Here is a 141,646-nt window from a genome sequence, read left to right as displayed (position 1 = left end):
GGATATTAGCCCAAAAGCTCAGAATCCCCACAATAAAACTTACAGACCATATGGAGCTTAAGAAGAAGGAAGAACAAAGTGTGGATGCTTCAGTCCTACTTAGAAGGGGGAAAAATAATAATGGGAGATAGAGGGAGGAAAGGACTTGGGTGGAAGAGAGGAACGGGAAAAAGGGGGGTCAGAATAAGGTATGAGAAGAAACAGGAAAGAAGTCCAGAGGGTCATGAAATAGAATAGAAATATGTAGCAGTGAAGGGTGGGGAACTGGGGGTAGCCATTAGAAAACCCCAGATGCCAGGGAAACAAGAGGTTCCCAGGACCCAATGGGGATGACATTAGCCAAAATATCCAACAAAGGGGAGAGAGAACCTGTAGAGACCACCTCCAGTAGATAGGGGTGACCCCCAGTGGAGGAATGGGGCCACCCACCCATCTCAAAAATTGTAACCCAGAATTGTTCCTATCCAAAGAAAATGCAGAGACCAGTAAATGAAACAGATTGAAGGAAAGGCCACCCACATACTGCCCCACCTAGGGATCCATCCCACTTGCAAACACCAAACCCTGACACTATTGCTGAAGCCAAGAAGTGATTGCTGACAGAAGCCTAGGATAGCCGTGCCCTGAGAGGCTCTGCCAGCACCTGACTAATACAGATGCAGATATTCATAGCCAGCTATCAGACTAAGCCCAGGGACCCCAATGAAAGAGGTAAAGGAAAAACTGAAGAAGCTGAAGAGGATTGAAAACCCATAAAAAGAACAATAACAACTAACTGGACCACCCAAAGCTCTCAGGGACTAAAGCACCAATCAAAGAGCACACATATGTAACAGAGTATTGCCGTATCTGGCATCAATGAGAGACCCTCGGTCCTGTGGAGGCTTGATACCCCAGTGTAAGGGGATGCTAGAGCTGTGAGGTGGGAATGGGTGGCTAGGTAGGGAAGGACCCTCATAGAGGCAAAAGGGAGGAGGGATGGGATGGAGGTTTGCAGAGGGGAAACCAGGAAGGAGGACATTTGAAATGTAAATGAATAACATAACCAATCAAACAATAATAATAAAGATAGTACTTGATGAAAAGATATAATCCTGACCATAATAACAAAAATTAAGAACTCTCCCTAAAATGTGGATTGGTAAGACTCTTAGCCAACTGCCTAAAATAGAAAAGGTTTCCCTCAAGAGGCTCTCACTTCGAAAGACCTTGGTTGCTCACCAGTGGATGAACTAAGGAATTGCTCCACTTACACTCCCCTTTCTGTGCTTCATTCATCAGCTCCATCTCGTGGTGAAAAGTGCTAAGTATTACATAACTCCTTGAAGGTGCCAGATTTGCATTAACAAGGTCACTTAAGACGTCTGAGTCTGCAGAAAACAACGACATGAAGATCTATAGGTGATGTAGGAAAATTCAAACTAGCTACCTGGAAAATAACCACTTCAGCCTACCAAAGTCTGTACAGATGTGTATATACAATGACAACCATAATTTCAGTACTTACAGAAAGCTAAAAGTAAGAATATATTATTTTTAACATTTCTCTCACAGTTAATTACCTTTTGTTTTGGAATCTGATTTTTTTTTTAATTTCCACTGGTGCCAAAACTATGTTAAATGTGTCACATTGCAAGATAAACACAGAATTCAGTCTTGGTTACAAACTATTCACCAAGGCCAATATCTAGGTCTTGGTAGTTTAACAATGAAAAAAAAAAACTATTCACAAAGCTAATTATTGAGCTTTAATTTAAAGCATAAATTTAGAGATGCTACCTGGCCTCGCTCCTAGTTCAGGAGTTGTTAACAAATGATGGCTTCTGGGTGGGGGCATTACTTTTGCTTTTAGATAACGGCCATTGATTATTGTCCATGCTCCAGTGGCCGCCCCCACACCTGTGCACGTATTGTCAGCACTAACCAGACTCAAAGGAAAATAAAGGAACAAACCTGAAATTGGAAAGAAAAAGTGCTAGTTGGGCCTAAAGGAGTTGGAGAATACGAATTATATACAACCAAGATAGGCTGTACGTAAACATGTATGAAAGTTTCAAATGCATAATTTAAAACATATTTAAAAAGAAACATTTCTCCATTAATTAATTTATTTTAATTAATTTTTACATCCCGATCACAGCACCCCAGCTCCTCCCAGTATCCCTTCACATGACCCCTCCACCCTCCCTCCCTCCATCTCTGAGAAGGGGGAGGTACCAACCCACTATGACACATCAAGTCACCGTAGGACTAGGCACATCCTCTCTCCACTGTGAAAAACTACCTGAGAAGACCAAATTTATAAAGGTAAACTTTATTTTAGCCTTAATATGAGGGAAATACAGTCCATGAAAGCAAGAAAGGAAAGGCAGTAGGGACACAGGGAGGCTGGTCACAATGGGCACACAGTCAAACGTAGACAGAGCAAATGCTGGTACTCATCTGTCTTTCTCTTCTTTGTTCATTCTAGAGCCTCCACGCAGGGAATAGAGCTTCCTGCAGTTAATGTGGGTCTTCCTTCCCACCTCAATTAATCCAATCTAGAAACTCCCTTACAAACATGCCTAGAGGTCTGCTTTCAAAAAATTCTAGATCTTGACAATTGGACGATCAGCGTTAGCCACCACAACTTTCCAGAGTGAATCTTTTCATCATCTATCACACCAGGGATCAGCCTTCACTGTACAGGTATAACTTGGCTTGCTGGACCACGGGAGAGCGTCTCCACAAATCTGAACTCAATAAGCCTTTTGGAGAAGTTATTTTCAGAACATCACAGGTTTCATCGTGCCCTCAATAACATTCCTAAGAACTCACACACAGAGAAGGACTAAGAAACGAAATGCCAGATGCATCTCCACATAGCATCTTATAACCACTGTGGTTGACTTTCAGGGAAACATTCATGGGGTTTGCCCTCTCAAAAAACCAATTGTATGATAAAAATCTTTACTGCTAAGCATAAACACATTTTCCCCCTCAGATGATGTAAGGTCACTTCTTTCAGCCAACAATACTCCCTTTGTTCTGCTGTGACAGAGCCTCCTGCCTAATGTGAACTGACTGGACCATGTACTATGTATCTGACTGCCAACTCTCTGTGTCTTCAGCTTGGACAGGAGACCGTGGTGAGCAATGTCTGTGGCATCTTCCATTTTTAACTTGTAGCAAAAAAGCAATGCCTGCTGAATAATGCAAATGAGCGTATGCAAAGCCTGTGTCCTTACATAACTTGCCACGTAAAACTCGAGCTTCTTCGCAAGTCCAGTATTAACTCCATACAGCCCAGAAATGGGATCATAAAAGGCACATGAATTTATATTCAACGGTTCAAAAGTTTCCATGTTTCACAAAAGCTAATGTCTGAAGTCCTTCCCAATGTCACGTCTGTCATGAGCACACTATCCAAAATATCTCTAGTTATAAAAATTTGCAACCCATGGGGAAGAAATAAAGCTGGTTTATTATATTAACATATTTTAAATATGCTTGTGAATAATATGATAAAGCAAACTTTTTACATGATTTATTTTTCAATTTCTTAGCCATATTTAAATACTGACTTCGGCAATGTCATTCAGCATGTTAACAACAGTGGTTTTGATCACTTTATAAAACACACAATTTCGGGGTTGGGGATTTAGCTCAGTGGTAGAGCGCTTGCCTAGGAAGCGCAAGGCCCTGGGTTCGGTCCCCAGCTCCGAAAAAAAAAAAAAGAACCAAAAAACAAAAAAAACAAAAACAAAAACACACAATTTCCACTGCATTCACCAGACATTTCTACGACTTGCTAGCTTGGTAAATTTCATGCTCCAGGGAGATATTTCACTTAGATATATAAGTGCTTAGTTATTAACAACAAAGATAAAATCTGTCCACATTTCAGTTGTCTTATTCCCTCACTAGATTTGGATTGAACTGGGTTTTTTTTGTTTGTTTGTTTTGTTTTTTTTATGTCTTTTGTCTTTGTTTCTGTGGTAGCTTGTTTCAAAATGGCTTCCAGACTATTTTCTTTTATTACACTCCTTACCAAATATGCACATAAAAATACGCATTAATGGGGGGCTGAGAGATGGCTCAGTGGTTAAGAGCACTGGACTGCTCTTCCAGAGGTCCTGAGTTCAATTCCCAGCAACCACATGGTGGCTCACAACCATCTGTAAAGAGATCCGATGCCTCTTCTGGTGTGTCTGAAGACAGCTACAGTGTACTTATATATAATAAATAAATAAATCTTTAAAAAAAAAATACGCATTAATGGACAAAGTGGAACATATGTCCCTCTAGGATCCACTTTTCTTTCTCTATTTTTTATAGCAATATATGTCTAAGAATTATGCTTCTTTCTAACACTGCATTATGAATGTGACTCCACAAACCAAAAACTTTACTTTGTAACATACTTATAATTATGTCCTGTATTTTAGCCACTCGATTGTATTTCCTTATACCTGATAGAAGAATACGTCTTTCTTAGCCTTCTCCAAAAATTCACTGAGTTCTTGTTACAAAGTGTACTGAGTGCCATTCTTTCTGTTATCTCAAAATTGACCTTACAGCCGTATGATAAAATAAAGAGTAGATCCCCTTAATGGATGAGTCCTAACATATCTCCATCATCCCCAGTTTCCTACGAAAATAAAAATAGGGATACTTAAAAGACCAGTGTTCAATTATTCTCCATAATAAATATTCAGAATCCAGTAAGATAGGATGGTGACATAGGATGTTTTTCATGAGTCCTTTGGGAAGTTCAGGCAATTACAATACATAGAAAGACTGAGGAAGCTAGGTCAACAGAAAGCAGCCTATGTCTAAAGCTACATGCCAGTTAAGGTAAATTTACTTACATAAAAAATTTCATTTATAGTCAGCAGACCAAGGTCTGCTCCAAAAATACCGGAAGAACTCAAAAACAAGCTATCACATGACAGTCAACACATGGCCTGATATTTAGAAGGGTTAGATGGCCAGATGGTGATGGCCAAGAAAGCAACAATCCCAGTAAAGCTAGAGGATAAGAGCAGCCAATGAAATAAAAAGACACCGTCTCCTGTCTCCCATACCAGCTGGGACTTGAAGAGGAAAAGATGGATGTCTCAGAGCCCACCGAATGCCTGGCCAATCCAGCCAGCCCGGGTCTTAGCTACCACTAGGTAATAGAGAGGTGGAAGATAAAATTTAGACAAATATGAAAGTAAATGGAACCGTTAATATTTTAATTATAAAGTATGAAAACTGATCAATATATCACTGTGGATATATTGGATGACAAAGGGAATATTCAGCACCATTCGGCTTACCTCCTGTCAGATTAATTCCCCTTATGTGAGTTGACATGACCCCATAAGGAAATATATTTTAATGTTTGTTTGGTTGTACAATCTCTCTTGTGCAAGTCCTCACTGAATTTCCTCAAGATTTATCCTTCACATTCTCTCTAAAATGAAATCTACGCTCCTCAGGTATTACACCCACACGGCCTGGTAGAGAGGATTGAAGTCTAACCCATGGCTTTACATTGACACTAACTGAATGGTTGACCCTTTATCAGTACTATTTATTAAATCTCCCAGATATAACCACTTGCTCTCTTTGAGACCCACCAATTTCGTCATTGGATTTCCAATTCTTTCTGTGAATGTTATGAGGGCTTAGCAGCCTTCCTAAGGGGTGGACTCAAATGCTGTTTTGCACCTCTGGCTGCCTTTGATGCTCCCATGAAACCTTAAGGAGAGGACCAGGACACAAGTCTCTATGATAGAGCTCCTCCCTCCTTTTTCTCCTCCTTTTGTTCTTTCCTCTCCAACTTGAAGAGACATTTTCTATCTCTATGTGTTGGTGAAGAGAAAAATATGTCCCCTAACTAAATATTTCCAACCTGACAAAATTTCTCAACTAATGGCCATGGTTCTCTGTAGGATCTTCTCTGAAGTACAGATTCTCCCACCTTAGTCTATTGTGTGCTATCATAATAGAATGCCACAAATAGGGCAATTTAATAAAATTAAAATTTTATTTCTTAAAGTTCTGGAATCTGGGAATTATAAGGCCAGGTATTTTTCATCTGGCAAAAACCACCTTGCTGCATTCTTCCATGGAAGAAAGTGGAAAAAAAACAGTGAGCAAGAAATGGCTGAGCTCACTTCTAAGAAAAACACACTGGTGAGGTAATGTTAATGTACTCATGAAGGCAGAACTCCTATGACATAATCACTTCTTAAAGGACCCTGTCATATGTTCAGCCTTACATGAGGTGACTGTAACACACAGGCTCAGGAATCATCTTGGAAGATGGACTAGAAAGATTGTAAGAGTCAGCAGCTGGAGAGGCATGTTGGGAAACAGTGTCTTCTAGTCAAGCTAGCACCATGATGCTTAGATTGTCACAGCAGCTGTGGTATGTACCAAAGACCAGAACACTCAAAATTCCAGCATCTATGTATGAGAGGGGAACTCACAATGCCTCACCCCCATCTGATGAAACATTGATGGAAGATAGCTGCAGGGGAGTGGAATGTCCATCTTCTTTGGTTGTGTGCCCCCTGATAGGTTGTCCCCATTCCATAAGATGACCCTACAGCCATGAATGTAATTTTACAGAGCACTAGTTGAACTCTGTGAATCATTATAGAAGGACATAAAGTTGGGTCAGAAATCTGTTGGAGGCATCTAGGAGGAGTTGGAGAGAACGGCATGATCAAACACATTGTATACATTTATGACATTGTCTAAGAACAAATTTTCAAATCCCATATGGTAGTTTGATTATATTTGGCCCATAGGGAGTGGTCCTGTTAGGAGGTGTTACCTTGTTGGAGGAAGTGTGGGGGTTGACTTTGAAACTCCACTGAGTTCAGAGGAGTCAGTTTTTCCTGGCTACAGTCAGATCAAGATGTAGAACTCTCAGGTCCTCCAGGGTCATGTCTGCCTGGACACTGACATGCTTCCTGACATGTTAATAATGGACTGCACCACTGAACTTGTAAGCCAGCCCCAATTAAGTTTTATAAGAGTTGCCTTAGTCGTGGTGTCTTTTCACAGCAATGGAAACCCTAAGACACCCCACCTCTCAACACTGTTGCATTTGGGGAACAAATTTGTAACACATGAAATTTAGAGGTCACATTGAAGTCATTCTACCTCCATTCTAGCTCTCCTTATTAAAAATAAACAAATGAGATGAGTTGAAAACACTACAATTATAAAATTATGACCAGCTTGTATTTGGCAATCTTAGACTTGCAGCCTGAGCACCCATGTCCAGACCATGACTGCTGCCCTCTCTTGCCCCTGTTCAAGTCTTTGTGGTTGCATGTCTTTCTGCTCTTGGGTGAAGAAAAGCATGAACGAAATCCAACAGAAATGGAACCAAAAATTAAAATCAATAACTACGTGTATGAAATGTGTACATATTTATTGTTAACATATATAAACTGAAACAAAATAAGCCCAAAAAAGGGAAGGTTGGTACTCTATAATATGTAGAGTTACTCCTAGTCACTATGCTTCTCTCCTGGGAGAAGTTACTGAAGTCAGTGAGCTTCTTACATGAAATCTCAGACTGGTCAATAAATACTATTTCCTGTTCCTGCCTGTGATGACTGAAGAAGCTATGAGTTGCCTTGTGTAAGTCTTTATGTTGCCAGTAGGGTTTCTTTTTCTCAGTAGAATGACTTTAGTCATTTTATAATATTCATCTTTGTCTAATATTTTTATACAAACATGATCACATAACACATTATAATTTGACTGTGCTTAATTTTCATTTTGATTGTTTGACACACAGTCTTGCTATATGGAACTTGAAAAATTCTCAAGCTTTCTGTCCTCTTGCCTCAGCATCTTCAGGGCTGAAATAATAGGCAAATTCCACTGTGCCCAGGTATACAACTAAGCCATATCATAATCAATTTATAACATCTTTATTTTAGATCAAATTAATTTGTGGTTGTGAAAATTCATGATTTATCATCCTTTTCATCTAATAGGACAAGCTCATAAGCAAATTTTAGCTGGTATCAAATCTGAGTGTCAAAAGATATTGCATACTAGGATATATACTGTTCAATTGAAAAGTATATTCCCTGTTTAAAACAAGCAACCTGTCTTAGTTAGGGTCACCATTGCTATGTTGAAACACCATGACCAAAGCCACTTGGGGAGAAAAGGGTTTATTTTACTCTCAGTTCCACATAACTATTCATCTTCAAAAGCAGTAAAACAGGAACTCGAGCAGGACAGGAACCTGGGGGCAGAAGTTGATGTAGAGGCCAAGGAACAGTGCTTCTGATTGTTTCACTCCTTGTGTCTTGCTTGGCCTGCTTTCTTATAGAATCCAGGTCTAGCAGCCCCGGGATGGCACCACCCACAATAAGCCATGCCCTTTCCTATCAATTGCTTATTAAGGCTTACCTACAACCCAATCTAACAGAGGCATCTTCTCAGTTAAGGTTCTCGCCTCTTGATGATTCTAGCTTGTTACAAGTTACAAGTTAACATGAAATTAGGCAGCTCAAAACCATTGACTAGATTCAGCCAAGTTACCATGCAATCTCAAAAACAAAACAAAACAAAACACATCTCTGGCAGCATGGGAGGTGTTGGTGCTACTAGGAGGACCAGGAATCCAGGTACATGAACCCTTATCATGAAGCCTGCTGGTCCACAGAACATACTGGCTCATCCACGCTCTTTAATCTGCACAATGCTTAGAGGAAGAAAAGGCCACCCTCTCAGAGAAGAACTGTGTCATCATTTGTGCAAGTTTTAGCCCTTTCCAGAAGTAACTTTGTTATAAGTGAAAGATGTTCACATCTGAGCTACAATGAATTATTTTAGCTTACATGGTAACTATAAAATTAAATCTTACAAAATAAAGGCAGTAAGAAAGAAGACTGAGAACAATGGTGTATGCCTATAATCCCTGCTATTTAGCTAACAGTGGCAAGAAAATGATAGGCTAACCTAGGCAAAATAGAAAGGAAACATGAGATGGCAGTATGTTTTTATAAATAATAGTAAGTAGCACCATCTTGTGAGGTACATTTAAAAAACCAATCATGGGACACTGAGAGTCCTAACTTGGGATTCTTCTCATATGGACTAAAATAATGAGATGCAAAGATACTGTGCTGGACATTCTTGAAAATTCTGTCCAATACATTTCTGAAGGCTCCCAAACAAATGGGTGTTTATGAAAAATGGAGTCAGAGCCAATAACCAAATCCTTTCATAATTTGCATTTCAAGCCTCTTACTCGTAGTCATGTGGCAAACCAATAAAGAAAGATAGGAAATAACTCTCAACCAGGAAAGGAAGTGTTGCAGTAACGCTGACTGTGGGAGTATTCCAGGGCAGACACCACTTCTCAGTGAGGAACCTAAGTCAGAGACAGACAGCATGGCAGTAATAACCACAGATTCCGACTACTATACTCACAGGTATGAAGTCATAATCCCTTTCGTGGTCTCGACCATAGATTGTATCGTCGGCATCATTGGCAATGGCTTCATCACAGTCATATATGGGACTGAGTTGGTCAGGAGCAAAAGACTCCCCACTGGTGAGCACCTTATGTTGATGTTGAGTTTCTCCAGGCTCTTGCTACAGATCTGGATAATGGTAGAGATTACCTATCAACTGTTTTTCCCCATGATTTATAACCATAATACCATGTATAAACTATTCAAATCCATCTCTGTGTTTCTGAACTACTGTAACCTCTGGTTTGCCGCCTGGCTCAATGTCTTCTACTGTCTTAAAATTGTGAACTTTGCTCACCCTCTGTTTCTTATGATGAAGCAGAAAATCGTAGTGTTGATGCCTCGGCTCATGAGTCTGTCAGTGTTGCTTTCCATCAGCTTAAGCTCCTTCTTCTCTAAAGACATCTTCAATGTGTATATGAATACTTCGGTTCCCATCCCTTTCTCCAACTCCACAACGATGAAGTACTTCTTTAAGACCAATGTACTCAACCTGGCTTTCTTATATTATATGGGGATCTTCATTCCTTTGTTCATGTTCATCATGGCAGCCATTCTGCTCATCACCTCCCTCAAGAGGCACACCCTGAACATGGAAAGCAGCACCACAGGCTCTAGGGACTCCAGCATGGAGGCTCACTTGGGAGCCATCAAATCGACCAGCTACTCTCTCATTCTCTACATTGTCAATGCCCTGGCTCTATTTATTTCCATGTCAAATATCTTTGGTGCCTATGGTACCTGGAATAGTGTGTGCAGCTTTATCCTGACCGCCTATCCAGCTGGACAGTCAGTGCATCTGATCTTGAGAAACCCAGGGCTGAGAAGAGCCTGGAGGCGGTTTCAGCACCACGTTCGACTTTACCTTAAAAGATAGAACTAGTGACTGGAACCTGGAAGTATTATAAGACCTAGCCCAACCAGTTTTGCCTTTTCCTCACCGAGCTCTTCACTCACTTTTCCCACACACAAAACCTGCTCTAACATCCTCCCATAACTGGATTCTTACATGAATGGGAAGTTGAATTAATTTGAAAATCTAAGCAGAAGTAAGAAAGGAATTTGAAGATCGACTCAAAAAAAAAGTCCCTTTACACAGATTTTTTTTTATATCTGGCCCCATCCTTTTCTCTTCTCTCCATGACCCGCTGAGGCTTAGGGGAAGATCTCAGCTAAGCTAGGAGAAGTTCCAAGTGACAATGTTATTTGCTGAACACCCTTTAGTTCTTGAAGATACCTTGGACAAGAGAGAAAGTCATCTGATCTACTTTTTGACATTCTGATATCCTCAAAGAGTGCAAAGAGGACAGCTATCAGGCACAGCATTCACAGTGAAACCAGAATTCCTACAGAGAAAGGGATTTAGGAAACAAAGAGCTAGCTACAGTTGTTAGGACATAAGATATTAGGACTTCCTTTAAAAGTAAAACATGAAGAAAGAGGCTTTGGAGTTAAGTGATTGGAGGCCATGTTTCCTGCTAAAGAAGTGACAGAGTAGCATCCAGCTCCCAGAAGTCTCCGGAGAGGAAGAAGAGAAGATGAGATAGCATGTAAAGAGAGTCTGTAAAGACTAGTAACACAAGGAGTTTCTCTGGATGAAATGTTGAAATAGAAGATGGAAACATATAGTTAATTGTATTAGTTATTTTTCCAAACAGGAGGGGATAAGGAAGAAAAAGATAAAAGAAAAGTGGAGTAGAAAAGTGTCAAGTAAACAGATAGCTCAAATCAAATATTAATTTTTCTTATTAGCAATGTATAGGCACCTGCTGGCTTTACCAGTTAAAGGATACATTGAAGAAACTAACGGGGCTTGGGTTACATGGGAGAGAATGTAGAGAAGGAAACCACTCCTTGTCATTGTCACCTCTCAGAACACCTTGGAGGCATTATTTCAAAGGGTTGTGTACAAAATGGGAACTTTAATGTATCTTCTATTGTGTACCTTGCAAATTAAAATTACTGAAGAAATTAGAAAGAACGCTTCTGCTCATAGGAAACTTAGGGATCTCCCAAATAATATGCAAGGTTGACAGGAAAGACAGACTGATTATGATGTGCCCTCTTTGCCTGTCAGATTCATGTTGTAGAGCCTGTTACACCTAAAAACCACAAATGAAAAGAAAATAGCTCTCTCTCTCTCTCTCTCTCTCTCTCTCTCTCTCTCTCTCTCTCTCTCTCTCTCTCTGTCTCTCTCTCTCTCACACACACACACACACACACATGCATACATACACTCTAATGTGTTATATTGTAACTGTGAATATGTATTCTTTTGATTTAAATGATACCTTATTTATTTTATTTGACTGACTATTACCTTTTTATAGTTGTTATAGTAAAGATAAATTAGATTGTGGGTTTCATTCCGATGACTATAGAATGGAGAAAATTTTTTTCTAAGTAACAGATGTTGATAAAGTACTTCCATATCCACTGTATATATGATGATACATCACAAAAGAAACAGGAAGTTGATATCACATTAACAGGAATCCTGAGAAGATGCCAAAATGGGTAATCTCCCTCTGGGCTTGTTCTGAAGAAATGGAATATCCCTGTTTGCAGGCACCCAAGGCAGCAGGCAGGAAACTGAGTAGCCCATTGATGCTGTGTGTTGTCCTGCCTTCAACTTCATGAGACTCAGTCACAATCACCTTCTTCCTTTATGAAGACCTGAACTACACATCCAGAAAGTTTAGTCTTCAAGTAGATTTGTTTTAGACAGAAATCAGAAGTCCTAAATAAGGACAAAACTGGACTACAGATGAACTGAAGAAGAGAACTAACTTCTCGAACCATGGCTTCCTGTTGTCCTGGCATCCTTGCTGGAAGTTCTCAGAAACTCTGTCTGTCCCATCCCCTTTCATCACCCCTAGGAACATCCAGGATTCTTTTTTTGCTTTGGATTTTTATAAACCATATGGGAAAGGTAATGGGCTTTTGGTGACTGAAAGACTATGGTATGGAGGGCTCATTACCAAGATAGAGGGTCCAGGATCTTAGAGCTGGCTGAGTTCCCACAAATGAAGGGTTTATTGCAGCCCAGGTGAACATAAAATCTGTGCCTTGAGTACTAAGCTACCCACAACCCAACACAGGACGAGGCTATCCCACAGCCCAACACCATCATTCCTGCTCATCTCTCTGGGTGTCTGCAAACTCCACTGTGGTTTCCGTGTGCTTTGAGTTTGTAAGTAACTTGGGTTTTTTTTTTCCCTCCTGTGTCCTTCGGTTTGGGCTACTGAACAAAAGGGTCTCTGTCTCCTCTTCTAAATAGGCCAGAAGCTGCCTGCTGCAGGAGAGGCAATGAATTCAGGGAAATGCTCATCTTGTGTGCTCTCTGGGAAGAGGTAACAGAAGATTCTATTGATAAATAGAAGATGGAAATATTCAGGGGCCTGTGGCTGAGAGTGGACAGATCTGGGCAGGAATGATGTAAGAAGAGGAGTTGGGGAAGGAAAAAACTGTGAAAGGGAAGGTAAGAGGTACTAAGAGCTGACGTTGGTCTTGGCCAGCCTCAGTTTGGGAGTAGTTTTCTTCCCAGAACTCTGGCTCAGTACTTCACACCCAGTAAAATAAAGGGTATCCCATGAGTATTCAGAAGCAGTGTTTCTGAGTAGGATGCTTCCTGGTTAACGGTGGGTAGAGCACAGGTGCTCTTTGTAGGTAAATTCATCTACCAACAGCCTTTAATGAGAAAATACAATGTTCTGGTTCATCTTTCATATACAAATATGACACGTGTGTGTGTGTGTGTGTGTGTGTGTGTGTGTGTGTGTGTGTGTGTGTTTATATGGTGTATGTGTTAGGGTACAAGGATTTGAGAAGTAACCCACTATGAAAACCAACTTCAAGCCAGCAAAAGTATCTTTATTCGGGAACTGATATATCAGAGAAATGACTGGGATTGAGATCCAAGCCTTGTTAGCCAGGGGCAAGATAGAGCAACCTTTTATGCAAAAGACCACAAACTAGGAGGGGGTGCGGCCAAGGGTAGGCCAATCAATCGGGGACATTCATGCTGTATGTTTCCAACAATTTTTCATACCTGACATCTTAAGTGAGTTACTGCTTATCAAATACCATTATCCCTGATAACCTGGTCTAGAACAAGGCCAGTCAGTCAGAGCAGCCATGGAGATTCTTCCTAACTGGGCACAAACCAAGAAGACCTGGGGTGGGCCGTTATGGTCTAAGTTCACACAGGCACCTGGGGCCAGAAGCCGCTTCCGGGAATTCAGTAGCTTCTTAGAATTTAGCTTAGTACAAACTTGGAACTACATATAAGATAGAGTCCCTATATCTAAGGAGACCCTCAACATATGTAATACACACACACACACACACACACACACACACATTATATGAATTTTCATTATTTTTCAAATCATATAATGAAAAATGGGTTTTTAGCATGATATACAAAAGGGCTTGAGAGAGGCAGTTCAGCAGTTAAGAACATTTGAGGTTCTTGCAGAGGATCCAAGTTCAGTTCTCAGAACCACATGGTGGCTTACAACCCTCTGTAACTATAATCCCAGGGGATCTGAAAACTCTCCTGGCCTCTGAAGATCAGGCTTACACGTGATACACATACATTCATATAACCAAACATTAAAACAAAAAAACAATTTTTTTAACAGTGCAAAGAGAAAGACTCTGTTTCCCTGGGCTTTGCTATGACTCGGCCACAAGCCAAGACACAGAGACGAAGCACAAATTGGGGAGTTAATAGGAAAGCCTCCTTGATCTCTTGGACAATGGTAACTCCACCCCATGAACTTTGTATAGGAAGGAGTCCTGGATTTGCTCTTTACTGGTCTGAGACATTGGGCTGTAACTGAATCTCCTCTGCTTCTGTATCTGTAAATCATAACATCCACCTCTAGACTCAAAATTGCCCAGAGCCCACTCAGACCCAGCTGGATGCACAGAGCACGGGGCCTTTCCAGTTCCTAGGCTTGGGGGTAGAGTGTGACCACAGGTCAGTGGTAGTTTGTTCTACTTGAATGGAAGGTGGAAGATGGAAGGCAGATGCCCTGAAATCTTCAGCCCCTCCTTCTTCACTGGGCAAGAAGAGAAGTGGTTGCCAGGCAGCAAGCATTCCAGTTTTTTAACTGCCTGGGAACTGTTTCAGTGTTGATTTGAACAAAAATAGGGCACTAGGTCAGGGGTCAGCAAGTTTTTTTTTTTTTTTTTTTTTTTTTTTTTTTTTTTTTGCCAAAGGCCAGAGAGTAGATGCCTTAGGTTTTGCCAGGCACAAAAGTCTCTGTTACAAGGACTCGCCTCCTGAGTAGCAGCACAGAACTGTCAGAGATGTTTAAAGAAATAGACATGGCTATGGCACAGAACAATTTTATTTATGGACACTAAAAATTTGAATTTCATATTATTTTCAAATGTCATGAAGTATTATTCTGCTCTTAATGCCAGGTGTGATAGCACATGTCTTTAAACACAGCACTGGGAAGGCAAAGATGAGCTAATCTCTGAGTTTGAAGGAGGCTGATCTGCTCCAGGACACCCGGGGCTACACACTGAAACACTATCTCAAAAAAGAGAAAGAAAAGAAAGAGAGAGAGAGAGAGAGAGAGAGAGAGAGAGAGAGAGAGGAGGAGGGAGGGAGGAGGGAGGAGGGAGGAGGAGGGAGGGAAGAGTGTAAAAGTATTCTTAGTAAAAGATGAAAGATTTATACAATCTACAGAGAAACCAGAGTATGGCTTTCCAGTAGAAAGACAGGATATCAAGTGGAGGGATAGGGTTACCATTCCACAGTCAAAAACTGACCCAGAATTGTTCCTGTCTAAAGGAACTTCAGGAAAGGAAGTCCGGTGACCAGCCCAACTTAGAATCCATCTCAAGGGGAGGCTCCAAGGCCTGGCACTATTACTGATGCTATGGTGTACTTACAGACAGGAGCAGAGCATGGCCGTCCCACAGGAGACCCAACAAGCAGCTGACTGAGACAGAGGCAGATATTTATACTCAACCAGTGGACTGAAGTTGGAGACAACTGTGATTGAATTAGGGAAAGGCTGGAAGAAGCTAAGGAGGAACCCACAGGAAGATGAGCAGTCTCAACTAACCTGGACCCTGAGATCTCTCAGACACTGAGCCACCAAACAGACAGCATACAATAATTGGTCTGAGGCCCCCAGCACATATACAGCAAAGGACTGCCTGATCTGTCCTCAGTGAGAGAAGCCTCACCTAACCCTCAAGAGACTAGAGGCCCCCGGGAGTGGGAAGGCCTGGTGGATGGAAGAGAGAGGGAACACCCTCTTGGAGATAGGGGGAGGAGGAATGGGATGAGGAACCGTGGGAGGGCAGACCAGGAGGTGGGGTAATAACTGGACTATAAAAAAAGTAAAGAAATAAAAATAGTGAAAAGATAAAAATAAAAGAAAGTGAGACATTTAAAATGTATATACAAAAAAGAGGAGCTGGGGCGAAAGGGGTTTAAATTTTCCTCAAGGCACAGTTGTAGACACTGTGTGGCAGTTAGGTTTCACTGTAGATCATCCATGCACAAAGTAGGAACTTTTGTCATTCAGCGTTTCCAACACTTTATCACTTTGTTGTGGTAAACTCCAACCCCAGTAAGCCCGTGCAAGGAAATCACAATTTAATTAATATGAACATAAGCTGAGCGCCTAGATTGGGCAGGTAATAATCACTTGTTATTTCTTCAGTCTTTTCTACCCCTTTTCAAACCTTACAAACACAACAGAAAGCCAACTCCCACGAACTCTCCTTTGACCTCCACACATTCCCTGTGGCATTCTTACGTTTGAGAGCATGCCAACATATGCACGTATGCGTGCGAGCACACTCGCTCACGCAATTACTAATTAATTGGGAAAGCAAAATTAGGGCTGAGAAGTTGGTTCATCAGGTAGAGAATGACCTAAATTCATTCCTGGGACCCACTTGGTTAAAGAAGAGAACCTCCCCGAGCAAGTCATCCCTGGCCCTCTAGCATTCACAAACCGGGCAATGTCTCCCATGCCTGTCAGTCCAGCATGTGAAAAGGTCAGGCTGGAGGATCAGAAGTTCAGGGTCATCCTCAGCTACATAGCACGTAAGAAGCCTAACACAAATACGTAAGGCTGTCTTTAAAAAACATAACACTTCCATTCTTCATAAAAAATAAAACATCTAGGTCCATAGTTTCCCCTGTGAAGGACCTTGAGAGAGGACACAGGGTTTAGGCCTTTGAAAGATGCTCTGAAGCCACTCATTCAATAAGTAAAGAGATGCACAGATTCGGCCTCTTTGGGAATATTTGAAGGCATTATCTGCAGCTTTCAAATAGTCACATCCCTGTCAACCATCTCTGCTAGGCTGAACCTCATGCCAAACCATTTGGCTTCCTGTATCAGACCCTACACAGTAAAGCTTTTGTTTTGTGTCCTTTTCATGAATAAGTAACAGGCTGGCTTATTACATATGTGTATGTCCATAGTTCTTGTAGTCTATGAGAAAAACACTCTTTGGTACCAAAACTCTTGGTGATTATGGGTACCCTTCTGAGCCTGTCTCCCTATGTGAAAAACATAATAACCACTTCTAAGATTGCTGTGAGGCTCGAAGGTAATGATACATGTGTAATATACTAGAAGTCACTGTGTGAAGATTAATGCATATATTCATTTAAATACATATATATTTTACAATTCAAAGAAAGATTAAGCTAACACACAATTTTCTCCCTATAAGAGTGAATTGTCTGAGTTGGAAAGACTAACTAAATTATATTTGACTAAAAACTCTATGAAGGGTGGGGGAGTCTGTGTGCTGTACGTGGGTCGGGGATGTAAATTAAGCCCCAAATGGTCACACTTAAAACTTCTATTCAACAAAATATAAAGTTTTCTAAATCCTGGCCTTCCTTTCTTTTGCTCTTTTGCCAGAGAAAGGGGAGACCTCAGAGAAAATCTCTTGGTTACATTAAATCAGTTAGAAGAGATCAAGATAGAGAGAAATGGGAATTTTCCACTGAGCATCTCCAGAGATACACATCAGACCAGGCTGGAACTCAGAAAAGGGGTCCGATTACACCACACCCTCCCTAGGGAAAGTTACTGTTTGCATCTCCTGTGGAGAGTCCAAAGGCAGCAAATGAATCTTTGGTTTATTCAAACCATTTAGTGGATGATACATTCAGGTCCCTATTGCAACTGGGATATGAGTGACAGAAATGTTTATCAGCGAAGAAGCAGCAAAAGGCCTCGTAGGAAAGACGATGAGCCACACAAGCCCCTACCTTTCTCACCATGCTCAATAGTGGAATAGCACCACACACACCATGCTCATACATGCAGTGGAAAAAACTGGATTTGTCTTTGCATACAGAGGCCCAGGAAAAGACTTTGGAAATCAACAAGTAATAGACAGAATAGGCATAGACTATATAAAGTGTTTGGGTCCAAAAAAACACAAGTCAGATGACTTTTCAGGTCTCTGGAGTGTCTGTAAGAAAATAGGGCAACCCTCTAGAGTCTGGAGTCTAGACAATCAGTCCCCACATCTCAAAAAACCAAGCTCCAAAGTCTGAGATGAAAACACTGGATATTATATGTCTAGAACTGCTCTCTGTGCCACCTCGTGCAGCCTCTGACCATAAGGGAATCATTTATTTGCCCCCTGGAAGACTAACTCGTATTTTATTCACCCAGCCTTAATTCAGGACCTCACTCGATTCAGTGCAACGACATCAAGAATTCATGAGCAAACCCTTCTTTTCTAGGAGAACCAAGAGAGCTGGTCACGCAGCTAGCACCACCCAAAACACTGAAGTACAGCTTTTAATAACAACCTTTGCTATGTTGCTCATTCTAATGCCATTTCTCTATGATCAGGAAACATGCACACTCACATGCGCTCGAACTGCATATGCACTTTCACACACACAACTTATACGCACTCATACCACCAACTGAAAATCCTCCAGAGGCTTTTGATTGCCCTAGATGGTCCAGTGGCATGAGAGAAAAAAAAGCCCTCTGCCACATCTCAGGTCAAACTTTCTTGACCACTCAATGTTTTTTTTTCTTTATACACCCTAGCAAGCATAATCTCTTAAAGAGCTTGATGGATTGGCTCCTGCATAATTTTGACTTTGGAAATGTTCAATCGTGTGGAAAAGAAGAGATACTGCACTCATCCCTATGTATCTTCTATTCAACCTTAATTAGTGCTGTTCGGGATCTGACATGTCCCCCAAAGACTTGGGTGTTAACTGCTTTAATCCTGGATAGTGCCAAAATTGATGGATTGTTGTATTACGGGGATTTGATTAATGGATGAATACACAGCTTAGTTCATAGCTGAACAAACCGGAAGGGTCCTGCTTGGCAGAGGTTCATCCCTAAGTGAGAGGAGTTGTGTCTTTGAAGAGCATTTGGGACCCTGTTTTTTCCCCCACACTCTGTTCCACCTTTCTAACTCGGCCTCCTTCTAACCACAATGAAATGAGTTCTTCTCCGTGAGCCTCTCCTGGCCATGACACTCTGCCATAGGCCCACAGTGATGGGATTGAGTGACCTTTGAGGGAAGCTTCTGAAACTGTACACCAGAATAATTCTCTGCTCCCTTAAATCATTAATTAGTCTTGAGCATTTGGTACTGCTGCCATTAACATTTTGCCAAAACTGATCGGCTTCTGCGGGAGATTACAAATACATTTACAAAACATTTCTTTTGAGGGAGATTACTATACTTGAAATACTTCAGTATTTCTTGTATCTCTGGAGCTGAAGATTGTTATGAGTTCTTTGACTTCACATAAATCTCTACGTCCTATAAAAATGAACTGGGTCCCAAAATCGGTCTTTGAAGTATAGACTGAAATGCACCAAAGCACTCCTCTGAAACATTCTCTCTAATACAACCTTGATTATTCCTTGGGGTGGGGGCACGGGGTGTGGCAAGACTACGTCTCACTACGTAGCCTCGGCTGGACTAGATCTCGCTATGAGACCAGGTTGGCCATGGCTCGCAGGGATCCTCCGGACTCTGTGTTCTGAGTGCTGGGATTGAAGTGTGTGCCGTCGTGCCCTGTCCTGGGACGCCACTGCAGGATGATGACTACGCTCCATACAAACTAAACTATAGTGGATTCTCGTTCTTCCCTACCACCTCCCTCATGTCTTCTCCAAGCCTCTTTCCACAAACTCTCCTGATAAACAACCCTTTCTCCATTTCTGTGCACATCTCCTCTGGACTCCTCTCCTCACACCACATTCCGCAGTGAAATGATACCCATTAGTATAGTATTCTCATTAGTACCCATTAGTATAGATCAAACTTTGACTTTAGAGATTGGCCGCTGTGTGGTTTGGTGATTTCGTCGCGAAAATATTCTCACCGCAGGATGTGTTCGGAGGGTTTTGGAGACGAGCAGGCTTCCTTCCAAACAGCAACAAAAGGCATCTCCGGAGATACGCTCTTCTTCAGTCCAGCATTATACTTGTGGTGTTAGCAAGATGTTCAGTTCCTCCAAGACTTCCTCATCTTTACATAGGGTTTATTGATCGTTTGCATACTCGTTCATTGATTGTTGAACGTTTTCTTACAGTACCTAACATAGTGGCGATTGGATGTCGGGCCACTAGATGGCGACCGAGTCATTTCTTTAGCATAAACCTTTTCTGTAACTTTCCTATTCAACGTTAAGCAAACGACAAATCAAATATATGAATTAAACTGGTGGAGTTTATTTTCCTCTCTGTAAACTTTTTTATTATAGAAGTTTTCGTGTCTTTCTTTTAAATTCTCCCTGGAGACTCCAGATTCCGGCCACCTCTCAAAGCCCGGTATAGAAGCTGGTCTCGGGAATGGCTAGTCCCCAGTGAGTTGTGGAAAGAGATATAACCAAAGTCACACCTCTCCCTCAGGGATCTACTTCGTGGCCTTTGCTGTCCTTCTCCCTTGAAAGAAGACAAGACGGCTTCAATTCTGACCTCCATTGTCACATTTCCCACCTAATCAGTGAAAGACAATCATAAATCAATTCGAATCATTTAATGGATACGGTTCGGGAAATGGTGTGAACCAGATACGGTATCAGACACAGGCCAGGCATCCCACAGACAGAAAAGGCAAGAGCAGTGTCACAGAGAAATAAGAAATTCACATTAACAAATCCTCCCTAGGTGCTTAGAGGGTAAACAGACGTGAGCTCCCACTCATAACCAAGAGGTTATCTCCAATGACAACCACTTACAAAGGAAAAGTTAGTTTTTTCAATGGAGTCTCACTGGGTTTACAAATCACACTTAAAGACAGGCCTCACGCTCATCAATAAATGGCCATGACAAAATAAACTCAATGTTTTTGTAGATGTTGTTGTTGTTGTTGTTCTCATATGTTTTTGTTTAGACTGTTTTTTGTTTTGTTTTGGGTTTTGGTGGTGGTGGTGGTGGGTTGGTTTTGATTTTTGTTTAGGGGGGGGTTTTGTTTGTTTGTTTGTTATCTTTCTTACTGGCCTTTGCTTGTATATTATCGTCTCTGATTCTGTGTTCTTATGGGTTATTTCTTCCTGTGTGTGTGCGTGGAACCGTGCATGTTTGTGTACATGTGTGTTGTTTTATTTTTCTTTGGTTTTCTTTTTGTAGTTACGGCCTGTTAGTTTTATTTGCTTTCAAAACAGTGGAGTTGGGCGAGGGGGAGAAGGGGAGGATCTAGGAGGAGTCAGGGGAGTGGAAATGATCAAAACATAGGATATGAAAATGTGTTTCAATTTTTTTAAAAAATGAAGTAAAGGAGGAAGGGAAGGAATACCTATATCAGACACTGAAGCAAGCTGAGTTACAAAATAAGCATAAGAAACTATGGGGAAGGCAGATTTATTTACTCATGGAAATCTATGACAAGTGTGAATGGTGAGGGGAAGGGGTTGTTGAAGGGACGGAGCATGAGAGTCACAGCTTGCAAAGGCAGAGGTGGGTCCCGGGTTCTTCTTTAATTCAAACACAAATTCACATGGATAGAAAAACATAAAGAAAGCGTTTAAACCTATAAAACAAAACTGAGGATCTAACTCCATTGGTAGAGGCTTGCCTAGCATGAATAAGGTCCTGGAGTTAGTCCCAAGCACTGCTTAAACCCAGATAAGGAGATGCACACCTGTAAGCCCAGTATTTGTGAAGTGGAAGTGGGAAGATATCTTCAGCTGTACAGCAAGTTTAATGTCAGCCAGATTATAGGAAACTCTGCCTCAAAAGTAAAAAACAATAATAAACTTATAAAACAAATAGATAATAACGGTAACTCATGGCCAAAGAGTTGGACGTGACCTCCTGAAGAATATTCCAAAAGCTCTAATCATGAGGCAAAGACTGATTGGACTACAATTTAATATGGCATGAGCGACAGCAAGAGTCACTGGCTATATCTTTAAAAACAAGAGACAACTAACTAGACTCTACAAGGGAATGTACATGTCCATGTGTGCATTCACACACACACACACACACACACACAGAGTATCCACAGGCAGTGGTAATCCTGTGGGTGGGTCAGGAGGCCATGCTCACTAAAAACCAGAAATATGAATATTGAAATAGCAGTAAGACTTAGCTTCCTTTATGAATCTACAGCTTGTTTCTTCTGCTTCAGTTACCCAGACACCAGAAGATAGGCAAATGGTATATCATAAGATTTTTGAAAGAGATACCACATTCACATAACTTTTATTTTATCATTAATAGTTGTTTAACCTCTTCAATGCCACATTTACAAACTAAACTTTTTACAGTAGAAGAAAAACATAGTATGTATGAAGTTTAGTGCCATGTTTTTTGTTGCAACAATCACTGGGGGTCTTGGAGATAAGGAGACCATCACAATACTCACCACGTCTCAACACAATCAACAATTAGCAAACTGATGACAATGTCAAAGGAGAGGATTCTGAAGTGCCAGACTGCACCGTCATTCTCAATGTACACACCTGGTGAAATAAAGCACTCACATGCCCTTTGACTCAGAGATCCACCCCTGGGAAGGGTTCCAAGACAAGTTCTGGCACCAGTTCATAGAGATAAGGTCTCCTCGTGTCATTGACGTAATGAGTCCAAATCTCCCCAGTGGAGAGAATGGGTCAGTGAGGTGTGGTAGATAACCAGGGTAAAGCATGTAGCCGGCAGAAACAATTAACTCGGTGTGTTGATAGCAATGTAGACCGTGTCGGGTAAAAGACATAAGCGGAAAAGCAAGATCTGTAGTACAGTCCATTTATGGTTATGAAAAGCCCATCACATGCAAGATGACGCCACATATTGAAGAAGGTAATACTTAGACCCAAGGTTAACATTCACCAACAACAGCATGTGAATCTAGGAGACAGGCACACCAGCACCCAGGACAGAACTTAAAGGCATGGCTTCTAGAGCAAGGGAACATTTGAGTTCAAGTCCTGACTCTTCCACCAACTTGCTCTGTCACCTTGGGGGTGGGAGGGGTCTCTTTAACATTTTAAAGTGAGAGCTTATCATTGTAACTCTCTTATGGAACTGTTGTTAAGGACCAGTTGGGTTACTATAAATTAATATGTACCCCTAGAGTCCTGACAGCACTTCTCCTTCCTGCTCAGCTTAGAATGTGGAGAAGAGACTCCCCCAAGCTCTTTTCTGGTCCTCAGGAAAGAGAAAATGCAAGGCAGGGTGGTCACACCATGTCGTGAAAGCAGATGAGGATGGCAACCTTTAAAATCAGAAGAAAGCAATTAGCAGCCAGAGGCAAATGGTCCTTATGGTCCTTCGAGCAATTGGTTCCTGAGCTCCTTGGCGGCCCACCCACCACGGTTGGCACGTGTGCGACAGGCTACCAGCTGCTGTGTTCGAAAGAAATCCAGCAGGCACATAGACTAAAGCAGTAGCCAGGATGTTATTTCATCCTAAGAAAATGGATCTTAGTCCAAGAACGGGATTTGTTCACCAGAGAGCTTACAAATCCCAGCTGAAAACACGCCCAAGGCCTCTTCACATTCTCCTGAAAGCACAAAAACGAAAATGCTTCAGCATCTTGAAATTTACTTTTGGATTTGCCCTACAATCAAGGACAAAAAAAAATATCACAGGGATTCTGTCCATTCTCTATGGACAGAACTGCACGGCACGTTCTCTAACTCAGTTCAAGCAGGAGGGATAGGCAAAGTTTAATCTTAAAAACTGCGAACAGTGTCTGAGGCAATCATTACGGTGTTCTGCATGGAATCCACAGAGGCAGCCTCAAATGGCAAAGCTTCCATTGCCATATCCAACATATAGGATATATGATCATGTACATGCTTTTTTTTTCCTATTGCTGTGCTAAAACATCACGACCAAAACAACCAATAGAAGGAAAGGCTGATTTGGACCTTACGATTCCAGAGGGAGGCCATCCTCGTAGGAGCATGGTAGTAGGCAGGCAGGTAGGAAGCAGATCCTGTAGCAGCAGCTGGGAGCTCACACCTTGAACCACAACCAGGAAGCAGAGAGGGGGGGGAGAGAGAGAGAGAGAGAGAGAGAGAGAGAGAGAGAGAGAGAGAGAGAGAGAGAGAGAGAGAGAGAACAATGAGGACAGTGGGAGGCTTTTGAAGGTCCATTGACTCATCTCCTTCAATAAGTCACATTTAATCCTTCTCAGACACTTCCAGCCACAGGAGCCACATGAGCTCCTGGGGACCATTCTCATTCAAACGGCTACACCTACTGCTCATCTGCTTTAGAAGTCTGCTGGTTTCGTAAAAAGTCAATAACTCCAGCACAGTGCATTCTACCAGGGTGACCTTAACACTGCCCAGAGATATTAGACAACTCCATCACCCAAAGGTTGTCCTTGTGTCAATTTTCAGCCAGTCCCTCTCACTGTCATGTCTCCTATGAGAGTCATCCCATATTTTCTCTTTTCTATGGCATTACTGACTTATTGGGAGAGGGAGTGGCATATACATCTGCACACATGTATGTCAGAGGTCAATTTGCACGGGTTGGTTCTCTCCTTTCGCCCTTTCATTTGCAAGTATGAAACTTGGGGGTTTCAAGTTCAATACTGAGTATCTTTAGCCGCTGAGCCCTCTTGGTGGCCCTGTGCTTCGTGTTTTTCTCAAAATTTCTTGTAAAAGACAGAATATGTAGTCTGCTATCATTTATACTAACATTTGATTAATGTGAATGGGATTCAGAGAGTTGCTAGATCCATTTCAATGAGCACAGACCAGACAGGCCACAAAAATGTCCTGCAACAAAAGCATTAGCCTCCTACAAAGAAGAATTATCTCATCCTATGTGTCTAATGTGGAGGCAGAGAAAGTTGGCACTAGAGGGATGAATGAAGGTATTTATTACCGATGAATCTTTCAAACTTTAATTCACAGATTATTCTTAATGTCCTCTCAAAGTTCTTAAAAGGTCTCTAAAACATTTCCATCTATCATCTCATATTTATTAATCAGATTTGTATTATCTCAACAAAGAAGCTGGGGCAACCAAATCCTAATGAGAAAAAAAAAACTATTAATTTAGGTTATGATCCTGGAGACCTAAGTTCCAAACTGGATAGCTGTACTTTGCTTCTCTAGTATTAAATGCAAAGAACTCATTAGGACAGTAAAAATAGGATTAGTAAATGAGGAACATTGACAGATTTTGTACATGTTCCCTCCAAACATAAGCCAGAGCCAGCAGCATGCTGCCAGCTCTTAGCTTTCAATCTTCAGCTAAAGAACTGCCTCAAACAATGTCATGTCTCCTCTACCAGTCAGCTGGTACTGTGAGATGGATTCACCAAGGGCTGTGAAAGCTCAGCCAATACATCCTGAAGGGAGAAGCCAGAGGGCCAGTCATCCCAGGTTCACTGAAGGCTTAGCTGGGGCCTTTGATAAGACATCACACAACACTTGGGGTGTAGATCAGTGTAGAACACTAGCCTAGAATACAAAGGCCCCAGGTTCACTCTCAAGCTCTACTCAGATTCCTACCCTATCTTCCTTTCTCTCTTCTTCCCCTCCCCTTCCTTCTCTCACTCCAGATTCCCCTGCCCCTCCTTTCCCTTCCCATCATACCCTTTCTTTTCTAGAGACCATGAACCTGAGATCAATCCCTACTTCAACCTCCAAGACTCAACTGCTTGTTGGCTGTGAGTGTGAAACAATGACTCTGACTTCTAAAAGTTATTTTGGAACGTGGAGACTTTTAATACATTTTTTTAAAAAGGCTCTGCAGAGTAATCTACCATAAACAAAAACAGACAGGTATGAGGAAGGAAGGCAGGAAGGGGTGGGGACATGGTTGTAAAGGATCATCAGAGAACTTTGGGGGAGAGTGCAAGTGTTCACTGACACGGTGGCGATGAGTTTCATGGATGTACACCCATGCTGGAACTTAGAAGGTCCATTCTTTATATGTGTGTAGCTTAGGATGTGTGGGCTACAATGTAATGAAGCTGTTTAACAGAAGAGAAAGGGAGAGGAAGAGAAAGGAAAGAAAACAGAAAGGAAGGGATTACACAGGCCTTATTTAAAAAAAAAAGCCTAAGAAATTAGGAAAATTACACATGATCCCTAATTCATGTGAATACATGTTTTACAAAGGCATTGCCACCATACACTTGCTATTCTCAGCTTCCGTGTTACAACACTGGTTTGTCCTAATAAACTCTGAGATGGGAGGCATGGCATTCATAACATACATCGTACCCTCCACTGACAGAGCTCTGTCTTTGAATGCAGAGAGTGATATGTACCAGGGTAGAGCTGTAACAACATCAGCTCTCTGTCTCACATTCTGGTGTGACTGCGTAGTGAGAAAGCCAGCACATGGGACACTGTGGCACCCTCGCTGAGTCCCTGGGAAAATGTCAGGCTTCAGGAACTTGCGATGTAAATACTCGGTTAAATCTTGGCAAACATTACATCTTGATGCTGTTTCACACATGTTGCTGTATAGCTTCCCTAAGTGGAATTTTCCTTAAAGTAAAATATGCAAGCTGTGCTATGTCGCATAAATGATATCTGCCTTCTAGCTCTCTGTGCTGTAAGTTCCTGAGGACGAGCCTCCTTTATTCATTTTTCTCTCTTCCTCCCTACTTCAGTCTTTTTTTTTCTTTGCTAAAGCACCACTCCTCTGTGCTTCCTTCCTTCACATTTCCTTTCTGAGTGTATTACCTGCCCACATTTTTTTCAGAGTACACAGCACAGCAAAGGTTCTCTCCTACCCTGCCAGATAGCACAGCTCCTAAAAATAAAACAAATGATCTTCTAGTTTTCTGTCTTCTCTCGGCAGCGTAAAGAAGCAAAGCATTGCAGTGATGACTTATGAACCTGCCAGTCCCTGAGTGTAGCGACTGATGATCAGGATTGCTGAGCAATACCTGGAAGTCCAGTGCTTGAGAGATCGAAGCAGAGGGATCATGAGTTCAAGGCACACGTGAGCTATGCAGCCAGTTTGAGGTTATAGAAGCACTTCTGTATATGTGTCCATTCACACAGAGTATGCCAATACCTAAAAATGGTAAAATATAGTATTTGATATGTTGATGCTTTCACAGATTAATTTATCAGATTTGTCTGTGGGATTTAATCTAAAATCTATATTTAAAAGAGCTTTCTGGAGGTGTAGAGAGAGTCTAGTGGTTAAGAGCATTTGCTGCTCTTGAAGGGAACCTGGATTCAGTTCTCAGAATCCACATGGCAACTCATAGCCATTCATAACTCCACGTTCAGGACATCCCAATGCCCTCTTCTGATAAGATGCATGTACATATATGCCAGTCAACATTCATACACACAAACTATGGTCTTTAAAAACCTGTAACAAGAGCTTCTAAATTATTTCCAAATTTCCAAAATATTTTAGGTATTAATCATTAAATTGAAACTATGGTAGTGAGCATTTTCAAAGTATGCTCATTTCAAAGTATATGCTGCTATCACGAAAAGGGCTACAATAAATAACCTCATAGGAAAGAAAAGTTCATGTTCCCTATGTGTCTTTAGGCCGTGCTCCATACATCCCTATTATACAAGAACTGACCGTGTCCAGCTCTAGAGTCTAACCTGAGGTCTTCCCCAAGTTGGACAGAGGGAAAAACCACAGCTATAATGTCTATAGAGCATCATCTTTGATCTGGCCAATTACAAGTGGCCAAAAAGCAATCTAACAAGCATCACTCAGTCTTAGGACCCCAGCCAAGAGCTTCGGACTACATACATCGCATAGATTCTGAGTAGCAACTCCAGCCACTTAGGAAATACAGTTTACATCCCTGATCTTTCAAAAGCAATGTACTCAGCAGCCCCACCTAACCTCAAAATATAGTCAGTGGTCTTGACAGATAGAAATGCATAATTAACATACGCCTGAACAGCACTGGTCAACATCTTCCAAGATAACAACTGTGTATAGCTTAAGAATAGAAAGAATAGACGACACAATGGAGGCCAAACATTTTAAAACTCATGGATGACATCATACTAAAGGGTGAAATGCTGACAACTCTTCCTCTAAAATCATGTACGAGGATGACCACATTTATTTTCAGCATAGGATTAGAAATTTTAGTCAGAGAGTTAACCAAGAGAAATAAACAGATATCAAAAACAGAAATGAAAAAACTGAGGGGGATGGAGCTTAAAAGACGGCTCAGCAGTTAAGAACACTGGCTGCTCTTCCATAAGCCAAGAGTTCAATTTCCAGCACCCACATGGTGGCTCACGACTGTCTAGAACTATAAGGGATCTAATTCCCTCTTCTGATGTGCAGCTATACCTGCTAACAAAACGCCTATGTACGTAAAATAAGTAAATATTTTTTAAAAGGAGAAAAGAAAAAAGAAATGGAATTATTTCTATTTGCTAACAACATATTCTTGTAAAAAAAAAGGGGGGGAGACTATATTTGCATCATACCTCATAAATATATAGAATTATGATCTTTTCGTCAGTTAAAAATGCAGACCAGAGGGCTGGAGAGATGGCTCAGTGGTTAAGAACACTGACTGTTCTCCCAGAGGTCCTGAGTTCGAAACCCAGCAACCACATGGTGGCTCACAACCATCTGTAATGAGATCTGATGCCCTCTTCTGGTGTGTCTGAAGACAGCTACAGTGTAGTTACATATAATAAAAATAAATAAATCTTTAAAAATGCAGACCAGAGAGGTAGCTCAGTAGTTACGAGCACTTACTGCTCTTCTCGAGGACCCAGGCTGTTTCCAGCATCCACGTCAAGCAGCTCACAAACACCTATAACTCGTGTATGTGCCGTCTGGCCTTGAAGGGCACAGATTCCAGTGGTATACACAGATATTAAAAGAAAAAGAATCTTTTTGTTTTGTTTTTAGAAGCGGAGCTTCTCTGTGGAGCCCTGGATGTCTTGGAACTCGCTCAGTAGAACAGGCTGGACTTGAACTCAAGAGTTCTACCTGCCTCTGCCTCCCCAGTGTGGGGACTAAAGTCATGCACACATAAATAACCTTATGTCACATTATACTTCATGTACAGGGTCATTTTTTCATAAATTCTCAAAACTATTGAAATCAAATGGTTTGTGCTTTTGTAAATCAGAGAAATGGTGCTACACAGCCCTTGACAAAACCTTACCAAACTGTACTCCCTGTTTTTGCACCAGAAAATGGCTTTTCACGAATTCCTTCCAACTGTGAGTCATCAAACATCTTGGTCTTTGCCAGCTACGTAAGTAAAAGACACTGCAGTACAGCTTTAACTGGGAATGTTTGTAAGTATGTAGACACAGGTTTATAATGTATATTTGAGAGCCAGCTAATGCCCATTTCTATGAATATTTTTATTCTTTTTACTTGTACATTTTTCCACTAAAGTCCCTTTACTTTGTATGTTGAATTTCAGTTCTTTTCACACTAGGATAGCTGCTGGGATCCAGTCCTGACAGGGTCACATTCTGAGGCGGGACATAGCCTCAGACAAGGCCAAAGGCTCATGGTCTCTGGTCTTTAACTCTCTCTCTCTGTGTTCTGAGGGCCAGCAGCTGATAGCCTCTAGCAATTTAATTCTTTCTTGCTATTCTCGGACCAAAAGCTGATGATTTAACTCTTACTGTTCTGGGGCCGGAAGCTGATTGGCTGTTGGCAATTAACTGTATTTGTTCTCCTAAGGCCAAAAGCTGATGGTTTCTGGCAATAAACTCCTACTGATAGCAACAGGGGATTAAGAAAAGAAACTTTTGGGCTCTACACTCTTTAGCTTAACTCTTAATGAGACAGAGAAGAAGAAAAGGATAAAGAGGAAGGGTGTGTGCACACACACATAACACATATACACACACACACATACACACACACATACACATACACACACATACACACACACATACACACACACACACACACACACACACACACACACACACACACACACATACACATACACACACACACACACACATACACACACACACACACACTCAGCAGCTGGGCCCAACCACCTATTTCATCAATTTCACAAGTGCACATTCATACTTATATATATACATATATATCTATATACATATGCATGTACATACATGTAGACAACAGACTTATATACATATTGTGCATATGTACATATTTTATATACATATATACACACATGCTGACAGACAGACACATTTGATGGATGGAACAGAGCCCCAACAGCCATAAGTTATTTTTTTCCTTAGTCTTTTCATACCTTCTTAGACAAAAGTTCTTTATAAGATTACCTCATAGATAAAATGTTACACAAAAGGGGAATTACAGAAGGATGTCAGTAGTAAGTTGAAAGCAATATTTCATTCCATAGGTTCATTATAAATTCAAAACACTTTCACATGGTCTGCTTCATTACGGTGGACACCTGTGGTTTTATCCTTGGACCTGGCCTAGAATGAATGTTTTCCTTGATCACAAATCTGTCCCAAGCCTACTTCTCTTTTTAGTGCAATTTATGAAAACTGATTGTATTCCTTATGATGCAGCTTTTACTTACTATTCTATGAGGAGGGAGGACATTCTATTCTTGATTTTAACTTTATTGCATCTTTCTGGCAAAATAACTAAAACAATCTCCTTAAACTTTCTTCCTAAAATTATGATGAATCAAATCAGGAGTTCTATAAAGTCATGAATACATCTAAACAGCACTATTATATGAAAGTACATCTTCATATTGATCTGCTGGAAAATTGCCCAACAGGGTGGGCTGATGCTCAGGAACCATTAGCTTATGTTAATAGTGGTAGGAAAGGCACATCAGCAGCCAAGAACCGATCCTGGGACTAAGTCTCCGTGGCCACACCTCTCCAAAGTGTACCCATCCTAGCCATGCAGAATGGTAGTCTGTCTCCAGAAAACTCACTTGCTTGCCGTAGCCTTTCCTGAAGGCTTCTTTCAGATTGCTAAAATCAACTTGTGAATATGAAATCAACACTGATTACATTTACTTATTTTTCCTACCCACTAGATTTTGCCAGACATATTACAATTATCCATGCTGCCCATCATACCAGATGTTTATCAAGTGTTTATCTGTAACTGTCTCAGCTACTTCACCCATTTGTCTTAAACAATTGAGTATTTGATGCTCCCAGTTTAACTGTGGTATATGTACCCAATTATATTTTACTAAAACCTCTCATGCTAATCCATTGATTGAATAATGAACCTTTTGCTAAATTGAAAGGGCACTTTATTTAAAGCTTTTCTGAGAATAATTTATGGCTCTGTTTATTGAGGTTTCAAATATAAGCATTGTCTCTTAGTTACATAAGAAGATGAAAATTTCATTTATAAACACCAACCTTTCCCTATATCCTCCAGTGTCTAGTAATTATTATTATGTTTAGTCCTTCTGTGGGTCCTTTGACTACCTTATATAATTTTAATACTCTGTTTTAGCAGCTCTCAGCAGTGTCTAAGGGTCAACTGAATAAGCACATAGCCAGTGTCTCCAGCAGTAACTGAAGGTTATCTCTGTACCTCAAGTTTCTATTAAAAGAACTGCAGTGTAATTTATTGAAGAAATTAAGTGAGACAATTTAGGAGTTTCCCAACAAGTAGCTGGGTTTCAACCAATTTTAAGCAACTAAGTTTAATGAAGCACAGGTAGTCAACCATCAGATGATCATGTCCTAGTACAGCCAACTCTTCATCATGACCAGCTATTTCTGAACCTTAATCAACCTTTCTGTCTGTCTGTAAATATTGACCGCCCACCGTGCAGAGTGGCACTTTCTAAACCCCTCCTGATGCTGAGGACTGTCTGAAGCGTTCTTTGCCCAAAAGTACTCTAAGTTGTCTAAAGTTTTCTTTTAACACTAGGTATGACTCTAAGCCATAGAGCGATGTGAGAAAATCAAAGTAAATATATTTTTAATCAGTGAGTATGTGGTAAGTATGTTTGTTTGAGTATGAGAATGTGGGCACCCCACATGAGGAGGTCTATCCTTGTCTTCCACCTTGTTTAAACAAGATTCTGTGGTATAAAGCAGTATATATGCCAAGGTAGGTGGCCAGGGAGCTTTCAAGACTCTCCTAACTCACAGTAGGGATTACAGATGACTGCTACTAAACACAGCATCATGTGTACTCTGCAGATCAAAATTAAGGTCAACACAGTTACACAGTTGACCCACTAAACCACCTCCACAGACAAAAAAGGGATATATTTTTGTTGTTTCCCCCCCCATATCATCTATAATGCCCAAACTTTTAATAATAGCTAATAACAATAGTATATGATTCCAGGATAGACAAGGCTACAAATCTAGACCCCATCTCAAAATAAATAAATAAATAATAGTAGTAGCAGATGAAGCCCCGTGCCTTCCCTCTTAGGATGCAAGTTATCCTTTTGTTCAATGTGACCACATTGTATACACTACCCACCTCCCTTTCTGCGACCACTCCGTTATCAGATCAAGTGCTGTAGTGATGAAATACCTATGTTCAAGTAACACTTTTATTATAATAAAGCACAAATTTTTAGTATGATATGTCATGGTTCTTCTAGCATTCATTCCTAATGTGCCTAATTTGTATCTATGTATAGAAAAAAATCATAGTATGTGGATATTGTGTCATCTACAATTTCAGGCATCCCATAAGTGTGCTGTAATGTTTAGGATGAAGATAAGAAAAGACCACTATGTCGACTGTCAAATTCATTCCAAACATTGTTCTAATCTCTGAAAAAGTAATACGACAAAAACAAAAAAAAATGTAATTCGGAATATCCACACTGCTGGTCTTTAAACCTCATGCAAATGCAAATTTGGAATCTTGTGCATTGCCATCTTGCTTGAGAGATTAAAGTTCCAGAGCAATCAAGAGACTCTGCTCTCCTTATTGCACTTTGCCTTTTTCATTCACCGTGCTACACCCCTAGGCCCGCCCCGTGGGGCGGGGTCCCTCCCGGAGGCTGCGCACTAGGGCCCCTAGCGGACCCGCCTGCAATTAGCAGACTGCGATTGGCTGCTTGCTCCTGACCCTATAGCGCTTCAGCAGACCGCGGCTTCACGTTCGCTTCTCTCTCCACTACAGTATGGGGCCGGCGCCGCGCGTCCTGGAACTGTTCTACGATGTGCTGTCCCCCTACTCCTGGCTGGGCTTTGAGGTGACGCGGGGGAGAGGGGGTTTGGCTGTGGCCTGCGAGGCGAGTGCACAGTGAGGCACTGGTCACCAGGCTACAGAAATTCCTGGAAATGTCCTCAGAGTTAGAACAGGGTTCAGACCGTACCCGGGTGGAGGTTCACTTTGTGCTTTTAAACGGACCGTGACTCCTCCAAGTAAGGTCCTGATCCTAAAGTCTAATATTCTCTTTCCACAGACCCTAGAAAGAGCAGGGGCGACGCCAGTGAAGCTAGGTCAAGTTCGGGGAGAGGATCAGGGGTGCTAGGGTGTTCTACAGGATGAAAACCATACACTGGAGTAAGCATTCTGGTATCTATTTCAAAGACCTGAGAGTTTTGTCCTTTTAAATCAAGCACTCCAGTGTGCAGTAGCCGTCCCTGCGCTGCACTTAGAGCCAGGAGACAGCCCTGTAAGCCACTTAAGCCATTTGTCCTCTCCAAATGCCACACAGGCTCCCTTTATCTCTGCACCTGTAGGTCCTATGCAGATACCAACACCTCTGGAATATCAAGCTGAAGTTGCGGCCGGCTTTACTCGCTGGGATCATGAAAGATAGTGGTAAGCATGGAGAAGTCGCCTTCACTGGGCAAGGAGGGTTGCTTTCTGTGGCCTGAGGGGCGTGTCCTTCACTGAGCATGCAGACCTCAGACTAAGCTTTTGCCTTCTATGGGAGGGGTTCCCCAAGCCTGAGACACTCATGTTCTCTCTCACCAGTTGTCTTAACTCTCCTCTGCCAGGAAACCAACCACCAGCTATGGTTCCCCACAAAGGCCAGTACATACTCAAAGAGATTCCTCTCCTGAAGCAGCTCTTCCAGATTCCCATGAGCGTCCCCAAGAATTTCTTTGGTGAACATGTTAAGAAAGGTGAGGAGGAGGCTGGAGAGATGGCTCAGCAGTTAAGAGCACTGGCTGCTCTTCCAGAGGACCTGATTTGTTTCCCAGGACCTACATGGTGGGTCACAACTGTCTATAACTCTAGTTTCAGAGGAAATAAAAATAAATAAATAAATAAATTAATTAATTAATTAATAAATTAATAAGGTCAGAAACATTGGGGGAATCTAGTGGAGAACAGACCAGCCAGGGCTTTCTTAGGAGAGCTTTGTGGGGAACCCAGCGTCAGCTAGCCAAAAGTGAGGGATGGGCAGAAACAATGACTGAGAAAATCCATTATGAGGAACTGGGATTGGATACAGACTGCAGGTGACTGAGCTTGGGGACATGTATGAAGTAAGGATGAGCTGGTCCTCCATGAGGAATAAGAATCTTTGCTCTACGTGCCTCTGCCCCACAGGAACTGTAAATGCCATGCGCTTCCTCACCGCGGTGAGCATGGAGCAACCAGAGATGCTGGAGAAGGTGTCCAGAGAGCTGTGGATGCGCATTTGGTCTCGAGTAAGGGCTGGCCTCTGAATCCTGCAGGGAAGGGACAGGAGCTAGACATTCTGACCTTGCCCAGGGCAATTTCCAGAAAGAGGATCCTGCTGTCATACCTGTCCCTTTGATATTTCCTTCTGGCTAAATGCTCTCTTCTTCTTAGGATGAAGATATCACGGAGTCCCAGAGCATTTTGTCTGTGAGTGTCTGGACTGGACCACCCTGCTACTGTCACAGGGAATCTGAGAACAAAAAAAGGTTCTTAACTATTCAGGAAGGAAGTCTGTGTCTGAGGGGACAGATTACTGTAAAGTTAGAATACAGAGGACGTTCTGTGGGCTAGGGTTGTAGCTCAGTTGTCAAGTAAAGCACAGTGCATGCTTAATCTGTTTGAGTCCCCGAGTTCAATCCCCAGCCACAACCACAAAAATGTCTACTGTGGATGACATATGAATAAAAACGGGTTTGGTGACGTGAGTCAGCGTGAGAAGGGGAAGACCAAGTGGGACCCTTAGATGGGGAAGGATGGAGCCTTCTGTTCTCAATCCTCCAGGGATTCCCAACACAAGCTCCACTACTGTACGCCTGTTACAAAGCAGGAGACTTCACACAGACAAAAAGATAACTGACAAGTGAGAATTAAACAGACGCTCAGTGAGAAATAAATGAAAAGTGCTCAAAAACACAGAGTGCATGCCAGACAGGGATGGGGCTTGAAAAGTTTGATGTTCTTTGGAATTAAGTCAAGAAGCTGAAAATGATCTTTTTTTTCCTGTATACAAATGATACTTGACACATATTGTCTTAATACATGAGACATCAAATCACTCCTAAGCTAGATATGCAATGAATGGCTAGACTTTCCTCTAGTGTCTATACCTGGTTTCTAAAGGCATATACTTACGTGTGTGTGTGTGTGTGTGTGTGTGTGTGTGTGTGTGTGTGTGTGTGTTTAGTCTGTGTTTACGTAGTATTTACTAGATATTTTTAACAAGCCACTTCTTTCAGTGGCTTATCCATTTCCCTGTTGCTCAACTACTCTCTCATTTAACTATTAGAAACAGTGGCTCATAGGAAGTCAAGTTGCAGCTTCTCAACCTAGGCTGTACACCGGCATAGTCATGAGTGCCGGTTGTCATCCTCAAGAAAGACTGATGTCATCAATTAGGGAATGACCTTCACACTGAGACTCTGACTAGGTCCTCTGGGTTGAAATGCCACTAATTCTAAACTTGAATGTGCATTCTAATCAGAAGCCTTCTCCTTGTCTGGAAGCCAAGCAGATAGCTGTAGCCATGACTCTATTCCAAAAATCTTCAGGAAATTCTGAAGGACTCAGAACCTATCCTGAGACTGGTAGCAATTCTGAGGCACAGGGGGGAAAACACTCTGGGCTTGGATTTTAGGGATATGGCGTTTAATGTGGCTGTTGACAAACTCCGTGCCTCTAAGCAAGTAGTAGATGGCTGTTGGGTGCTGTGTCCTAATTGTGAAATGGAAAATGAGGCTAGGTGGTCTCTGGTGCAGTTTCTGTGGCTGTGATCTCTTTTTGCCTTCTGCTTTTTCCACTTTTCTAAAGACTGGGAAAGTAGACAATTTGTCTTGACTAGGTTAGATAACAAGTTACTTGTAACTAGTCAAAGATCTTTCCAGGAAACCTTTAGAAGAAAGAAGGAAAAGAATAGTGTTTTCTTCCACCCCCATAGTGCAGTCTCTGCTGCATGCACTTCCCTTGTCTCCCCAGGCAGCAGAGAAGGCCGGAATGTCCACAGCGCAAGCCCAACACCTTCTGAAGAAGATCTCCACTGAACTGGTGAAGAACAAGCTCAGGGAGACCACTGGGGCAGCCTGCAAATATGGGGTAAGCAGCTACATGTGTATTCCCAGTCCCTGTTTAAAGATAGAGAAGTCATGTTGCCGTAGCTGCTCACGCTCCTGTGAGCTGCCTTCTCCCCATCCTAAGTCCTCCTGAGCTTTCCTAAACACCTCATCCACTCCCTTCCTCCCTAAGCCTAGCCAAGGAAGGAAAGGATGGTGGTTTTTAAAAATAAGAATCTATGTGCCACATAGGCAGAGACGAGAATACCTGAGGCCAACGAGTCTCTTAGCAGACATTTTATTTGCTTTGTCTTGTGTACCTCAGTCTTATAAGCACCTGCTCTGTCACCTTCCCTCCTATTCACTGTTTTCTCCAGGCCTTTGGGCTGCCCACCACTGTTGCCCATGTGGATGGTAAAACCTACATGCTATTTGGGTCTGACCGCATGGAGTTGCTAGCTTACCTGCTAGGTAAGTTCAGGTTTTCATTCCCTTTACCATTTGACCCCAGCCCAACACCCATTGTATCACATGCCCTTAACAGCTACAATAAAAGGTTCTGGTATTTCTAACAGGGAAGCCTTACATTTAGTTGGTGCAGATCAAGGTCAAATGGAAGGGGAGAAGGAAGCCTTCTAGACCTTGAAGCCAAGCAGGTCCTAGAAGGTCCCGAGGCTTCCAGAACCATCTCCCACTGCCACCCTGTCTTATAACCATGTATAAACATCTGTGATTTTTCTCTATCTAGGAGAGAAGTGGATGGGCCCTGTGCCTCCAACCCTGAATGCCAGACTTTAAGATTGCCTTAGAACATAAACTTTGACATCTCCATCTGATGAAGCTGTCTTCTGTGACCCTGGGGGTTGAAACAAGAGTCCACCTTTAGCTGTGGCTGCCTTTACGTCTGTGCCTCCCAAGTGCCTCTTGAAAAACCTTAAGCTCTGCATTCCCGTAAATAAACCCGATGCCACTAGACAACAATTCTGGGTCTGTGTCTGCCTAGCTGGTGTTGGGGTACCATGATCCTGTGATCACATGTTGCCCATTCCAGAGATTGGGCAAAAAGAGCTCTTTCTGGATTCACAGCCTTCCTTGCTCCCCAGAGCAAACTGGGGCAACAGTGGGGTAGGTGCAGGAAACAGTCTCCCTTTCCTCTTGTTTATCAAAGACAGGAAACTAAACTCAGTAGACTTGGCAGCAACAAATCAGCTTGGCATTTACTGTCTCTGACCAGCCAGGGGAACAAGGAGAGAAGAAGGGCTGGGATCCTAAAACTGAATAGTGGAGGCAACCAGGAAAACATTCAGCCGTGCTCAGATCTGAGTTCAGAACCAGAGCAAGGTAGTCTCTGGTCTTGTGACCTTCAGATGTTGTTTAATCTTTCATCATTCCAAGATCATGAGAATACAGTGAGCCTCTGTGCACTCTGCTGTAATGCCTGTTCCCACCTACATCTCTTCAGCTCTTCCACACCCCTCTCCACCATTTATTTGCCTAAATCCCCACTTCTGTGTATTCCGTACTCTTCAGTAATCAGAAATGTCTGCATTTTGATATCATACTAACTATGTGAGAAGACTGTTCTGAGGCCGAACCCACACTTGGACACCTGATTGGAACCGGGGTCACAGCTTTCAATCAGGCTAGGCCTTTTTGCCAGCCTCCCTTTGCTCGTTCCCTCTGGCTTTCTCATTTTTTTTTTCTCATTTGCCCCTGTCACTTCCTGTCATTTTCCCTTCCCTTCTCTTCTTGTCTTGGCTCTATGCGTCTTCTGGAAGCTAAAATCATCTTTACCCAGGTTCATTGTTGTGTAACACCTGAAGTACATCTTAGATGGACTATTTCCTTCTACAAAGGAGTCTTTAGTATGTATAGTTCACATAAAATAAAAACTATGAAGATCTCCAATGTTTACAACACAAGGTCAAGGCAAAAACAATGAGAAGCTTTGTATGCATCAGAGATGCCCAGGCGATAGGGACTGTAGAATTTTAGGAATAACTTTGGCCCAGTGGGTAAAAGTACTAAGTGCCAAGTCTGATGACCTGAGCGCAATACCTAGAACCTTCATAGTGAAAAAAGAAAACATCCTGTCTTCTGAAACACTCCAGTCCACAGACACAACATGCACTGTGGCACGCACAGGCCCTCACACAAACGTAAAATTGCATAGCAGTAGTTTACATATTAAATATGACAACAGAATAATTTAATATGATCTTAAACAGATAAAAAAAATGAAGAAATGTCAGTTTATAAGATCCCTCACTGTAAGTGCCTATGCTTACTTACTGGGCCAAGGTTACCTGATATAACCTGTGAGAAATTAAACCGTACTCGGTCTATCGGGATCACAGCAAGACCTAGGCAATCAGATTTTATGCCCTTATCAGGAATAAAATATAGTGGCAAATATCAAGATCACTATAGTTGTATTTGCCAGGATGCAGTGACATCTGCAAGCTATGCAGGGTACACAATAGTAATGTCTAAGACCAACTTTCTTATCAACCTTCCATGCTTTCTTGACTTCTTAGGGAGCATGCATAAAAACTCAAGGTGGTCTGAACATTCCACTGCCTAAGGGAGTGCCTTGGTTTCTCAGGAACTATAAGGCACATAGTGGCCCAGGAGCAGTAGACCCTAAATAAATAAATAAATAAATAAATAAATAAATAAACAAATAAAGTTAAAATTAATTTTTTAAAAAATTGTTGCAGTGATAAAATATCCTGAATAAAAGCAACTTAAGAAAGGAAGGGTTTATTTGAGGTTCAGTCCAGTATGATAAAGAAGTCAGGGTAGTTGAAGCCTAAAACAGCTCGTTACTTTTTGCCCATATTCAGAAAGAAAAGAGAAATGAATGCTCATGTTCAGCTCACTTTTTCCCTTTGATTCAATCCAGGAACCCAGCTTAGGGAATTGTGCCAACCACGTGGGCAAATCTTCCCATCTCAACCTAACCAAAATAATTTCACAGACATGCTCAGAGGCCAGTCTCTCCAAGTTATTCTAGATATCATCAAGTTGACCATTGGAATTAACTAGCATAACTCCTGACAATAATGTGTACACATCTGCTCAATAGAGAAGTGAACAGGCCCTGTACAAACAAATTTTAAGATTTTCATGAATACTGCTGAGATAAACAACAGGCCATCTACTTAAAACCTTCTTCCCCTTAAGAGACTGGAGCTTGGATTTTTCTATCTGGTCTGTCTCTTTTCCCACCCTTCCCCTAGGTTTGCCAGAAAGAGTAGCCACCATTAGTACAGTCATTTGAAAAAAGTTAAATGACTGTTTCTCACACAAACTTAAAAGTAGTGCTACCATGTAGTCTAGCAGTAGCACTCTTAGATACATGTACAAAAGTACTGAAATCAGTGTGTCAAAATGATGTGCTTAGCTACATTCACTGCACTATTGTCCACAGCAGCCAGGAAAGGGAATCAACATAAATGTCTACTAATAGTTACATAAATGAAACATGATGTAATTATAATGCAATGCTACCCAGCCCTAAAACAGAAAGAACTTACTCTTGCAAAGCATGAATGAACCTGGAAGACAATATAACAATTCAAATGAGCTGGGTACAAAGGCACATAAAAGCACTACATGGTCTCACAGGGAGAATCTAAAAGTCAAGCTGGGCGTTTTGGTACACAATGGTAATCACCACACCTGAGAGGCTAGGGACAACAGAATTGTCACTTTCAGGCTGCCGTGGTCTGTATAGTATGAAACTGATCGAAGGAAAGGAAAGAGGATGGATGGGTGGGTGGGTGGATGGATGGGTGGGTAGGTGGGTGGGTAGGTGGGTGCATGGTGGATGGATGGGTGGGTGGGTGCATGGATGGATGGATGGATGGATGGATGGATGGATGGATGGATGGATGGATGGATGGGTAGGTGGATGAGAAAGGAAAACAATAAGAAATATAAAGAAGAGTCTGAATATCAGTCTTATGTGTAGTAGAAAAGTGGTTACAGCAGGACAGGGCAGAGGTGAGGAAGACTGGGAAGATATTGACCAAAGGCTACAACATTTATGCTAAACAACAGGCCATCAGCAGAAAGAATGTCCTTTTTGTTAATCATTGTATTCATTTACATTTCAAATAATATCCCTTTCCCAGTTTCCCCTTCACATACCCCACATCCCATCCCCCCTTTCCACCTCCCCTTTGCCTCTATGAAAGTGCTCCTGTACCCACTCACCCACTCCTGTCTCACTGCTCCAGCATCTCCCTATGCTGGACCAAGACTCCACAGGACCAAGAGCCTCCTTCCCACTGATGCCAAATAAGGCCATCCTCTGCTTCATATATATCTGGAGCCATGGATCCCTTCATGTATGTATACTCTTTGGTTGGTGGTTTAGTCCCTGGGAGTGCTGGGTGGTCCGGTTAGTTGATATTGTTTTCCCTATGGGGTTGCAATCCCCATTCGGCTCATTCAGGCCTTCCCTTAGCTCTTCCACTGGGGTTGCTAGGCTCAGTCTGATCATTGTATGTGAGTATCTGCATCTGTATTGGTCAGGTGCTGGCAAAACCTCTCAGGGAACAGCCATACCAGACTCCTGTCAGCAAGCGCTTCATGGCATTAGCAATAGTGTAGGGGTTTGGTGTGTCTGTAGATAGGATGGATCCCTAATTGGGGCAATCTCTGGGTGGCCTTTCCTTCAGTCTCTGTTCCATTTTTTTGTCCCTATCTTTCCTTTGGACAGGAACAATTCTGGGTTAAAAATTTTGAGATGGGTGGGTAGAGGTAAGAATGTCTTTTCAAATCCTCTTGCATAATGTAATGGCTAGATTTATTTCCAACTTGCAAAAGAAATTTACATTAACTATTTTCATAGGTGATGTTAATAAACGTACTGCAATCTTTCCATAGTATATACATGTATCAAAGCATTTGTACCACATGAATATATAGTAATATATCAAAACGTTAAAATAAAAAATCAGGAAAACATGTAAGGAGATTACAATTCTAAAGTGCTCCATATCTCTTCCTGCACAACCATGCAAGGTTAGTTTCAAAGATTGCAAATATGTGTTCACATGGCCTCGGAAATGGCTTATTGTTTCTATTGTCATGTGGGGTGGTGGGCCGTGAAAGGTACCCTGATTCGTGGTCGAGATAGGTCAAATCCCCGGATGACCCTAAGGGATAGCAGGATTATTTCCAGTCTCCTAGAAGATCAGGCCCCTCTCATGTAGCTACAGCCCCCCCCACAACCCCCAGTAGAGAAGTTTGAGACAGATCAGTCAAGTAGGGCAATGCCCCAGCTCCTCCTTTACAGGTGAGGATGTAACCACAGGTTTAGTAGGCTTATCACATAGAAACAGGACCACACGCACAAATATGTAGATGAAGTATTCCCAAGTGCTCAGACCAAACCCATAGGAAGCACCTGCTATCGGACACTGACCCACCCATCCCAAAATTGTATTTAAGAATCCTAGGGAGTAATGACCTGGGAGCAAGATCCCACCCAGCTAAGTTAGCTCCAGGCAACTTAGTACAAACCTTTAATCCCCAAGACAGGCACACAGATCTCTAAATTCAAGGTCAATCTACAGAGTGAGATCCAAGACAGCCAAGTTTAGGCAGTGAAGGAGTTGGAAAAGAGGAAGCTAGTGACAGTGTAATAGAACAAGGGGGCCATGTTCCAGCTCCTACACGCAGCAGAACTCAGCAGCTTTGGCCATGTGTCTCTGGCTTCATATTCAAAGGAGAAGGAGACAATTGATGCTGGTTAGCTGGAGCTAAGAAGGAGATCAAGATCACTGAAGTGGAATCTCAGAGAAGTGTTTTTTGAAAGCTATGTTCCAGAGATGTCAAGGTTGTACCTTGTGCTGTGGCTGGACTTTGAGTGTGTAAGAGTCACCCAGGTGGTACCAGTTTTGAAGGCATGAAGGGGTCATGAAGAACAGCTGAGGCTGGGCACTGTGAGAGGCCATGGAAGGCCATTGGTGAAGGTGCACCCTCAGCTGCAATTGATGGCCCAGGACCAAAGAGGTCAAAGGAGTTGAGGCTTGGCACCTAGAAAAGAGCCTGTGAGAGGCTACTGGTGAAGCCTAGTTGCAACGGAAGACCTCAGTGTATTGGAGATGCCAGCACTATGGGATGATCATCAAGAACAGCTGAGGCAGTGGAGTGACTCAACCTGAGAGCTACAGAGGACAGAGTTGGAGAAGTGAAGCCAGCCCTTTGGAGGACCGTGTGTGGATCCAAGGCATTGAAACAAGCTGCCTTGGAGACCCAAAGATGTGAAAGATATCAGAGCCTCAGGCTATCTGCTGAGGAAAGCTGCTAACTGGGAGTGGAACCAGCTCAGGAGAAAGGAGTTTGTTGCAGTCAACGAAGATGAAAAAGGAGTTGAAGATCTGAAGACCGCTTTGACATCAGACATGGAGATGGCGGAGTTTGCCCAGAGGTCCCCTGTCTTTTAGATTACAATTGAGTGATTGGATGGATCTCAGAAGAGACTGAACTTTGGACTTTTAATATTGTTGATATTGCTATAAACTATGGAAGTTGAAGTAAAAATACTTTTTTATTATGCTAAGTTTAGGTATGGCTTCCATAGACACATGTGTTTGAAAGCCTATGGAGGCCAGGGAATGGAATGTGATGGTTTGCATATGCTGGGCCCAGGGGGTGGCACTATTAGGAGGTATGGCCTTGTTGGAGGAAGTGTGTCACTGTAGGGTGGGCTTGGAGACCCTTCTCCTAGCTGCCTGAGGATGATGAGTCTGTTCTTGGCTTCCTTTGGGTGAAGATGTAGAACTCACCTCCTCCTGCACCACGCCTGCCTGGATGCTGCCATGCTCCCGCCTTGATGATAATGGACTGAACCTCTGAACCTGTAAGCCAACCCCAATTGAATGTTGTATAAAACTTGCATTGATCATGGTGTCTGTTCACAGCAATAAAACCCTAAGGGGGAAAAAAAAGAATCCTATTCAGAAAGATTAAAGGTATTCAGGAATTATTCGATCGTCTGAGAGCTTCTGTCATAAGAGCTCTAACACTGCCGCTTGGGAAAGAGATCTGCTCTTCTGGAAATGCTGCCAGAAGCTCCCCTGCACCCCTGTCTGTGCTAGTCAGTGCCTGCTGGCTCAGCCAGGCCCAGAAGCTGCAGCAACGAAATGGAGGCGGAGCAGCACCAGCAGCTCAGGCCAAGAAAGCAGTCCCCCTCCCTGCCTGAGTTCTCTCCACTTCTCCTGAACCCACGCACCTAGTCAGGCCAGAGGTCTCAGCGGAAAGCCTCCGGCACACAGGCCAACATCTTCACATTGAAATCCTTCGTAATTCTTTGAGATTATGTTCCTGGTCTTGGAAGCATAAAAACAAACTGAGTAAATTATCTCAACGAAAGGAAACAAAGTTTTTGAAAGGGGAAAAAGGGAGATGGTGGAGGTAGCAAAAACTTGGAGAAAACAAGTCAGAGGAGAAGGGAAAATCAGTAAGTATAAAAGTCAAGTGCACACTCAAGGAGCTGATGTCTCAGGGGAGGCCAGAAGATTGAGAACACGACAGTCTATGGAAAACCAGGATTCAGGACCCATCAACCATCTTTTTCCTTCTGGAGAGATTTGCAGTCCTTCTCTATTCGCCATTATTCATAGGCAGAGACAATAATAAGAGCTCTTCAGACCCTGGAGTAAGAGGTCAGTGGAGGTTTGTCAGGCCAATGGAACTCCTGCTTCCTCACCCCACGCCTCTCATTCAAGGGTACAGGGTCTCTTCAATGAACTTAAGGACAACTAAAACCATTGGCTTGGATCTGATCGACTCTTTTATTTATTTGTTTACTTACTTATTTATTTAAAATGTTGTATTAGTGGATTATATTTGTAATAGATTAATGAACATGGAAATTACATGTTGAAACATTTCAGAAACACCTGAATGGGCTTTGGGTGCTGCCAGTTGAACTGTAATTGCTGTGTACTGTTCATGGGAAATGTCTTTACTTATTTACATGTTTATTTGTTGAGTGTAAGCTTGAAATCAGTCACTAACATCTAAGTCCACATGATTCCAGAGTCTTGCCATCTCTTAAGAAATAAAGTGGGAAGGCATGGTGACATACATCTTTAATATGAGCACTTGGAATGCAGAGGCAGAATTGAGGCCAGGCTAATCTAAATAGCAGTTCCAGGACAGCTAGGACTACGTAGAGAAACCCCCGTCTCAAAAAAAAAAATGTAGATGTAGGAGGAGGGAAATCAAAAGATTAGAAGATTATGAGTTATTAGATCAATACCTATTGACTAATTACCATCAAATGACAAAGCAATTATTTATTTCCTACTCCATGGAAATAACTAAGACACCCATAAAAGAAATGTGAGCAAACCCTCTTTGGGGCTCCACCCTTCCCAGAACTCAGTTCCTCCTCTGACCCACAGTAGCACATTGCACCTTCCTTCCAACATTTATTATTTCATACACGACTTTAGAGCTGCCCATCCTTCCACGACAGACCATAAGCTCCTGCCAGTGAGTTTCCACGTTAAGCTGTTACATACACCTTACGGCATAAGTATGACAAGTGGAAGATAAAAACATTTGTTGAATCTAAGTTTGCTAGCACTTCTTGGTGTGTGAAGAAGCCGGCACTTCTCTGAGTCAGCATACAAAGTGCTGAAACTTCTTTGTAGGATGATTTCGGCTATACCTACCAAAAACTTCACTTTGAAAGCTTATGCCTGGAATACCAACACTTGGAAGGCTGAAGCAAGATGATCTGGGCACCTGTGTTCAATTTGTTTTAATTAATCATTTTATTTGTTTACATTTCAAATGATGTCCCCTTCCTGGTTACCCCTTCACAAACTCCTCTTCCCGCCCCTCTTCCCCCGTCCCATTTACCTCTATGAAGGTGCTCCTGCACTCACCCACATACTCCTGCCTCCCGCTATGCTGGGCATCCAGCCTTTCTCTCCTCCCACTGATGTCAGATGAGGCCATCCTCTGCTGCATATGTATCTGGAGTCATACCTCCCTCCATGTGTACTCTTTGGTTAGTGGGTTAGTCCCTAGGTGGACTGGGTGATCCAGTTAGTTGATGCTGTTCTTCCTATGGGGTTGTAATCTCCTTCAGCTCCTTCAGTCCTTCCCCTAGCTCTTCCATTGGGGTCCCTGGGCTCAGTCTGATGCTTGGCTGTGAGTATCTGCATCTGTATTAGACAGTTGTTGGTAGAACCTCTCAGGAAACAGCCAAATCAGGCTCCTGTCAGCAAACGCTTCTTGGCACCAGCAATCATGTCAGGGTTTGGTGTCTGCATACGGGATGGACCCCTAGGTGGGGTGGTCTCTGGATGGCCTTTCCTTCTGTCTCTGTTCCATTTTTTGTCCCTGTATTAACTTTCAGTGTCCACATTTTTAATATGAATAAATTACAGAGAGAAAAAGAATTTACCTTATTTACAAATACAAATAAAGACAGATATAAAAAGATACTGATCATTAAATCTTAAACGCATTCTAAATGGCTATCATTTGGAAAGTCATTGATCAAATGAATGATTCCCTTAAGATAATCTAACTATACATTTGTGGCTCATGCTGTAATATGTTAACATTTAAAGAGGTGGAAAGAAAATAACACGTGCCTGTATAATTCACTGGGAAGTGGTCAGAAGGTACTTTCTAAGGGAGAGAGTGATTTGCATCTGAGTTGACACTTGGTTTTACAGGTGTATGCTTGTCAGGGAGTAGCCTGAAAAAGCAATCTGTTTCATGGGAGAAGGAAAGAGCTTATAAACACTGAACTCTACTTCATTCGTGCTGAGGTAGTTAGGCAGATGTGTATTGCTGTCTGCAGTCTGCTTGCTTTGAACTGTACCAAAACCTAAAGTGCACTGAAAAAGTGAATAAGATGATGATTTGGGTAAAATGGATATTCGTGTGATAAAGCAAATACAGTGTAGTGCTGATTGTAAAAACTTGTGGTATATGTATTAGTTATACATTTTTCTCTATTTCTAATAATAAAATGGTATATTCACAGAGGTCAGAAATAATATCCATGAATAGTTACACGGAAAAAGCAAAATGAAAATAAATATTAATGGCAGGCTTCAGAATGTATTCAGGACAGTTTTTTACCTGTCCATGGTCTTCAGTTGGGCAAACTGATGAGGTTTGGAGGTAGAAAGAATTCTTTTTTACTATGAATCTCTTATGCATAAGTTGCATACTATAAATAGACCGTTTAAACGAACTGAAAGAACTGTATTTTGGAGAAAGGGATTTTTGATTCATTAACAAACACGTTGATGCTTTCTCAGACCATCATTTATCATCTTTTAAATTCTATGTGTCTTATCATTCCGCCCACATCCCAGAACCCTGGAGACCAAAATCAAACATGTTACTTCTCTAGGTAGGCCCTGGGGGAGGTTAGCATGGGGCTCTGTACAATGTAAACAAGTGCTCCTCCCTGAAATCAGGTTCTATCGACAAGATGGTGCCCTCTGCTGGTTTCACGCAGCTCTACCCATTGCATTCAAGTCTAGCTTTGGCCACAGTTCACCAAATCAAAGGGAGGCACAGGGTGGGAAAGCACTGATAAGCAGAGGCTTTCAAAAGTTTGTAGATTAGAAACGGATGCTCTGTAATCCCATCCAGCGTCCTGTAAGTCTCCTTAAGTGACATAATTGAGATTTGAAACTAGGTTTGTCGATCTCAAAACTGCATACTTAACCCTGAGGTCTTCTGCTTGCTGGCATTTAGAGATGCATGGACATGCAACTCATTCAGCTATCTGCTTTTTATTTGTCTGTTTACTTTTATTTTCAATACAGTGTCTTACTGAGTCACTCAGGCTGGCCTGGAACTCATGAGTCTCCTACTTGGGCCTGTGGAATGCTAGAGAGTGCAGGCCCCTGCCTGCTCTCCTGGCTACATGTTTGTCTCTCTCCACCTCTGTTACCATTTGTAATGAACTCAGTGCTAACCTTAGACTAAGACTTCTGTTGTTGTTACTGGGCAACAACTGTAATCAAGTTCTCAAATTACATTAAAGCTTTTTGTGGCTTGGTGAATTCGTGCGTTAGACTGGCTGCCTAAAGCCTGCTGCCGGAGTCATTCCTTCCTAGTGAATGTTGTGCAACACTTAGCCTTGTATCTGAGGGTGAGATCATGTATTACCTCCTATGTTGGAGGATTTACAGCTCGGCGGAAGCAGTAAGGGATTAACAAAGAAGAAAGCACTACTGAATTAACAGGTCAAGGTCTGTTTGGTTCGAACTCATTCACTTTATCTGAACTGGCTGGATCCTCTGGAGAATAAAAATGATAATGAGCCTTACCCAGCAGGCTTCTGACCAAGGACCAAACAAGACCATTTCTTTTTTCACAGAACTCACGTTTAATAGATACTTTAAAAAAAAAAAAAGGAAAGAAAAGAAAAAAAAATTAACAGGCTGTTTTCTGTGACTGCATAAGATGGTCTGCCCATTACCAATAGTGGAAGAAAGGCTAACCACCCCCAGCTCTGTAGGAAAGGCTTCTCTGGGATCACAGCGCATCATGTGTTTAAGCATGAGTAGAGTGCTCACTTCTGCTTAGAGAAATACTCTTTGCTCTTATTGATGCCAGGCTTGATGGTATCACTGCCAGGTTTCCAGCCAGCTGGGCACACTTCACCATGTTTGTCAGTGAACTAGAAGGCCTGGACTAGTCTCAGAATCTCATCCACAGAGAGGCCAACAGGAAGATCATTTATTGTTATCTGGTGAAGGCTACCTTTATCATCAATAATAAAGAGGCCCCTGAAAGAGATACCTTCATCAGCCTTTAAGACTCCATCATCCTGAGCAATGGTGCGCTTGGGATCTGATACCAAGGGAATGCTCATGGGTCCCAATCCTCCTTGTTTCTTGGGTGTGTTAATCCATGCCACATGACAGAAGTGAGAATCCACAGAAGCTCCAATCACTCGGCAGTGGAGTTTCTTAAATTCTTCTGCTCTATCACTGAAAGCAACGATCTCCGTGGGACAGACAAAAGTAAAGTCAAGAGGGTAAAAAAAAAAGAATGCAACATATTTTCCTTTGTACTCACTTAGGCTGATATCTTTGAATTGTCCATCTGGCATAACAACAGTGGCTTTGAAGTCGGGAGCATTTCCTGAAGACATCTTGCTATCAGCAGGGTCGAGTTACAGGTTTCACCACAAGACCATTTTTTTAAAACAGCGTCTCATTTAGGCCCAATCAATTATTTCTATGCAAAGCTATATATCTAGGATGTGTGAGTCAACCTTCTCACACTAAAACAAAATAGGCAAAAAGAACGTAAAGATTTGCTCTTGCCTTATGGTATCAGAAGGTTCTGGTCAGCAATAGATCCATTGCTTTGACTGAGCAAAGGCAGCCAAAGCTTCAGGCAGAGGAGGCTATTCACCTTGTGGTGAGCAAAAAAAAAAAAAAAAGAAAAAAGAAAAAAGAAAAAAGAAAGAAAGAAAAGAAAGAAAGAATAAGGGTAGGGTTTGGGGACAAAACATATCCTTCAAAGTCCAGCTCACTGTGGGCAGTGCTGCACTTGGGCAAGGGGTTCTGGCTGTATACAATGTGAGGTGATCAATGCGCAAGGAGTAAGCCAGCCAGCTGCCCTCCTCCTATAGTTCTGTTTATTTCCTGCCATGAATTCCTGCCCCGACTTTTTTTTTTTAAAGATTTATTTATTTATTTATTTTGAGTGCATTGTAGCTGTCTTCAGACACACCAGAAGAGGGCATCAGATCCCATTATGATGGTTGTGAGCCACCACCTGGTTGCTGAAAACAACCAGGACCTCTGGAAGAGCAGTCAGTGCTCTTAACCACTGAGCCATCTCTCCAGTCCCCTGCCCTGACTTTCTTCAACGATGGAGTCTGACCTGATGGAGTTGTAAGATATAATAAACCCAATATAATAAACCCTTTCTCTCCAAGCTGGGTTTTTTGTTGTTGTTGTTGTTGGTTGTTGTTGTTGTTGTTGTTGTTGTTGTTCTTTTTATTTTTATTTTTTTTATCATGGTGCTCATCAGAGCTATAGGAACCCTAACCAACTTCTCTAAGATGACGTGAGACTAATGGGCTTAGGGAATAATGGAAACTCAGGAGGATAAGTCAAGGTCTAATGATCCTGTGATGGTAAATTTTGTCAGCTTGACTGGGTTTAAAACTCTTAGGACATTAGTGGGACACACTTTGGGGACTAAAGAGACTGAGAGGGAAGACCTGCCCTGACTGTAGGCTATCCCATCACATGAGCTTGGGTTCCAGACAGAATTAAAATTAGAGGAGGGTAAGTTGAAAACTAGGTGAACGCAGGCACTCCTCTTTCTCTGCTTCCCATCCACTCTGATAGGAGCAAGCTCAGCTGTCACATCTTCCCATTACAAACAGCATTATTCTCTTAGATCCTTAGTCAAGATAAACTTTACCTCCCTTAAACCAATTTAGCAGATGTCTCATCACAGCCACTAGAAAGTAACTAACACGGACACAGAGCTGATGAAAGGGAAGAACGTGTTGGCTTTTTGTATTCAGGGCAATAAAATCTTTCTATTTGTCTCTCAATAAAAACTTACTTATTTTATCCTCTTCTCAGAATTCATTATCCAATTTATAAAAACGGGGAGAAAGCACACATAAGATGGTCAGCGTGCTGTGTAGTCTTAGAAACACTCAATTCACCACTACCATCTAATAGTGGAATGTGTCTGCCACTGTTCAAAAAACCCAATAACAAGCTGGGCAGTGGTGACATGGGCCTTTAAGTCCAGCACATGGGAGGCAGAGGGGTGAATCTCTGAATTTGAAGCCAGCCTGGTCTACAGAGTGAGTTCCAGGACAGCCAGGGCTACACAGTAAAACCCTGTTTTGAAAAAAGCAAAACAATGGCCACAACAACAAAAACCAACGACAATTGCTCCTTTGCTCCCCTCTCCCTTACGCTGGCCTTGGCAATCTCTCGCTATCCCCTCCAGCATCGGTTTCAATGATGGAAGTGAACGAGGAGGCTGTTCCATTAGCCCTTCAGTAACCCTTCATAACAACCTTCAGTATGTTAACAGAATTGCAGCCTATCCACTCCATAATATGTTTCATAGATGTTATAAATAACTTAATGGGGCTGAGGATCAGTGTGTTATAGGCCAGTGTGTTAGCTTAGTATGTGCAAGGACCTGAGTTTGATCCCCAACCAGAAATTACTATAGTAAAGACTTTTATCATCAAGTGAAATGTATGTGACCTAATTTCTAAAATGTTTTAAAGCTGCAATGCAATGTGTGTCCACTAGTATCAACTGGGGTATGGTCTATTTTGTAAACAGCCTAGAATCACAAAACTTTTAAATGATATCAAGATATTTAACAATCGTGTTTACTTTGCCTTTTAAATAGTTTATAACTTCTTGACAACTGATGCAATTGATTTCAAAATACTGGGTTAGCGAATTAAAGAACACAGACAATCCAGACTCGCTGATTATATCACAGTTAGCAGTTCTCAAGGTTACAGTCTCCTCCTCTGTAAACCAAGAGCCTTAAACTATAGAGGTCCCAGTTCCCGCAGCAGGAACACAGCCGGGACATCCCACACCCTCCGGGCCTTTGCCTTTTACCTCATTCCTCTTCCCCCCTCAAACTCACAACTTAAGACAAAGTACAGTTGTGTAACAAAGTACACTGAGGACTCCTCAACAGCTTCCTTCTGTTGGATTATTAACTGAGGTTTAGATTTGAATTCCAGCCGTACTTTCTCCATATGAGCTGAATAGTAAGGAAACTGGTACAAACAATGAAAGGAATACTTGGGTACAAGCAAAACTACAGGTTGTCTTTCCTGTCCCAATTCTTACTTTATATAAAGATATACCTCACATGGGTAGTATAGTCTACCATGATGCCCCATCCTTTCCTCCAGAGGAATCTTGGACAGAGGCTCCCTAGGAAGTCCTACCACTAACTCAGATAGGCTTGTTCTCATTTTCATATCTGTCCCCTCCCTCCCTCCCTCCCTCCCTCCCTCCCTCCCTCCCTCCTTCCCTCCCTTCTTCCCTCTCTCTCTATTCCTGAGGACCCTAGATTATATTTCCAGTCTCTTTAGTTCTGTTGGGTTTGTCTAATGCTAATGAGGTGAGGGAATAGAGTCCACTGGGACACAGCAGACCACTCCCCTCCCTCACACTTACTCACAGCCCAAACTCACAAACAGAGCATTAAAAGCAGTTACAGGAGCTACAGGGTGCAGTGAAGCCCTTTGTGGGGCTAGCTCCTGATCAGAGCACAGATTTAAGGGTGTGGAGCAAGAATCCACTTACTTTCAGGGATTCGGTGAACATTGAAAAGAATCGCTTTTCTTGTAATGCTCAAAGTAAAATGACAGTAAATAAACACAAAACACTAAATAATCAGGTTAAAGCTGAGGCAGAGAAAGGAACGATGTGGTTACGCAGTGCAGAATCCAAAGCAGGTTTCACATACAAGTAGGATTTGTGAAAAGCCTTCTGAGAAGCAAGAGTATACCTCCGACGCTTCCTGAGACAAAGAATCCACAGACAGAGCAGCAGAGGCGTGATATGCCACTCCAATTTCGACCACGGCTCTCTTTATACCCAACAGTGTAAATACGCCACGGTCTCTGCTCCAGTCTTTCAGGAAAGACAAGTACAAAACAACTCAGGAAGTACTTTGTGCTTAGGATTGTGACTAGCACCCAAGATGTTTTGAGTAGGACGAGGGAAAGACTAATTCCAACTCTGGTCCTAAGTACAAAGACCATTGGGAGTGGGAGGGGACAGGGCTTTACCGGGGAAACTCAGGTGGAGCAGTAACAGGAGGTCAGTCTTGGGAGAAAGGGGTGGAGAAAGACTAGGCCCGAAGGAAGGATTAGGGCAGAAGAGAGGGTGGGGCAAGTGGGCTCCGCCTTCTGCCCCCAGTGTTCCAGGTCTGCTAGGGGTTTTCCGCGTCCCTGCGAGACAGGTGAGCCCGAGCTCCTGGGACCTCTACAAGGGGGCGGGGCGCAGTCCATGGGTGTCGGGCTGGTGTGGGCGGAGAGGGTCTGCGAGTTCTTGCTGCACTGAGTTCAGGAAACTGGCAGGGTGTTTGACCGATGTAAGCTGTCTTGAGATTGACTGTTGCTGTTTTCTCAGATGAAAAAGGGCGTCTTTTCCCAACAGCCTTCCAGCCTCTGTGCGGGCAGGAAACTTGAAATCTGAGATTAGCGATTTGTGGGGAGGAGGACTGGTCAGGACGTGGGGTAGTCATTAGGATTTCTAGTGGTTGCCCTAGGCCTTTCTAAGATTCTTCCTCACTTAGTTTGTGTCCTTGTGTCCTTGTTGTGTCTGGGTTCACATTTTCCTCCTTCTAGAGCATGGGCTGACTCAACTGTGACTTGCAGCAAACGTCACGCTGACAGGTAAGGAATGAGTACTCTCCCTCTCTCCATCGGGGTCATATTGGGGGCCCTCTGGCTGGGAAGAAAACGAATAGAGGACTTTCTCAAAGCTTCATCTATCATATGGATTCCAGACATTCCAGTGTGCACTGAAGCCACAGGCAAGGTGCCCTGGATCCTGCATGGGGTAGCTGGGAGCTAAAAGAGAAGGTTCAGCGGTTCAGGAGAGGGAGAAAGAGAGAGAGAGAGAGAGAGAGAGAGAGAGAGAGAGAGAGAGAGAGAGAGAGAAATGCAGGCAGTGCCATGGAATAGTAACAGGGTTGAGAATCAGAACTGAACTAATTTCCCAGCCTTCCATACCAAATAACCAAGAGACAATAATGGAGCCGCCAGAAGCCCCGAAGATGATTGGTTTCAGACTGAAAACTGGAAACCCAAATAAAGGAGCATGATATTTTTACCTTGGGGTCTGGCACTGCTGCAGTGCCAATCACTAGCTAACACACAACTGTGTGTCTTTCTGCAGGTGCCTGGGAGGGGCGATGGTGCCAAGGCAGCTGTTGGGGAAACTGAAGCAGCCGTTTCTCTTCCTGAGCAGTGCCTCCCTCCTCCTGGGGCTGGCTTTACTGGTCATACAGCCTGATGTCGCCCCTGTTGCTTACTTCTTCCTCTGCTTGGCTGGCTTCTGCTTTATCGCTTGCCTCCTGGCCTGTGTTATGGAACGGTGTCTCCAATCAATGCCAAGTTCAAGGCAGACTGACAATCCAGAGGCCTCGGGCAATGCACAGTGAGTTAATGGGAGATGGGCAGGATGATGGAAAGACACCCTAGACCCTTGTTCCCTCTGTGCCCATCCCTTCTTAAGCATAGACTTTGCTTTCCCCTGTCACTGCTATCATTAAAAGCAATGCTCAGCAGACACTAGAGAGGTCTTTTGCAAGAGTGGAATAGAAAAAGAGGATCTTCTTTCGGGCAGCCACTAATGACCGTATTTCTCCTCCCACAGGATCAATGAAGCTTTTGAGGTGCCAACCTATGAACAGGCTGTAGTAGTGATGGATTCACAATCACAGCACCATCTCCAAGAGCTGGAGCAACCACCCCCTTACAGCAGTATCATAATATCCCCAGGAATTGAGGGGGCACAGCCTAGCCAACCAGAGAGGCCCGACACAGGCAGTCAGAAAAGGCGAGTGGGCTCAGAGGGGACAATGACGCCCAGAGGAAACCCTGGAAGAGCTCTTCGACTTAGGGGTCCACGAGTTGTGTCCACTGCTCCTGATCTGCAAAGCTTGAGGGTGGCCCCAAAACTGGAGCCTAATACTCCACCCCCTGCCTATGAAATCGGTTTTGCTCACCCTGATGATGACAGTGTTTTCTATGAAGATAAATGGATACTTCCCTAAGCGATGCTCTCAGAACCTATCACCTGTGAACTCATTTGCCCAGCATTTCCTAATATCTATTGAATCAGAAGTTGGTTTTGCCCTAACATCACAATTGACGCCTTCAAAGCAGTGGGGAGTTAGGCTCCGGAATGTTCTTCACAGTCGAGATATAAATGGCATACCTGGATTCTTCTGGAAACATTCTGGAGCCTACCTGACGAGCAGTACTTCCAACGTAAGGTGGAAGAAGAGAGAGATAAGTTACCAAGAGAAGCTGGAGGGGTACCTCGGAGTGACAGTTGTGTTTCTTCTATTGCAGACACCAAGAGATTCCTGATGGGGATGAGAGATTCTAAGGGTGAGGGGAGCTGAATAGTTTGCACAAGAACGGGATGCTAGTAAAAACATAAAAATAACTCGAATCGAATCCCAATTCCAGTGCCTATTGTTTTCAATACCAACCAGGCAATCCGCATTACTGGGGACAACTGGTAGATAAGAGAAGTCTAAATAGAGACAGAATGAGAGGAAACAGGGTAGGATAAGCGCGACCTGAAGCGCCCCCAGCCTGGGAGAAGAGCGCCTCCTAGTGCTTTCCATTTTCCTTGCACCCTGGCCCTGGAAGTTCAAGGCGAGCAAGGATAACAAGAGAAGCCCAGCCCCTTTGGTTTCCTGGTAGTTGAGGCCGGAGGGACCGGAGGAACCAGGGGAGGGAGCTGCGGTTTCCGCGGGAATCGCTAGCCAATCAGATCCCCGAGTGGGAGAAACCTTGTTCTTTTCCCGCCTCTTCCCGTTCTTCCTAGAGTCTACTCTCTTCCCATTGGGCTGTGCGGGCCTCAGCGACAAATGTGCGCTTGCGCATGTCCGGGCGTGGGTGGGGCTTGCTGGCTCGGGGCGGGGCCGTGCGCAGGCGCGGCGCTGGCGGGGGCTGGGGGAGGGATGTGGGGGCTGGCGCGGCCCGTTTGTTTGTTTTGTGGGTGGTGCGCGTGCAGCCCGGGAAAAGCTGGAAATGGCGGCGTCGAGCGGGAGGTCTCAGTCTTCCCTGCACAGGAAGGGGCTGATGGCGGCTGACAGGAGGAGCAGGTGAGGAGGGCAGAGTCGGGGAGGCTGCCGAGCGAGCGGCGCGCCTTCTTGGCCTGGTCCCGCGTGTGCAGAAGCTGCAGCAGCCTCCCTTTCTTTGTCCAGCGCAGAGGAATCTATACGAGAATGGATCTTATCAGTCCTGCTACATGTCGCCTGCGGCATCTCACCTTTTCCAGAGATGCTCTGTCCTTTTCCTTCCAATTCTTATCTGAGGACTTAAACTCATGTCTCTTTAAAAGACAGAGACTGTGCAGACTTCGCGGCTTGGCCTCGAGCGCATTTGATTAGGATTGACTATATCATGTCCTGCACTGCTTTTCCATATAATAAATGTTTGTTAGAGAATTCCACACAGGTTTGGGGGATTTGAATCTTTTGAGAGGATTAGATGGTTCCCGTTTCTCCGTCTCCCTCAGTCAGTTTCGATGAAAACATTTGCACAGGACGACACAATTTAATATTTCCTGTCCAATCCTCTAACATTAATTTAGAAACGGGAGCCATTAAAGGACATGAAATCAAGACGTTAGAACCCTCTTGGTATTCTTTTTCTCCACTCTGTTTTCCTTGGGTGTCCTAAAATTCCAGGTGACTGGAAACTTCGAGAAAGTTCATATTTAAGCCTCTTCTGGTAGTTTGAAATAGAAGGAAGTAGCAGGTGCGGGGAGTAGGTGGTGCTTCAGATGAAACATCGATGACTGCTTCGTTCAAAATTCAAGCCTGGGACATAAGAGGATTTAGAACTAGAATCAGTAAATTGTGCCTGGGGATGAAATTGTCTAGAGAAGATGCCCGCCCGCTCCTGTTTTTTGCAAGGGAGTTCTAGTGCAATGTCAGCATTTAAAAGCTACGGGGCTGTAATCCTAGTATCCTGATGCCTGAGGCAAGAGGATCAGAAACTCAAGACCAGTTTGGTCCTGTCAAAGAGAATGAGGTGGTGGAGGACAAGTCAGATGCTCACTACGAAACCGGAGCACGGTGAGCAAGCAGAGTGAACCTGGAGAGACTAGTAGAGTGCAAGTCAAGGGAATGGAGCCTTTTAAGAAACGGATGTCCCTAATGAAATAAGTCTGCTATATCATGCTTCGTGTACCTAAGGATATACCCAACTAACACCTGCAAGATTAATTTTATCTTCGCCAGATTCTATATTTAACATCATTACTGTGTTGTATGGTGATTTTTAACTGAGATTTTAAATTCATGGAGAGCAGATTCTAGTGAATTTTGAAATAGCTGGTACAATCTGAATACTTACTCTGCCTGGATACCTCTTGTTAATGCATTTTTCCCAGGACCCTATTTTGCTATCTAACTTTCCACGGAAAGGACTTAAAGGAGCCTTTGTGAGAGGGGCATTTGACCAGAGCATGGTTTTTCAGCAATGGAAGGTGCTTCTTTGTTCCCCTATATTTTACCTACATTGAAATCAGAATTCTTGGTGTATAAAGTGAACTGTTATACTATCTATCACTCTATTGTCATCAGACCCTAAGCATTGTCTCATACTAAATAAACTGGAGATCAGAGTGTGTGTGCGTGTGTGTATGTGACACACACGCACACACATGCACGCACACACAAACACTGGGCACATAAAGGATATTTATTGGAAATGGGATTCTTTTATTCATGAGCATAAGCAGGTCTCTTCAAATTTGAGAGAAAAACTAGGGAACCTTTCAAATACATTTGTTGCTGGAAACTAAATTACCAAAATAATTTAACCATTGCTTGCACTATTCTTGTGATTACAAGTGACACCATGTTCACCATTGGTATCTACCTCCTATGGCTTTCACTCAGTTTCTACTTACCCCATGCCTTGTAGGATTTTGATCACTTTTTAGTATTAGTTTATCATAAAAAGGTAAAATGTTTTTGATATAATTTATGTGGGCAGTCTAGAGCAAGTGTGCGTGTGTGTCTGAAAAATATGGGTGTCAGCTTTAGGCTTTTATTACTTCATTCCTATCTTAAGATCATTTTCAACTTAGGTTAGTTTTCTAAGATAAAAAGTATGTCATGTTTTCTGAACACTGAAGCTTGTCTGTCAGAGGAGTGTTTCTTTATATTAGTTTGACCAAGATAGCTCTTTGCTCTCCTCATCAGATCATTATCTCAGACAGTCTGATGTAAACATTCTCTAGAGGGTTAAACCTTATTTGCTTAATAAGTAATAGGTCAACCTATTACTGCTTAGTAAATTTTTATTTAAAGAGATTTAACAAAATATGCCTTATCTTGCTTATTGTTTATTTACTCACTTCTTTTCTCCTCTTGTGTGTTCAGGCTCATACTTGAAAGTCCCTGTGTCTGCCTTTTTCTCTGTAGGATTTTGGCAGTGTGTGGAATGCATCCTGACCATCAGGAAACTCTGAAAAAGAATCGAGTGGTGCTGGCCAAACAGCTGCTGCTGAGCGAACTGTTAGAACATCTCCTAGAAAAGGACATTATCACTTTGGAAATGAGGGAGCTAATCCAGGTATCTGGGGAGAAAGGCTCCAAGAAGAGAAACTGGTCTTAGGCAAGAAAGACTTTGAAAAGGGTACGCTAAGGAAGAGGAATGCCCTTCTCAGCCTTGAGTTTGTTTGATAGAAAATCTCACCCGTGTATCTGCACTCTATAAACAGGAATTCCCAAGATGAATGAGAACACTACTTAGGAAGCTCATGTGGAAAAAATAGCATTATAGCTAAATAAATAAATGTAATTCAGTATTTTATTCCTGTGCCTTAGGCCAAAGGGGGCAGTTTCAGCCAGAATGTGGAACTCCTCAACCTGCTGCCAAAGAGAGGACCCCAGGCTTTCGATGCCTTCTGTGAAGCCCTGCGGGAGACCAGGCAGGGTCACTTGGAAGACTTACTGCTCACAACCCTCTCTGATATCCAGCACATGCTCCCACCGGTATGAAGCCCTAGGACTGTAGCCTGGGATGGGTTAGTTTGTCCAGAAAATATAGAGAGCAAAGGGCGTGGGAGAGAGAGAAACTTGATTTTCATTAAGACAGAACCATCTCTCTGAGGTCTTTCATGGTGAGTCTTGATTTCTTACAGTTGAGGTGTGACTATGACTCAAGTCTCCCCATCTCGGTGTGTGAGTCCTGCCCTCCTCATAAGCAGTCCCGCCTATCCACAGGTGAGAACTAACCGGACAAAAGGAACCTCCCACATTGACTTACCTGCTTTTTGACTGGTATCTGACTTTCCCCTAAAAGCGAGATGAATATCACGATAGGAACAGTTCTTTATGAATTTTGACGGGCTAGCAGGATAGGTTAGAGGGATATAAATTGGACCCATCCCCCTCCATCATAGGGAGAATTCAAAATAATTGGCTTTTTTTTTTTTTTTGGTACCTTATTCAGATGAGAAATACAATTTACTGTGTATGATTTGAGTTGGCTTCTCTGTAAAGCCAAACAAGAAAAGGCTACATTCAGGACTCCTTGTCTGTACTTCAGTGATTAGAACCTGGCTTGTCTCAGAAGTGCTCTCCACCATTCAGCAAGTTGAGTATCTACTATTTGAAGCCATGCATAGGGGGCCCAGTGATGAACAGAAGCCAGCAGGGTCTGTGCCAGCACGGAGCTTACATGTAGGGGGAGTAGACCAGAAAGGCACAGGTAAAATAACTAATTAATGAAGTTACAAGAGCCCTGCTGAAATGGGTACTAACTTGGCATTCTCCCCACCACAGATACTATGGAACACTCCTTAGATAATGGTGATGGTCCTCCCTGTCTTCAGGTGAAGCCATGCACTCCTGAGTTTTACCAGGCGCACTACCAGCTGGTGAGTTTGCATAATTTCAACAAGAGAGGTGGGGAGTGGGAGGCTTTCCTGATCTTCTGAACCTAGGCTGCATGTTTTGCTGTCTTTGCTTGCCCTTGTGAGAATGCCATTGATGATTGTGCCTTCTGTGGCTTTTCCTTTTTATCATACCTGGTATGATTTTTAAAAAAAAAGTAAAGGGGATTAGATTGGGGGAAGTTGTCTGCTTTTGGGATGTGGGTTCTTGTTTGGGGTATGTTTTGAAATTTTTGATCTTGTAGGGTAACGACATTGCCTGTCATCAAGAAGCTCCTGGTCTAATTGGCCTCCTCCTTCTAGGCCTATAGGTTGCAGTCTCAGCCTCGTGGCTTGGCACTGGTGATGAGCAATGTGCACTTCACTGGAGAGAAAGACCTGGAATTTCGCTCCGGAGGGGATGTGGACCACACTACTCTAGTCACCCTCTTCAAGCTTTTGGGCTACAATGTCCATGTGCTGTATGACCAGACTGCACAGGTACATGCAGCTGGGAAGGTGACATGTAAATTGGGTGGGCTGCGCTTTGGGTTGGTGCTTCATTCCTCCTGTGCCTGCTGGATGTTTCCCACTGTCGTGCTGCTTCCTGCAATCTAGTAAAAGGAACTAGGACCAGCCAGTTGTCTGAACATTGCTGTCTCAGGGTAACTGTGCTTTCATGGAGTTATAACAGTCCGCAGAGGCTTGGGTTCCCACATGTATGTGCTAAGAAATTTGACTCCCAGTCACTCAGGAAGTGATGAGACACCAAGATCCATCCAAACTCCAAAAGGGTATTTATAAATCAGACTACACAGGCATTTACTTTATAGTTGATGCTGTTACTTAAGAGACTGGTTGTTGTTTAAATCGTTCCTTTTGGTAGATTCAGTAAATTGCACGTGGAAGAATATATGTGAGTACTATTTAGAAATAGTCTAAGTCGGTGTTGGATTGTTTTAGGGTAGGTTACTTCTGGACAAGTCTCTTACATAAGCTTTAGTTATGAGTTATTCCTCACTGACTTCTTTTTGAGTATCACTGGTAGATCAGGAGTTAAAGTTCAAGGTCAGTCTCCTTTGCATAGTAATTTGAAGGGCAACTCAGGCTACATGAGACCTTGTCTTTTATAAGCAAATAAGTAAATAAATTTCCTTTGTCCCCTTGTGGTAAAGGATCCTGGTTTGTGTTGAAAGTTTATTGTGGTCATCTTAGCTGTCCCACTTCTGTGAAAATAATTACGTATTTGCTACATCTTGGGTGTGGCCACTCTCATAAGAATGTGTCTCAGTGCTGTCTCTGACATGCTGCTTTTGCCAGCTTGCCCATAATTGCCCATTTAAAATAGGTCCATTCTTGCTTCAAAGCCATGACTGGAGGTTGAAGTTGTGGCTTGGTGGTTAGAACATTTGCATAGTGTATGCAAAGCCCTGAATTTAATCTCCTACAAGGAGAGGGTGGGGGAAGCATAGCAAGACCAACCTTTGCCATTACTAGGGGACTGAAGTAGGTAGCTTGTCCTCAGTAACTGTTGAAGGGCTTGGCAGGCTACCTTACAAGGTTTGTGGTGTGTTTGTTTTCTAAGGGTTTGGTCTATCTTTTTCTTATATTTTTCTAAGAAACTATTATGTTATGGTTTTCTAAATTGTATGTTGCTGACAGTGAATCTTAGATGTCTCTTTTTTTTTTTTTTTTTTTTTTTTGGTTTTTTTTTTTCGGAGCTGGGGCCCGAACCCAGGGCCTTGCGCTTCCTTGGCAAGCGCTCTACCACCGGACTAAATCCCCAACCCCTTAGATGTCTCATAAAGGATTCAATTCTGTTTCACAATGTAGTTAAATACTGCTGGCTTTCATTTTACTTTATTTTGTTTTTGAGACATTCAGGAAACTTGATGAGTCTATGAAGTGAACTTTATACAGGCCACTTCCATTTAGGCTTTATTTAAGGCAGATTCGAGGGCTACTGAATTCTCAATTCCCAAGTTGTTCTGTCACATGAGTTGCAGTGGGGTGCTAAATTTTGAGCACCTTGTAATTTGAAGACTGTTGAAACACATACACACACATTTAATGTGGTTCCGAATTCAAGGATAGATGTGAAGGGAGCTTTTAACATTACTTTATCTAGTAGGGCTGGAGCTTCTATTCTTACAGGAGCTGGAAGTATAAATAACTTGAGTCAGAAGAGTAAATACAGTGGTTGGAACTCAGAGAAGCAGTCTAAGTTGGGGGAAGTGTATAGAGGAGAAGAGCATGTCATAAGCCAGGTGTTTGCTGTCAATAGCGTACTTTGCTACATTGGGAAGGTGCAGAATTCTCTTTTCCTGTTGGGCTTTCCAAAGACTACTTTTTTAAAACTATAATACATGGCAAACAGAGAAACACAACCAAGAAATCTAAGCTCCTCCTTTGTATCATTATCATTCATTTTGACTTGCAATAATTCCCTTGAAATGAAAAAATAATACAATGAATTGTAGAAAGTTCTTTTCTGCTGTTGGTGCTGAAGAGAACACTAGTGTTCTTACCACTTAGTTATGTATTCAATGTCTGCATTAGAGGTAACTTGACTCTGGAATCAGTTTAGCACATTAGGAAGGAGAGATGTGTTCTAAGGTGCTAAGTTTTATTCTCACCACATGCTGTTGTTTTTGAATTTGCATTTGGGTTACAGACAACAGGAAGACTGTAAGGACATTCTATGGGTCATCCCTGGAAAATGCAACTATCTATGGCAACTCATAGCCCCCAGCTAAAGAATACCCAAGAACTACAAACCCTGCTATCTATATAAGTACTGTGCTTTTATTTAAAAAAAAAAAAAAAATTTACAAATCCTATTTTAAGGATTTAAAGCTGTGTCATTTATGGAAAAAAAGTCCACCCAAATAAGTGATCTACATTTGTTGATTTCTCTTATATTCAGTTATAATGTGTACATGTTCTTTTAGCTTTATTACCCCTTTTACTGATAAAATAAGCAGCAAGTTTAACATGGCCAGGTGTCCAGGGGTGGGTGGGTGGGTGTGTGTGTGTGTGTGTGTGTGTGTGTGTGTGTGTGTGTGTGTGTGTGTGTGTGTGTGTAATTTTTATTCCTTTCTTCAAGCAAAAGTAACTTTTAACTGTCCCTAGAACACTCACAGTTACTCATTCTTGCCAAATAAATACTATGTATTTATTAACAATACTATGTTATGGGTCGCTTCTGCTTACCCACAAAATATGTCTGCTTTCTCACCAAAACCAGTTTCACCGTTTCCAGTTATATTACGGAATATACAAGAAGTATCCAAAAGGCCAGGTATAATAATAAGTGTTTGTGATCCCTATACTAGCTTAGGAGACTGAGGCAGGAGGACTGAGGAGAGTTCAAGGCCAGCATGGGCTTCATAGTAAGTTTTGGATTAGCCTGAGTTATGCAGTATGTCCCTGTTTGTGAATAAACGCAAAAACAAAAAACAAAATATCTTCAAGCGGATAGATTAGCAACTCTCAAATTTTAAAATATCAGATTTAGGGGGGTTTATTAACATCATTTGCTGAAGTTTTTCACATTTTGCATAACTTCTGAGTGCTGCCACAATCACTGCCTTGGGAGACCACACCTTTAAAAGCTCTAAACATTGAGAGTGGGAAGGATGATAAATTTGAATCTTGTGTGCTGTGACTGTCCTGCCTAGAGCAAATTCATCTTCATTTTATCCCTTAAAATTTGTAATAAGATGAACTAACATAATGCTAGATTTTTTTTTCTCTCTGTCCACTGCAAGTAAGAAGGCTTGGACTAGATCTCTTCAGTTGCAAAGGGAGAAGTAGATTTTAAAAGTAGAATGGATACTATGTAGTTTTCTTTCAAAGAACCAAATTCTTAAGTTGGTGGTATCTGTATAGTAAATCAATGAAGATAAAATTCTTAAGTTGGACCCCAGGTTGAGCGATAATAAGCTTCTTTGAACAAATATTGAAATTAACACTCTGACATGTTTGTTACAGTAATGGATGATCTTTGAAGTATGTGAGTAAATTCTTTCTTTGCAATATCCCATTTAACCTTCATAAACTAAGAGAAAATTTACTTGTAATGATTTTCTTATAACATGAAAATTGGAAGTTAGAGGGATTATGTCTCTTGTTGTAATATATGAATTGGGTTTCCCAATTAAATGGATATGATCTCAGCTATATGTGATCTTCCCTGTATGGGAGTACATCACAGCTGCTTCTCCTGTGCAATGGGTCTTATGCAAACATCATTGTGGCACACTAGAATCCAGACAGATACTCGTGCTGTTCTCCATCGTCTTGAGACTTGATCCAGCATCACAGAAGTTTATGCTCTTGCAGCTAAGAAAGTGCTGTCTCCTTATGTATAAATGGGCCAAAGGTCTGGGAATGAGACACTCAGAGTAACTTCATGTTTGCTTGTTTTTTTAACATGTATATATATTTGTGTTGACTTGTGTTTAGGTGTGTGGGGGAGGGAGGGCCTTAAGATTGATGTCAGAAGTCTTTGCTCTACCTTACTTGCTGAAGCAGAGTCTCCCAGTTGAACCCATAGCTTCCAGTGATTACTGTAGCTAGCCAGCTTGCTCTAGGAATTCCTCTGTCTCTGCCATTCAGTTGTAAGAATTATAGCCAAGGCCCTATGCTCACCCAGTATTACTCAGGTTCCGGGATCAAAGCTCTGAGTTCAGACTTTAATGGCATACACTTTACCTAATGAGCTCTCCCCACACACATGTGGCTTCTTTAGTAACTCACTTTAATTCAGGAGTTCTTCGTCTATTTCAGTGAACCCATGACTCCATATTTCAGAGATTAATGTCTGAAATGCATTTTTCTTGTGAGTGTATAGTTTTCTTTAGCCTTTCAGAGAGTTTATGAGTTATCAATGATCACAGGAAAATGGAGGAAAGCACTTACCTTCCAGTAGGCCAGTTTCTTTGAAACAAGCCAGAGATTAATTCAGGCATTGGCGGCTGATGCTGACTGTGGTGGACGGTACTAGCAGGTGTCTCTGTCTTCTAGGAAATGCAAGAGAAACTTCAGAATTTTGCACAGTTACCTGCACACCGGGTCACAGACTCCTGCATAGTAGCACTCCTCTCACATGGTGTGGAAGGTGGCATCTACGGGGTGGATGGCAAACTGCTTCAGGTGTGTATAGCTCTGTGAACGCTGACCATTGAAAATAGTCCATTCTGTGTCCTCTCTATCCGTCTGTATTAGCTCCTTTTCCTCGCTGTAATCAAATACCTGACAAGAAGCTTCTGAGGAGAAGATTTGCTTCGGCTTATGGCTTGAAGGCACACAGTCCATTGTGGCAATGGGAGCTTAGGGTGCTTTGTTAAACCCTGTCAGCTGAAGTTTTAATACTGCGGGACATAGAATATCTTCATTGTTTGTCAGAGTTAATTATTTTTTTATTTTATAATCATCAGTGCTAAAAACACTGCTTAACATGACTACATAGCATAAAATGGCAGATGTGTGTTTTGGACTGTTTCAGAAATTGCTGGAAAAGCTATCCCAATCCCAACCCAAAATTCAATAATGTTTTTATGAAAATCAATCTAGCAATTCAAAAATTTTTAAAGTCAAATTTCTAACTGTACATTCCAAAAATTACCAGTTTTACATGTTTGTGATGAAGAATGCTGAAAGAAAATTATTAAGTCAGTTTTCTATAATTAGACCATTATGCTTCTCTAAAGACCAAACTCTGTCCAACAAAGACACCGTAGGAATCTAAGTTAAGTATTCAAGGCAGCTTTACTGGGACATGCAGTGCACATGCTACACGTTCATAACTAAGGCTGGGATGATAAATCCTTTGACAGCCCATACATTTAGACCTCATAGAAAGTTATGACTAAAGGTTAGGAAACTCGGTTCTAGGGACTAGAGAGATGGCTTCGCAGTTAGGAGCACTTACTGCTCTATAGAGGATGCAGGTTCCATTCCTAGAACCCACGTCTGGCTACTGAAGAACATGTTGTCGTAGTTCCCAAAGACCTAATACCCTCTAGCTTCTGTGGAACTCTCCATGCACCTGGTGCATATAAACTAGTGCAGGCGCACATGCACATAAATACAAATAATAAATCTTTACAAGAAAAAAAGAGTCTATACTTGTGAGTCTAAGTCCTATCATAAGGCACCCAAACACCACTTTTAAACCATAACCTGCCCCTGGTCCTCTTAAGACTAAGTGTGCATCTCATAGTGAAAAATACATTTCGAAGAATCTCCTAAGTTTTAGCTGTTTCAACACTGTTCAAAAGTATAAGTTTAAAGTATTGTGAAACTGGAGATAAAACTTAAAATACAACCAGTTACACTCAATATACAATGGCAGGGTAAACTTTTCTGTTCCAAAAAGAAAGGAATGGGGTCATAATAATGAAGTGGACAGAAACATCACTGAAGCCCTCCTGTGTGAATAACAAGCCCACAGCCCTATGCTCAGCATCCAGCTCCTCGTTGCATCACTTGCTCCAGCTAACATGATAAACCTGCTCTCCTAGCTCTGGCATGTGGCTTAGATGGCCTCTTTGGAGGCCTGCTTCACTTGGTGCCAACAGCTTTCTGTAGCAAAGGTCCCATGTTTCTGCTTTCTCCATTACGTGATCCTCCATTTACATCTTAGTAGTTACTTTCTGTCCTACCCACTCAGGAGTTCTATACAGGTATCCAGCCTTGCCGAGGCTATACATTGCGGCCTCGGTGGCTTTCTGGAACCTTGCTCTAAGTGTCTGATTCCACTCCCCTGCTGCCAGCTTGAGGTGTAGCCTGGCTGCAGCAGTCTTTGACTTCTAGCTGACCTTTGGGAAATACTCCCCTGGTAGCCTATGTCCAGCAGGGTACACCTAAAGATTATTTTTCAGGTACTCTGTTTTATAGATGTTTGTATTTTCAACCCTGGAACTCTCTTGATTGAATTCTTTTCCCTCAGTTTTTCCCCCTTTGCTATTGTCCAATTAGAGTTCAATTTTTGCCTTAATGGCTCCAATAGAACTCTCTCCCATGATGTCTAGTACTGGTTCCAGTCATCCTCGAGGACACGTGTTTCCTAGAACCTTTGACACCTGAGAGTCTGAAGGGTTCTGGTAAAAAAATAAAGAATTTCTACCCTGTCCTTCATTTTAACCAAGCTCAAGAGTCTTTCTTAAAGTCATTTTCATATCTTTATGCTGTACACTTCACTCACTATGAATGTGAGTAAGTTTAATGAGCAGCAGCCTGAATGTTGTTGGAAAATGTCGCCTGCAAATAAATTAGTCCATTATTTAAATTCAACTTCAAGTTTTCAGAATACAGACAACTGCATCCAATTCCTCACCAAAGTGGGACACAAGCTGACACACAAGATTAAAGTCCTTGGTCTGTTCTGTGATCTATTGAGTCTAGCCTGTATCTTCATTTCTCTTGGGTCTTTTGAATTCCCACGAAAATGGTCCGTGAAGCCCTGCTTACAGGACTTTGTGACTGCAGCTTCTAATTCTCCCACATTCCTCCAACAAACTAGTTCCAAAGGCCTATGACCCATGTGGGAAGGCTTATCACTATATCGACCCCACTCTCGCATCAGTTTTCACTATTAGTTTTCTTAGACTGAGACCAAATACTTAGCAAGAAGCAACTTAAGGGAGAAACAGTTCGTTTTGGCTCCCTGTTTGAGGATATAAGCCCTAGTGGCAAGGAAGCCAACTCTCCGTGGAGACAGGAGCATGAGGCTACTTACTTTATTTAGGTGGTTCATGTAGCATCAAAGAGATGCTGGCTTGTCTGGCTTTCTTTGCACCAACCCTTTCTTTCAGTCTGGGTTCCAGGTCTTTCCTCCTCAGTTAATTCTTTCTGGAAATTCAGTACCCTCAAAAGTAAAGTAAGGTGTATCTCCTAAGAAGCTGTAAACTTAGTCAAGTTGACAGGATCAGCTATCACCCCACCTTTCAGATGACGGTTGAATTTGTGTGTTAGACTCCAAGAGGTCTCAATGGTTGCCTAACTTCCCCTCTCCTTTGTTTGTTTCTGGTAGCTCCAAGAGGTTTTTCGACTTTTTGACAATGCTAACTGTCCAAGTCTACAGAACAAACCAAAAATGTTCTTCATCCAAGCATGTCGTGGAGGTGAGTGCCCTGGCAAACCAGCATCTGGGTGGTGGCTCCTGGGCAGCCTCCACCAGCTCTCACTTTCCTGTTTGCTCCTCTCAGGTGCTATTGGATCCCTTGGGCACCTCCTTCTGTTCACTGCTGCCACCGCCTCTCTTGCTCTGTAAGTGTCTCCCAATGCATGGGGTGTGCTAAGACTCGAGCAGCCCACAGCTCTCAGTCTGATCAGCTCTGCACACCTCCATGGCTGTCAGGAATCTCTTCTCAGTGTGTGCCTTTTCCTAAGAACTTGGACTCCTCTGCTTATTAACTGCATTGTACTTTTTATTGTTTCTCATTCCAGTTAAGGACTTCTGCTTGGCTCTTCCAAATCTTCCTTCCTTCTCTTTCTTACCTTCCACTTTCTCCCTGTGCCGTGTTCATGCTCCCATGCGCTTGCCTTCTCTATACCATTCTCAGAGCATGCAGGAGAACAGTACAGAACTCATGTCTGCCTTGGACTCTTCTGAGCTGCCTCTATCCTCTTCTTTCTTGCATGCAGTGTCTTCTACCCCTTTAAGAGCCAGGCCTGTATAGCATGGCTCAGAAGACACATAGGCCTCCTTCTCATCTTGAGGAAAACAGTAGTAATTAAGAAACTAAATTTGGAATCAGATTGTGACTCTACTGCTTAATAATTATGTGAAGTTAGAGAACTTTCACATCCCTCTACGTCCATTTCCTTCTCATAAACCGTGTATAGTCAAGTTCTTTAACTTGTTCTGATGATTATCAAAATTTGTACCTAAGAGCTTTCAGGGTAAATGTGGAAAGAAAGCCAGCCATGGCTGCTACAACGTGATCAGCATCCTCATTGGGTTAAAGTTGGCATTATCCAAACATGCAGGTGCCTCATGTTCCCTGTGTATCACTGCAGAGTATATTTTAAAGTCTTGCAGTGACTATAAATCCCATCACAGAAGCAGAATAAGATATCTGAGTAGTATATGGATTACTCGAGAAATTAAAGCAAGTATGTATGGAGCAGCTTGAGTTTGGATCTCATGCAAGGATGAAACTTGTGTGATAGCAGCTAAACAAGTTAAGAGTATGCAGTAATGAAGTGTCTTATCTTAGGCGCATTTGAAGGGGCTTTTGTAGCTATAAAAGGCTTAACTTAGACCATTGATACATGCTTTATACAGGTGTGGATAGAGTCCCAGAAAAGGGTGTACATGACAAACACGAGGTTATAAAATTGATCTTCTAGGTGTACAGTGTGCCACCATTTATCATTCTCCCCCAACCCCAATTGTATAATATATCTACAATGCTCAAATCTAAAAGGCTAAACATCTCTATAAGTGATGTAGTGAGATGTGACTGATCACAGGCCATTAATCCAGATAATTACAAACCTTTAGTCATAGCTGAGATTTTGAGCTACAACAGATAATACTTCGTGAGTTTAACTATGAAATTAATATGGTGCATTTTTCCAGGAAGTTCCCATGGAAGGGGAGCTGTGCTAAGAAAAGAGCATATGAGGGCAAGCATTTTTCACTCAGGTGTTTTTCTAGGCCCAGGGGCACTGCTTTACACACACAGTAGCACTTAAACATTTTGAATGAATAGAGGAAATTTATGTCTAAAAATGAGCAATAATATAGAAAGCAACTGTGAAGAAAGGGTAGATAATGTTTATTGATTAATATGCCTGAAATTTGAAGGCAAGAGGTAAGGTCTCCATCTCTTAAAGGACATCGTTAGCTTGGTCTAGATGGCAGTAACAACAAAATGGACCATTAGTGGCCATTTTTTCTCTCCCTCAGAAGTATATGTAGTGCTGGGGCTGGAGAAATGGCTCAGCGGTTATGAGCACTAGCTTGTTCTATCAGAGGTCCTAAGTTCAATTCCCAGCAACCACATGGTGGCTCACAACCATCTGTAATGAGATCTGATGCCCTCTTCTGTGTGTCTGAAGACAGTGATAGTGTACTCATACATAAAATAAATAAATTTTTAAAAAAAGAAATTTTCTTCTGGAGTAATTTTTGTTGTACCCCTCCAATGTCTAAAATCAGGTTTATTAAAGTGTGATATGGAACCGATGCTTCCCTGAAAATTTGAACTTGCCACTCTTCCCAAAATACAAGAATTGACTCCCAGGTTAGAAGGACAAGTTGGATAAGAGCATAGGCTTTAGCTCAGTGTGCTATGCGCCGAGATCTTAGTAGGAGACGGTGCCTGGTAGGTACATGGACGACACTTAATTTAAATTTAAGAAAAAAAGTTTTTGAGTCAGTGAATCTTAGTCCTTTTACCCAAAGTTCCTTAAGTTTCAGTTTGTCTTGCATGCAGGAAGTCCTGAGAAAAGGTTGTCTTGGTTTGGTGTGCTGACCTATACATCTTCACTGTTTCCTTCTGCAGACAGATGCCTTCCTAATTCTAAAACAGTAGCTTGTCCATTTTGTAGGAGAAAATGCTCATTTGTTCTAATTTTTAAGTTCTTCCATTTTTGAACTTCTCTAAGTTTTGGATGCTTATCAAATTTGTCTTACAAACTTAACAAGTAGGAAAAGTTTTAGAAGTATGAAAAACTGAAAACCTCTGATCACATTTTCTCTCATTTTTTTAAATTGATAACATAGTTTAAGGTTGTAAATTTAATGTAGAATACAAATAGTAAGCAGACTTGTTTTTTTTCTTCTAAGACTGAGTATCACTATTTTATTGTCTAATGCAAGGGGAAAGTTTAATTTCTGTACATTATTACTAACTGAACAAGTTTAATGTTATTCCTAATTGCATTTGCAAGGAGTATTTAATTTGGCACATTCACACTTATGCAGAATAGGAATGTAGCTGCATGTGTCTGGCCTTTGGAAGTTACTCCTTGAGCAATCATACGTGTTTAGAAAGCAATAACTTTTAATTTTGTTTTTTTAATTCTTTAGCTATAGGTTGGAGACAGCAGCTAAAAATAGCTCTTCGATCACAATTATAGGGAACTTGGATGTATCTATACAAATCTATAAAAGATGTGAGAAAGTAACATCTTCATCTCTTCTGTTGGTCTGTTGCAGATGAGACAGATAGAGGGGTTGACCAGCAAGATGGAAAGAGCCATGCACAGTCCCCTGGATGTGAGGAGAGTGATGCTGGCAAGGAGGAATTAATGAAGATGAGACTTCCTACTCGCTCAGACATGATATGTGGCTATGCTTGCCTTAAAGGTATTTTGAGACACCATAAGAATACAAGAGGTTATATTGTCCTAGATGTGGGGTTTATTTTTTTGTTTTGTCTTCGTACTAAAGTCTACTTCACACTAGGGAGGGTAGAAGATGGAATAGAAGTCTGACTTTGTGAGACTTGCCCATGACCTTCACACCCCTGGTTGTAGGCAATGCTGCCATGCGGAATACCAAACGGGGTTCCTGGTACATTGAGGCCCTCACTCAGGTGTTCTCTGAGAGAGCTTGTGACATGCACGTGGCCGACATGCTTGTTAAGGTAAGTCCATTCCAACTGGCTCCACAAGCCTTTGCATCTCCATAGTGTTGTTCTTCCTTGACTTGCACACTTTTTTCATCTACCCTTCTGGCTGGTCTGGACATGGAAGCACAAAGTGATCTCAGACCTTGGCCCATTGATTCTGCCTTCCCAGGTGAATGCCCTTATCAAGGAGCGTGAAGGCTATGCCCCTGGTACAGAATTCCACCGATGCAAGGAGATGTCTGAGTACTGTAGTACTCTGTGCCAGCAGCTCTACCTGTTCCCAGGCTACCCACCCACGTGACGCCACCTGCTAGTCATGCTGTTGGAGGCCACTGGACCACGGGGCACAATGGAGACTTCTCTTCAGGATGTTTTTGTTCTGTCTACTCCCTCAGGGATATGAGATTCTCCCAAGCTTGTTTCCTGTCAGCCATCTCCGTCTTTGGGGGTGAAACTTGAGGACAGCTCCTCTGGTGTGGTGTTCTCTTCCTGTAGAGCCAGCTATGAATGGATCTGTTGCCAGAAGCATTTTGGCTATAGCCAATGAGACTAGAAAATGACATTGTGAACACAGTATTATTGTGGGGAGAGGGCATACGGATTTCTCAATGTTTGTGATATTTTTGTTCCCAGGGCTCTTAGGGATACTTTGATTATTGCTTTTTTATATCAGTTAAGGACTTTCAGATATCATCTCCTACTTTCATATCTGTAACCTCATTTTTTCCATAGTGAAGATTTGGAAAATGTCCCAATTTAATGCAGTTGTTGTCATCTGTCATGAAGCGGCAGGTGAGACCCTGCTACTTGAGCAGAAGTTTCAGACCTTTGAGTTCAGGCCTTAGGTGAAGGACTGTCCCTCAGCCTTTCCATTGGTTTCTTTGTGTTCATTGTACCCAGCTTTTGAGCAGAGCCTGGGGTCTGCTTGCTGTGACACTGGAAGTCATATACGTTTCCCTGGTTATGAATTGTCACTGAAATGAACCTTATTGGGCATATCAACATAAAAATGCAGTGACAGGTGAGTGTGCTGTGTCTCATACTGTCACTTGTCACCAGGATATCTCTCCTTCCTTACTGTGGTTTCTGCTGTGCAGTTAAACTACTTGATGGCTGACCTCCAAGAACCCTCTTGCTTTGCATTGGTTCCCCTCCTTGACCCATTCACTGCTTCTGCCACGTCTATGAAATCTTCCTTTATAGAATGTTTCTGGCCACTTAAGCAGTACTGCTTCAGCATAAGGTTTCTTCGGTTTTCTGCGGCAGTGTCTCCATTCTCACTGTTTCTCTGTTTTAGTGAGGATAGTACTATAGGTGATATAACCTAGAAGCACTTGTCTCTGCTCTTATGAAACTTTCTTATTCTTAAAAACCTTTTGCATTTCCATTTTTTTCCTCTTTTCCAGTTTATTCTCCACATGACAGAGTAGTTTTGTTTTTTTTCAATATCTGGTGATGTCACTCCCTTGTTAAGAACATTAGCTTCCTGTTACACCTCATCTAAAATTCAAATTCTTACCCAGTTTATGAGATCCGGCTTTTACCTTCCCTTTGGATCTCATTAGATAGTGATTTCTCTCTGTGTTCAGCCCCTCAGTTCCTCAGCTCAGTGTTGCAAGTGTTCTGAGCTCTTCTTTAGGATAGTCTCTGATTCTTGAGTCTGGCGGAGGCCTCTTGACTGTGATGGCGATGAAGTCTTCTGTACCTCCTTAGGATGGCATCATGTTGGTCCTTGTGCTTACTGCAGGTTGTAATGGCACATTTCACTTGCTCCCTCCAAAGCTGAAGGCTCCAAGAGAGCAGGACTGTACTCCTTACTTATTGGCTATTCAGTACGGCACTTACTAGGTCTTCAATGAATGTTTCCTGAGTAAAGGAAGGAGACAAGCAGCTAACTTTAGATAGAGCCTATCTTTTGCGATTTCTAAATTGCTATTATAGTACTCAGTTTAATTAGTATTTGTACTCTTGTGGGGGTTTTTTTCCAGGTGTTTTATTTTTATCCACTGTTTTGTTGTTTTTTTTACATTGTTTGAAGATGTATCACATGTGAGACAACTTCTTTCACATCTCCATGGTGCCCCGCAAATTTGAGGCCTATGGTAGTTGAGGTGCTCAATTAATGTTTGTCGTATGAACCAGGTGGTTTGAAGACTTGCTGCCAAATTCTGCCTTTGGGTCAGTATAGGATGCATAAGTGGTAGACTCTTCACACTTCCCACTGCCAAGATTTTGTATTGCCATCAGGTGCCAAATAAATGTCGATACTTACTACTGATTTGTGCCTGGTGTCTGTTTCTGTGCATGCTCAATCTTCTGAAATCTTTATTTCATTGGCCCCTTACACTGCATCGTTTCTTCCCCGTCACAAGGCATGCTGAGATCCCTCCTATTTTGTTACCACTGTTTTTCATTATGACCAGGTGTAGGCCTGTCTTCATTGGCATAACCTGGGATTTCTCATGTTCAAATGAGATACAGGAACAAGTAGTTGTTCTGGCATATTAAGTTACAGGACAGGAGCTGAAATAGCAGGTAGGACAAGAAAGAGGATGTGGAAGTGAGGAGAGTACTGGGATTCCATTTTTCATTCAGCCCAATTAAAGATTTTTTCAAAGTAGACAAAAATGTAGCAAATTCTAGATGGCCATGAGGAGATGTAAGCAATGAACACTTAAGCTGGGGAACACTTGGAGTGCATGCATGGAAAGCAGGTATATTCAAGTTGTGGCCTAGGGAGGGTTGATGAGACCCAGGAAATGCTATTGAAGCATTGAAAAGTAAAGAGCTGTGGAAAGCTGCTGAGGGATGACAAGTGTCTGTCAACCAGTAGAGTCACGAAGCATGTCTCTTTAGCTAGAGGGAGTGCAGGTGAGGAGAACGTTGGGAGCAAAGGAACTAGAGGCTAGGGAGATTGGCCAAAGTACTACAGAAAAACAGCCTGTAGCTTAAGTGAGGGTGGATACAAAATTCTAGAAGGTAAGTGGACATAGGTACCCTTTTTCAAGATAGTGAGGACACAGGAGGTGTGGTAATTTGGAGAATTACAGAGTAGAGCCTGCCCTAAGTCCATGTCCTTCCCACCCGCCCTTGAATAAGGGTGTCAGGTTGAATTTCACAGCTCTCTTCCCTTCCCCCACTTACCTCTGCCAGGGGATTCTCTTCTAAAATTATCCCCTTCCCTGAGGTGGGGGCTGTCCTCTGCTGCCCTTCCCCATCCTGTTTTCTCAAACAGGAAAGGAAACAGGAAGAAATGAAACCACTGTTCACAAGAGCAAAGCTGTAACAAGGGGAAAGGGGGAGGAGGCTAAAGAGGAGGAAGACACCCAGCTATAGCTGATAAAGTGTTGCCAACAGAGCTTCCATTCGGTCTTCCCTGAGTCTCATAGGGAGTCACTTGGCCTCTTTTTGCCCAGAAGAGACAATGAGGCTCAGACACTTTGAACTATCAAAAAAGCAAGAAATGCAGTATTGAGAGCATGTCTTGTACGATCACATAGATCGGATTTTATGATAGATCTGCTCTTTAATGAGACACTGGCTAAAATAGCTAAGTCTCCATTTGCCCATACCTAAAGGTAAGGAAAGGGTTTGTGTCTTACAAAGTCATTGTAATGGTTAAAAGGGAATATGCCAGGAAAATAATGTATTCAAAAAGACAAATAGGTTAAAGAAACTTCTAGTATCCTTCCAGTGGATACTACACTGGAAGGCCTTAAAGAGTGGCGGTCAGGATGTGACCCTTTTGGGCATTGCCTTATCTGCCCTTGAGTCACTGTGTCATTTGTCTGTAATGAACTGCCTGTTTCGTGCGCGCGCACACACACGCGCACGCACACACACAGTGACATTTGGGTGAGAATATGACTCAATGATAGAATGCTTGACTAGAATTCACGAGACCCTGGCTTTAGTCCCCAGTATTGCCCTGTACACTGGGGAGGCCAAACTAGCAGAGGCTGGGATTGGAAAAGAAGCATAAACTGAAAGGGAAACCTGTTTCTTTTTCGGGTAAGGACACTAAAAGATAATCTCATCTCATACACAACTACCTATACCCCCATCTTCCTGTTTAATATGGCCTTTAATCTTAGTATCATGAGACAGACGATGTCAGACGTTCGAACAATACACATACATGCTTGCATGTGAATTTGCATCCAAGTTTAGGAGCTTTGCAGCCCATCTTGGGGCTCTCCAGAACCTAAGCACTGAGCGCAGTGAGGTGTCATAGTAAGAGGTGGGCACAGTTTAAATTTAGTCCTCTCGTAAAATGATAGCCCATGGGGTTTAAACTACTTACAGTCTTGAACACAAGGTGTTTAACTCTTAAGTCCTGCAGTCTAGAACTAGTTTTCTGTATATGTTCGTGCTCTTGCTTTGAGAATCTGGGTGTTAATCATTGCAGTTGGTGTTCATCTTGGCATGATATCCGTGAGCACTTAGCAGTCCCTGCTAGTCTCTGTTTGCAAACCATAGGCCATGACTACACCGCTCTGCTTCAGGGCTTATGTGCTCAGGCATACTTTGGAAGCAGCAGTCATATCTGACAGTTTTTTTCAGAAAGTTTCCTAAGAAAGTAGTTACCTTCAGAGAGCCAAGCTCCACAAATGGGAAAAAAATCTTACTCTGAAGATCTCCAAGAGTCTTTGTTCTTTATTAGGAATCCCTTGATCTCTGTTTTCTGTTATCTTCATCTGGCCCTTACTCCCTCTCCTGTCCCACATTTGTAATCTTTGTGGGTCTATGTAAGCCCTGCAATCGCAGGACTGACTCTAGAAAGGGTGTTTTATTATTTTCAGCTTTACTGGTATAGAATTGGCAATTAGAAATGATATAAAGTGAAACCATACAATCTGATATATTAACATGTATGCATTGTAAAGTGACCAATCCCAGGGTCCAGATTCTGAACCATCACCTCCCATTACCCCTCTGTGTCTGTGTGGCATCGTCTGAAACCTACCCTTAACTGATTTCAGGCACCCAGTGTGGTATTGTTAACTGTAGCCGCCATGTAAATTGGCTCTCTAAAACTCAGGGCTGAATAACTGATGTGTGCCCGTGACCAGCATCTCCCCAGGACTCCCAAACCCCACGCCATCTCAGCCCATGGCCTTCAGCTCTAGATGTGTTCCACTACTGTAGATTCTGCATATAAAGCATGCACAGTACTTGAATATGTCTAACATCGCTTAACATTGCCTAAAGGAAAGTGTCTTATTTTGTCGCTGAGTCATGTGTGTAAACTTTATACCTTCACCTACTGACAGCCAGGGAGACGGTTCTGTGTCTTGACTTAGAGATATGCTGCAGTGAACAAAAGAACACAGCTGTCTGACAGTGCTCTGTTTTCCTCTATACAAACGTAAGGAGGACTGCTGTGTCAGACAGTAAGGACCATGGCAGTTTCTCGCACTGTTAGTACCTAAAGGTCCCCATTGCTCTGCATCTTCGCCAGTGCTTGCCATGTTTCTTGTTGTCACTCATCCTAGCAGGTGGGGGTGATGTCTCACTGTGGTTTTCCTGCATATTTCCCTCTGATAAGTGATATTCGACACCTAGAAAGGTACTTTTGTGTATAAACACCATCACAGTATCTGAGTGTCTGACAGCATTGCCTTAAAAAAAGTGTTGCTTTTTGGTTTTTTTGGTTTTGGGATTTTTTGTTGTTGTTTTGGTTTGGTTTTGTTTGGTTGGTTTTTTTTGTTTTTTGGTTTTTTTTTTGCTTCTGCTGAGTCATGTGTGTAAACCTCCTTCATACCTTCACCTGTTGACAGCTAGACAACTCAGAATAGAAAGGTGCTTGGAGACTAATGACCTGAGTTCAAGTCCCAGAACCCACATGGTGGAAGGAGAGAATCAATTCCCAAAAGTTGTTCTCTGACCCTCATACATGTGCCAAAGCACGTGTGCAGCCACAAAATGTACACACACACACACTCTCTCTCTCTCTCTCTCTCTCTCTCTCACACACACACACACACACACACACACACACACACGACTCCTCGTGTTTTGTTTTTAATTTTAAAGGGGCCAGAAAAATGGCTTGATGGTTAAAAAGAACTTACTGCTTTGTTTAGGACCCCCAGCACCCATGTCAGGCCATACACAATTGTTAAAACTAGCCGAAGGGCATCTTGACATCCTCTGGACTCCATGGGCACCCGTACTCATGTGTACTGCACCACACGTAAAGGCAGGTAACTAAAAATAATAACCATAAAAATTAAATTCTTTTTTGTAATTTTTTTTAATCTTTAAAAGAAAAGGTACTTTTAATGGCGTCTTACCTTCCCACTTGGAGCAATCCCATGTAACATAGGTCAGAATCATTGCACACCAGATATTTGGTGTGCATACCTTTCAGTCCTTGAGACGGTTACTTGTCCATCTTCTCCTGTTTCTTGGGTTCCTACTATCACCTGCCCTGTGACTAGCTAACCTACCCTGGTAGAACTGTCATTGGTCCAGTTGAGAGCTCAGTCCCTCCCTACTGATCTGAGCTGCTGCTGGGGCTCTCACATATGTCTAGGAAATGAGAGACAATCCACACCCAGTGGTCATATGGGTGGGGTCGAGGGGAAGGCCCCGGCGTGTTTTTAGCTGCCCTTGGCAGACTCAAGGGCCGAGAGCTGGAGGAGAAAGCTGGGAATCTGATGCATGTGGAGAGCTGGCTGCAGAAAAAGTCCAGTTGAAGCCTTAAGAGATACTGAGCTGAAACCAGCCCAACCAACAAGGAGAGATAGCAGAGAGGCGTCAGCTGCTCTCCCAGGTGAGTTGCCTGTCTAATGTTACCAAAACACTTGAGTGGCTTCGTTCAACATTCTCTCTCCCCTCACTTACCACGAGGTCTGCGGGGAGGCTCAACTATACACACAGCCTAGAAATTTCAGTAGGAACTTTTTCACTCTGGTCCTGCTGATACTTAGAAAGGAACTAGTGAGCCTTGTAGGACAGGAACAACGCTGCCGGCTGGCAGAGGGAATTCCCTGTTGGACTGTCCCACAGGTTCTCCTACCCCCACCCCCACACTCCACTCACACCTGCTTCGACCCCAGAAGGATCAGATGTGGCAGTGGGGGGGGGATGGGTCATGTGATGGAGAGACAGCTATAAATAGCTAGAGGTGGGCATGTTGCCCCAGACGCCTTGGGGACAGTCAAAAGCAGAGGCTTAAGGAGGTACTAGGGGGAGACTAGGAGCAAGCAGGCCAAGGCCTGGCTGGGGCTTGGGGGGAGGACACATGGAGCGGTCCCAGTCCCAGCAACATGGAGGTGAACAAAGCTGGTGGGGCACTGCCCCCCAGTACCAGTACATGCCCTTCGAACATTGTACCAGCTATGGACTGCCCTCAGAGAATGGGGGCCTTCAGCACCGGCCCCGAAAGGACCTGGGTCCCAGGCACAATGCCCACCCAACACAGGTAACGTGCGGGGGAAGGAAGGGGAGCAGCGGACAGTTGTCTGGGGCTGAGCATTAGTGAAAATTGATTGTTGTGTGAGAAGGAGGTACAGAATTAATTTGAAAATTGAACGGTAAATATATTCAATACATGAAAGCCTTTTAAAGATCTGAGCTTACTGTGTTTACTTAAGAGTTGCATGCGCTTTTACATAGCCTTTACTAACAATATTCAAACCATGTGGGGAACCAGCAAAGCCACACTTCCATGAAGAGTGCAAGCTTATGTGCTTACATAACCAGTGGGTTTTGTAGGAGCTGCAAATGCTATAAGGATCGCCTCTGCCTTCACCTACATGTAGGCAACATAGGATTTCTCTACACAATCCCCCAAGCAGAGGAAACAGAGTGAATGATTTCTCAGTGATCAATGACCAGTATTGAAATAAGCACAGAAATAGGGTCCAGTTTTTAAGGGCTTGGAGGTAAAATTCTGGTCCAGCATTGGCCTAGCTTGTTTGAGATCTTGTTTGTTTGTTTGTTTGTTGGCAGGGTTGTAATTGTTAAAAGGGGCCAACAAAATGATTAAGTAAAGGTGCTTGTCTGTAAACATAACAACCTGAGTGTGATCCCTGGGACCCACATGGTGGAAGGAAAAAAACAAAGCTTTCCATGAAACATAAGACACTAAGGAAATTGCAGAGCTATGCCCAAAGGCAATTACCTTCCAGGACTTGGGGATCAGTGGTATACAGGCAGCTAAAATAGAAATAGGTGTGGACACAAGATAAGAAAGGTGAAATTAATTGCCTTGGGAAATTTACAGGCCACTATTAGCACAAGTGAATGCCTCTTAACTGCAGAGAATGCAGTAGAAGAGAACGGAAGGGGTGTGAGAAAGAGATCAGACTTTAGAAGTTTTGCTGACAGGGCTGTGGGTCCTGGAGTCAGGCTCAGAACCTGGAGGTGGGCTGTGTAGGTGGTATCACAAGGGTCATGAGGATCTGTTCCCTGAGCAGTTGCTAAGGGTAGGTACACAGTGGGGAGGGAAATGTGTTGAGCAGGATATAAATGTCAGAGACAGCTCATTCTCACCCCAGTGCTGGTCATTTCTAGAGGAAGCTGGCTGACCACTTGAGCAAAAGTGCTATCAGAGCACTTTTCTTTTTGATTTCGGGTTTTCAAGACAGGGCTTCTCTGTGTATCCTTGCCTGTCTTGGAACTAGCTCTGTCCATCAGGTTGGCCTAGAGCTCACAGAAATCCACCTGGCTCTGCCTCCAGAGTGCTGGGCATAAAGGTATGCACCACCACTACCCAGTTAGTTAGAGCACTTTCTGGTGACTGGACACTTGACCAAAGGAAAAATAGCAAGTTTAGTTTGGGAGTAGAGTTAGTTCATCCAGATTCCAACCCACCTTGAAAGCAAGCAGGAATGTAATGTGTTTTCTTTTTGTCTGATGTTTCTGAGGGAAAAGACTATACTTACACAGAAACCAGAGTCGGGTGGAGCTCCCAGGATACAATAGTCATCAGCATTTTGTCAATTTGGTTTTGCCTACTATCCCCCACTTCAATTCTACACACACTAGAGGACTCACAGCATTTTGTGAAGATGGTTCTGTGCCTAATCCCTACCTCGGTCTTGTACAGACAAGAGGACTCTCAAAACATTTTGTCGAGATAGTTCCCCCCCCTCCCCTTCCCACCTCAGTTCTGCACACACTAGAGGATTCTCAACACTTTACAGACATTTCGTCACTTGTACATTTGGGCTTTGATTTCTCCCTCTGTAAACCTGTCATAATGTGGTGGTTACTCCTGGACCAGCAGAATACATCTGGCTCTTAGCAGCATTTTCCCAGCCTGAGTGTTAGAAGGGACCAAGCACAGTTTCCTCATTTTTTTCCAGTCTGCAAGGAAGAGTGCTAAGAGCTGATCTTCAAGGGAAATGCTTTCTGATTGTTTTTGAGGACGGATCTTACTGTGTATCCCTAGCTGGCCTGGAACTCTCTATGTAGACCCTGTTGGCTTCAGATTCACAGAGATCTGCCAGCCCCTGCCTTCTGGGTGCTGGGACTAAAGGTGTGCACCACCACACACAGCTAGGGGTATTTTCTATGTCTGGGTTATTGATAGAGTTTGAAGAGAAATGCTGCTTTCCTCATGAGCAGGATAATTAGTATGTGCCTGCTCAAGACCGAAACATCAAACTGCTGCTCATATTGTGAAATAAGATCTCTTCTATCCGGGCTGTCCCAGAATCATGGCCTGGGCTGACCTGGCCCCAGAGGATGAGTTAGTGTGGAGTGTGTGGGGCCATCATGAAGTGATTAGCACCCTTATACATTCTTCACAGACATAAACCCTAACACAGGGATAGATCTGCCCTCCTCACTTCTTGATGGGACCTAGTTAGCTCACTTTGGGAAGTAAATTAGCTTGCATTTGTTGAGCCCAGATCCTGTTTGTATATATAAGTTCTGGCATGTGAGATGGATGGGCTTTGTACAACTTTAATAAGGAAGCTGAGTATCTCAAGGTAGACAAGCATTCCAAGGCAAGACACAAGCAGATACCATCCAGCACTGTAAATATATAACTACATTTACTATATAGTTATATAATTATATAGTTATATATAACATAATTAGCTAGGTTACTGTGGACTCTCTTTGTCTAAGTTGGATCTTGAAATGGTTACTCAATGCAGGGGTAACAGGGAAATACAGAAACATGTGGGACACAGGGTAATACAGGAAATGCCTGCCTGGTATGGGTAAGTAATTTCCACACAGTTCTTAGTACCTCCACTTCCAAGCAGAAGTTAAGTTTCTTGATAAAAGCTACTATGGACCAAGACATGTCTGGGTTTGGAGAAATGATGAAACAGAAGCAGGCATGGAAGAGCAATAGAAAACAGAACTGTGTAAATGGACAGAAGAGAGCTGAGAGAAGGGAAGACCGTAAAGTACTCTGCATGCAACTTTCGATGCCCAAGATTCAAAACAACTCCTCTCCGTAACTCTAAATCTATGTCATGCCTTCTGTATTCTTTTTGACTCCTCAAAAAGATAGACAGTGACCATTCTTTATTCATACAGATATATGGCCATCACAAAGAACAATATTCATATCAGGCACAGGACAGGGGAATGCCCAAGAAGACAGACTCCAGTTCTACTGTGGACAGCTTGGATGAGGACCACTATTCTAAATGTCAAGGTGATGGGGACTGAGGAATAAAGGAATCTGGAATAGGAGGTACAGGGGTTGGGAGAATAACCTCGATGCCCCATTACATATCTCCCAACACACGAGGATGTGTGCACAAATACACACACACACACACACACACACACACACACACACACACACACACACACTTTGCCTTCTTTCCCAACCATAATAGTTTTACATGGACATTATATTTACAAGGACATTACAGGACATTACAGGAGTAGGGCTGTAGTACTTTCTGGAATGACAGAGACAGCAACTGGCAGAGACATAAAGAGATGTCCAGTGACTAATACAGCAATGACTCCCACCTCCCCTCCTCAGGCTGCTCCCAAAGAAATGAGCAAAGAGCTGCTTTCTTCCTTCTTTACCCTTACCTCTCCCTAGACTGTATCCATCGCCTGGGACGTGTGCTGAGAAGGAAGCTGGGGGAAGACTGGATCTTTCTTGTGCTCCTGGGCTTACTGATGGCTCTTGTCAGCTGGTGCATGGACTATGTTAGCGCCAAGAGCCTTCAGGGTAAGTTCTCCCTGTACTGCTGCCCTCCACCTTTTCCATGTAGAGACTCTTTCCGAGCTCTGGTGTAGAGTAGACCAGGTGTGTTTGGGCTGAGCATGTTGCAGGAGTGATCAGGTATGACTCTGACTCCAGATAAAACTAAAGTTATTGAGAACCTTAACGCCACCCAGGCCTTTTCCTGCCAGCTGCCATGCAGACTCTGAGTGCCCCTCTAACAGGGTTTCTGGCATGTGCAGCTTTCTCAGGATTCTTCAGTCTCATCGCTGACATTTCTAAGCCTTAGGAGCGCCTTCTGTTGTCAGTGGTTACCCTGTATCCTCTAGCCAAGTGCTACATCGTCTTACTCAACTGACTTGCACCACAGCCACCAGCAACCTCAGCCAGAGGGAGCTTGGACAGGAGGCCACCAACCTCAGCTCAGAGTTTCTACATGTACAGTGAAAGGGATGCCTTGGGGCCAGGCAAACAAGATGCCCAGGGCATGGGGGTGTGGGGGACAGGATGAGATGATCTCACTGTCAACCTTTCCTCAATTCTAACTGACTCAGGGTCTGTGTTCCTACAGCCTACAAGTGGACCTATGCCCAGATGCAGCCCAGCCTTCCTCTACAGTACTTGGCCTGGGTCACCTTCCCACTTATCCTCATCCTCTTCAGTGCCCTCTTTTGCCAACTCATCTCTCCCCAGGCTGTGGGTGAGTACTTTCTATATGACGCAGTCTGGTTTTGTACAGACCTCCCACTCTGAAGTGCCCCCGTCCTCCTCAACATGGTTATCGTTTTTCCTATCTCTACTTTCTTCTCCCACTTATCCTCCAGCCTGAGTACATATATACAGTATCTGTTTTTAACCTGTTTAGGCTCTGGAATCCCTGAGATGAAGACAATTCTTCGTGGTGTTGTCTTGAAGGAATACCTCACACTCAAGGCCTTTGTAGCCAAGGTGGTGGCCTTGACAGCCGGTCTGGGCAGTGGCATCCCTGTGGGGAAAGAGGTAAGTGTGCACAGCCAAGGGAAGGGATGGCAGAACTGACTGTCCCGGCTAGGGCCAAAGGGCAGTAACGATGGGGAAGCCTTAGAAGTTTGTTACCCTGGGTTTGATGACACAACTACTAGAGTTGGAGAACCTTATAGCAGCCCCTCGACTGGGCATAAGTAAGGTTTGGGGCTGGAAAACTGCTGGGAAGAGGGGTATTGCTCTGACCTGGGAGATGCTAGCATTATCCATGACTTCTACCTGTAGATGCTAGTAGCAGGCCCAAGTTATAGCAACCAGAATGTCTCTGGAAAACGTCTGCCCTCTACATAATCTGAACCAATCTCCTTGCCTTACTATTTATTTATTTATTTATTTATTATTTATTTATTTATTACTTATTTTTGGTTTGTGTTTGCTTGTTTGAAATAGTCTCATTCTATAGCTCAGGTTCACCTGGAACTTTTATGTTGCCCAGGCTAGCCTCAAAATCAGCACAGTCCTTGGGTTTCCCCATTATTTTGACATGAGAAAACAGACCTAGAATGAGACTTCTTCCTTCACGTTGCCAGCTAGTCTCCTTAGGCTTCATCCCTGTGAGCACACTTGCCATCCCCACCCCATCACCAATCTGCACAGTAGCCAAAGCATCTTTCAAAATGGAATTGGAAGCTTCTGACCTCCAGTCAAGAAGGTCTTGAGAGCTTTCCACATCACTTAATATAAGATCTTCACTGCTCCCAACAGTTGGCCAGCCCCAGGCTGATCTACATCCTCGTGTCTGTCTGGTGTCCAGCCCTACAGTCTGCCTGCGACCCTGTGCTTGGATTATAAGGCTGTTCTCTACCTTTCTACCGTGCCGTGCTGGTCCCTAGAACACTTCCACTCTGACCCATGAGGCTCACTCATGTAATTATCACTTACAGGACTAACTCGGGTGGTGACTGTCCAGGGCAGGCCATCTTCTCCAAGTCTCCACCTTGCCTCGTTTGCCTTACTCCTCTTCATTTGCTTCCTAGGCTGTGGCATTACCTGATAGCACACTGATTTTTCATCTCTGCCTTCCTTTAAGGCAGAACTGTGTCTGGCTTCTCCATTTCTAGCAACTAGCCCAGGGCCTGGAACAGGAAACTGGTTTAACGTCATCACCATGTCATCCTCCATCCCTGAGCCCTGTCTCTCCTACTCTCTTCCAGGGTCCCTTTGTTCACATTGCCAGCATCTGTGCTGCTGTCCTCAGCAAGTTCATGTCCATGTTCTCTGGTGTCTATGAGGTAAGGTGAGGCAGTACAGCACAGCAGGAACCAGTTGGTAGAAGGAAGCCCTCAGTGTGTGCAGAGAGCAGGGGAGGATTGCCTGCTCTGGGCTGGCCTTGGTGCTGAAGGCGGCATCTCACTAACCCGTGCTCCAGTTCTCCGTGTCCCTGCCTGCTGATCCTCTGTCCAGCCTCAGTCTGTCTTCCTAGTGTCTATCCCTTCCTGATCTGTGTGCCCCTTTGGTGACTGAGCCAGTCCTGCCCCCTGTTACCTTCCTGCGCACATGAACTGTGTCCGTTCCTTTCCACGTTTCCTCCTGTGCTGTGCCCGTTCTTCTGTGGTCCCTGACACCCACCCACCTGTTTACATGCCACCTGTCTGTTCCCCTCGGCCACCTGCCTTGCCTGTCGTGCTTCTCTGTTGCAGACCGTGCCTGGGCAGCTTGATCTCCTGGTGCCAGCCTGTGCAGTGGGCGTGGGATGCTACTTTGCAGCCCCTGTTGGAGGCAAGTTTCACTTCCTCCCTACCTTGGTTGCCTGAGCCAGATTTGGAAGGGTGGTTAGTGTCTGCTGTAGCTTTGGGGTTGAGGGGCCATGCTCACTGAAGAGACTTATGGGTGGGCAATCAGGGAGTGACTGTAGATCGCCGCACCCGGGCTCCAGGGACCCATCCGTTTCTACCCAAGAGCTGAGCGCTCCTTTGACATTGGCTGTTCTCACCTGATGGTTTTCTGTTGGAGTGAAGTCTTCCCACCTCTTGCTACTTCTCAGCCCTCTTTGTTTCATCACTATTTGATCATTTACTGGGCATCTATCTACTCAACATTTTCCTTGATATGTTTTTGGGTTGTTGGTTTAGAAGGTCACTTCCTGATTGCCAAACTCACTGAGTTTCTCCCGGCCTGGGAATCACAGGGATGATGGGACCGTGTTCATTCCTGTGATGTAGGCCTCTCATTCTCTTTTGTTTCCCAACCATGCTTATTCTCCTCCCATCTCTCTGCCTCTGCCCTTCTCCTGTCTGTCTGTCTGTCTCTCCCTAGTAGCAGCCATACTATTACACTGACATCCTGACAGTGGGCTGTGCCGTGGGGGTCGGTTGCTGTTTTGGAACACCACTTGGAGGCAAGTCTGCCCTCTCCCCAGTGCATGAGCCGACCAGCTGGTTCTTGTCAGCTCACCAAGTGCTGTAATTAACCATTTCCACTGTAACGAGAGCTGCCGCTCTTAGGTAGCACCTGCCTTGCGCCTTTTTCTGACCATTTTGCATGAATTCCCACCTAATACTGCGAGTGCAGTTCAATAGAGCATTACAGAAAGTCCGGTGGCTGGAGCAGGGCCGTGTTGGCAGCACATGCAGAGCCAGGTATTAGAAGCACAGCAGCTCTCCTGGTCTCCACTTACGCTGAAGCCTTTCTGCATTGCCAAGCCTTTTGCTTTACACATTCTGTTCTGTGACAAGTGATTCTGTGTACTTCCTTCTCCAAGGGGAAACTTACCTCTTTTGTTTTATTAAAGACACTGGGATTTCAGTAGACTGTACATAGATGAATGATGCGCTTTAAAATGGGAAGCACTTATGGGAGCTTTAGAGTAAGTTAATTTTCATATGCCAGCAACTTAAAAGTGGGTTTAACTTTTTCTGCCCATATAAGAAAAAGAGTGATATTATCATAGGTTAGTAGCAACCAGACATGGTCACAAAAGGCAGGCCTCTTCATTCCCTTATCAAAGTTGAGTTGTAACTGTGTTAGCAGGGCAGGGATGTGTATCATTGAAATCACTGGTGATGAAAGTCCATGTTGATAGTTGAAGAAATGCAGTTATAGAAAGGCATGGGCTTCCTAAACAACCAGTTGCTAGAAGCCTCTTTTCAATGATGAAACTGCAATCAGTCTTTTCATAGAGGAGTTTTCTGGGTATCTAAAATGGCTTAACTGAGAAATGATGTATGCTGAGAGTCCGAAATTAATGAAAGCTTATTCTGTATGCCTTGTTCTCATGTGGGTGGGAGCTCGAAGCATAGGTGCATCCAGGAAACGTGTTCACCACTGGCATCCTGTTTACACTTCTGTTGTCAGCTCCAGTCATTAAAGTCATTAGCCCCTGTCAGTGAATAGTAGTGCGTTTGAGTTTCTGCACATTAGACGTTCACAGCTATATTTATACAATGCTGCATTTATTTACCCTTAGCCTTCCAAATAAAAGGAGAATGTATGGTTGTTTTGGTTGTCAGGAGCATTTTACAGGGAGGGGAATCTGCATTCTGTTCCTGACACTGCGGTTTATGAGGACTCAGAGGTTCTTTCTGGTCTTACGACTTACCTTAGGTAAGGTATCGGAAGGCATTGCTCTAGACACAGGAAATTGCCAAGCACTTGTAAGTGAAGGGGCTGTGCTCAGGCTGTTTGCATTATGCAGCAAATGACAAACCTATCTGCAGATGGCAGTACTTGATTCTTTTCTGTGAATATAGAGTAACTGAGAGAAAAAAATGTAGTGTGGAGGTCTTTTACTCACAGCATAGGCAACTCCTAATTCCTTGTACTGATCAAAGTAATATAATTCATCATCCTACCGAAATAACCAAAGCCCTTTGGCTCCCAGTGAGTGCCAGACAGTGGGGTTGGTTCTGCACTCTCAGGGGCTTAGGCAGACAGGCACATAGATCATTGCAGGCAGTTAAGTGACCATGTGGCTTCCTAGGCAAAGTGCAATGAACCACCAAGGCAGCCTGGGGGAGCCTGTGAAGCGTTATGAAAGAGACATTGTTTGCCATGGGTGTAATGAGTAAGTAGAAGCCTAAAAGAAGGGAAGGAAACCCTGAACAGAATGGACAGTATCCGAAGTCAATATCTGCTGTTACAGTAATAAGTAGTACTAGGGAGAATGACAAAGTAAAATAGGAAGTGACTCAGAACAGATAAGTGGGCCTGAACCATGAAGGTCTGCAGAAGTCGTGCAAGCTTTATTCTCTAGGGCAGGATTGCCTAAATATGTTTTTCAGAGCAGAGTTCTTCCCAGTGTTAGTAGGTATAATGAGTGAAAACCCACTCCAAGTTCCAGTGGGTTAGAAAAATGCAAGATTAAAAGGAATAAATAAGTAGTTAAAAACAAATGAACTGGGCAGGCAGTGAGAACATCTGAGCTGTTGGGATGCATTATGAGTACCCAGGGTGGCTGCAAACAGCATGTCCAACCAAGCCTTCTTTGTAGAGACCTTGTCATGGGACCTGTGACATCTCATGAGACTGACTTTGTGAAGTATTGTCATGGGTGAAGCGAAACCATGGAAGGATTTAAAACAAGGAAGTGACATGGTTAGCTCAGCCTGCCTATCCAATCCCTTTGGCACAAGTGTGCAGGATAGAGTTGGCTGTGGATTAACAGGATTGATCTAAGATTAACAAGAAGACTATTGTTCTCGTCCTGATTCTACACGATGACAGGCAGAATTGGGCAGCAAAGGAGATATAGGAGGGACTGAGAAACTCGAGTGGGATCAGGTCATATTGATGCTGCCTGGTGGCTGATATTTTTGTGAAGATAGGAGAGAGAGTTCTATGCCAACATCCAGACTCACAGTGCTTGCACTGCAATAGACTACTATCAGCAAACACGAGAGAGGATACAGGAAGTAAACTGGGTCTGGAGGGGAGTAAAAAAATTTTACTTAGAGGATATTGAATTTAAAGTTCCTATGGCATGGCCAAATATAAAATAGGCAGCCAGGTTGATGAGTCTACCGTCCAGGAACTGAGTTGAATCTAATCAGTATCCATGGCTGATGCCACAGGCATAAGCGAAATTGAGAAAGAAATTGTGTTTGTGAGTAGCAGGAGATGGAGACCAAGAGCAGTGCCTTCAGTGGATAGGGGCGTGGCATGGGAACTAGACAAGAAGTCAGAGGAAAAGAGGAGAGCAGTGTTTCAGATCTAAGACACCAGAGTTTCTAAATGCTGCTCGTGTTTTTAAAGCTGTTTCCTTTTAGCAGCATATTTTATGTTTGTCTCTGGCTAACATGAAAGGTAGCTCTCACTCCCAGTCACACTGTGACAGACCCGCTATAGAAAAGGCTCCCAGGTCTCCATCATGGAGGATAAATGGTTTTAAAATGTAAGTTGGATAACTGCACTCAGGCAGAACAAAGATGTGATTCACACCGTGGACTCCTGCCCTTAGGATTTAAAGAGGAGAGCAGAAGAGTGGCTGGCGTAACTCTTCATTACTCCGCTCCACTCTTTGAAATTCCCTCGCTGTGTTCTTTCCTCCTCCGTATCCTCCCTCCTCCTCTCTATTCCAGTATAGGCACTGAATCCCAAATGGGCTCACCACTACGCCAGGGCTTAGTTTCCAAGGAACCTCCAATCCCAGAAAACTTAGGAGTGTGTACAAGTAGCTACATCTGAAAGTGGAAAATACAATAATCCAAAATATGGAGAGAGTAGGATGAGAAACAGATGCTTTCTACTTGACAAGGAAGATCGGGGATGGCTTTCTAGAGAAGGCAATACCAGAGAGATCCACTGCCAAGACAGCTTTGGCTCCACAAGAAAACAGCCCTAAGCCACCATCTCCTGAGTACATAGACTCAGTGTGACTAGTCACTGTCCCTGCAAAAGAGAGGTTGGCGGTCATGAGGGATTTGAGAGATGTGACTTTTGAACACAGGGTGAGGAAAAGAAAATCCCTATTATGTGAGCTGCTGTCCGAATATGGAGGGGATGGCTGGCCTTGAACAACCAACAATGTACACCATGAGAAAAGGACAAAGTTCGCTTTGTTCGTTCATTTTTGGTTTTGTTTTGCTTTTCCTGTTGGGCTGGTCCTCAGCTCCATCTCATTCCTCTGTACTGTTTGATATGGAGGAGGCTTAGCTTAGGTTAAGGTAAAGTCATTGATGACCTAATCAAAGATCCTAAAGCTTACAGATACTTTTCTCTGTTGTTGCAAATGATGCTTTTATGGCCTCATTAGCATTGCTTCCTTTGGCTTAGCACTCCTTGTGTTTGCTACACTCGCCCTCCTCACTTTTTGCTTGAGCCTCTCCCCTCAGAACAAGAATTAGTGCCTACTGGCTACCATTCCTTTTTACCTCACTCACCTCGCTAAGCATGATGGGTTTCCCTTCTTCTTACCTTGGTTGTCCTGGCTTTGGTCCTTGTGAGTCACATCTTGTATCATTATCATTAGGAACGCTCCTCTGGTTTCTTTTTCTGGAATATTGAATCCTGTAAATGTGCACAATGCCCTATCCTGTTTTTCTTATTCCTCATAAACTTGCCCTTGGGTGGAGGGAGCAATAGGGAGATGAAAAGGGGTGTCAAGGAATATGCAAACCCTGAAGCCCCTTTGGCAACAATGCTGACCACCTGTTCTGGAAGCTTCTTCCCTTTTTAATGATTCTGCAGGACTGGTTTACCTTTCCGTAAATGTCCATGGATATCTGACATTTGTGAACCCACTGTGTCCTATACTTTAAATACAAATGTACTTGAGCTTGAAGTTCAGGGAATTAAGAGCCTGTCCATCTCCCATCTCCTCCACACCTCATTGGTCCACATTCCTGGGCTGGGAGCAGAAAAGTCTCCGTAGACACGTATGCGGTCATAGAGAGGAGCAACAAGAAAGCATCACTTGCACTGGTGCTCACACAGACTCACAGTTCAGGGGATGCTCTGCGGTCTGAGCCATGGGAGGCGTGGGCATCTGCACATGACCTGCTTCCCTGCCCCACAGGAGTGCTGTTTAGCATCGAGGTCACCTCTACCTACTTTGCCGTTCGGAATTACTGGCGAGGATTCTTTGCAGCCACCTTTAGTGCCTTTGTGTTCCGTGTCCTGGCAGTGTGGAACAAGGATGCTGGTAACAGGGGAGGTCTCAGTGGAGGTGGTGTGAAATAGGGGTGGTGGTAAAGTGGCAGAAACTGTAACTCTGGAGCACTTCAGAAAAACAATGGATGGCGTTGTTTGGGAAGCAAGAGCAAGGCTCAGGGTCTAGGGAGGAATTAGATCATGGTATAGAGTATAACCATGGAGAGATGCTAGTAGGAAAAATGAAAATTCAATGGGAGAGAAGAGGTTGGGGTTGAAAGAAGGGAAGATACCTTGACACGTGTCTTCTTCTCCCTGCGGCTCTCTCCGAGCTCCCACCCTAATGCTGCCTTTTTATCCTACAGTCACTATTACTGCTCTGTTCAGAACTAATTTCCGGATGGATTTCCCCTTTGACCTGAAGGAACTCCCAGCTTTTGCTGTCATTGGGTTAGTGGGACCACTCTTTCTGAGTGGGGGAGCAGAGACAGGGAGGGCGTGGCTGCGGGCCAGGAAGAAGCTACGGAGAGCATAAATAAAAGTATGGATTAACCATGAGGCAGCTGAGTGGTGAGAGAAGGAGGGAAGCTGCTGGGTTGCTTCCCTACAGAGTCCGGGTCAGAGCTGCCAGCCTTGTGACTTGCACCCTTAGGATTTGCTGCGGGTTCTTGGGAGCTGTTTTCGTTTATCTGCATCGCCAAGTCATGCTCGGTGTCCGAAAGCACAAGGCTCTCAGCCAGTTTCTTGCTAAGCAGTGAGTCATTGCCCTTCCCTTGCCCTGCACACTTACCTTCTGATTTCCCGCCAGCAGCTCCTCCTTCAGGTGAATGCCTTTAGGTGGCGTTGCTGTGTTCAGCTGTGGGAAGCTCTGATGCTGTGGGTAGGCGCAGCTGTGCAGGCTCTTCCCACGCGGTCATTTTCTTGACCAAGAGAGTATTCGTTGTTGAATTGAATAGAAGGCTATGGGAAACAACAGCTTGGCAGCTGAGTGTGGCTGCTTTGTGGGCTGGCTAAGTGGGGATAGCACTAACTCTTTTCTCTTTTTCAGCCGCCTGCTCTATCCTGGAATCGTTACTTTTGTCATCGCCTCACTCACCTTTCCACCAGGAATGGGTCAATTCATGGCTGGAGAGGTCAGCTCCAGGGGTGTCTAAGAGCAGGGGGTTAGCTCAGACCTGTGGCTCTGTATCTAAGCCAAGAGTGGGCAACTGCTCAGACTTGGAGCTTGCATAGTTTTGCCCAAGGGTAGACTTTCTCTCAGAGAAAAGAACAGAAAGAATTCTGGACTAACGAGGCTTGGGTATATGTTCTCTAACACAGGACATAAAATACATTTGTGGAAAACCTGCCCGCTCTGCTTCTTCCCTCACAGCTGATGCCCCGTGAAGCTATCAGCACCCTCTTTGACAACAACACATGGGTAAAGCACATAGGTGACCCCAAAAGCTTGGGCCAGTCAGCTGTGTGGATTCACCCCCAGGTCAACGTGGTCATCATCATCCTTCTCTTCTTCGTCATGAAGGTATTCTGCCCCACTACCGCCCCTCTGAGCTTCTGTCTGTTTACAGTAGAGGGGCCCAGGCCTTGTACAGGAGGGATACAACTTTATCTGCTCTGTGTCCAACCTAGACAGAAATCATAAGGAAACCACAGCATAAGTTGCCTGTCTATCAAAACGAACCAGGGTGTAGTTTAATTGCTCCGTTCATGTCAACTTAGTGATGTTCACCATAATTATAATAACCCTTTTAATAGCTCCTCTTGTTATCTTTTTAAGGCATCAGAGCAGACAAGTAAATTTGAGCAAGACAGAGTTTAGCAATATAGATAACTGTGTAAAAACCCCAGACCAATTAACCAAATTCCTCCCACGTGTTAGATAATTAGATATTTAATCTCCACGGATTTGTTATCCACTTCCAGGTGAATTGCACATAAATCTCTCTCATCAGTTTTCTAGAATTTTGAAGGTGATGAGATACCAAATCAACCTTATTAAGACTATAAATAATTTTTACAAATGTAATTATCCCTGTTCAGCCAGTGAGACTATAAGGGTTTTTTTTCTAGACTAGACCAGCTTTTCTAACTTTAATTAGGAAATAAAAGCTTCTACCTTTGCATCCTTTCATTTTTAGATCTGCCTTATCACAAATTATAAATGTGGGGACTTTACATTATTACCTCTTATTAAGATGTTTATAATTCCCAGACCTGATTGTGACACCTATATAGTTGATGATTGTTTGGTCTCCTTTTGGGGATTTCTCTTTTACTAGTAACATGCCTTAAATAACCAAGCCAGTATTTCCTGTGGGAATTGGGATTCTTAGAGGTATCTCTGTCCAGCCTAAATTCTCCTGCTTTTCAATACCTTGCTCTTTTTGATATTTTCATGGCTTTATACTATACAAACTATGAATCACTAAGTCATATTGGTGTTATTCTGTAAGACAGTGACTTTGGTTTTTCAGTAAATGCTATGAATCCCATGTGCCAAGTACATAACTCTTGGTCATTGGCTTTCGGCTAAGTTTGTATTTCCTAGTTTTCTGCTGTCGCTTGTTAACACACTTTTCAGTGATATTATTATTAAAGGTGCCAGCTGCTTCACACAGCAGGTCTCAGATCTGAAGCTTAGGCTCCCAGAGTTTGCTGTGGATTTCTTCTTTCCCAGCCCATTCACTGATGGTGGACTAGCTTCATCAGTATTTGGACACTTTGTTTTACCCTTTCTGTTTCTTTCTTCAAAATGAATGCTTATTTTTCCAGAAAACATTTCAAGAGTCTTCTTAAGGATTCAGTGTCTGGACTTTGATTTATAATTCTCATCTTCTCTAATTTACATGTTCTGGCTTTCTATACTGGTTGAACTTACTTTACTGGGGAGCAAAGTCAGGTTTTATTTTGTAGCGCATGCTAGCCTTAAACGTATAATCTCCTGCTGAGATTATGGCATGAGCCCCACACAATAACCGCATTGACTGTTGTGTCTACAATCCCATCTGCAAGAACCCAGTCCACGTTTTGATAGTGTTCAGAATCTATGATACAGCTTGGTCTAATCTGTATGTTACCTTTGGGGTTCTATAGACTGCTAAAATATCAAGATTTTGCAAGCTTTCTAAAAAATAAAATATCTCTTAACACCATTTACTTTCTACCTTATTCATATCCCCAGAGTTCAAGTTATGTATCTTCCCCAAATCAAGCTTATTTTCTGAACCCCACTTGGATGACATGGACGGATTCATCTGCATGTCACTATAATTAACTTCTTCTCATGGAATTATATCCTAGAGAACATTTGTATTGTAAGTGTGCAAGAAAAAGAAACACATTTTGGGCTATATTCAATCCCAACAGTTTATAGAAGATCTACAATATTCTTTACTACTTCTAATTACCAAAGTATTCCTTGCTGCAAAGTCAGCTTTCCCAGTCACTGCTTCCCAGTGTTTTCATTGCCCAATCACTGCACTCACAGCGGTACCCTCATTTTTTTTTCAGCTGTGAAAAATAGAACATGTAGCCAAATTAAAATAAAGAAGTCCTTCTATCCATCTGGTTTTCTTTATTCTAATTAAATATCTGTGGTAGGCTGCCTTATAAGGAAAAGAGTAATTTTTGGCTCACAGTTTTGGACAGCCAAGGTTACAGAGTCACATCCGTAATGGCGCTCTTGCTAACAGAATCCTAAGCTGTGAGGAAGATCACGTGGCCAACAACAAGAAGCACCTGGGGTTGCGTTCCTGTCTGTTTCTCACTCCTCAGAAAGCTGCCAGGAAGCCATCACTAATGTCTTGTCCAGTGTCTTGTCTAATCCTAACAAATTTCCAAAGCCTCCACATCAAAGTACCACAGCTTGATTAGGTCCTCACCTTCTTGATATCACAACAGAGATGAATTTCCAAACGGAAGCCTGTGAGACATTCCAACTGTGATGAAGCCAAAGCAGGGACTAGTGCTACTTTTCACAACTAGGTTTGAAATCTAGTCCGTGTCCATGTGGCCTTCTGGCAGCGTCAGGAAGGGAGCTTACATTCTCGGTTCAGCTGCTCCTTAATATTGGGGAAAGGCATGTCCTACTTCCCTGCCTTTCCCATCCTCAAGGTGTGCGAAGCGTCATCATGTTGTTCATGAAGGGATTTTCCATGAACATGAATGCATTTCTAACATCTCTGCTCCCTTTTACTAAGGCTAAAACCATTGCCTATGGTTGTTGAGTTTTAGCACAGCCTGAGGCCCTATGGGAGCCTTTTAGCTTGATTTTCCTTGTGATGGGTATAAATATAATGACGTCAGTGATAATAGGTTTCTAGTTTCTCATTTCTTTAGAACTGGGTCTTTAAAATCTTAGAAGTTGCTTCTGTGCCACACGACTCTTGGTTTTTTTCTTCATATAGCAATAGCTAAAAAAAAAGTTTGTTAATCTCAGTCACCCTGTTTGTGCCATGGGAGATGATAGCTTTAGCACCCCCTGGTCTGGATTTACACTTCTCTGGGAAGATACTGCTTTCGGCTTCAAAATCAGACCTATCTGTTGCCCACCATCTGTATCTCTGAAGCTTTCAGATAATCTGAGCCTACAAACTCCCCCTCTGACTACCATGTTCTTATTCCCAAGAATACATGAGAGTGCAAGGATTCTTGATGTGCTAAATGTCATCACTCAAGAAGCTGAAGCAACAAGTGCATGGGAATCCTCCTCCAGATTGTCTGAGACGCTCGCCTCCAGAGGCGAGCTCATCTGCATTCGTAGCATGCTCTCCGGATGAATATTACTTTGGAATGTTTGAGTAAATATTAAGCTTTGAGGAATCTTTACTGTTTTACATGAACATCACACCATCAATTTATTGTTTTTCTTTGCTTCCTGTCTATGTTTATGGAGCTTAGGGCCACTGTGGAGGAGGCGGAAGTAAGGCTCACCCTCTTCCCGCAAAGAATCGTCAGTCTGAAGTCTTTTCATTTTGCACATGTAATTGCAGTTCTCAACCGTCTTGATGATCATATTCTGACATGAAGTAAATATTTTGCTTCATCTCACACTTCTGGAGTAAAATCCTCTCTGGGTCTTCATCAGTACCTCTTGGGTTTAGCCTTGGCTTGAAGCAATGCTTTCTAAAGTTCATCAACTTAAGAAATTTATTTTTATTAATATATCACCCGTATAATTCAAGGAACTTCAAATACTTTAATCTTCACAGCTTGTTAGACTTTTAGCCATTTTCGTTTTGTACCCAGTTAGTTTGGAATCCTTTTCTAAGATTTCTTAGCTTACATAGGAAGTACTTTCAAAACTATGCCTCATGCTTTCATTTTTTTTTTCTCTAGGCATTTAATGTTTAGCCATTACTCCTGTTCTGCTCTATTTCTGAATTCTTCTGCATTCTTTGCCTCATACTGCTCTTGCTATAATTGCCCCAATTTCTGTTGGAATGGTGCCTTGCAAAGTTGACCTTGGATATCTTTTCTGTTATATTGAAAGACTAATCAGGTTCTCAGTTTGCCTCTGTGGTAGAGTCAAGACATATCAGTGATTTTTTTTTCAGTACTGGGCATTGAACACAAGGCCTCACATATTCTAAGAATACATTCTATCACCGTATGTCCCCAGGATCCAGATATAATTTCGATCCTTGTTTAAGGTGGTTTGATATTGGAGACAAAGGCTCAAGCAGAGCAGTCTTCTCTTCAGGTTCCCTGTGATCCTTACCTCCTTTATGGCTTTGTAAATGGTCAAATCAAAGCTAAATTAATCCTACAAAAGTTCAACAGACTTTAAGGTATCTGCTACATTGATTTGGGGCCCGTTTATAAAGATATCAGCTGAGAAGGTAAAAACATCTTCCAGCTTAGCATTTCAGACTACTCCACAGAGGTAAACTTCCTGGGCTGACAGAGTTCACTGGTGAGGGTCATTTTGGAGCAGTGAAAAAGGTATCCTCTTGGGCTCCCTTGTTCTAGGTTGCCAAAAAAAAAATATAGTCACTCAGAGTTGGAAGGATTTGTGTTAGCCATCTGGAGGAACTTTCTTATCCTGATGTCTTTGTTGATCTCTCAGCCTGAAAGCGCCAAGTTTTTTAGACTCTGGAGAATGGTGACAGACAAGAAGGCTTCCAACAGGGTTAGCTATCTCAGGACATTTCTGTTATGACTCTTGAAGCAGGAGGGAGGTGGGTAAAGAGCAGAGAGGGGAATGGGGGAACCTTTGGAAAGAGTACTGCAATGTTTCTTTTTTCACCCTAGTTTTGGATGTCCATTGTGGCCACGACTATGCCCATACCCTGTGGAGGCTTCATGCCTGTTTTTGTGCTAGGTAAGGGTTGATGGCATCGTACTAATAGCTACAGTCTGGGTGGTTGGTGGAAAAACCTAGAATGTTTGTACTCTTAATGCCTAAGCTCATATATTCTGAGAGCATAGAGACAAATACATTTATCTTAATATTTTTCTTCTTTATCTTCCCTCTAGGAGCTGCCTTTGGAAGGCTGGTAGGAGAGATCATGGCCATGCTGTTCCCTGAGGGTATCTTATTTGATGATATCATCTATAAGATCTTACCAGGGGGCTATGCAGTGATTGGTGAGACTTATTCCTAACCTCTATAACCAGATATCGAGTCTGGTTACACATCTTCTTTCAATGTACAGCAATTTAGTTTAAAGACAATATATAATATATATAATATATAATTCAAGTTTTGTTCAAACGACGAGCCCGTGGCTCTGCCTCCCACTGTTTCTTTTTTGTAAGCCTTAGTCCTCCCTCCTGTGGAAAATGGACATAGGAATCAAATAAGAAGATGGGAAGGGGCAACGTGCATTGTCTTTGCATGGTTAGTGGGCTCTTTCTTTCCTGATAATTACGGAACCAATAATGCAGGCGATGGGCCAAGTCCAAATTGAGCTGTGCTGATGTTAATGGAGGCTAAGAAATCAAGAGTGAGAGCTGGGAAACATGAGCCCTGGACTTCTAAGATGACTTGTGAGGTAGACCTATGTATAGCACTCTACTGCCTGGCCCTAGTCCATTTATAAAAGCTTCCTTATCAATAGGCGTCTTCAGTTCTCTTCATACCTCTCAAGCATCTCTCTTCCTCCATAATGTACATTTCCCACTTTACACATACTATGTAGTTTATGTTCTGAACTATGCTCTGTGCGTGCATCACCTACTAGGATCACACGTCCCAATGTTAGACTTTTGTGACCTTTTATTTTATATTTTCACATAAGCCTTCTTTTATATTTCCTCACAGGATATTTTCATTATTTTGTTGGCTTTAGGGTTTTTTCTTTTTTAGGTTTCTTTAGCTTTATAGTTTACTATATTTTAGGGGTTGTTGTTGTCATTGTTGTTGTTTTGAGACAGGGTCTCTTTACATAGCTCTGATGTCCTGAAACTCATTAGGCCGGGCTAGCCCTTTTCTCGTGTTTGAATAAGAAATACAGTTAAAGTATGAGTGACTAGTGAGTCGATAAGAAAACAATTTAAAATACATAAGATTGGTTCTATTGTATAGAGTCATAATGATTTAAATGTGTAAGAATTTTAGAAGATATTTAGTATCCATTTTAGTAAGTGGATGAGAGCACGGTATACCAAGGAAGTATGCCTTGTTAATACAGTAGACACAGACTCAAAATCGGTGGATCCTGATCAATAAAGGCAATGCCATTGCTCTATGTCCATAGGATGATTCTTGAATTTTCACACTATTTATTTATAAACTGACATGATTGACACCTGAGGCTCAAAGTAAGATGCCATCACTGGGTCTTTTAATGTTCAGTGGAAAAGCAAAGAATGGGTAAGATATCACTCTGTTCACATTGTAAATGAAAAGCTCTGCATATACACAAATTGTGACTTGCTGAATGTTATACATGCATTAGATCAAAAGGATAATGTTTGAACAGGCCAGCTTTCTAGCCCTTACTCTTGAAAAATAGTAATCTAGAATTCCTGACACTAACCAGGTCCTGTCTCCTATTCTGTGTCATTCTCATTGTGCCCTCATTTATTCTCCGTGTCAGGAAAGACAGCTCCAATCCATTAATACATTCCTGTCATTCCAGGAGCAGCAGCTTTGACAGGGGCTGTCTCTCACACAGTCTCCACAGCTGTGATTTGCTTCGAATTAACCGGTCAGATTGCTCACATCCTGCCCATGATGGTGGCTGTTATCTTGGCCAACATGGTGGCCCAAAGTCTGCAGCCCTCCCTCTATGACAGCATCATCCAGGTCAAGAAGCTTCCCTATTTGCCAGACCTTGGTTGGAACCAGCTCAGGTCAGGGCCAGCCACCAGCTGGAATTAGTTTACATAATGATGGGATGTGGGAGGTTCTGGAGTGGAAAATGAGACTAGATCAGTGCTGGGAAGCACTGTTTCTTAATTATTTTCATGTCTGCATACACTCAGTAAAGACTGTGAGTGAGAGGAAGCATGGCAGACCTCGTGGGAAGAAGGAAGGGCCAGCATAGGCCATGAGTGGGCTAACCCAGGATGCTTTCTCCCTCTTAGCAAATTTACAATTTTTGTTGAGGACATCATGGTACGTGACGTGAAGTTTGTTTCAGCTTCTTGTACATACGGGGAACTAAGAAACCTACTCCAGACCACCACAGTCAAGACTTTACCATTGGTTGACTCCAAAGGTAAGTGGAAAGTAAGGAAGCCAACGAAGACTACCAACCTGGTGACCAGTGAGTTGTACAGTGGCAGAGAACACCACTGTCACCTTAGTACCTCTCTAATGCTGATATTAAAGCACCTAATGGAAACATGGTAGGGAGAACTGTTTATTTCAGCATATGGTTTCCAGGAGTTCAGTCCATTTTGATAGAGACAAAATGCTGGAACAGAGCAGCACACATCGTGGCAGGCCCCCATGCCAAGACGCACCCCCCCCCTATTTCTTGTGCTTCTATTTTTTCTTTCTGGGATGCAAAACTATAAGATCATGCTACCTGTATTCAGAGTGGATCTTGCCCCCTTATTTAACCTCTAGAAATGTCCTCATAGACACGCCCAGAAATGGGCTCAGCAGTCTTCCGGGTGAGTGGGAATCCAGTTAGGCTGGCTGTAAGCTGCTGGGGAAGCTCAGCAAAGACTTACTGAGGGGCACACTCTTCCTGCAGAAAACAAACGTCCGTAACACAGGCCCACAGGCCGTTAAACTGCAATTAAGCAAGTACGGGAAGTTCTTACTCTTCTTGGCCGCCATGAATCTTAAAGTCTTCCTGGGCTTGGGATTGGTGAATGTTCTGTATTCTAATGCAGAGCTAAGCCTTTAGACTCTGGTCACAGCATTTTTTGCCAAGCAATCAATACAGAGCTATGTTTTATATGTGTCTCTCTTTTAAGACACCTTATTTACTAGATATTTTTTTTTATTTATTAACCCTGAACATATCGCCAACAGCACTGTAATCCTACCCAGACAAAAACTCATCTAACATGTTTCCTCAGTAAGGCAAAGCACAGCCTTCCCTTCCTGTGTTCAGAAACAGTAGACGGCATCAGCACTGCATCTGGGGGACATTTTAAAGAGCAGAATCACCACACAAAGCGGAGATTGGAGAAACACTGTGGCTCAGATAGACTGCTAACAGAGCCCTTGTTTCTCTGGCTGAAATGGGGAGGCCGCGTGCTGTTTGTTCGCCTCAGCTGGGAACATGAGATTCACGAGGTTCACTTTGTTGTTGCTCTGTGCGTGGCTGTGAATTACAGCCAAGACATCTCTAGTATTGGAATCACAGATATATATTCTTGTGAGCAAGTGAGTTCACAAATAGGGACTTATAAACATGTGGGTCAACTGTAAATCCCCCCATACACACTTAATTAAATTCTGTCATTTCTTCAATGACCAACCTAAGGAATAGTGAAAACTCTTCCTCATGGAGGAGTGAATGACTTTGGTAACTGTGATTTTCACATTTCCTTCTCGTCACCATTCTTCCTGCCCACCACTTTCACTTAGGTGTGTGTCAGTTCTCCCTGTAGTCTGTCTTTCTCATTAGATTGGGTAGCATTTGAATGTAGATGTCATAATCTCTATCTTTGGAGTTCTAATTATTAGCTGGACCTTCCTAGTCTGTGAATTAGAAAATAGAGATGAGGAGCTGTTTGGAGCCAGAAAAATTGTTAGTTTTCAACTTCAAATATTGAGTGTCCAGATTTCTCAAGCTACATTAGTCTAGGCATTTCCCTAAGCTCAGAGACCTCTAAGGAACTTCTGAAGCCATGGATCTTCCTGTTACATGGCAGCAAGGGCGCAGCCAGTGGGGTGCAAGGCTTTCTTGATAATGGCCAAGATGTAACCGTATATGGTACATCTAAGATCTAAGTGCCCTTGGTGCAATACTACGGTAGTAAACTTAATGCAAATGTTCAGCACTGTAGCAGAATTCCTATAAACACATAAAGGGCTCATGAAAAGTGAACACTTTGCTCATATTCTATCAGGGTCAGGTGCTTTAAGTGATGAGTCTTCTAAAATAGAAGACCCAGTACTAGGTTGCCCATAGACGTCTTTCAGAGTGTGATTGAGTCTAAGGTTGTCACAACTGCCTCTCACGTTTCATTGCATTTGGATAGGGTTGATCAGCCTATTTTAATAGTGAGCTTACATATTTGCAAACACTATGTTAGGGCAGCATACAGCTAAGTACAGATTAGCACCAATTAGTATGGTGCCAATTGAGTCTGTAAGTGTTAAATGTTAGGAATTACAGGGATCAAGTTAGGCCACCCTGGAGTTTAAGATGAGTTTTTAGTAAGAAAAGGCAAGAATTCGAATAAGAAAAGGCTCTCAGCTCCTATTTCACCTGACCTGGTAGCCGGGTGGGTGTGGAGCTGGCCATCAAGGACACTTGGTTCTCCCCCAGATTCAATGATCCTGCTAGGCTCTGTGGAACGCTCAGAACTGCAGTCCCTCCTGCAGCGCCACCTGTGTGCAGAGCGAAGGTTGAAGGCTGCCCAGGACATGGCTCGAAAGTTATCAGAGCTGCCCTATAATGGCCAGGCTCAGCTGGCTAGGGAGTGGCATCCTGGTGGTCGACCTGAGTCCTTTGCCTTCGTAGATGAAGATGAAGATGAGGACGTCTCCCGGAAGACAGAGGTGACCAAGACAAAAGGGAAAGGGAGGCTGACAGGGAGAATTGTCAGTAGGTGTCACCAGTGGCATTGCTGGACTGGGTGGGGCAGGGCGGGACTATGACAGGTGCAGGACAAAAGGAAGAGGGAAGGAAAACACCGAAGAGTGAGAAAGTGACAACATGGAATCCATGGCAAAAGAGACTAGTGCCAAGATGGTGTTTTTGGAAAGAAAAAAAGGAATTTAGGAGGTTGGGGAAAGGGGTACAGTTAGATTTCCAGGGCACCTGTTCGTAAAGGTAGCGAGGTATCATGTGATGTGGGACTTCTCTGAATCTAAGAAGTTTGCTTATTTTATTTTATTTTTTAGCTTCCACAGACTCCAACTCCTCCTCCTCCTATCCCTCCTCCTCTGCCTCCCCAGTTTCCTATTGCTCCATCATACCCTGAAGAGCCTAACGGGCCACTGCCCAGCCACAAACAGCCCCCTGAAGCTTCAGACTCTGCAGGTAAATAAATGCCTCTCAACACGTCCTGGGAATTACATTAGGGACTCACCTTTCCCTAAGAGCTAGTCCTGTAAGGAGATATGAGGCTGCATGATTTTAAGAGCTGACTAATTGGTTAATCTCCATAATGCTGTCTTAGGGAGTTGGGACAGAGGTAGAAAAGAGGAATCCACTGAGGCACAGCGTTGAGGAAGTGCACTTCTTTAATGGCACAGTGTCAGGGGCCCCGGGAAGCCCCTGGCCACTTCCTCCATCTTCTCACTGCTCCTTTCAGATCAAAGGTCCTCCATCTTCCAGCGCCTGCTGCACTGCTTACTGGGCAAAGCTCACTCCACAAAGAAGAAAATAACCCAGGTAAGGGTGTGTTAGAGAAAGAAGGATGGTCAGTTTGTCTTTTAGGAATGGAAAACCAAAGTCCTTAGTTAGAAGGGCAGAGGTCCCACCAAGATGATGGTTTGAAAAGGGGGCTTTTTGGAACCTGCCCTAGAGGACATAGTTTCTGAGAATCATGACTAACCTGAGAAGAGAAGGAAAGAACTTGACCTTGTATCTTTGTTCCTTAGGATTCAGCAGATTTAGTGGATAACATGTCACCTGAAGAGGTAAGAAAATCTACAGCCTGAGACGGATTGTTTCACCCAGTGAAGGTATTGCTTTTTTTTTTTTTTTAATAAAGAAGACATTATTGAGGAATAAGTTTCAATAAAATTAAGCATTTAGTATATTTTAAGAGATTGATCACCTTGACAACATCAGGATGTTGATTTTGGCAAAAATCATATTAAGCATTACAGAAATTATGGAAAGAATTTCATGTGAAAAAAGTCACCTGGTATCCCAGCTATGATTTAAATCTAACATAGAGAGAGCTCGGCTTCTAACTGGTGCTGAACTTTTTATAAGACCCAGCAGCAGGCTGGAGAGATGTCTCAGTGGTTAAGAGCACTGACTGCTCTTCCAGAGGTCCTGAGTTCAATTCCCAGCAACCACATGGTGGCTCACAACCATCTGTAATAGGATCTGATGCCCTCTTCTGGTGTGTCTGAAGATAGCTACAGTGTACTCATATGCATAAATAAGTCTTACAAACAAAAAAAAAAACCTATTAAAACAAAATGATCCAGCAGCAACATCTTCTCCTTGACCAGAAGCTGCAGTTGTATCAGCTCACAAACACTAGAGTCCAGTAATGGCTGTCTATGGAGCCCTTGGCAGACTTAGCACAGTGCATCCATACTTCATTTGCAAAATGTAGTTAGAGAGAAAGTTTTTAAGAGGATTCCATGAGCTATGGTGTGCACAGCAATTAGAATTATGCCCAGCACAGATGAAGTTCTTGGCAAACGTTCTCTGAAAATGGTGTCACTGTTACTGGGGAAAGGCAAAACAAACAAACAAACAAAGCTGAGAAGTTCTGGGATGATCTTGAAGCAAGAAAACAGATCCTATCTAAGTCCTCTAGCCCCATCTTCTTTGCAACATTTTGGATAAGTGTCCTCTTATGCTAAAAGCTAGTTAGGCCCCACATGACCTTTGTGTCAGGCCATAGGAGTTTAGAGTATATATGGCATGTCCAGAAATTTCACATGGAGGGAGGCTCACTGTTGACACCATACTAAATGTGAGGACAACTTTTACTGACATTTTCTTATGGTTTGAGTGCAGATTTTGACAAACAGATGAAGTGACATCACCCAGAAAGTAGGACCAAAGAACATCTTAGATTCAATTATAATGCTAGAGAGGATGGCTTATCTGGATTTGTATCTTAGTGAGTTAGTTAATAGACCAATAGAACAAAACCATGCACAACATAGACAGTTCAAGTCAACTACATATGAAGTGGTACAAAGTCTGCTCAGATTCAATAAATATCCACTCTGCTTTCCACATAAGGGGCAACTGCTAGCTTCCTTGGGCTTCACCTGTTGATATCACTTAGCACTCAATGAGTGCACATCCAGTAGGCAGAGCAAAGGTAAGTGCCAACATTCCAGACTGAGTATAAAAAGTGCCATTTCTGAAAGGCAAAGACTCACAAAGTGTCAAGGTACGATATGGATTATTAGACAGAAAACATGTCTGATTGGGAATGTCAGTAAGGTACAGAACGAAGGTTGGAAAGAAATGAAAATGAAGGTAATAAAGGTTAGAAGGTTTAGAGACACAGGAGAACTCTCAGAAGACTATGGGAAGGAGCCACTTTCTGGGTACCTGAAGGTGAAGGGTAGAGTTTGAGGCCAGATAACAGAGGAGAAGTAAGCTGTGAGCCTCTGAGAAGAAAAAGTATACCTATTGATCAATGGTTTCTGTGGTGGTTCCTGTGGAACAAAGCCGAGTTGAAGGGGTCTCTGTGAAACTTTGTCAACAGATTGAGGCCTGGGAGCGGGAGCAGCTGAGCCAGCCTGTGTGTTTTGATTTCTGCTGCATTGACCAGTCTCCCTTCCAGCTGGTGGAGCAGACAACTCTGCACAAGGCAAGCCCTTGCTGATTGCTCAGGGCTAAGGGAGGGCAGAAGTGGGGACATGCTGACCTGTGCTTTCCCCATCAGACTCATACACTCTTCTCACTTCTTGGCCTCCATCTTGCCTATGTGACCAGCATGGGGAAGCTCAGAGGTGTCTTGGCACTAGAAGAGGTAAGGATGAACAAATCTCACTTGACCAGAGAGAGGGAAGAATGGATCCAGGACAAGGGGACATGAATGGGGAACATAATACAGATGTCCTATCAGGAGACTGCAAGGCATGTTGTGATCACATAGTTTTCCAGCCCAGAAGGAAGCCTGTGTATTCTTCTCCCAACAGCCTAACTTGGGAATGGGCTTTAGGTGTGAGCTATGGGGAGGGGTGTGGGACTGTGAGGGAGATATTCTTCGAGCACTAAGGAGGAGAAGGTTCCTGGGGGGTGCTTTCTCAGGGGAACTGGAGAGGAGTTGCAATACAGGAGTAGTTTGTCTTTCCATCTTCCCCTGTCTGTTCCCTGTCTGTTTCTTGCTTTCTTACTATTTCTGTTTCTGTTTCCTCCTGGTTTGTCTATTCTTGTGGTGTCTCTCTCATTGCCCTCTGTCTTCCTTTTTTCTTATTGTCTACCTCTTTACCTCTCCTCTTCCTTAGCTACAGAAAGCTATCGAGGGCCACACCAAATCTGGAGTGCAGCTTCGCCCTCCACTTGCCAGCTTCCGGAATACAACTTCAATTCGGAAGACCCCTGGGGGGCCACCCCTTCCTGCAGAGAGCTGGAATGTGCCTGAGGGTGAAGATGGAGCTCCTGAAAGAGAAGTCATGGTTCCTACCATGCCAGAGACTCCTGTCCCACCACCATCTCCAGAGGTCCCTTCCTGCCTGGCCCCAGCCAGAGTGGAGGGTGAGCTGGAGGAACTGGAGATGGTGGGGAACCTAGGGCCTGAGGAGGACCTGGCTGACATCTTGCATGGCCCCAGTCTGCGGTCCACTGATGAGGAAGATGAGGACGAGCTGATCCTGTGAACAACACCCTCCAAGCTTTCTTCATAAAAACCACAGGGCCCATGTCAGAGAGTGGGCTTGTATATGAAATGGGTGCCCTGAAGTTGGGGGGGCCTCCATTTCATCGTTGTTCCTACCCCACTATGAAAGGTGATGGTGATGATCTTAAGGAGAACTTGATCTTGGGCAGGGAAGAATTTGGGTTCATCAGACCCCCCCTCCCCATTTCCAGGGAGGGTTCAAGGCCCCATGCTCAAAGGACTTCTGTGTTCCTGCTGTGCAGGTTCAGTCCCTGTCACTCTAATGCCCCACAATTCCTAGTGTCGTTCAGTCACCATCCTGGCCCAGCATGCCTGTCTATATTTCAGTTTCCATATGGAGTAGGTGAGTGGAGGCCCAGATTGAAAGAATCCGCAAGTGTCACATTGGAAGGGAATGTGGGACCACAATATTGCCATGTGGATTGACTACCCTAAAATGTGCCCCCAAGCCTGCCAGCTGTACTTTCTACCTGTGTGCTCCCCCAAATCTGTCCTAGACCCCATCATTGCTGCCACTGTCTGTTTCTAGGCCAAGCCCTTTATCAGGGCTGAAAAAGCCAACCTTTGTTTCCACAGAACCATGTGCAGTTCCCTGGAAAGGAGGTTGATGATGTGTGTAGAGACAGGCGTCATGGCTCAGTACAAGTGTCAAACCCCTACAGCTGAAAGCTCTGTTTCTTGTCCCAGCTTCTTTGCCTAGCTCCTTGTTACACTTAACTAACTTAGCCCGCCAGGAGTCAGCTCTGCCTTGGGGCCACTCTTACTAGAGCTCCTCCCAAAACAGACAAGGCTCTGTCTCGTGCAGCTTTGGGGAATGCAGACTCCAGCCCTTTATAAACTCCGTGGGATCCTCTGGCATAAACTGGGGTACCCTGAGCTTGGCAAGCTTTAGTTTACTCATCCTTAGAGGACCCCCATCTTTTCCCTTTCAAACCAGCAAGGAGCTTGATAGTCGTGCTGTACTGTACAGCATTGGCCTGCTTAGCCTAGAAATATATGCCGGGTGTTGTAACATTCAGACACCTTGGCTCATTCATGGGTTCTTTCCGTCCCTCACTGTATGCCTTTAGCTCTGTAGTTGAACCCTCATATATTCTCCCAGTTCTGTCCCTTTCCCCCACTCCAGGTTTCTTCTGTCCCCCCCCAAATAAGACACTCATAGTCAGAGGATGCCACCACATTCTGTTTAGTGTTGTTCAACACAGTCTCTGCCCTTCTCCAACATGGGTTCCTTCCACCACCCCAGGCTAAGACATTGAGGCCTAGGTAGGAGGACTAGCAGGGGGCATCCAAGCCCATGCCCATGTGTATATAATCTATAATACTTATATATATTTATATAGAATTCTCTCTGTCATATATGTCATAGAATCCTTCCTGGGCCTGGGGTGAGAGTTTCACATTAAGAAAACATGCTAAGACTGACCATAAAAATGGGTATTTCTCAGACCTGGAAAACAGAGTGTGGGATCTATATGACAAGGCTAAGAACTCGTCCTTCAAGATTCCCTTCTTAACACAAGGGAAAGAAAGAAGGTGTGTGGGCTGGGGGAGGCAATGGGAGGGAAGGAATGGAAGGTTTGGATTTTCATTTAATAAAGTCAATTGAAAATGAAGGTGTACCCCCCCTTAAAAAAATCATTCAGCAAGAGCAGTTTCATTCACAAGAATATAAAAAACAGCCCTGCTCCCCAGCTGCTGTAAAACGTGCTGCACAGCCTTTAACCCCAAAGGAAAAGCAACCCTTCCCACCCACCCCTAACAGCCTTTTCCTGCACATGCCCCACCCCTCCCCCAAAGTAGGCTAGAAGCAAACCCCATGCACCCTGCCCCAGCACCAAAGAGGTGGTCCCTCCCTCTAAAAGAGTTCAAAATGGTCCTGGGCCAGCTCCTTGAGTCTTCTCTTTTCAGAGTGGGGTGAGCCTCTGTGGCAGTATGCCGCAGCCTGGGGACACCAAGCCCCTGCTCAGGTACAAACCCTACTAGGTTTCTTCAAGTCTTTTGTAGTCTTTCATTGGGGACCATTTAGCTTCCTTGAGGAATGGAAGGGGGAAAGAGAGCTGCTTTAGTTTACTCTTCCTTACTCTCCAGGGCCCTGAGCAAAGGGAACCAAGATGAATACACCTGCTCACTGGACTTGCTGTCCACGGTCACCTGGGGGAAGAATACGGGGACACTGAGATGAGACAAACGTGTTGATAGAGCAGGATAGACAAGGCAAAGAGACCCTGGGAATAGGTTAGCTTCAACATGCAGATTCCCAGGAGGCTAGGACAGGAGGCCAGGGGTTAGGGGCAGTTACCAGGGTTGGCAGGTTAGCCCTTCCTAGTCCTAGAAATGAGGTCCTTGTAAGCTAAACCACAACACACTAGCAAACACGAGGTATCTTCTCCTCCCATTCAGGCAGCATTAAATGAGCTAAGTGACTGTTCACCTACTGTGGCTCTCCTGGTTTGTTCCCATGTTTCCTACATTAAGAGACCTTAAGATCCCATGCTTCCCCCTCCCCTGAAGGATGTGGGACACCTACTCTGGTTACACTTCAGTGTAAGAATGTGGTACAGGACAGCATCACAGATGAACAGAATCACTCCAACGGTGAGCCTCATCATTTTGATGGGTAGGGGAGTAATTTAGAACCCCTGACATTATAGTAGGACACAAGGCCTTGGGACTGGAGCTATGGATAGACAGGAGGAAGGAGAAAAACACGGTGACAAGCTTGGGCATCTCCTATCAAAACTCTGCTTATGCCAAGGACCAGATTGGACCTGTGGCTGTTGCAGCACCCTCACAATACTGCACTGACTTGCTGTTGCTTCCTGCCCCCATGGCCCACTCCAAATCAAAGGGAAAAGGAGGTAGGGGCAGGCAAGAGTATGTCTCACCACAGCTACTCCAATAAGGAACACTGGATTGAGGACCCCTGGGAACAGCTGACAAAAAGCAGAAGCAGCCCGTGTCCACCCTGGCCCTCAGCCAGCCGCCCAGCCCAGCCAAGGCAGTGACAGCACCAGGCTCCCCATTCCACTCTGCTCAACCCTGAGTCCCCAAGAAGTTATAAAAATGTAGAAAAGGCAAAGAGAAAAGTGTAAACAGCTCCAGAGAATTTGGGAAGGTAGAGGGAGGCCCGGCCCTCATGGTTCCCCACTGATGGGGACACTGCATCCTAGGTCAACAATTTGAGACGCTTCCCCTCCTTGGGGCTGGGTGCCAGATGGAAGAAGGCAGAAAGAGAAGCCAGAACTGGACCAACCCCAGTGGGCTTAAGGTCCCCCTTCCAGCCACAAGACATTCAAGTGGCTGTGTTTATTCTTTGTCTCATTGGTGACCCTCTTGTCTCTGAGTAGGCCTTGATAAAGAATCATACTGTGACCCCTGTCAATCCCAGCTGCCATGTCCACCTCACCCTTGGCTCCTGATTGCAAAAGCCAAAGATTGCCTGAGCTGGGCCCACTGCCTATGCCAAACACAGAAGGGCCCTTCAGACCACTCCTTCAGGCAGGTACTCTGCTATACCTGCCAAGCCATGTCCAACAGCCCCTGAGGCCTGCTTCCCACAGTGGGGATGCACTGGTGCCATGGGCAGAGAAATCAGAATCAGGAAAGCAAGAGTGAAATGGAGAAAAGAGGCATTCAGACAGCACAGCCAAGGCTCCTGGAAGACGAAATCGGGGGTGTAAAAACTGAGATTCAGTGTTCGGCGCGACAGACCTGGGCATGGACCCAAGAGCCATAGCCATGGCTCATCTCCCACCACCATGCCACCTAATTGCCTGGGTCTCAGTTCTTGGAATGATGGTTTCTGAAGTGCAAGCCCAGATAAAACCCCCTGCTGATCCTTCCCTTTCCAGGGTGGCTAGCGGCCTGGTGAGGGCTGGAAGCTCCCAGTTCCCTGCTGTCTTCTGCCCGGGTTTCATCTGTGCTGCTGGAGCTTGCGGGGGGTATGGGTTGCAGCCATGCCCCTCAGGTCAGAGTGGGGTGGGAAGAAGCTAGTTGTTGGCATCCCCCTCCTCCTCATCAAAGGACTGCACACCTGAGGATGTGACATCAGACACCTTCCGGCTGAGAGCAGTGGACATCTCTGGGTCCTCTCGTGGGGAAAGTGACTCCAGATCCCGACATCCTGCATCTTCTTCCTCCTCAGGAGCCAGTGGTCTCTTCTCTTCCTCTACAGGTCCCCTAGCCAGTTCCACCCCACCAACTTCTGATGCCCAGTCAGTGTCTACCCCCAATAAAGGTGGAGGCTCCTGAGCAGAGTATCCTGAAGCAGGTTGGGAAGGCCCCATGTCATGCAGGCTGGGCTGTGAGTCATCAAATGCAGGGCCAAGATAGGATCCTGTAGCTGGAGATGCAATGAGGGACTGATCGCTTGCTTCCCAGGCGTCAGATGACCCCAGACAGTACATCCCCTGTGACACGTAGGAGTGAGGCCATCCATCCATGGGGGCTTGAGCTAGTGCATCTGTAAAGAGTGAGCAGGGTTAGAGGAGACACGGAACATCACAGGCAGTAAGGAGAGCTCACAGAACTGCCCTGTGGTTATGACGAAAATGCAGGGGCACTGGAGAAGCTGAGACCAATGGAAAGGTCCTAGAAGAACCTGGATGGCTAGAGGGGGTCTGAAACCATTTCTCACCCTGACTTTCCATCAGCTCCTGGTAGTTGTCACTGTAATTGCAGTCCAGTGGCTCCTGGGTAGAATTGACACTCATGTCCTCACCATCCATGGAAGACCAGGCCATAAGGGTAGCCTCAGAAATAGCAAACTGTTCCATGACACCTATGAGGAAAAATGAAATTGTCTTAAGGATACTCAGCCAGCATAGTGTCTCATGCCTTTAATCCTAGCACTCAGGAAGCAGAGGCAGGTGGATCTTTTGAGTTTGAAGCCAGTATGGTCTACAAAGCAAGTTCCAGGACAACCAAGGCTACACAGTGAGACCCTGTCTCAAAAAAGCCAGCTCTAATCAAACTAAACCAAATCAAACTTAGAAAAGAGCCCTCAAATAACCCTTAGACCTATGTAAGGGGTATGGAGGAACCTATTGCTGTGTGGTTCAGTGGAAGTAAAATATAAACCATGTATGAGATCATTTTTAAAAAGTTAGCAGAAATAAGTGAAATTAGTTTTAATAATAAATCTTATTTAAGTATAATATATATGATTCCTTTTCAACATACAATCAATATAAACACTAATAACGAGGTGTCTTACATTTTTCATATGAAGTAGCCAGCGGCTACTCTATTACTCTGATATAAGGCTGGACCATGGGGGATTTTTCCAAAGGTTCATATTTAGGATTCCTAGGGTCAAGGGAAAGGTGGGTTCTTCTGGTGAAACAACCTGGGGTATTAAAGTCAGAGTTCCAGGAGTTTGTCTTTGGAGGTTTTAGAATTTGAACCTGGACCAGGAAAGATGGCTTATGGGTAAAGAGAGTGCACTGCTCTGGCCAAGGGCCTGAGTTTGGTTCCGAGCACCCACACCAGGCAACTCACAGCTTCAGGGGATCCAACACCATCCCAGGTCTCTCACATACATGTGAAGCACATAAACATATGCAGGTAAACATGCATGAGCTTAAATAAAATGATAAGTATTGTTTTTAAAAAGAAAATAAACCTAGTTTCAGGTGGTCTGAGACAGTCAAGATCAATGAAGACTCCCCAAGGGAGCATCAGGTAAATGTGGGTCCCCAGTCACATAAGGGCCTATATCAAGAGACTAGAAGAAGGGCGGGCATAACAGTGAGGATGTGAACATTTCAGCATTGCAGATCCCCGTTCTAGGTGAGAGCCACGAAAAAGCTGAAGCTCTCATTGCTATTACCTTGTCCTCCACATCAATCACCCAGCCCCACTCAGACTTCCTCCACCACCCACCACCCATACAGCAACACTAATATCCTTCCCCTCCCCTCAGACCTACCCCTCTTCTTGGGTATCTTCCTGATACCTGTCGACAGGATCAATTCACCTTTGTATACACACCACATAATTGTCATCAGACCTAAACTACTTCTCTGGAACTAAACTACTGTCTCCAGGGCTATTCCCTTAATCATCTACTAGCTGTCACAGTAATGAGTACAGTAAGTCAATTCATGAAATCAAATGTTGACGAGCATGGCCTCAAGAAATTCCCCAGGCCTCTTTCATTTTTAGAAACAAATACAAGCAGAGTTATTTGAAGCCCAAGGCCACTGCGTTTTTCTTCTATACTAAGAGAGGCCGGGGGGAAGACAGTACCATACCAGAGAAAAGAAAACATCTGGGACACATGGCCTTACAAATTTCATCAGAGTTCCATTTTCTAAGGCTATAATAAAAATGTACTGGAGGGCGCTTATCAGAATTAGCCAGTCCAAAACAAACATACAACAAACCTTAAAAATCAAGGCTGATAGAAAATGTGACCCTGTGGTCAACATGCAGGAAGACAATTTTGCCATCAGGAAGCAGATTAGAAGGGTCAGTCTCTGACCATCCAAACAACAAACTATCATCTGAAGGCTTGGGATTTGGGAGTAGAAGTACCTGCTAAGAAACGCGCCTCCTTCTCACCATCGCTGAGGTCAGAGTAAGCATCTGTATCCCTGCGCACGGCCTCATGGCTGTGTTGTGGCTGGATTGCTGGGGCCTTCCCCCAGCCCTGCCACTCAATCATGTGGGCCACCCGACCTTGGCCCATGGCTGTAGGCTTTGTCACATGGTCCTTCATGCTCCTTGAGATCCCTATGGAGTCAGACAATACCCACACCCTTCAGAATATCACAAAATACTTAGCAGACTCTACAGTCATCCCTACCCAGGACACATGGGATTCCATGCACTGGGGAAAGTATCCCCTCGTATCTTGTGGGCGATACTCAGGATTGGAGAGACTTAACATAAAACCAGATGTTTCAGAGCTGTGGGCATGAACCCCAGCAGGCTTAAGGAAAAGGGTCACAAGGAAGAACCTGTCAGCAGTCCCATTTCCAGGTCTGGAGTCTCACCTGAGAATGATGACTTGGCCAGGGCCCCAATGCCATAGGCATTAGAGTTTCGCTTAAGCTTCGGGAGGATGGAAGTGGTGTCCTCCATGGAGAGCTAGGACAGGGAAGGTAAGAGAGTGGGCAGAGGAATAAGAAGGCTTGGGGTGCCTTATATACAGAATGGAGTTTCTGGCTCCCAGGAAGGTGGATACCCAAGGCAGCAATTGACAAAGAAAACCAAGGAAGTATAATCCTGGTACACCCCTGAGATCTGGGGGTCAGCAGAACAGTCTGTCTACACAGGGTCCCAATGAACAAAGAAAAGAAAAGAAGGGTCAAGGTGGATTGAGAAGGGCTAGGGGTAGCTGCACTCACATTGATGCCGTCCCAGGAGAAATCTGTTCGTGTTTGCTGTAGGAGAGAGGAGAGGGGATGGTATCCGGGTACCTCTAGTAGTGCAAACAATTTTGCCTTCCAGATATGCATAGAGAGGCAGACCCTCTAGAGGCCAAGAAAAACCTCAGTGTGGAGCATGTGGTGTGTGTTTTAGGGAAGCAGGGAGATTTATGAAGAGAATTCCCCCCTTGGGGCTTTATGGGATGATGAAATGGGTCAAGCAGCTAGGAGCTTGGGGGAGCTTGGGGGAGCTTGGGGGAGCTTGGGGGAGCTGGTGGGCTTCTGAAGCCTCCAGCCTTACCTCTGTAGAAGGCCGATGCAGACTGCTGCCATGCAGTGAGCTGGTGCTGTCCATGTTGATCTGATCGACATCCTTGAGGCCTTTCCAGTCCACCGCAATCACCTCATTCCCTGAAGCAGTCAGATTAGTTTCTTACCTTCATTTCCCAGGCTCTCTGCTTGTTCCCTCTCCGTAAAAGGCAGAGGAGAGGCCACACCCTAGGATCCAGCCCTTCTCCTCTTCCTCCTCCTCCTCCTTTCTTTACCACCACCACCACCACCCCCCCAATGTCCCCCAATGTCATGCCTTCTGACTATCCATTTTCTTCTCTGTCTACCATCCCAAATTTCTGGAGAGAGAAAAAATACGTGAAATGAAACACTCATTTTCAGCTCAGTAGGGAATAGCATACTTAGGGGGAAAAATGCTTCCTGGCCTTTTCTGGTGTTGTTTACACAGGGAGGGAGGGGGTCAGAGACTGAGTTGTATTAGGAGAACCAATCTCCAGTATGTGCTGAGCAATTGTTCAGATTGTCTTTATTGGATCCAGACTGCTCACCAATTACTGCCCTAAAAACAAGGGCACAGTTTTCTCGGGGAACCTACTCTGCAGCTGGCTTTGATATTCGAGGGATGAGAGGAATGTGCTTTCCCCCTCGGGCTTTCCTAATAGTCAGGAACTTGGTTGATAGGAAAAGATATGGTGGGGATAGAGACAGCTGGGAAGTGAAAACTCGAGACTTTCCCCTGGAAGCCAGAGGGTTCCAAGATGAGGTGGACACTTTGAGCCCAATTCTCTTAGGGGACAGGAAATCGATTCAAGAGAAGAGTTAGAGATAGTAACAAGAAACATGAGGACTTTGTAATTTCAGAGCTAAAGGAAGAGAAATTTAAGGTGAGAAGACACAAAACAATGGTGGAGGTGGACAGGACACTTTGAGAACTGGTGCAAAACTAGGGAAACAGGAGGGAGATTCCCGACCGAAGTGAAGAATTACTTGACTATTTACAGAGATATTCAAGAATCGGGTGCAACCATCTGGCCTAAAGCCACTGCATACATGAACTTTGTCTTTGGCGTTTAGGATCATAGGTCCCTATTTTGAAAGAAGCGCACTGACTGGGTCTTGGGCAGGAAGAGGCATCCTGCATGCAGCAATAGAACTGGTAACTAACAAAGGGGATGGGGTCTCAGGGACTGACAGGTAGGAATCGGCCTGCCACACACCCAAAGTTGTTATGCTCTCTTTTGGGATCTTGTGAAACCGTGAGACAGGTAAGACCAGGACCTGTGGCTAGGTCAGAAAGGAAAGACATCTGGACCCAGCAGTAACGGGGCAGGCAGAGCAAGCTCTCTGGGAGAAGAGTGGGGGCTGGGGAGGGAGGGGGTGGCCTTTGAGGAAGAGGGGGAGCTGAGTCAGAGCCTTAGGGGGCAGGGAGATGGAGGGGAGGAGAACAGGGAAAGAGGTGAAAGCAGAGGAGGGTCTCCATGGAAATAAACTGGGTCTCAGAAATCAGGCTTCCGGAGAGTGAGTTTGTTTGTAATAATAATACAAATTATTCTCTCAGCCTGAGGTCACTAGGGCGTGTAGGCGGGAGAAATTGGGAGTTAGGAAGGGGAAAATTGGGGGGTTTGGGAGAGGACTGTACTAATGTGTTCAGCCCTAAAGTGGAATAGATGCGTGGGGTGGGGGTAGGGGGGCGGTAGTAAGGCAAAAGCTGGAAGGAGAGGACCATTAAGGAAGCGCCTTTCTTCCCTCCCCTGCCAAAGGTAAATAAAAAGCCGGCCCTGCCCCGCCTGCCCCCGCTGACAGGTGCAGCCGGGTCCCAGGGTTCCTAGGCGGACCCCACCCTTCTGGGAAGCGGACTCCCGACCTCTCTCGGGGAGGTAAACCTCCACCTCTTCTTTGAGTGCACAGCTCTTCCAGAGCACCCCGGCCCAAGCCCATTCCCTCCAAGCGTGGAACCGGTTCCCTCCCGGTGGCACACGCTCTTCCCGCCCCCGCCCCAGAGGGAAAATGCACGTGAACAAAGCAAATCGGGGGAGGCAGGAGCGACGGGAAAAGGCTACCAAGAGGGAAATGGTTGGGGGCAAAACACACAAGCCATATGGGGAAGAGGGTGAAGATGGGAGGGGGCGTGCAGAAGAAAGTCAGGGATGAGGCTGGCGAGGAGGTTCTAAGAAGAGGGGCTGCTCCAGAAAGGGCTACAGCAGAGTAGACGCGCGAATGGCCTGAAGGTGGAGGGATGGGGCCATCGGGAGTAGGGAACAGCGACGGAGCAAGGAAGGATGCTGTGGAGATGCTACCAGGGAAGGACCGCGCCTGCGGGAGGGCGATGGAGAGAAGGCAATGAGCTGAGAGGGATGGAAGCCCTGGAGGCGCGAGGGCACAGGAATAGAGGGACCTTAGCGGATGGAGTGAAAGTAAAGGCGCAAGGCAGGGCCGGGCGGGCACGGAGGGAGGTCCCCAGGGGCAAGGATGGGGATGGGGGAGGGGGCCGGAGGAGCGCCCCGGGGCGAGCTTGCCCCTGACCCGCGCCTGGCCGCGGTACCCACCCACAGTCCTCGAGCCGATGCAGCCCATGGCTCCGGGGGCCGCCGGGGCCCGGCCCTCACCGACTCGGGGCGCTCGCCGGGGGGAGCACCGGGAGCCGCGCCGCCGCCCCAGCCGCTCTGCAGCGCCGCGGCTGTCTCCGCTCGGCTCCGCTCCCCCCTCCCCTCTCCATCCCTCCCCACGGCAGCCTCCGTCGCCGCCGCTGCCGCCGCCGCCACCGCCTGGCTCCCCCGCCCCGCTCAGCTCTCGGCGGCCGGGGAGGGGGATGCTCGGGGATTGGCTGCGCGCGGAGCCTCCCCGCCCTGCCCCCGACCGGGCGCCGCGCTCCCCGCGCCCCTCGCCGAGCTGCAGCCACGTCCCTCCGTCTGTCCTTCGCAGCCCCCGCCCCTGAGCTCTTTGCTCATCCCGGCTGAATGCTCTCGGGAGATGCTGATGAAGAGTGGATAATAACCCGCTTGTGTCTCAGGAGCCCAGTCAGGAAGCCAGGGCCCACCCTTAGGATCTGCTTGTTGGACTTTGGGGGCTGAGGGGTGAGAAGGCCGAGAAAGAAAGTGGGGCGGAGATGAGAGAACATCCTGCTGAATGGCCTTGGGTACCAAATTCCGCAAACATTTGTTTTCTTCCTGATGCTGCATCTGGGACGCACGAATCCAATCTGGGATTGGATGCCGTTCTGGTTGCCCTGCGTTTCACGTGCGTTGCTTTGCCCACCCAAACAGATCGTGAAGTCTTTGCCAGTGGATGCTGCGAGATGCTTCCCTGTCCTCTAGCTGTTCTGGGCTGGGTGTGGGGCTGGTGCAAGTAATATAGCTCTAGGCTTGGGCCCGGATGGGAGGAGAATGGGAATAATTCTATTGCAGCTATAGGAAAATGAAAATATCAGGATGCAAAACCGGCCACAAGACATGGTTTTAAATCAGATTTAACTTTTCTGAGCTTTATGTGTATGTCCGGAAGCAGCAAAGGGAGAATACTGCCCCCTGCCGAGAAGGGTCAGCGCTACACCAAGGGCCATATGGGAAAAAAGAGGGAGATCTGAGTTGGGAGAGTCAGACCGGCACTAGGCACTATTACAACTGGCAAGAAGTGTCAACTGGCAAGAAGAGTCTAGAAGGCACACTAGGAAGGACAAGCAGACCCTTTCGTCTTAGCTGAATCAGTAACCGCAAACTCTGGGCAAGCCAGGTCTGGGTGGCACTAATTCTGGGTCAGTTTGCTTTCCACAGGTTTTGTATCTTTTCTGGGATGGGTGAGGAAGGAGAGCAGGAGCCCTTGTGGGTTTGAGGCAGAGTGAAAGGGCGTGCCTTACATGTGAAAGTGTGGCCTTTAGATTATGATTGAGAAATTACATCCGATGAAATCCCAAATGAAGATATGGGAGAGGATTTTTTTGCTCATTTTCTGTTACCATAACAAAATGCCCGAGACTAGAAAGTTTACAAAGACTAGAAGTTTGTTTGGAGGCTGGAAAGGGCTCTGATGCATTGTAACACTTGGAAGATATGATATTGGAGGATATGTGAGACAGGATGAATATGGTAGCTTCAGCCTCTTTCATAAAGCTGCTAGTGCCAACCTCTGTGACCTTCACTAATCCTTATTATTGCTCTAAGACCTTGTCGCCAAATAACATTAACATATGAATTCAGGGATTAAGTCCAAGTCATGGATTTGAAGGGCCACTTGCAAACTCTATCAGGAATTGACACTAACTGCAGATCTGGGAGGTGGATTTAGATCTGGGGATTTGTTCTGGCCAGCTGCCTTCTGGACCCTGCAGACAGTTCCTTCTCAGCATGTAGAGGCATTCTGTCCCATTCTCTGAATCTCTTGAGGCAAGACTAACGAGCTCCAGTTTCCATAACAAGAACAAGCTTCCTGGAAGACAATTTGACAGTACGGGCCTCCTATATGAAACATATTTAAAATTGCATCTGCTTTTACACTTATAAAGACCTTAACATAAATTGTTCAGGAGGCCTAGAAGAAAGATTGAGAGTTCAGTCATGGCTGGGTTACACAGAGAGTTCAAGGCCAACGTGGCTAACTTTGTGAGACTCAAACAGACTTACAGTTTGACTCTCAGCAAAATCCTAATATTAATTAACTCATATTTGAAGTTTTATAACACAAGGATCTGGCGGTGTCTGCATATGGCACTTCCTAACCGGGTTTTTTTGGAACAGATCCAAAGGTGAAATCCTGTCTTTACTTCTCTTGTTGTCACTACTGCATGCCTGTGGCCCCTTGAGGGTACCTCTTGGATGGAAAGATACAACCACATTCAGTAATAGTATCGTGTATTATGCAGATTCTTGTCCTAGCATCTATGGGTGGAATAAAAAAATCCATTAACTTTGTATGGGGAAAAAAAACTACATGCATATTCCCTAGCAGATAACTGAAATTTTTCCTTTACTTGAGCTACACATATAAGGAGAAAGCCACAATAGTGTTACATCACCGATGAGTTTCCATCACCGGTCAAAATCACAAATGCTTGCATTACAAAACGGTCATTGAATTTCTTTTCTATGATATTTGTTATATCACCACTCTCCTTTGAAATCATTAAAAAGTATAATTAAAATTACATTTGCTTTTTACATTTGTTATTTAATGGTTTTCTTGAGAAGCAACAAGGTCAGGGATATAACTCAGTGGTAGAGCACTTGCCTGGCATGAATGAAGCCCTGGGCTTTCTTTTGGTTAATCCAATGATATAGTTATGTATTTTATTTGGGAGGTTTTTGTACATATACTGCAGACTGTGATTACATTTAACTACCATTACACTTTATTATCACTTTCCCTATGAACCACTTTTTTGCCTTAGGTCCCCAATGGCTATGCAATTGAAGAAAATGATCCATTTCCCCCAATCTAGTAACAATTTCCAGCCAACAGCTCTTTAAGAAGGGCCTTGTGGTACCTTCCCTATCATTGATGGGATGATGAAAGGCCAGTCTTTTCTAGTTGTTCATAACTGCTGTGTGTTCATGATTCCGGCAGCCATGGAAGGCAGTATTTAATGGAGTGCCTCATCCTCTGGTTCTTGAATTCTTTGTGGCCACTCTTTCACAATATTTGATGCTAGATATGGCAACAAAGGCCTATACTGGAAGGTGAAGACAAGAAGATCAGATATTTAAGGTTAGTCTTGGCTATATGACAAGTTCAAGGTTATCTGGGCTATAAGAAACCCTATCTGGGCTAGAGAGATGGCTCTGTGCTTAAGAGCACTAGCTGCTCTTCCAAAGACCTGGGTTCAAGCCTCGACACCCACATCACGATTCACAACTGTCTATACTTCCAGTTCCAGGAGATCTGACAGACTACCATGGAGGTAGAACACCAGTGAGCATAAAATAAAATTTTAAAAAATTTAAAAAAGAAACCCTATCTAAAAAGAAAGAAAGAAAGAAAGAAAGAAAGAAAGAAAGAAAGAAAGAAAGAAAGAAAGAGCGAGCAAGCAGCTATATTACTATATTGGGGATCCAGGCATTAAAATACTTGAAGCCTCCTGAACTCTAAATATAATCATAGTAGATGATTTTCTTGTTCTTTGGAGGTTTAATCTGATTAAAAGTCACAAATGGAATGACCACTGGGATCTTCTGGAGATTGGTGGTATATATTTCCTTTCATTGAAAGTATGCTGAAAGGGCACTGAAACTCAGAGGATAAATAGTTCCCCCATGCACACACGCTTCCTCCCCCACTACCCAACCTTGAGGTATTTCTCAACAAATAGTCTAGGGCCCTGTAGCTTAACGATCTGTGTCATTTGTTTCAATAGGGCATCAGGTTAAGGTAAAGGGCTAAGAAAATCCCAGAGAAAGAGACATTCGAAGTCTGAGAACAGGCAAGATTAGTTCCCTGAGCAGGTAAGGAGGTGGGCAGAGGTTTACACTGGGGAATCATCACTGCTCCTTCATCCCATGGGTGGGAGGATGGGGGTGGTGAGTGCGAACGGGTCAATGCTAGCAGGTCCCAGAGCTTTAGTGTTAGGAAGATGAGGGATTCCATCTGATGGCATCCTTTTCTGGAAAGTAGAAGACAAGCTGATATGCTGAGTCAGGGCATGGAAAAAGATAATACACAAATATCACTTTGCACCTGGGAAAGACTTTTCCGTCTATACATACAGAAACCCTAATAGGAAGCCGCACGGTTGGGAGATATATATATCTCCTATTTGCATGAGTCCATGTTCACGTGTGCAGAGGACAAGAGTCAATGTGGGGTGTCTTCCACTATAGCTTTCTGACCCATCATTTCTTTAATGTTTATTTTGTTTTACATGTAGGAGTTTTTTTGATTATGAACAGTTTGCTTGCCTGGTGCTTTCATGGTCCAGAAGAGGGTGTCTGATCCCCTGGAACTGGAGTTAGACACTCCTGAGCCACCATGTAGGTACTGGGAATTAAACCAAAGTCGTCTGGAAGAGCAGTAGTGCTCTTAACCACTGAGCCATCTCTCCTACTCCCCAACCTTACCTTTCGAGGAGAGCTCTCCTAATGAAGTAGGTGCTCATTGATTTGGGTACACTAGCCGGAGCCTCCGAGAGAACTTACTGCCTCCATCCCCCTCATCATCCCCCCAATGCTAGGGTTGCAAATGCACACCACCACACCCAGATTTTATGTGGGAGCTGGGGATCTGAACTGAGGTCTTCACATTCGCACAGCAAGTACTTTACTCCTTGAGCTATCTTTCCTAACCCTTCAACTGACTTTCTTGTCTTCAAGATTATACACCTAGGTTAAATCCATCCTAGTATTGTAGGAAAGAGCTTTGATTATGTGTTTTTTTTCATTTCCTTTTAAATAATTACTGTTAATGAATAAACAGTATTATGCATAACATTATGGAGACTGAACAGGTTATATTTAGGAATGTACATGTATATACTTATACATAAATGCATATAACAGTAATTAATGAAACAGGTCGTGAATTTGAAAGAGCAAGGATGGATATATGGGAGGACTTTAAGGGAGGAAAGGGAAAGTAATCATAATCCTCAAAATAAAAGAAAGAGAATTTAATTTGAGTGGGTAGGGAGGTGGGGGAAGATCTGGGGGGAAATTAGGGAAAGGAAAAAACATAGTAAAATGTATTATATGAAGGGTTTTCTCAATTAAAATAAATAAAAGCAGTATTACTCAGTTAAGGGAATTTTGGTTGATAACCCTTCTCTCACTCCTGACAGTCTTTAATTAAGGTGAACTCATAAGCTAAGAAGGGATGCGTCAACTTACATTCCTAATTTCTGAAATAGAAAAACAATTAACTCTCCTGAAGGAGGTTGCAGCAAGAGGTCTCAGGTGCTGTCATATGATACTTATAACTCATATTCCATTGAACGTCTATGAAAAAAGTGTGGATCTTGGGCCATCGACGAAGAGGTTCAGAAAATCCCCTTGCAGAGTCAGCTTCGGGGCAACTCCCAGCTAGCTGCCCGTAGGAGGCCTGCTTGCGTAAGGCACCAGGAGTGGGCATGAAACATAGGAGAACCTTGTCTGAGTAGAAATCACAGAGTCTGAGAACTAGCAATGATGATATATTTATTTAATATATTTGAAGTTTTTCTTTTTGGGGAGGGAATGATACATCGTCGTCTCTCACTACAGCCCAGGATGGCCTGAAATTTATTATGTCATCCAGGCTGGCTTTGGGGTTATGGTCCTCCTCCTCCTCCTCCTTCGTGCTAGTATGTGGAGCCTTCTTCACCTCACTCAAGCTCTCAGCGAGATGCTCAGAACCATCAATAGATGACGTTCCCAGCCCGTGTGCTGGTGGAGGGTCCTACACTGCGCAGGACAAGTCTGCTGAGACTCCAAACGGTCAGCCTGACAGATGCCGAGAGCCACAGCAGATGCTTTCTGCCTTCTGTTGGCAGGAGAGGCAGAAAGGCCTGTGCTGACCAATCTCTGATCTGCTAGTCAATGAGGAAGACATAACTCTTTAGGCCAACACAGCTTGCTAATTTCCTGTGATCAGACACCCTTGCAACTCTGAGCTAGGTTCATTTCCATACGTAATGGGACAGAAGCGTATAGGTATGTTTCAGGGTGGTACGTACTGTCTTTGACGCTGTTCCCAGCCACTCATCTCCTATGTGCAAAACTCTCCCTCCTAGGTGCGATGGTTAATTTTTATTGTCAACTTGACTATATTTAGAATTAAATAAAAGACATCGTTCTAGAGATATCCCCAAGGGAGTTTCCAGAGATAGTTAATGCAAGAGGGGAGATGCACCCTGAATGAGAGTGGTACCATCCCATGGCCTGTGGTACTGGACTGGATGAACAAGACAGCAAGCTAAGTCAGCATCCGTCACTCCCCACCCCCTGAGAAGTATAACCAGCTGCCCCATATTTCTGTAGTCATGCCTTCCCTGCCATGATGGACTGTGCACACTCAGATTACAAACCTTCCTTCTGCTTTTTCTTCAGGTATTTTGTCTCAGTTAAGAAAGCAACAGATAGCGTGGGTACGTCAGCATCACCAATCCACATAGCATAGGTCTACCGGATGCTGGTGCACAGACAGCTGCCTCCAGGAGACGCTCACAGGAGCTGTGCTTCAGGCCACCAGCGGGATAGATGCACCTGTTTGCTGCTAAACAGATCTGTGTGAAAGTTCAGCAGAGGATGACTTCAGATTTGAATGTCCCATCCGCCCCAGCTTGGATATAATTTGTCCGCTAAGAATCATGTGCTGGAAGTTTCTTTCCTACTGTACCAGTATGGAGAGATGGTGGATACTTTAAAGGGTGGAGCATAGTGGGAGAAAATTAGATCATTGAGGGAACTCTCCTCAGAAGATTGGAGCCCTTCTATCGAGAGAGTTAGGGTTCTCAGAACCGGACTCGGTGTTGGAAGAGTGGGTAGTTAGAAAGCCTAGGGCCCATCTCTGCATCTCCCATCCCTCTTTGTAGCCCACACATGAATTTTTTGCTATGTGATTCTGGGCTGAGGAGGCATCCTCATGTGATAGTCGCCCTGTGACAGAGCAGAACGGGAACTAAGATACTATCTAAAACCCTCAAGGAGTAAGGCCAGTGCCAGGGATCTGGGATGAGTGGAGCTCAATTTCTCTCTCCAATGGTCTAGTGCTCTTTTGCTGCTTCCCACCAGATCCCAAAGGTCACACAGGACATTGAGATGCTATCATTAAGCCCAAGTCAAAAGCTGGAGCAGACCAGGCAGAATGCTAGGAAGCAGGCCTTAGAAGTTCAGAAACCAGAAGTCAGAGGTGAGGAATTTGTAAATCTCAGATAACAGGACCAGATGGGGTTTTCTGAAGTCAAGGAACCAGTCAACTGTCATAAACCAATGAGGAAGAGAAGGAACTGGTCTGTCGTGCAGAGATTTAAACAGCTACATACTCTGGCCCCAGTGACCTTCCCGACAGGGCTACAAATAGATCCTAGAACTGGAAAGCAGACTTCTCACCACAGGAGATTCGGTTCTTAGACAGTTCGAGTCAGTGGCAACACATACTCTGTTAGGCTCCGCACCTCCTCTGGGGCACCTTGAGCCCTCATCCTTATGTGGGCCAGGGGGAGATACCCCTGCCTGGTGCTAACAAGCCTGCTGGATAGAATTCTATACTACCTGTCTGTCTTCTTTCTTACCAGGTAACCAATGCTAGCTTCCCTTTTCTGAGGTATAGGTCAGGTCCTTCTTTAAATGCTTGTTTGGGTAAGGATCTGCTGCAAAATCCAGTTGCCTGAAACTTACTTGGCAAATGCACGTGGTTTCCCCAGAACACATCCTACGCTAAGCAAGCCTGCTGAGTCCAGGGAAGGGTTGCACGGGCCTTTATTTTTGACAATTAAAAAACAGTGAAAGCCAAGAGCGGTGGTGTTGGTGCGTGCCTGCAATCCTAGCATTCAGGAGGCTGAATCACGAGGTTTGCCGTGAATTCGAGGCCAGCTTGGACTAAGTGGCAAGTTCCAGGCCTGCCTGAACCCCTCAGAAAGGTTTTGTTTTGAGAAAACCAGCCAAACAAGGGCTGGAAAGATGGTTTATAAGTTAATAGCTCTTGTTCTTCCAGAGGACCTGGGTTTGATTCCTAGCACCCACATGGTGGTCCACAACTATCTGTATCTCTAGTTATAAGGTATCTTTGGCCCACCCCTCTGGCCTCTACAGGCACTGCATAGAAAATGGCAAAATACCCATACATAAAAAACACAAACAAAAGGAAGAGTGAAGGCTGGGTGTAGTGGCACACACTTATAATTTGATCATCAAAAAATGCGACCTGGTCATCCTGGGCTGCATATCTCCTTTGAGGCTATCCTGGGCTAATAGCAAGTTTACCCTGCTTCAGACAAAGAAAAGTTCATGCAATAATGAGAAAGGGATCCACCCAGAGTACAGCATGCATTTCTTTTCATTCTTAGGCTACCATTCTTTTCCCTACCGCATGTCTCCCAGGTAGTTCTGTTGGATTATTTGTATATAATTTTTTTTATTTTTTATTTTTGAGACAGTGTTTTTCTGTATATCCCTACCTGTCCTGGACCTCAATATGTAGACCAGTCTGGCCCTGAACTCCAAGATCCACCTGCCCCTGCCCCTGCCCCTGCCCCTGCCCCCGCCCCTGCCCCTGCCTCTGCCCCTGCCTCAAGTGTTGGCGATTAAAGTCATGCACCACCACTCCTGGCTTATAACTTTTTTTAAAAAATTATGACATTAAACAATATTGAAATAAACCTAGACTTTATCTTCTTTTGCTCATGAGTTTAAAATAATGTTATGAAAGAGCAGATCCCATTGTGTATGTTTTACTACAATAAAATTTAAATATCACACACACACACACACACACACACACACACACACACACACACACATACGCACATTGAGCTACTTAAGATTTCCAGAGAACTAACTATTCTCCTGGTCTGTATGTTTAAGAAGGGGTGTGTAATGCTGTGGGAGGTGTCCCGGTCATTGTTAGTTAAAGTTTTGTCATAATAAGCTGATAGGGGAGTCTTTGCAGGCGTTCACTAGGTGAGTCAGTTTCGATTAGTCTGCCTGTTAGTGTCTCCACCCAGGAGGGAAAATGCAAAGGAAGCTGCAAACATAATTTCAGATACTGTGTGCTTCTCTCTAGCTTAATGAAAGTCCCACAAACAAATGTATTCATTGTAGAAAAAAATTAATTACAGATTAGTAAAACAAAAATACATCATTAATCTCTGTATCTTGTGCTATTAACATTTTTATTGGATTTTTTTAAATTTACATTTCAAATGTTATCCTCTTTCCCAGTTTCTCATCCATAGACCCCCTATCCCATCCCCCATTTCCCTTCTTCTTTGAGGGTGTTCCCCCACTCATCCACCCACCCCTTCCCGCCTCCCCACCTTGACATTCCCTTACACAGGGTGGGGGGTCCAGCCTTGGCAATATCAAGGGCTTCTCCTCCCACTGATGCCCAACAAGACCATCCTCTGTTACATTTGTGGCTGGAGCCATGGGTCTGTCCATGTGTGCTCTTTGGATGGTGGTTTAGTCCCTGGGAGCTCTGGTTGGTTGGTATTGTGGCTGCAAAAGCCACTAGCACTTACCTTGTCTTCTCCTTTTTCTCACCTCCATTCAGCATTTCCCATGCAGTCTATATGGATAGATTTTGTCCTTTTCAACCTGGCTTTGGTCATTCATGAGGAACATTCCATAAGATTGCACCCTTCCTAACATTTCACCCCTTTTTAATTTTTTTACTAGATTGCCATTTTTCTTTTTTGCTACTTCTTAATTCCAAATTACGAGTGTTTGTGCAGCACCTACTGCGTGACAGTACTGCTCCAGCTGCTAGATGCCAAGACAAGTGCTCTCTTGGGGTTTAAAGTCAAGGCCAAAGCTGCTGGGGAGAACAACACAAGACAACAACAAAAACAAAACAACTAGACTAGATTGGTTGGAGCACACAGTGGGGAAGCAGAGGCAGGTGGATTTCTCAGAACCTGGAGCCACCATGGTCCACATAGTGAGTTCCAGGCCAGGCAAGACTACACTTCACCTGTGTCAAAAACAGAACAAACCCCACTAAATTCTATAGTTGCGTATATTAGCGTTAAAGCAAAAGGCTGAGTGATATATTAAAGATAATGAGTGCATTGAAGGGAAATAAAGGTAGGGACGAAAATAAATAGAGTCGGTAAGTATAGTTCTGAACAGGGTGGCCATGAAGTGGTCCACTCATAAGACAGCACTTGAGAAAGGAAATAAAGGAAATGATATCATAAGCCATGTAGATATCTGTGGTTCAAACCTAAAACGATCACCTCCTGCAGTGGTTCTCAACCTGTGGGTTACCAACCCTTTGGTGGTCCAATGCTTCTCTCACAAAAGTCTAAGACCATCGCGAAACACAGATATTTATATTATGACTTCTCTCAGTACTAGAATTACAATTATGAAGTAGCAATGAAAATGAGGAAACTGTATTAAAGGGTCGAGGTAGTAAGAAGGTTGAGAACCACTGCCCTATTCGCTTAATTATCTGAACACATACTCCTTAGACAGTGGTATATTTGGGAAGTGCGGAACCTTTAGAAGGTGGGACTCTCCTAGAGAAAGTGGGTCTCTTTAGGAAGGGCCTATATCCAAGCCTTCATCAACTTCAAGTTCCCTCTGCTTCCTGGCGCAACAAACAGCTGTTGAACACTCAGTTACTACGGACAGGTCACTCTACCATTCCTTCCCAACCATGATGATCTTAAAGCCCCTGACCATGGTGCCAAAATAAATTCTTTCTCTATTAAGTTGCTTCTGTTAGGCATTTGTTCATAGTAAAGCAAAAGTAAATAAGGCAGAAATTTGGCACCAAGAATGGGTCCATTGCTGTGATGAACCTAGCCACATGGTTCAAACTAATTTGGAACTGGTTTGCAGGGGTTCCAGAAGCCTTACGAAACTGTAAGCAAAAATTAGTAGGCCATTCTGGTGGGAGTTCGGAAGACCAGAATGCTGACAGAAATGTGGCTAGTTTCTGAGGTATTATGGGCTAGAGGTCACTCTTGTTTTATATTCTGGAAATGAATCTGTCTATGCTGTGCCTTTGACCTCCAGATTTCAGCGATGTTTGATTAAAAGTAGTTAAGTAATTAATTCAGTACAAAAATATCGGAAGACAGTATACCATCCAGTCTGTGATGTGGTGATCACTCACTGCTTTTTCTTTTCTTATTTTATTTATTTATTTTTACACTCCAGATTTTATTCCCCTCCTGATCCACCCTCCGACTGTTCCAAATCCCATACCTCCTCACTCCCAACCCCTGTGTTAATGAGGATGTCCTCACCCCATCAACTCCACCAGACCTCAAAACTTCCTGGGGCCTCCAGTCTCTTGAGGGTTAGGTGCATCTTCTCTGACTGAACCCAGATCCAGGAGTCCTCAGCTGCGGATGAGTTGGAGGCCTCATCTCAGCTGGTATATGCTGCCTGGTTGGTGATCCAGTGTCAGAGATCTCGGGGGTCCAGGTGAATTGAGACTGCTGGTCCTCCTACAGGATTGCTCTCCTCCTCAGCTTCCTCCAGCTTTTCTCTAATTCAACCACAGGGGTCAGCAGCTTCTGTCCATTGGTTGGGTGCACATATCTGCATCTGAATCTTTCAGCTGCTTGTTGGGTCCTTTGGAGGGCAGTCATGAGAGGTCCCTTTTTTGTGAATGCCCTATAGCTTCACTAATGCTGTCAGGTCTTGGAGCCTCCCCTTGAGCTGGAACCTACCTGGGCCTATCGCTGGACCTTCTTTTTCCTCAGTCTCGTCTCCATTTACATCCCTGTAGTTTTTTCAGACAGAAACAATTATGGGTCAGAGTTTTGACTGTGGGATAGCAACCTCATCCTTCACTTGATGCTCTGTCTTTCTGCTGGAGGTAAGCTCAACAAGTTCCTTCTCCCCACTGTATGGCATTTCATCTAGGGTCTGCCCCCACACACTTTGAGTCCTGAGAGTCTCTCACTTCCCAGGTGTCTGGTACAATCAGGAGGGTCCTCCTAACCTTTTTCCTCCTGAGGTTGCCTGTTTCCATTCTTTCTGCTGGCTCTCAGGGCTTCAATCCTTCCCCCCACCGCAATCCCCTTTTCCTCCCCTGTCCCTCCTTCCCTTCCCCTTTGTGGTTGCTTTCTTCTCCCTCCCAAGCAGTACTGAGGTGTTCTCCCTTGGGCTCTTCAGCTTGTTGACCATTTTGAGTTCTGTAGACTGTATCTTGGGTATTCTGTACTTTTTTTTGGTGGGGAGGGATATCCATTTATTAGTGTGCATATCCTTTTGTGTCTGAGTTACCTCACTCAGGATGAAATTTTCTAGTTCCATCCATTTGCCTGCAAAACTCAGGATGTCCTCATTCTTATTAGCTGAGTAGTACTCCATTGTGTAAATGAACCACATTTTCTGTATCCATTCTTCTCTTCTGGGACATCTGGGTTGTTTCCCACTTCTGGCTATCACAAATAAGGTTGCTATGAACATAGTGGAACATGTGGCCCTGTGGCATGGTGGGGCATCTTTTTGGTATATTCCTAAGAGTGGTATTTCTGGATCTTTAGGTAGGTCTATTTACAATTTTCTGAGGAGCTTCCAAATTGATTTCCAGAGTGGTTGTACCAGTTTGCAATCCCACCAGCAATGAAGGAGTGTTCCTCTTTCTCTATATCCTCACCAACATGTGTTGTCACCTGAGGTTTTGATCTTAGTCATTCTGACTGGTATAAGGTGAAATCTCAGGGTTGTTTTGATTTGCATTTCTCTGATCACTAAGGACTTTGAACATTTCTTTAGGTGCTTCTCAGACATTCGAGATTCCTCTGTTGTGAATTCTCTGTTTAATTCTATACCCCACTTTTTGATTGAGTTGTTTGGATTTTTGGTGGTTAGCTTCTTGAGTTCTTTATATATTTTTGATATTAGCCCTCTATCTGGATGTGGGGTTAGGAAAAGTTTTTCCCAATATGTAAGATGCTGATTAGTCTTATTGACTATGTCCTTTGCCTTACAGAAGCTTTCCAGTTTAATGAGGTCCCATTTATCAGTTCTTGATCTTAGAGCATGAGATACTAGAGTTCTGTTTAAGAAATTTTGCCTTGCCAATGAATTCAAGGCTCTTTCCCACTTTCTCTTCTATTAGTTTGAGTGTATCTGGTTTTATGTTGAGGCTCTTGATCCACTTGGACTTGAGCTTTATACAAGGAGATAAAAATGGGTCAATTTGCACTCTTTTACATGCTGACCTCCAGTTGAACCAGCACCATTGGTTGAAAATGCTGTCTTTTCCCCATTGGATAGTTTTAGCTCTTTTGTGAAAGATCGAGTGTGCATAAGTGTGTGGTTTTATTTCTGTGTCTTCAACTCTATTCCACTGATCAACCTGTCTGTTGCTGTACCAATACCAGGCAGTTTTTATCACTACTGTTCTGTAGTACAGCTTCTGGTCAGGGATGGTGATTCCGCCAGCCTTTCTTTGTTTTTAAAGATTCTTTTCGGTATTTTTTTTTTTTTGCCTTTCCAGATGAATTTGAGAATTGCTTTTTCCATGTCTTTGAAGAATTGTTTGAGATTTTGATGGGGATTGCATTGAATCTGTAGATTACCTTTGGTAGGCTGTCCATTTTTTTGACATTAATTCTGCCAATCCATGAGCATGGGAGATCTCTCCATTTTCTGAGATCTTCTTCGATTTCTTTCTTGAGAGACTTGAAGTTCTTATCATATAGATTTTTCATTTGTTTGTTTAGAGTTACCCCAAAATATTTTATATCATTTGTGGCTATCGTGAAGGGAGTTGTTTCCCTAATTTCTTTCTCAGCCTGTTTATCATTTGAATAGAGGAAGGCTAATGATTTATTTGAGTTAATTTTATATCCAGCCACTTTGCTGAAGTTGTTTATCAATTGTAGAAGTGCTCTGGTAGAAATATTGGGGTTGCTTATGAATACTATCACATCATCTGCAAATAGTGATACCTTTAATTCTTCTTTGCCAGTTTGTATCCCCTTGATCTCTTTTTGTTGTCTTATTGTTCTAGCTAGTACTTCGAGTACTATATTGAATAGATACGGGGAGAGTGGGCATCCTTGTCTTGTCCCCGATTTTAGTGGGATTGCTTCAAGTATCTCTCCATTTAATTTGATATTGGCTGTTGGTTTGCAGTAAATTGCTTTCATTCTGTTTATGTATGGGACTTCAATTCCCGATGTCTCCAATACTTTTAACATGAAGGGGTGTTGTATTTTGTCAAATACTTTTTCTACATCTAAGGAGATGATCATGTGGTTTTTATTTCTTTTCGTTTGTTTATATAGTGGATTACATTAATGGATTTGCATATATTGAACCAACCTTGCATCCCTGGGATGAAACATACTTGCTCGAGGGGAATGTTGGTTTTGATGTGTTCTCGGATTCGGTTTGCGAGAATTTTATTGAGTATTTTTGCATCAATATTCATAAGCAAGATTGGTCTGAAGTTCAAGGAAAAGAAACAGAGGGTAGAGTGGAAATATGAGAGAAGTTTCTGGGTTGGTATGTGTGAGTATTAGGAAGTTTCAAGTTTCAGACAAGATTATTGAGGGAAAGGCAGCTACAGTTGTTAAGGATATCAATGCAATTAATGAGGGACCAGACACTTTGCAATATGGAAGAACACCCAACCCACAGAGGCTCCAAGGTATTAAATTGAAAATTCATATGAAAAACATACATTATAAAAAACAGAGTGCCTGGAAAGATAGAGCCTTTTGGGGCAATTTGCTAGAGAAAGGCTATCTAGGTAAATGACTTCTGAGAGTCAGCTATAAGCACTTTTAACCATTGTCAGAAGAGGACATCTTGAGCTAAGAAGAGAGTTTGGTATTATCTATTCAATGTTGGTTTTGAAGACATACAGGATGCAAGAATAACAGGTACAAGGAGCCTTAAGCCAAGGTTTCAGAAAGAAAAAAATTAATACTCAATGAAACTAGACAGTGTGAACAGAGTCAGATTTTCTAAGAGATCAATATGTGAAACTTTGAGGATTTGAAGCTTAGCTACAATAGAGACCTTAAGATGTTAGAGATGCCAGGAATGCTGAACATGTGCTGAGGAAAACTACATGTACCACATGTGGCCAGTTCAAGAGAAAGGTCACATAATGTTGTAAATTAAAGGACTGTGGTGTGGGGCAACCCAAGCCTAATTGGAGCCCAAATGATGCTACCATAAACCCTAAATGCCTTGTAGAAAAACAGGGTTTGATGTCTGACCTATTGTGTTTTAGTCTTGCTTTGGTCCAACCCTTTCTTGCTATTTCCCCATCCTGCCCTCCTGCTTGGAATGGGGATGTTCACTATTTATCATTATATATATATATATCGAAAGTATCTAATTCTCCTTTTCAGTTTATTAAGTTTGATTGAGACTTTGAGTTTCAAAAGTGCTCTGAATTTTGACTTTTCTTTTGGCTGCCCTAAACTGTTAATTGTAGGCCTCCCTTCTCTTTGGGGGGGTCATTGGCCAGCCCCTCAAGGACAAAGGTAGCAGAAGCAGTGAGCAGAGTTTAGACAGCTGTAAGAAAGAGAGATGGGCCCTGGGTTCGGTCCCCAGTTCCGAAAAAAAAAAGAAAGAAAGAAAAAAGAAAGAGAGATGGACTTCCAGAGATCACTGCACTGAGACAACTCTGTTGTTCCAGGGATAGGGAGTATAAGGGATTTTAGGGGTACAGGTGGAAAGGGTAATTGGTCATAACATAGTACCTAATTATCTTATGGGTGGGAAGGCTTGATTGGTCATAATACAGTACCTAATTGTGTGGGAAGCCAGAGTGGTACTCGTGTGCTGAGTTATGCAGGGCTTGCAGAGAGTTCTGCACACAGCCATTTTTCAGATAAGTATGTGCTCAGGCACACTCTCTAGACAAGGTCAGGCACAGAAAGGGAAACCCCACAAGAAATCCTCCAAGGATTTGGGCCAAGCTTGAAGAGCCATCCGGACATAGAGGACGTCAACCTTAATGGGAGGGTTCTCCAACAGTCCACTGATTATGAATTTTACAAACATTATGTGGATCACATGGTAGAGGTGGCTGGAGACTATTTGCCTTCTCCAGGTGGCTCAGTGACAGTCACCAATAAGTGGTGGAAACTGTGCCCTGTCTACTAAGGCCAAGGTCCTTGCAGCCTACAGATGGCAGCCCACATATGTCCTATTGTTTGTGGACTGGTTTGGTGATCCAATGGGTGTCAAGAATTCTTCTGATAGTTTTTACAGAACAGGTTAATGAAGGTAATCTCAAAGAATTTATAAGTTGCGTCGTTAGGAACTGGGCATGTGTAGGCACAGAGGACATGAATCCTTCATATGACATAAGCTTGCTAGGCCTTGTATCCCGGCCTGCCTGCTTTATCCAACTGTGTGGGATGGGAAGCCCTGTGTATCGCAGCGAGCTGCCAGCTGTGGATCCTCAGGAAAAAGTACATCACATCTGACTGCTTCTTCTACTACAGCTCTTGGATATATTTGTATCCATCTTGGCATATTTGACAGCTGTGATCAGACCTAGGCTTTTGAATGGTGCTGAAACTATTAATTACCATGGGGAATTTTGAAGCCAGACTGGATATGTTCTGCATTTTAAGATGGACATGAACCTTTGGGGACAAGAGTAGATATAGTTTGAAAATAAAATGCTCCTTCAGCCTCGTATGTTTGAATATTTGGTCCCTAATGGGAAGAACTATGGAAAGGAACTGTGGGCCACTTGGAGGACACGGGTGGCTCTGAGCATTACAGCCCAAGCCCCATTTCTGAACCTAGCCCTCTTAGCTTCCTGGTTGGTACCACGAGACAAGTAGCTGTTGAACAGTCTTGTTGCTCCACACTAAGCCCCTTACATGTCTTCCTCGCTGAGATGCTCTAAAACATTGAATCAAAATAAATTTCTCCTCTTTTTTTTTTCTTCTGTTGGGTTATGTCACAAGAATGTAAAAGTAATATAATTGAAGAACACCGTGTTTTTGTTTTCTTTTATTCTAGTTTGGATTATATTTGAGGGCATCTTTGCTAGGATGTTGTAATAAAGCTGTTTCCTGTGCGTGTGACATGACCATCAGCTATTATGAAGAATATGTCACCCTACAGAATACCTTAGCAGGCAAGTATGGCCACAAGATAAACAGAACAGCACAGTGACAACTAGGCCTATAGTGATGGTATCATTCTCTCACAGAAGGAGTGGGATAAGGATAGTCATGAAGGTCCCTTCTGGGATTCTGGTCACCACACTCTACTGTTCTGTGGAAGTAGTCTTAAAGGAGGAGTGTTAGAGTATAGAGTTGGAAGGTTGGGACTCTGGGGAACAACTTTTTTCTGAGTTATCACCCATGCTAAGGTTGGGCTTTTAGGAGAAACAAGCTACCTTTGAGTTACCCATGTTCATGTAAGCAAACCCTCATAAACTCATTGATTCACCGAGAGAGCCACCAGTGATGAATCCTCTCCATAGCTGTCTTTCCTTGTCAGTGCCAATCCAGAGTGATCTTTATGTGTACCTAGGCAAAATCATATGATACGAGATTATTGGCATGTCCTACCATGCCTAGCTTTGTGGAAGAACAAACTTGGCACAGGAAATGTCAAGTGCAAGGCTCCAAGGTAGGAGTGTTTTTTGTCTATGTTGTTGGAACACAATGAATAGATGAGGTCAAGGAATACTTTTGGCAGATATGTGGGAGAAGGTGTGGCTAGGGAAGGGTGTGGCTAATTTTTCAATTAGTTTGATTTCCCCAGTGAAACCAGAAGGAAGGCCATCAATTGTATGAGTGTGGTAGTTTGAATATGCTTGGCCCAGCGGGTGGCACTACTTGGAGGTGTGGCCTTGTTGGAGGAAGTGTGTCACTGTAGGCGTGGGCTTTAAGACCCTCCTCCTAACCAAGTGGGAGCCAATCTGCTCCTAGCTGCATTCAGACCAAGAGGTGGAACTTTTGGCATCCTAGTTCCATACCTGCCTGGACACTGCCATGCTCCCACTTTGATGGTAGTGGACTGAACCTTTGACTCTGTCAGCCAGCACAAATTAAATGTTGTCCTTATAAAAGTTGCCTCAATCATGGTGTCTGTTCACAGCAGTAAAACCCTAAAACAATGAGGCCAAAGGGCGATAGGTAAAGATGAGGTCTAGACGTCTTCCTAGAGACTGGGAAAGTAAATGGACACGAAAACTGAATGTTTATGAGGAAACAGAACTAATTGCCAAGGGCCACTTGAAGTTCACTGTCAGGAATTTTCAAATGCTATTAGTCAGAAGGTTTGTGTATTCAACCCTGCTGAAATGCATTGGTGCAGGCATGGTTATAGAGTGGAGGTTAACATATGATTAGGTCTTGCAAGTACCAAAGAGGAAGAAAGAGGCATAAAGGAACTGGGAACTGATTTAAGAGAGTCACTTCATCAGTTGTCTAAGGAATTGAAACTGATGCAGAAGCATGACAATAGAAAATGGAATTGTCTCGGGATCCAAGACTTATCTGAGTTAAAGTAAAAGTAGAGGGGTGGTGAGAATATAAAAGAAAGCGGTCAGAGGGAGAGTAGCTCAGAATTTCAGAGTGAAGTAGTGGCTTATTTATTTGGAACTGTACTGTGATGTGGTGGTCACTCGAAATGTGTCAATAATGAACACACACACACAAAATCTTCAAGCACACCAGAAGAGGGGATCAGATCCCATTACGTATGTTTGTGAGCTACCACTGGGGCTGCTGGTAATTGAACTTGGGACCCTTAGAAAAGCAGTCAGTGCTCTTAACACCTGAGCCATCTCTCCAGCCCCTGGCTTAGGTTTTTCTAATACTACTTTATTCAGGGTTCTTCAGTGGTTCAACCTCTCTTCTAGCCCATTGATCAGGGGTAGGGGGAAAAAGGGAAAGGGGGTTGTGGACCTGCGTAGTAGTTCTTTTGGGAGATTTTGTTCTTTACTGTCAGGTAACCAGCAGTCCAGTCCAATAGCAAACACCAATATCCATCAGTAGTGACAGGCTAGTCCAAGGCAAACACGAAACACGGATCAGTAGCAGCATCTAAATCCTGCAAAGCTTCACTGAATGAGCATGAGTCAGCGGAACTGGCGAGAATCAGCTGGAATACTACAAGTTCTTTGTTGAGTTTCTCTTCTTGAACTCAAGACAAGCGAAGTTCAGGGAAGATCAGTGAAGCATGTACAGCATGGCAATGCAAGAGCATCCTTTCACGGTCTGTGGGGTTCTAGTTATACTCTTCCCAAACATCACGTGCCCTCTCAAATGTCTGTTTCAGCAAAACATCCTCTCACAAGACAGCTTCCCCCCCAAAAAAAATCACAACTGAGTTTACAAAGAAACCAGAAATTTCCATGTCATGTCTCAATTGGTATGTTATTGGAGAGAGGATCAGAAGACCCTTTTCCTAACTGGGAGCTTTGGGTCAGTGATGGCTGCTGCTGAGAGGGGACTGACTCAGTTTTCCTTAGCAACGTGGCCCATGAGCCTGGGGTCGCCACTACACTCCTTCACACATGGGCAGTTTTGACTGTCCTCAGTGGGAGGAAGGAAAGGAGAAGAAAAAGGAAGAGGAAAAAGGGACTCATGGTTTGAGGGTGTGTGGGGATGTCCAGAAAGAGTTAGAAAGAGGTGTGAAAAGTGTACATGATGTAAATAAATTGCACTCATATATGTAATTACCAAAGAGCACATAAAAATATTTTAAAAGATGTGCTATAGTGTAAATTATGCTGAATTCTCATGAGTTAGTACCAACAAGAAATATTTCACTAATAGATTTTAAAATATAGGCTCTCCATTGAAATGGCAGGATTTTAAACATACTAGTTTAAGAAAGTATATCATGGGGTAAAGAGATGACTCAGATGTTTAGAGCACTGGCTGCTCTTCCAGAGGATCTGGGTTTGATTCCTAGTACACAGAGGCAGATCATAAAATCTGTAACTCCAGTTCCAGGGAATCTGACACCCTCTCTGGCCTCCTCGAGCACCAGGCATATAAGCCATACACAAACAGACGTGAAGGTGAGACACCCCCACAGAACTAACGCAAACACACAGTCCTGAAAGTGTATTATTAAAAATAGTATCTCTCAATGGATGTGGATCACGTTTTTATTATATTTTGTGGGGAAAGTGGTGGTGATGGGTAAAGCTGTGAAAGTAAGATTCATCTACAGGGGTATTATAATGTCTGTACACTCATAGTAGAGGCATTTTGGAATGACTGAAAGTGAACTGGAACATAGCAATCCTCTAGTAATGGTCCAGGATGAAAAAGGATTGTACAAGTACATGCAGTAAGTAGTTCACAGTTTGATGACATGATGTTCAAAGCTGGGAGATATTAGGGAGGAACAAAGGGGAATTGTCTAGACATGGCAGCGAGGTTCCAAAGAGACATTTGTTCCAGGGTCAGCGCTAGCGGCACAAAGGCTGCGATAGAAAAACATTGCCACAATTTGACAGGGCCACAGAGGAGGTGTGTCCCAGCAGATGCAGCTTAGTGCAGGAAGGGAGAGAATGCTTTTTGCTGAGAATGGCCTCTGAGTTCCAGATCCAACTGGAAGGTTCGGGAGTTAAACAAGAAAGTAAGATGTAAGGTGAATTGAAGAGCTAGGGCTGCTTAAGGGACTGACACGTATGGTGTTAGGAAACTTAATGAAATGCACTCTGGTGTTTTCCAGCCAGAAAACAAAGGGAAGGCTATGAGCACAGGAAGGTAGAGAGGAGATAGTCTCCTTTATTCTCCTCTGTAGAGGACATAATAGATTGAGGAAATGGGGGTTATATTTGAGTCTGAGGTAAGGCTCTTCTACCTAGCCACCAAATGGTGATGTCCCTCGAGGTCCAGAGTCCTAAGTGCTCTTAACTTCTCATGCAATCTTTACACTATTGTTTGAGTGGTATAAACAAATGTAGAACATAGGCCATATGGTAAAGGCTAGGCTGCTAGCCATGGGCACTATCCTGAGGTGATGGGACCTTTAGGTGGTATGGGCTGGTGAGAGAAATTTAGTTATAGGGACTGGTTTTCAGTTTCAGAGGTTTAGTCCATTATCATCATGGTGGGAAACATGGCAGCATGCAGACAGACAGGATGCTGGCGAAGGAGCTGAGAATTCTATATCTTGATCTGTAGGCAGCAGGAAGAGAACTCTTAAGCATCTGAGACCTCAAAGCCTTCCCCCACAATGGCACACTTCCTCCAGCAAGGCCATATCTCCTAATAGTGCCACTCCCTGTGTGCCAAGCATTCAAACACGAGTCTATGGGGGCCTTTCCTGTTCAAACCATCACACACATGTTCCTGCTATTACCAAACTGTCCTACTGTGGCACTTATAAAATTCAGAACTCTTGTCATTCCATTCTATGTAACCTAAAACTCTGCAGTAGCTTCACATTGTTCTTAAGATGAAGCCTTACCTCTTCTTCAAGCTCTGGAGTCCCCACATCCAGCCTCTCTTCAACCTGCACTGCCCCTCACCCTCAGACACCCTGTGGTCTTACTTCTCTGGGGTTCCAGCATGGGCTATGTTCCCAACTGTCACAGAGTCTTGCTGAAATTGCTCCTTCCAGTTAACATGCCCATCTTCCTGATTTCATATCGGAAAAACCTTGCTTGAGCTTTCGAGCTCAGGTAATTAGGTAAAAGACCTAATTCTATGGTCTTTCAAGTCTCTGGAACAGCTCCATGTTGGTTTTATTTGATGAACATTTCCCCTAAGGGAGCAGACTCTCTATGAGGGCTGGCAGCACATCTGCCTTCACTCAGTATTGTACTAGGCTTGATGTTACACAAAAGGCTGAGAAGCAACTTTGTTCATATTATATACCACCACAGAATGTTCTATGTGTGGTACACGCTAAATATTGTTGAATGAATGAATGAGTGAGTTGGGGTGTTATGAAGATCCTGAAGCTGTTTTCAACTACAGGGTAGGCCATCTACTATGGATTCTAGAGGTTCTGAAACTCAGCGTCAGTCAGTAAATGGATGATGTATGCCTCTAGATCTGTGCCAAGCTCTATGTTGGACTGCTACTAAGCCAACTGTAGCAACCAAGTAGGAATTGAGAGATTTGGGAGGTGGCACGAGTATTACAGCTCATACTTCTGTATCAGATCTGCAATAGTTTGCCCAAGCAAGTCGCTGATCTTGGCATCTGCTGTTCTGGGTAAATTCCTTTCCTCTTTCTGACACAGCAGCCATTTGCCACGTAGCTCTCATCCCTGGGTGTTGAGGTAAATAGCAACCAAGCAGGTGGCATAAGCAGGCTCTGCTGGTTAACATGAGCTGCCACTTCCTGTGTTAGATCAACCCCTTGGGTGGGTTACTGACATTCAACTTGCCTTGATGAAAGGGAGTGGAGGTAGGAAGCAGTTCCACATAAGTACTTTCCATCTCTGACACGATAGGTTGTCTATCCATACTCACTCGAGCCCCTGAAATGTTTACTGCCTGTCATGACATAGCTATTTTCAGTGACAAATGCTGCAGCTTCTAGGCCAGGCTCTCTGGTTCTGCCTTCCTCTGGGTACAGAAGACGGAAGCAGCAGATGCCCCACTACCGGTAGTCTCTGTGCCAGGAATCTGCCTGTGTTGCTGTGGGTGCCCTGGGCCTCTTTTCCTGTCTGCCCTTCACAGCTCCTATGATTGCTGACTCTTTGCCATTTGACCATCTGCCTTGCCTGGCCCCCACATTTGTGAGCTGACGCTTGCAATGCTTTTGGGTTCCCATCTGGCCCAGCACCAAGGGTGAATGAAGGTCTCATACCTGTTACTGCTCCTCTGACCACTGCAGACTTGGCCCCGTAGTCCTTTCTCTTCTACTTACAGACCTGATGTGATCCTCACAGAGTTTAGAGCTAAGAAGGCCACCCAGCTATTGTCTTTATGTCTCCTCACTAAGAAAGCACTGTGGAGTAGGTGATAAAACAAACAAACAAACAAACCCAATGTAAGTTTACTTTTCCTTCTGAGAGCAAGGACTTAGGTTGTTTAGAATATGGAAGTTATGTGAAAATATGGGTTGACCTGAGGTTGGGGAAAAGGAAGAGAAAGTACATATAAGAGGAGGCTGACATACATCAGTCATTTGGACTGACCTAGAAGTAATTGTTCTACCCCTCCATTGTGGATGGCAGCTGGGCATAGCAGGAAGCTGTTGGGTGGGGCCTTGGCCACAAAGCTTCACCTTCGTCTCATCCCCATTCCCATCAACATTCTCAAGTCCAAGAGTCTTTTGTACTGACAAACAAGTGCCAGCAGGACCAGGGCCTCAACACTTTTGGCTACACGTGGGAAACTCTAAGTCATAATGTATATAGCACTCTGTGCAAAGAGAGCCCTCTGCAAAAGCAGAGGCAGGATGGGGTTTCACTTCTCTCATCTCTTGTTTCTTAGATTATAAAAGCAGTCCATGTTTATGGAAAAATAAAACCAATAAAAGTCTTTGGCTATCCCTGGTTGTTTTTTGTTATGTGTTTGTTTGTTTGTTTGTTTGTTTGAGACAGGGTTTCTCTGTGTAGCCTTGGCTGTCCGGAAATTCACTCTGTAGACCAGGTTAGCCTCAACTCACAGAGTTGAGATCAGCCTGCCTCTGCTGGGATTAAAGGAAGGCATGGGCTACCATAGCCTGGCTACTATCTCTGATTCTAGTCCCCAAACCTAAAACCTGACATTAATGATCTTCGGAAACTTTCTGGCAACGTGATACTATTTAATGATGTCATAAACAATTTATAGAGGCAGAATGCAAGTGCAGGTGCACAAGCACACACAAGGACAGAAAGACTCTGATGCTGACAGGAAGGAAAGGGTTTATTTGAATTATACTTCCCAGGTCACAGTCCATCATTGAGGGAAGCCAGGGCAAGCATTCAAGACATGGAGGAAGGAACTGACGCAGAGACCATAGAAGAATATTGCTTATTGGTTTGCTGCTCATGGCTAGCTCAGCTTGCTTTTACGTATATCCCAGGACCCCCTGTTCAATGAATGATGACACTGCCCCAAGTGAGCAAGGTCCTCCCACATCCATCATAAAGCAAGACAATGCCTTCCAAACTTCCCTAGAAGCAATCTGATAGAGGTGTTTTCACATTTGAGGTTCCCTTTTCCAAGATGACTTTAGCTGTGCCAAGTTGTCAAAAAAAACTAACCATCATACTGTCTTACAAAAATTATGTAGTTTAGAAGGTGAGTCTCCAACATCTAGTTAGCTTTAGTTGCCTTAGCAGCCAAATATTATAATTAATAATAACAATAACAATAATAATAACAATAATATACCCTTACGGGTTTATTGTGAATATTAAATGGAAGTAATATACTCCTACAGCATAGAATTGTATAACAGCCAACAATGTTAATGCATTATCTCTCTGCTTGTATCTCTGTGTGTGCAGTTGTGCCAGAGATTATGTTCACATACGGGCCTTGATGCATATGGGTGTGTGTGCATAGCTGTACTGCTGGAGATCAAGCCTGAGGTGTCATGCATGCAAGGCAGGCACTGTACCATTGAGCTGTACCTAGTCTGAGTGTGAGCGATTATTGCAGTCATTGTTAATGTTTCAGCGGTTCGCTGGTGCTTACGGTAGTGCGTCCTATCTTCACTCTTTTGTCTGCTTGCAGCCAGCATATTGGAAAGTCTTCTTTCTGATAGTATCTTTGCTTTGCAATTCTTTCTTTGGTCATTATGATGTTTCTTCCAGGAAAGCTTTGAATGTCACACTTGTTACCGTATACCTTTGGGGGGAGGGGCTTTATATCTCATAGTTAGTGGATATAAAGGAAGTGTGTAGGATATTTTAGTAGCCAAGGTCAGTGGTCATTTTCTGGTTTCTTCTCTCTGGTTTACTATATGCCTGAAATGGAGACATTGACTGACTTCCTACACATCACTCATATTACCCAAGAACATCAAATAGGAAAAACCACGGAGAATCATTAAGGTAGTTTCTGCTTGCTGTCTGCATTGACTATAACCTCCACCCGAGACATCCTGGGACAGTCATTCTGACCCTTTCGGAGATTCTGTTTTGTTTTTAATTTGTATTTAGAGTGACTGGCTTAAAACTCCTAGCTCTAATATTTTGCATCTTGAATGCTCTTAGTTGTCTGTGAAATGGAGTCTGCCTACACACTCTCCTATTCTTGATTTATAAATAGGTTCAGCTGCCAACAATTACACATACTCTATTTTTCGATGCTCCTTAAAGAGGTTTTTAGAGGGTAGGTGGCTTTTACTCTTATAAACTTATCTGGAAACTCCACTTCCCCAACACGGGCATATTTGGAAGGATGCTGACGACTCAGTCTGAGAAGCCCAAGAAATAATCTCTAACACGCAGAATAAATCCAGTGTCAAATTTCTAACAGATCTTCATAGGAACAGGCCTAGGACCAGCTCGTGCATGTTAGGATGTGTATACCCGAGCACTTTTGTGTCATACATGGTCACACATGCAACGCAAAACACTGGTGATGGAAACATTAAGATGACGGAGAAAAGTATGGGGCCTGGAACGATGATGAATGCACAGTCATAGATATGACTCAAGACATAAGGTTGACGGAAGGAAAGGGCATTGAATCAACCAAGACACATTAAACCTGTCTGGCAAACTGGAAGGGAGCATGTGAGGGAAAGCTGCCTAGGTTAACTGGCTGGAAATTTCCGTTCTTTTCCAGCTTGGGACTTGCATGGAGGTAATGCTGTGAACTATATAGAATTTTCAGACATGGCATGCTGTTTATTTCTTCACATAAGGAAGCAGGCAAATGAATTAGATGCCATCCCTTTTACAGTCGAGGCAATGAAACCGAATGAAGAAACGTGTCCGTTGGGTTGGAAACCGGGCTCCCTGGCCTCACTCTGTACTGCAGCTCTGCCAAAGGGGTTAATTAACTCGGACCTAAGTGCGCCCCCTGGGGCCATCTTTTCAGGTAACATACCCAGTTTCTCATCTTAAGTTCCTGGGGTTAGTTTGCATGCCCCTAAAGCACAGTTCAAGGTTTCTGGACCGTAGGATGCAATAGATGGGGAGCGCCAAGGTTTGGAAACTCAGAAGACAGTGAGAACCTCAGCCAGGGATGACAGGGTAAAACCAAATGAAGCACCGGAGGGTTGGATATTGGACTAGAGACTCTAACGCGTAACTATAATTTGGACGAAGTTTCCGTGTATAATTTTACAAAAAGAAAAGAAAAAGAAACAAAAAGAAGGGAAGGAAAAGAAAAGGAAGATTAAGACAGTAAGAAAAGCAGACATCAGCTTTGTCAGACTTCTTTCATGTAGCCTGGGGCACAGTCTCAGGCTGAGGAATCCGGTTGGACCAGTGGGGGGCTCCACCGAGCTTTGTCCTGGGGGCCGCTGACAACCCGAAGACTCTTGAGGGGCTGGGAAAGGCTTGAAGAGATCCTCAAGGACTAGTCCCCGGAGGCTATTTGGGTCTTCCTAGGTTGTTAGACCGCTCACCCTGACCTCGCCCTTGT

General features: G+C 43.7%; 7 protein-coding genes and 1 non-coding gene across 16 annotated transcripts; 6 read left to right on the top strand and 2 right to left on the bottom strand.

Annotated features, from left to right (window-relative positions):
• Positions 1 to 9,402: 9,402 nt before the first annotated feature.
• Positions 9,403 to 10,362, top strand: Tas2r40 (taste 2 receptor member 40). Its single transcript, XM_032905349.1, has one exon. It carries the CDS (start codon positions 9,403 to 9,405, stop codon positions 10,360 to 10,362), a length of 960 nt encoding a protein of 319 aa, XP_032761240.1.
• A 22,553-nt stretch (positions 10,363 to 32,915) lies between these two features.
• On the top strand, positions 32,916 to 37,278 carry Gstk1 (glutathione S-transferase kappa 1). Its single transcript, XM_032906669.1, has 8 exons — positions 32,916 to 33,083; positions 33,577 to 33,658; positions 33,838 to 33,966; positions 34,397 to 34,497; positions 34,643 to 34,678; positions 36,224 to 36,340; positions 36,675 to 36,768; positions 37,046 to 37,278. The coding sequence occupies exons 1-8, from the start codon at positions 33,012 to 33,014 to the stop codon at positions 37,093 to 37,095; spliced, it is 681 nt and encodes a 226-aa protein (XP_032762560.1). The 5' UTR covers positions 32,916 to 33,011; the 3' UTR covers positions 37,096 to 37,278.
• A 10,594-nt stretch (positions 37,279 to 47,872) lies between these two features.
• LOC116902867 (peroxiredoxin-1-like) lies at positions 47,873 to 48,460 on the bottom strand. The gene has a single exon (XM_032905197.1). It carries the CDS (start codon positions 48,458 to 48,460, stop codon positions 47,984 to 47,986), a length of 477 nt encoding a protein of 158 aa, XP_032761088.1. The 3' UTR covers positions 47,873 to 47,983.
• Positions 48,461 to 52,157: 3,697 nt separating this feature from the next.
• On the top strand, positions 52,158 to 54,529 carry Tmem139 (transmembrane protein 139). 3 transcript variants are annotated; one of them, XM_032906664.1, is made up of 4 exons: positions 52,158 to 52,293; positions 52,682 to 52,729; positions 53,235 to 53,495; positions 53,715 to 54,529. In XM_032906664.1, the coding sequence occupies exons 3-4, from the start codon at positions 53,251 to 53,253 to the stop codon at positions 54,112 to 54,114; spliced, it is 645 nt and encodes a 214-aa protein (XP_032762555.1). In that variant the 5' UTR covers positions 52,158 to 52,293; positions 52,682 to 52,729; positions 53,235 to 53,250; the 3' UTR covers positions 54,115 to 54,529. The 3 variants fall into 3 exon arrangements, with proteins under 3 accessions (XP_032762555.1, XP_032762557.1, XP_032762556.1); XM_032906666.1 differs by lacking the exon at positions 52,682 to 52,729; XM_032906665.1 differs by lacking the exon at positions 52,158 to 52,293 and having other exon boundaries at positions 52,327 to 52,729.
• A 504-nt stretch (positions 54,530 to 55,033) lies between these two features.
• Casp2 (caspase 2) lies at positions 55,034 to 72,836 on the top strand. Of its 2 annotated transcripts, XM_032906667.1 has the most exons (11): positions 55,034 to 55,179; positions 57,514 to 57,664; positions 57,919 to 58,086; positions 58,236 to 58,317; positions 58,879 to 58,973; positions 59,292 to 59,468; positions 63,996 to 64,124; positions 67,006 to 67,096; positions 70,144 to 70,293; positions 70,464 to 70,573; positions 70,728 to 72,836. In XM_032906667.1, the coding sequence occupies exons 1-11, from the start codon at positions 55,106 to 55,108 to the stop codon at positions 70,857 to 70,859; spliced, it is 1,359 nt and encodes a 452-aa protein (XP_032762558.1). In that variant the 5' UTR covers positions 55,034 to 55,105; the 3' UTR covers positions 70,860 to 72,836. The 2 variants fall into 2 exon arrangements, with proteins under 2 accessions (XP_032762558.1, XP_032762559.1); XM_032906668.1 differs by lacking the exons at positions 70,144 to 70,293; positions 70,464 to 70,573; positions 70,728 to 72,836 and adding an exon at positions 67,181 to 67,245.
• LOC116904783 lies at positions 65,986 to 66,074 on the top strand. Its single transcript, XR_004388447.1, has one exon. It is a non-coding gene; the product is annotated as a small nucleolar RNA SNORD88 (small nucleolar RNA).
• Positions 72,837 to 77,066: 4,230 nt separating the features above from the next.
• Clcn1 (chloride voltage-gated channel 1) lies at positions 77,067 to 106,507 on the top strand. 5 transcript variants are annotated; one of them, XM_032906656.1, is made up of 23 exons: positions 77,067 to 77,336; positions 81,068 to 81,188; positions 81,591 to 81,722; positions 82,288 to 82,416; positions 82,582 to 82,715; positions 83,894 to 83,971; positions 84,380 to 84,458; positions 89,692 to 89,817; positions 90,131 to 90,215; positions 90,418 to 90,519; positions 90,814 to 90,898; positions 91,138 to 91,287; positions 96,018 to 96,087; positions 96,243 to 96,353; positions 97,850 to 98,063; positions 98,298 to 98,431; positions 100,667 to 100,899; positions 101,245 to 101,383; positions 101,658 to 101,737; positions 101,947 to 101,985; positions 103,755 to 103,859; positions 103,935 to 104,021; positions 104,500 to 106,507. In XM_032906656.1, the coding sequence occupies exons 2-23, from the start codon at positions 81,119 to 81,121 to the stop codon at positions 104,869 to 104,871; spliced, it is 2,754 nt and encodes a 917-aa protein (XP_032762547.1). In that variant the 5' UTR covers positions 77,067 to 77,336; positions 81,068 to 81,118; the 3' UTR covers positions 104,872 to 106,507. The 5 variants fall into 5 exon arrangements, with proteins under 5 accessions (XP_032762547.1, XP_032762549.1, XP_032762551.1 ...); XM_032906658.1 differs by lacking the exons at positions 77,067 to 77,336; positions 84,380 to 84,458 and adding exons at positions 77,383 to 77,987; positions 84,999 to 85,077; XM_032906660.1 differs by lacking the exon at positions 77,067 to 77,336 and adding an exon at positions 77,383 to 77,987.
• On the bottom strand, positions 106,062 to 115,295 carry Fam131b (family with sequence similarity 131 member B). 2 transcript variants are annotated; one of them, XM_032906661.1, is made up of 7 exons: positions 115,105 to 115,295; positions 112,569 to 112,678; positions 112,247 to 112,282; positions 111,893 to 111,986; positions 111,432 to 111,629; positions 109,531 to 109,674; positions 106,062 to 109,356 (listed from the first exon to the last, which is right to left on the bottom strand). In XM_032906661.1, exons 1-7 carry the CDS (start codon positions 115,130 to 115,132, stop codon positions 108,884 to 108,886), a joined length of 1,083 nt encoding a protein of 360 aa, XP_032762552.1. In that variant the 5' UTR covers positions 115,133 to 115,295; the 3' UTR covers positions 106,062 to 108,883. The 2 variants fall into 2 exon arrangements, with proteins under 2 accessions (XP_032762552.1, XP_032762554.1); XM_032906663.1 differs by lacking the exons at positions 111,893 to 111,986; positions 115,105 to 115,295 and having other exon boundaries at positions 112,569 to 112,630.
• Between the last annotated feature and the right edge of the window lie 26,351 nt (positions 115,296 to 141,646).

This window comes from Rattus rattus, chromosome 6 (genome assembly GCF_011064425.1).
Source record: "Rattus rattus isolate New Zealand chromosome 6, Rrattus_CSIRO_v1, whole genome shotgun sequence".
NCBI classification, from domain to species: Eukaryota; Metazoa; Chordata; class Mammalia; order Rodentia; family Muridae; genus Rattus; species Rattus rattus.
This window is presented reverse-complemented; position numbering and strand designations above follow the sequence as displayed.

Excerpts from the sequence above, each read along its gene's own strand:
- Tas2r40 (XM_032905349.1), top strand. The coding sequence starts at position 9,403 with ATGGCAGTAATAACCACAGATTCCGACTACTATACTCACAGGTATGAA.
- Gstk1 (XM_032906669.1), top strand. The coding sequence starts at position 33,012 with ATGGGGCCGGCGCCGCGCGTCCTGGAACTGTTCTACGATGTGCTGTCC. Across the intron at positions 33,659-33,837 it reads TGGGATCATGAAAGATAGTG|GAAACCAACCACCAGCTATG; the intron begins GTAAGCATGGAG and ends CTCCTCTGCCAG. Across the intron at positions 34,679-36,223 it reads AGTCCCAGAGCATTTTGTCT|GCAGCAGAGAAGGCCGGAAT; the intron begins GTGAGTGTCTGG and ends TTGTCTCCCCAG.
- LOC116902867 (XM_032905197.1), bottom strand. The coding sequence starts at position 48,460 with ATGTCTTCAGGAAATGCTCCCGACTTCAAAGCCACTGTTGTTATGCCA.
- Tmem139 (XM_032906666.1), top strand. The coding sequence starts at position 53,251 with ATGGTGCCAAGGCAGCTGTTGGGGAAACTGAAGCAGCCGTTTCTCTTC. Across the intron at positions 53,496-53,714 it reads GAGGCCTCGGGCAATGCACA|GATCAATGAAGCTTTTGAGG; the intron begins GTGAGTTAATGG and ends CTCCTCCCACAG.
- Casp2 (XM_032906667.1), top strand. The coding sequence starts at position 55,106 with ATGGCGGCGTCGAGCGGGAGGTCTCAGTCTTCCCTGCACAGGAAGGGG. Across the intron at positions 55,180-57,513 it reads GCGGCTGACAGGAGGAGCAG|GATTTTGGCAGTGTGTGGAA; the intron begins GTGAGGAGGGCA and ends TTTTCTCTGTAG. Across the intron at positions 70,574-70,727 it reads TGGCCGACATGCTTGTTAAG|GTGAATGCCCTTATCAAGGA; the intron begins GTAAGTCCATTC and ends CTGCCTTCCCAG.
- Clcn1 (XM_032906658.1), top strand. The coding sequence starts at position 77,808 with ATGGAGCGGTCCCAGTCCCAGCAACATGGAGGTGAACAAAGCTGGTGG. Across the intron at positions 82,716-83,893 it reads GCATCCCTGTGGGGAAAGAG|GGTCCCTTTGTTCACATTGC; the intron begins GTAAGTGTGCAC and ends ACTCTCTTCCAG. Across the intron at positions 104,022-104,499 it reads GTGTCTTGGCACTAGAAGAG|CTACAGAAAGCTATCGAGGG; the intron begins GTAAGGATGAAC and ends CCTCTTCCTTAG.
- Fam131b (XM_032906661.1), bottom strand. The coding sequence starts at position 115,132 with ATGGGCTGCATCGGCTCGAGGACTGTGG. Across the intron at positions 109,675-111,431 it reads GGAGGCGCGTTTCTTAGCAG|GTGTCATGGAACAGTTTGCT; the intron begins GTACTTCTACTC and ends TTTTCCTCATAG. Across the intron at positions 109,357-109,530 it reads GGAGCTGATGGAAAGTCAGG|ATGCACTAGCTCAAGCCCCC; the intron begins GTGAGAAATGGT and ends CACTCTTTACAG.